Source organism: Pituophis catenifer, unplaced genomic scaffold (assembly GCF_029215685.1).
Source record: "Pituophis catenifer annectens isolate HBS135680 unplaced genomic scaffold, rPitCat1.0.hap2 SCAF_2, whole genome shotgun sequence".
Classification (NCBI taxonomy): Eukaryota; Metazoa; Chordata; class Lepidosauria; order Squamata; family Colubridae; genus Pituophis; species Pituophis catenifer.
In genome coordinates this window covers 140,763,574-140,874,255 of record NW_027256882.1, presented here as the reverse complement: position 1 = coordinate 140,874,255, position 110,682 = coordinate 140,763,574, and the positions used below count along the sequence as shown (strand labels likewise).

The following is a 110,682-nucleotide window of genomic DNA, read 5'->3' as shown; positions in this document are numbered from 1 at the left end:
CTCCAAGAAAGGTAACCTACAAATACACTAGCTTTCCAGATAACAATCAGACTCTTTTTAATCTAAACTGTTCAAAATTACAACGGCGCTGAAAAAAGTGACTGTTTTTCACACAACTGTTGCAGCATCCCCATGCTGCATATGATCAAAATTCAGACGCTTGGCAGCTGACTCATAATTTGTGACGGTTGCAGTGTCTTGGGGTCATGTGATCACCTTTTGCAACTTCTGACAAGCAAAGTCAATGGGGAAACCAGCTTCTTTTAATAACCATGTTACTAACTTAGGAACTGCTGAGATTCACTTAACAACCGTGCCAAGTTATAAAATGGGGTAAAACTCACTTAACAAATGTCTTACTTTGCAGCAGAAATTTTGGGCTCAATTATGGACTATCTGTACTGTACTTGGAGATAAGCAAACGAGTCACTGTTGTTATTTTTGGAACAATGGGCTTTTAAGCAGATGCTTCAATCTGAAAGACGAGTTTCCCCTGACTGTAAAAGCTATCCTGGCATTAAATGAGGACGTCTCAGTGTTTATAACTTGTACCAGAATATCCACAATAGTAAAGCCTTGGGGCTGCATTTCCACCCGTTTGGGCTTTGAGCTCACAGCAAGAACATAGCACTTTATACACATTATACACAACAGATCTAAGGAGTATGAAATACAGAGAAGCAGCTTTTTGATGTTGCATTGTTTAAGCTGATGCCAAAGCAAAATTATGTTTTCCAACGTCCAAAAACATTCCTTGCCCAGAGTTTGTAATAAAATCAAGATACAAGTTGTATATGTGAAGCCCTAAAAAGAGACTCAGGCTTAATTTCTCTTACTTATTGAAATTACACCAACCCATATTTTCAAATAATAGAGATTTGCTGTTTGGAATCCAGGCATCTCTGACTTGAGTTTAACATAATTAAAAATTTTCCAGGATTCAAACCTCAATTAATGTGATTCTTTTTCCAGAGATGGAGGCCATGGAAATGTGGTTTGGAAAGCAATTGTGTAAGGAAATAACAATACACAATAGTGCTAATGACAACACTAATCAAGGGATGTTTAAACCCTTTGTTTTACTTTGAACAAAAAGCAGTAAAAAGAATACCAGTCAAGAATAAATTTTCCCACAATTTCTAAATCTCTCACAAGTTCTCTGCCATAATTCTCTTTGCGCCCATATTATTCATACAACAATAACAACAGAATTGCAATATGCACATTTTTAAAAAAAATCAAAATCACAACATATACTACACCTTGCAGGAAAAGCTCATTGAGCATCCTAGCCTAGCACCCAAAGGATCAGCCACGTCTTCAAAGCCTTCTTAAAAATAAAAACTAGCAGGGTCAGGGTGAGTCGAATCTTGGGGTGATGAAGGTTGAGATGACAGTCTACTAGGTCATATAATTCAAAAGTCAATGTCAAGGCATTGTCAATGTTCTCTATTTTGGTAATGAAACATTTCGGGAATAAAACTAATTTCACAAACGTCAAGTTCCCAACCAGAATTTTCATTTCGTTTATTAGCTTTGCACATTTTCCACCCACTGATTCTGTCATGACACACAACATCTATTCCCTTGCAACCCTCCAAACAAAGCTACTCCAATAAATTCATTCAATTTTTATGGCTGCCCATTTCCGTCAGTGAAATGGGCAGCCATAGAAATTGAATGAATTTAATGGAGCAACTTTGTTTGGAGGGTTGCAAGGGAATAGATTTTGTCTGTGAATGCATTACAATTCAAAAAATACATTACAATTAAAAATATTAAAACATTTTAAAACTATAAAAACACTAAACCAATAAAACACTAAAAACATCTAAATGAAATATACATAAAAGACCTGTGGCGGCACAGTGCTTAGAATGCAGGCTAACTCACTGCTCACTCCAGGAGTTCGATTCTGACTGGCTTAAGGTTGACTCAGACTTCCATCCTTCTGAGGCCGATAAAATGAGGAGCCAGATTGTTGGGGGCAATATGCTGACTCTGTAAACTGCTTAGAGAGAGCTGTAAAGCACTGTGAAGTGGTATATAAGTCTAAGTGCTATTGCTATAAGAGCAGAGCACTTGGCCAATTAGTAATATAGGCAGGAAATGGGGCCTTTAGCACATTTTAGCACCTGGGGCATGGAAACGTAACCAGGTTTTTAAGGCTATATGAAAAGCTAACAAGAGTTGGGGCCATTCTGATATCCGAAGGGAAGATATTCCATAGAGCAGGAGCCATTGCTGAAAATGCTTGTCTTCTGGTCACAGCCACCTGACATTCTTTGGCCTGACAGGATTCATAGCATGCTGATAATCACCTTTTTTCAAGAGTCTTTACCTGGTTGGACAGGTAAAGACTCTTGAAAAAAGGTGATTATCAGTGATCTGTTAATTATCAGTGATCAGTAATAAACTGTAGTCCATTCCAACAGTGATACTAATTGTTCACAAGATTTGATGACTGTTTACGTACACCTGCAACCAGATCATATCACAAAACAAACACACACACACAATCCTGCAACAAATGCAGTTGTCAACAGCATTGCATAAGAATGCAATGACATTTTGGTTTGTACCAGAACAATATACAGAAAAGAATATATAAGGTTGTTGAGTCATTAGTGCCCTTTGAGCTTGATCATTTGCCTGTTTGCTTCATTATCCAACTAGGTAACATCATCAATGCTAGTCCTGCATTCAGGAACTGATGATGTTAGCTAGTTGGGTAGCAAAACATCTGCAAGCTACCAAGTTCAGAGAGCACCAAAGCATTTCAACCCTGAGTTACTGACATTCTCTTCTGTTGCAAATAGTACTTATTTCAGAAATGGCTCTTTCTACAGAGAACAGTCCACGTATGATGCCCTCTTAAGCAGCACTCCACTGCTTAAGTTGTCAAAAGTTGTCATTCTCCTACAAAAAAAAATTCAAGGGGAACTGCAGCATGAGACGAAATAATCAGACTCAGTGATTTGTTCCATTTGCTGAGGCTCGAAGGAACCTGACGGTTTCCGTTCTTAATAAATTTTGTAAAGGTGGGAGGATTGTGCTAATTGTGAGTTCTGCACAGCATTGTTCTCTCTTCTGCCACCGCTTGGTTGGGCATCATTTTTCCCTTCCATACTTCTGTGTGACGGAAGGAGACAAGAATAAAACACGTAATGAAAAAAACAAGGCTGCAATAATTTGGGCAGTGGTGTATAAACCATTAAGCAGACTAAGCATGTGCTTAGGGCACCAGGCCCAAAGAGGGCACCACAAAGTTGAGAAAGGAAAAAAAAAACAACCAATGAAGTTTGTACAGTATGTACAAAGGAAGGGAGGCACCAAGATTTGTCAGTGCTTAGCGCACCAGGGAGCCTTAATCCTCCACTGAATTCGGGCAAAGGCAAAAAAAGGAAGTGAGACAAAAAGCCTGTACACTGGTGGGCGTCCTAATATTTGGGATAAGCCTGGGCACTAAACTTAAGGTAATGCTACAAAATATCTGTCTGATTGGGCATTTTCCCATTCTCTGCTGTAAGAGCCTGGGCTATATAGCGCTAACGCACTCTGCACTTACTCAGAAGACATATTTCTTGCCTATCGAATCTGGGAATCTATTCTCTCGATGGCCATATTTTAAGAGAGGATTGATGGCGGGGGGGGGAGGGGAGGTGGTGTCATGTCTTGTTTCTCTTCCGCTTCGTTCATTCGTCCCCCCCCCTCCCCCCTCAACTAGGCTTCGCAAATGGTTTCTCCCGGCTTCTAAGGAAAATGAATTGTCTCTGTCACGTGACACCAAGGACCCGTTGCTAGGAGACGAGTAAACGCTTGCCTCCCCAAGGTGGAATATTGGACTGTCTGTGGGAGAAGAGCGGGGTAAGGAGGCGGGAACCGGGGTGGCGGGAGTTTGATGGAGGGTTTGATCCCGGAGGAGAAGGGAAGACGCTCCTACCTCCCCGCTACCTCTCCCACTGGGTTTCTTTCTCGAACCGCCCCACGCGAAAAAACTCCCCCCCCACTCCTTCCAGGGTTTTTGCTAGCTGGGGTGATCTCCAGGATCAGATCTTGTTCCTGATCCCAGGATGCTGATTCCAGTTTTCCTGTGAATCTCCATAGACACTTAGAGGATACTCTTTTTATCCGATACTTTATCCATTAAGGATAAAGTTTATCTTTCAAGGATAAACTCTAGCCTCCAACAAACAAAATAACTAGAATTCAGTTTCAAGGGAGCCTTAATATCAAATTAAGATTTATGGAAGAGTAAAACTCTGATCCCGGTGGCCCATCTAGATTTGATCTTGTAAGATTTATTTATTTTTTATTCACATTAGCTATAGATTCAAAATCATTGCATCATGACAGTATCCTATAGTACCCATAATAATTAAGAAAAACAATACAGGAAGCTCAGGAACTAAAGAAATATATATGATTCATATAGTTGCCCATCTCAAAATTGAGTCAGGCATTTAACAATTATAATGATTGAAATTCTGGGGGGGGACCCCAACAAATCATATGTCTGCTCTCTTGATTTTTTTTTTTTTTCTTCAGTAGCCTTCAGTCATTTTTTTCCAGGACCAATTCTCTTAATCCTTCCATTTCTTGTTCTGCTGTTCTTTTATCAGAGTTGCTCACCAAATACCCCAAATTCAAAATAGCTTTTATTGCCTACTACAGTACGTATATGAATCATGACTGGAACTTCATGCTGAGGCAATTATGCCTCACAATATCAGATGCTGATGAACAAAAACAGAGCCATTGCATCATTTCCATTTTGTATATTTCCCAAGGCATCTATCTGACATTGGCATTAAGTTACAAGTATTAAACATTTTGAGAGCATGATACCTGAAAGAACGTTTCATATAGATCATCCCAATCATATGAGAAGGGATAGAAAAACAACCTGTAAATATTCACTTCATATCAAGCAAAAAGAGACCCTCTTGTTTTGTGGTTTCCATGTTTTCAGATGACATACAAGAAGTAGCCTGGACTGACTTTATTATTTAGTCACATCATAACTTTTAAAATACAGTATTTACTTGCTTTATATCTACGTACAAACATACATGCATGCATACATGCATACACACATATACACAGCATATATATATATATATATATATATATATATATATATATATATACACATACACAGTATACACACACATCCATATAATGTTTATCTTTTTTTCTTTTCGTTGGGAGGTTGCACACAGATAATGATAAAGTATTTCTTCCTCAGAGTATTTGAGAATCATTATGAATTTGATGAACTAAACTACATTTATAGACATAATTTTTATGATGTTTTATTTCTATATTTCATTTTTAAAGTTTATCCACTGCTGAGCATGATATATATGAAATAATTATTTTGACAAAATAATTCCAGAACTTCAAGAATTTTAACTTATATGACATAGGTCTTTGAAGTTAGACTTTTTGAATAACACATCTCAAGAAGCATTTTTTAAAGTATTGTTTAGCTTTGTATCCTGTACACTACAATGTTTGTATCAACTAGATAACAGATTTCAGTACCCAAGTACAATATTATGGCTTTTTAAATATTAACACTTTTACTATGACATAATCTTCTGAAGATCAGTCTGTCACATGTAGTAATGGACTTTCATCCCATGAAGTGATCCACCAAAAGTTATGGTATAATGAACAGGAGATTGTGGAAGTTTTAATAACTGGGTAGTATAACTATAATAAATCTTCAAGTTTACTTTCCTCCTGGATTATGGACACATCCATAAAATTATTTTGGTAACAGTTCCAAAGTAGGTTGTTGCCATTACTAACAGGAAAACTAGTGACCCTCTCTGAAAAGCTTTGTTTTAAGAAACCTGTCCAAATTTGAAACTTTTCTTTCCAGGACTTTTAGCCCAATTTGCTCTTCTCCAGGACAAAAAAGCATTATTCCTTTTCATTGTTTCTTTTTTCGTTGTCAGGTGCAAAAGACCAGGTCCATGCATGCATTGTAGGTGCAATAGCTGATTTCTTGCTAAAAACCTATGCATGGGAATCTTCTCAACTAACAATCAGCACCTGGTTAGAGATAGATAAGGGTCAATAGCACTGGGAGGAGGGGGTTGGGCTTAGTTCACTTGTGGCTACATAGGAATTCTAGGCTGATACCCCTTTTCACTCTGCCCCCAAGTTCTGCCATACTGTATACTGCATTTGTTATCTCATTGAAAGATAAGAATATTAGATTTACTTGCTTTAGCTATTTCTGCTCTGCCTCTTTTTTATATTAGACTAAAAAATACACTTGCTCAGCTGCTATCAAAATTCATAATTGCCCAAGAGTACTGTACTCTTGTAAGTAAGTATTCAAGGAACATCTTTAAAGATATTGCATCATTATTTGCCAATGAAGTCATAATCACTATCCGGGTGATGCCTACAAATAACTTACTCTTTCCCTTGGAAATTGCTAGATTAATTGGTTCTCCAGCTGTTTCCTAGTAACAAAATAGTGTAGTTTGACTGCTGAAGAAATGTGAAGTTCCTTTATCAGAAATGTTGTCTTGGATGAAGATGCTCAGAGTAGTGTTATGACCATTTCAAATAGTTTCACAAAAATAGTAAAGATAACACGCTATACTGCTCTCCCTCATATCTGATCCAGCTTTTACCATAACCTGAAGCCAAGCTTCATGTACCTTAGTAATTGACAAATTTGGGGGCAGAAAATTCTCCGAGTAATACCAGAAAAACAGTTTAACTCTTTTCTTTTGTTTGAAGTGAGCAGCATGGAGATTGTCTATGTTTATTTGAAGAAGCGCAGTGAATTTGGTCGACAATGCAACTTTTCCGATCGGGCAGCAGAGATCAATGTGGACATTCAGCCAGATCCAGTGTTAGCAACAAATTTTATTGAAAGAGACCCCATTGATACTGGAGTGCAATGTGCTCATGATATGTCAGAACATGAGGTAAATTGCTTGATCTTGAATGAGTAACTTCTACAGTATATTAGTTTCTGTTTCAAAAGAAATCATCTGACAAGATCCATGGCTAATCTCGCATGCATAATTTGTATAAGCAAGAAATATAAGGTTGTTGTTCAGCCATGCATGTAAAATTGATTGATTATATGCTATTGAGTTGTTTTCAATTCCGAGTGACCACATAGATAGATTTTCTCCATGTAAAAAGGTGATCTTTATGTATTGTAAACTCTGCCAACAGTACAATGTGACTTTTTGTTGTTTTTTTAAACAAAAGGATTATTCAAAGGACAGGACCAGAAAATTCTAATCCTTTATTAGGCTTCTTAATAAATAGCAACATTTTGCAACATAATCATCCAGGATGTGTTTTTCATCCACCTTCCAACTGATATAAATGTACAGGTAATTTAATACCTTCGATTAGCCCTATCTAGGCACTTTCCAGATATTATGGTTTTCCATAATTTCCAGATATTGTAAACTAATTGTAGGATGGAATTGTAAGAGTGATGTTCCACATATGTAGAAGTGTCCATTTGGAGAATCAGTTTTCATGTAGAAACACTTTTCCAGATGAAGATATCAGGAAGAATGGGAATGATGTAATATCTAGACTGGAACTCAATGATAAGGAAGCCACATGGCTACCCTCAAAAACAGCAACCTCATAAATTCTTCCTCCCTCAAGTAACTGTTACCATAAGTGTTGTGGTTATTATTCCTATAAGAAACAACCTGTGAAGATGAGAAAGATCTATTTGAGAAAGTTTGAAGCTATAGAAAAGAGAAAAGATGAGAAAGTCAAGGAGTTGCTTCTTTCAGTAGATATACTTGTCCTCTCCAGCATTATCTGCTGGATTTTGCCCCCTTTACAATCACTAAGAATATCTTTTAGGTCAAAATAGATTCACAATATGTAGCTTATTCTAACACAGAACTAAGAAGAGCTTCATTTGCTGAATTTATCTGCTATATATGAACAGGCACCCATAATATGGATATTGTTTATTTTATCCACCTTGATTATTTTTATAATAACTCAAGGTAGTGAACATACCTAATACTCTTTCTTTCTCCTATTTTCTCCACAACAACAACCCTGGGAGGTGGGTTGGGCTGAGAGAGTAACTGGCCCAAAGTCACCCAATTGGCTTTCAAAGTCTAGGGCAGGGGTGTCAAACTCAAGGCCCGCAGGCCAGATTCAGCCTGCGGGGTGCTTAGATCTGGCCCATGGGGCTGCACTGAAAACAGCGAAGGACCGGTCCGCGGTGCCTCTGCCAGTGAAAGTGGAGCTTGGGAGGGCCGCACACAGCCCTTCCAAGCTCCGTTTTCGACTGCCTTGGCCTTCTGCAGCCCTCTGGCAGCAAAAACCTCCCATGGTCCATTTTTGCTGACAGCGCGCTTGGGCTGCCACAGGCGCCCCCGACATGAGTGACATCGAGCTGGCCACACCCACCCTACCTATGCCTCCACCCCCACCTGAGGTCAAACACAACCCTGATGCGGCCCTCAATGAAATTGAGTTTGACACCTCTGGTCTAGGGCAAGAATAGAATTCACAGCCTCCTAGCCTGATTCCTTAACCACTACTAGACCAAACTGCTTTGTTTTCTCTCTAAAATATAGATGAGTTCCTCTTAAGATCACTGTGGCTTGAACTACAATAATTAAGAAAAAATATATTGTCCCCTCTATAGCCTTTAAACAATTGCGGTTTCACATGCTAATACGTTACCACAAAAAAACTACATTATCATCCCAAGTTTGAACAAAAGCAATCACATATGTTTTCATTGCTTTTGTATTTTCTGTTTTAGCATTAATAGTTAAGCACAATCATTGTATACTGTGCATCTATAACAGAAAAAATAGGGAAGAAAGTGCAAGATTTATTTTCATATCATTAAACTTTATGCAGTCATAGAAAAGATTAAATCCAGTCAAAGGTGGAATTTTCAGTCCTTACCATGTAAATTCTTAGAGCTGACTATGGTTTCATGGCATTTAAAGATGAGAGGAGTTGTTGTGTTGTCCCTTATGTTGTGTTGTCCCATATTCCATTTTCAAATGTACATAACGCAGGACTTTAATGCATTATGAAGCTACTAAAAACTGAGAAGCAAGATGATTCTGGTCTGATCATCGACCTAACCAGCTCATTAATACTATACACAAAACCACAGAGAAACACAAATAAAATTTTTCTTACAAAAGCTATAATCCTTACCATCATGCAGGTACACGCTTACTTGGAAGAACTGTTGATTTGTTTTCTTCATTAGATTCCTTTCATTCATGTGGCTGTTCATAGCCATGTACATCACATACAGTATCTCTGGAGAGAACCCCTAGTTCTATAGCTGAATACATACTTGGTTTTTATATACTAAATTGTGCCAGATCTTATTAAGGAATCTCAGGAAATTATAGAAATAATCTTTATTGACACACGTCATGTGAAAGTCTTTGTAAACAGTTTCCTTACATTATTTTGGAAGGTCAGGTTCCAAAAAGAAGCAGCCATTTCTGGGTACAAACCTGCCTATAGAATATTAGTATGTATAATAGTAAGTATAAAGTAAGATGAAAGGCAGTTTTGATAATCATTGGTAAACAGATGTTTTTATATTTTTGCAATGTGTTGTATGGTTGTATCTAATATTTTCACATATTTAATAATGCATTCTTTATATACTGCTGTTCCTTCTCCAGGTATGATGCATGGAAAATCCAATGAGCCATCAAGATGTTCTACGTGCTGCAACATTTATAACTATCTCTGTAAAGCTTTGCTGTATGTGTATACTTCAAAAAGCAAGCAAAAGTACTAGCGATATACAATATGTCAGTGGGGTTAACTAACACCATTGATAATAGTTTTAGGTCTGAAGCTTTTCATGATGAAATATAAAAAACAAATAACCCCAATCTAAAGATAGCTTTGACTTTCTTCCAAATTAGGTTAACACAGAAAGGTTTGAAATGGAAACCCGAGGTATTAACCACTTGGAAGGTGGCTGGCCTAAAGATGTCAACCCACTAGAAATGGAGCAGACCATTCGTTTCCGGAAAAAAGTGGAAAAGGATGAGAATTATATCAATGTCATTACACAGCTTGGCAGTGTAAGCATCTTTGATTCTATTTAGTTATGTATTGGTCTATTTAAAAAAAAAAAACTTGAGTATTGTCTTTTTTATTTTTTCTTCTTTTCCATCTTTATTCCTGTTACATTTACCAAATAATTACACGGTCATTCATGGATTGATTCTGTTGCTTTATTAAAATAGTTGATGGATCACTGCATCAAACAGAACAATGCCATCAATATCTATGAGGAGTATTTTGAGGAGGAGGAGACAGCAGCAGTTACCGAAGAGCCACCATCCGCAAAAACTATTAATCTTTTCAGGTAACGGCTAAAAACATGTTTTCAAATTTTGCTTTAATCCAGTCAGAGAAACTGTTGCTAGAATGGTTGTTATAGCTGTTGATATCATGAAAAAAGCAGCAGACTGTTGTTCTAATATGTGTAGTGGACATTGATCATACTAAATAATCTAGATAGACTCTATTTGTAGAATGCAAGTTACTTCAAATTGTTAGTTTTCTGATAGTCTGAAATGCCATGCCATGCCATAAGGATATGTGAGTTGGAAATCCTTTTTACTAGCAAATAATTCAAAGCAACCAAGGAAGATATAAAATGGCAGACTGAAGACTGGTTCTTCATTTATCCTTCTTCCAGCTTTTGATATAGAACTAAATAAAGTTGAAGAATCTCTGCTCTTTCTTTTAAAGCTTAGATACCCATGCTAATCTACTGTAACCAAAAAGTGACCCTATACAGATGAACAAACAGTAGCACAAGCATTTGTAAGGTCAGTTTTTATAGATGCAAGGAGCTCTCACAGATTGCAGACTGATTTATTTATAGATACAGACAGCAGAATGTATGAGGAATGAAGAAAATTGTGAAGAGTGAGAGATAAACCTTCCCTCAAGCTGAGCTTATTTCCTGGTGACCACATGAATTAGTTCGTGTCATTCTCTTAGCAACAATATAGACCAGCTACTGCCTTCTTTCATGTTTTTTTCAATTTCCCAGTCCAGCTGGGCATTCCTGATGATTCATCCTCCAAACACTACTAGATCTGATCCCAGTTAGCTTTTCCAAGTCAGTCAAGATCAGCTAGTTGCTGCCACCCAGATGGATTATGAATGAGGCCAGAAGAAAATGAAATGTAGAAAGAACAGATAGTAACATATTAAACAGATTGACATTTGGTTGCCAGCAATGGGAGCATGGATCCAGTTATATTCTTGTATTGAAATGAAAGACTAATTGACATATACAGTGTGATAACTCTGCATTATTTTAATTTAGCTCCTAGATTGCAGAGGTGAAGCTTTTGGATAATTGTACTTCAGCTGTTCTATCCTTAAACTATAATTCAGTTGTTTTGTACTATAATCTCCTAAGGAAAGTTCCCTTGTTCAAGATAATTATATTAAACTCAGTTCGTAATGTTTTCTCTTCCTGCTTTTGGAAAATTTCCATTTTGGCACCTATTTGTGCTAATTTATTACAATAGAAAATCTCATATGTATTTATTCAATGTAGACTACAGAAAAGAGTTGTTGGCAGCCTATAGAAAGTATTGAAAAGAATACATCAATTTCTTATTTTATATGGCAGCATGCTATGTTCAAGTCATGTGGTCTTAAAGTAATTAAATATTTTTTTTCAGTGTAAGGATTTATAGGCATTTGGGACTTTATGTATTTTTTTTCCCACTGAATGTACTCCCAGGGGGTCTTTTTAAAGCATGATCTGCTATGACAGATGTATATGAAACACATTTCCCAGAGAAATGTCACAGTACAATCCATCTTAACAAATGAATGCAGCTTAAATGTGTATTTATTTGGCTTTTATATGAAAGGGACCCAAACCCAATTAAAAGAACTGCCACTCATCTCTCTTGGCACCCTGACCGAAGCCGGAAGTTGGCCGTAGCTTATTCCAACCTTGAATTCCAACGGAGTTCCAAAGATATGTCCTACGACTCATATATATGGGATCTTGGTAAGTGGCGAAAACACTGCTGTTATGATTTGTATACAGTATTTGTAAAAATTATACAGCTTTTTTATTTTATTTTATTTTTAATTGACTGAGTCATTCCTTCACTACCAGGAATGTCTTCTTGTTATGGTCACCCTACCTGGTGTGAAGAAAGCAGACAGGAGGAAATATTTCTTTGTAACCAATGCTCCAAAAAGCAATAGGAGAGGCAAGGAGGGATTGGATCATCCCTCTTTCACAGCTCCATTGGAAGAAAGCAGCTTTTTAACAGGCCTGCTTAAGGCTGATATCCCAATTTCCATACTGAGTACTTCTTTCGCTTGTACAGAAGTGCATGTTACTTCTCAACCAGCTAATGATTTTATGACTGTATATACAGATAATCCTTGATTTACAACCATTTGTTTAGTGACCATTTGAAGTTACAATAACACTGAAAAAAGGTACTTATTCACCCTTATGACCACTGCAGCATCCCTATGGTCTAGCATGTATTTATGTTGATTGCAGTGTCCCAGGGTCATGTGATCACCTTTTGTGACAAAGTCAATCTCCATCCCATTCATGTTGAAGATACCATTTAAGGCGCTTCTGGGTTGAAAAGATTAGCTGGTGACATCACTGTTTTCTGGGAGATGCCAGTGAGGGCTCCTTTCTTGTCCCCATCAAGGAGCTGGAACAAGTGACAGGAGCTCACCCCACCATGTAGCAGCACTTGGGTCTCAAACATAGGCTTGCTAACCTCCAAGCCAGCGTCCTAAACACATGAGCCACTGCACTCCTAGCAAAGTCAATGGGGAAGCCAGATTCATTTAACAATTATGTTACTAACTTAACAACTTGTAGTGATTTCCTTAACATCCATGGCAAGAAAAGTCATAAAATGGGGCAAAGGTCACCTGCCTTGCTTAGCAACAGAAATTTTCAGATCAATTGTAGTCATAAATTGAGGACTACCTGTACTGTAAAAACTCATGTAATTAGCTATGCAAACCAGTCTCACCCTTTCTTTTCTGCTTTTTGAAGCACATTCATTTTTCAGATGATTTTTCCCTATTTTCTTGTGCAAGCAGACTGGGGAGCAGAGGTGACTGCCTATAGCACCTAGGAAGAAAAGATGAATGTGAGAAGAGGAAGAATAAAATAGATACTTCACTCCTCATTTCATGAGAATTGGAAACTTAAGAGACAACTATGCTATGCTTGTTCCTTTTTTTTCATATATCTTTTTTCTCCTTTTTGTTAGAAATCCCCAATAAACCAGATATGGTTTTCCAGCCTGCTTCACCTCTGGTTTGCTTAGAGTACAACCCCAAAGATTCACATATCCTAATTGGAGGATGTTACAATGGACAGATCGGTAAGGGAAATCTGATAATGAATGTAAAGAAAAAAAAAATTATTCTTGGTCGATGAATTGCTGAAAACAGGATGAATTGGCCCTATTTGATGTATCTATTTCAATCCAATCCTTTACTTACATGTGGCTTTTGACTTAAAGATGCCTCCTATAATGTTTACCATATTCAACTGCAATCACATTTTACAGAATTATTGTTGATATTAGGAACAGAGAAATGATTTTACTTCATTCTTCATAGATCTCCCCACACAGTCAGTAAAGTATATGCCAAAGTATATGCCATATAAGCTGCAGATAGCAAAAGTATTTCAATGCTGCATCTGCAGAAACCCAGTCTACATACATTAGAGAAGAGGAATTCTCTAATGCAAACATTTTACAATCCTCTTCTTTCCTTTGCATCTTATAGTATATTTATATATTATATTATATACTCATATTTATATACTATATTATTATACTCATATTATTATGAGTTATATTTAACTCAGGATTTTTTTCCTCTGCCATTCAAATAAGGATATTTCCTTCTGCCATTGGTTAAATGGTACATCAGTTATCAAAACAAGTATTGTCTGAAACAAAAGTAACATTCTAGGTAAAATCTTCACCTTGATCACATAAATTCTCTCCAACAGTGACAACTGTATTTGTCCCATCTTGACATATGATTTTTTAACTTCATTCCATATTTTGACATAGTTATTTTGAAATAATCAGATGCAATAAACTTGTATTAACATGATTTTTAAGGGAAGATAGCTGAGAGGCAGATTTAATACTGCTTTCTTTACACCCTCCTCTCTTCTTTGCCATCTTTGTTAATTTAAAATAAATTTTAACATTGATATTTATTATTTTAATATTTACTGTTTTAGCTTGTTTTACTTGGTTCCAAGCCACCTCAAGTCGCCTCTTGGCGAGATGGGTGGCATATAAATTTAAGAAATAAATAACAGGATTGAGAGTGGGTAGTAGAGAAGAAAGGTAAAGATCATTCCTGGAGTCTGCTCAGCTGAGCTCTTCATGCCATCATCACTGCTACTGATCCATCAGGCTATTTCCAACCAAAGCTGTGTGAAGAGGACACTTCCAGGATTTTTCTTTCTTTGAGGAATCAGGGTGGCACAGTGCTTAGAATGCAATACCGCAAGCTAACTCACTGCTCACTGCCAGGAGTTCGATTCTCACTGGCTCAAGGTTGACTCAGCCTTCCATCCTTCCAAGGTCGGTAAAATGAGGACCCAGATTGTTGGGTGCAAAAGGCTGACTCTGTAAACCACTTAGAGAGGGGCTGTAAAGCACTGTGAAGCGGTATATACGTCTAAGTGCTATTATTATTTACTGTATTATTTACTGCAATTTTAGCTGCAATTGTTTGTATTACTTGTAAGCCATTTTCAATTATTTTTATTTAAAAATAATTGCAATGAATAAATAAAAATGAAACACTAATGTTTCTAAATGTTTCTCAATTGTCTTTCATTATCCCTCAGCTTACTGGGACACCCGGAAAGGATCATTACCCGTGGAATTGACTGCAGTTGAGCTTAGTCATCGAGATCCTGTGTATAATGCTATCTGGCTGCAGTCAAAAACAGGAACCGATTGCTTCTCAGGCTCCACTGACGGACAGGTTACAATGAAGAAAGCTAGGCATAGATCATGTGGCTTGTCACAATTACCTATAATGTAATTGGTAGTCTTTGCATCAGAAAGTAGGTGCAACAATGGTTCCAGAGCTCAGAGAAATAAGAACCACTTTGGTTTGCAATGGTTTGACTCTTTGCTCTGTTGTTTTAAAAATAGCTTGTGCACTTATTATTCATTACATAGTCTTGGCTAACTCAGTGACAAATGGCATTTGTTAATAATTTGATCCCAGTATTTGATGATAGTTTGATAAGTTACCCACAATACCAGTATCTAGGAGAATCTAGCTGATTTGTACACACCAAGAGCAGTAAATAAAGTTTCTGTGTCTTTATCCATCACAGATTTATTCAGCTATGGAACATTAAATTTTCATATAAAGCTCTGAGTTGGGAGAGTAATAGCAGAATTTAGATTTAAAGTAAAAACTAGGGTAATTGTTAAGCACATAAAATACTTTAGAATAATTGTGGTATAAGCCACGTTGGACATTTTAGAACATAGTTTTATACAGTTGATATTCCTTAAAGTTTAGACTGCTGAAAATGTGAATTAAAGTGTATCTATGATGATAGTCATGTAGAAAATAATTAAACCAACCTTAAAAGCAATAGGCTACAATAATTTCAGCTTCCAACCTAGTTCCGGATGATAAAATTGAGTAGATCAATAAATAGGTACAGGATAGCAAACAATTCTCATGCAATCACATTGTTGCTGACTCAATTTAAACTATCCACATAAACATGGGGCAATTTAAAAAATCTAATAGCAATTAACATGCATTTCTCTTTGGCCAGGTTTTGTGGTGGGACATTCGTAAACTATCTGAGCCCACTGAGACACTTGTTATGGATATCAGTAGAAAAGGCAACCTAGAAAATGCTTTAGGAGCCATTGCATTGGAATTTGAGCCAACAATGGTAAGTATTTATTGGATATTCTCTATGTTTCCTCTAAAATCTTTCATTGGTTCTGTTCTTAGGTTTTGGATGCCAGTAGAACATCCATCATAATTCCTAGTTCGTAGTAAAAGCGTAGATGACTAGAACAGGAAAGATATATATATATATCGTTCTTGAGTGAAATTGCAATAATGAAAGCTCTATTCTTTTTTCCTTTGAAAAAAAATTGAATTAAGATGGCATCAAAAGAAACTAAAATTATATAAACTGGTCATGGAAAATCATGATTTTGTAATAAGGAATATTGTGTTCATAATAAAGAATAGCAGGTACTCAATAAAGAATATTGTGTAATCTTGCAAAGCAAGATTAATCAAAAGAAGCATTGCAATCTAGTTTGGTTTATCTTTGGTTTCCAAACCCTCCTCATTCAATTTCCCTTGTTCAGACTGTGATACAACTAAAAATAACATAAGGGCATGATAGAACAATGCACCAGTGAACTGGTATGGATTGCTTATGAGAGAAATATTGCAAAGCTAAGGCTTTCAAAGTTATTGAAGGAAGATAAAATTATACTTGCATTTTTAATGTTCTATTAAAATAACACTGTATTGGAGTCCTACAAAACAATATGAAAAAGGTAATTTCACAGTGTTAACACACCATTAAACATAATTTAGCAACAGCAATATAAATTCCTCTTAATATTTTTTTCTGTCTGTTAGTATTGTATAGTCCAATATATTGTAGCAAATATAGTATTCATCCATGGTCAGATGGAGGTATTATAAATTAAAATATATTTCACTTGCTCATTTTAATTATAAAGAAAGGCAGATATGTTATCTTCAGACTTCAAAATATATATTTCTCTGATTAAATATTATGTCCCAAATCCTGACATGAATATAAACCACATGCTTTTATTTATGATACATTGCTCTGAACTTGCTGCTCAGTAGACAGAAACACGATATGGAGTCTTTACAGCAATCTCTGTTTTAGACATAGACTTTGCAAGTTCATTTAAATAAATCTCCAATTCAGGCCTCATCTCAACTTTATTTTATTCAGATCCTGCAAGATTCTGTCTTCTAGCACCCTTGACTTCCAGTAAATCTAAGCATTTGTATGGTCCAGTCTTTACTCAATCCACAACCTCTCAGGCAGTGGTGAAATGCAAATTTTTTTACTACCAGTTCTGTGGGTGTGGCTTGGTGGGCATGGTGTGGTGTGGCTTGGTGGGCCTGGTAGGGGAAGGATACTGCAAAATCTCCATTCCCATCCCACTCTGGGGCCAGTCAGAGGTGGTATTTGCCGGTTCCCCAAACTACTCAAAATTTCCGCTACCAGTTCTCCAGAACCTGCTGGATTTTACCCCCTACTCTCAGGCCCTGTCCTTCCCACAAGTTTTTTGTTTACAGCATCAGAAACTAAGGATAGCAATATGTGTACTAATATCTTAAAGCTCAATAGAAAAATGTTTTGACTATAAATGAACTATGAAATATCTTATAATATTTTAAGGTTTTAAAGAATGTATTAGAATATATTAGCAGTATGATATAATAGCCGGTTATGTGAAATTTTGATTATCCATCAATATCTCATTGCTTATATTGGTTTTTTTATATATCATTGTTATAAATTTTAATATTTTTTAATCTTGTCATTTTATTAGTATTGTTTTTTATTCCTTTTTTGACTTTTTTAATTACAATACCTATTAAGTAAAAAAAAAATGCATGAAATAATGGATCTTAAAATCTGGAATAATTTCCTATCAAGAACTAAACAGAGCATTCTTCCCATACAGAGAGAAAAATTGTACAGCTGGTCCTTGACTTGCAACAATTCACCTAGTGGCCACTCAAAGTTACAATGGCACCGAAAAAAGTGACTTATGACCATTTTTCACACTTATGACCATTACAGCATCCCCATGATCACCGATTTACATTCGGATGCTTGACAACCGACTCACATTTATGACGGTTGCAGTGTCCCGGAATCATATGATCACCTTTTGCAGCCTCCTGAGAAGAAAATTCAATGGGGAAACCAGATTCACTTAACAACCATGTTACTAATTTAACAACTGCAGCGATTCGCTTAACAAATGTGGCAAGAAAAGTTGTAAAATGGGGCAAAACTCGCCCAGCAAATTTCTCAATTAGCAACCTAAATTTTGGGCTCAATCATCATTGTAAGTTGAGGACTACCTGTAATTCTGTAATTCAGAAATGTTGTGCTGTTTTCCTTTCTTCTAGAAATATAATACATAAACTATAATAAACCCAGGACACGACAACCATTATAAATACATGCCAGTCGCCAAACATCCTAATTTTTAATCACATACTGTGGACATCCTGCCACAGTCTTAAGTGCGAGGACCAGTTGTAAGTCACTTTTTTCAGTGCTGCTGTAACTTTGTAAACCAATGCTTGTAAGTCAAAGTCTACCTGTATAAAAGAGGGAAATGCCTTTTGGAGATGAAACCCATAGCAGCAAAAGTGTTCAGGTAATATGGAGAATGAATGAAATATCAATTTAAAAACATGCAGTTAGACCTACAATTTATTTTAATGGCATGGTTATGAATATTTTGTAGTATATCTTGACAGCCACGGTGTCAAGTTGTTAGGGCTTTATTGGGAGAGTTGACAAGTACTGAAGAACCTTGACCGAATGAGTGGACATTAGTGCATAACTGCCTTCCTCTTTCAAAAAAAAAAATGTGCATAGAAATATTTATTATAACTGAAAACTCAGCTCATACTCCAGAGGGCCTTCTGTTCAAACATGCCTGTATACCATCACATTATCTAACTTCCCTTTTTGAAGTCTGCAGATGAAGGTTGAAAATTGCACAGTGGGTACCAGTGGAATTCTTTATCCTGCAAATCCAACTGGCAACGTATTGCTCATTTCCATGTTGACAAACACACTTTTTAAACACCATGTTAAATCTCATTCCAAAGAGACTGCTACTTGAGGTGTGGGGAGGGAGACCAGTGATAATTTACCAGGGAGCTAATTGCTGTGGCCTTATCGCTATAGCCAGTAGGAACAGGTCTCGATAAACATCATTTTTCTTTTTTGTTACATGGTCAAGCAAGTCCCTAATCAAGGTGAATGTAGTTTTCTAAGAAACAGTAGGGTGGCTAAATTGATAAGGACATCGCTGTCCATCACACTTGTGGTCTTATTTTCTCTCTCTTTCTCTCTGTCAAATACACACACACACACACACACACACACACACACACACACACACACGGATGAGCACACATACAGGCTCCAGATCTAACATCAGAGCTTTGAAATAAAGTAAGTTCATACAAAGTTCATAAAAGAAGCAGGTTTATTTTCCCCTGCATTGAAAAAAATATTAATACACACACAATCCATGCTTTGCTGGAGAATTATAAGATGCCTATTTAGGGTAACAGACATAATTTCTCGAATCATGTTTGCTTCCAAAGTATGAACTTTATTTCATATTATTCTTTGAACTTGTATTTTCAATATCACAGAGCTTGTCTTTCATATTAAATGGTTATTGCTGTACCCTGTTGTGAAGGTATCAAAATATTGTGGCCAATGCAGGTGAGAACATAACATAAACGCAGGTGCTAATTATGTGTACATCCTGTTCGTACACCACATGATGACCAGCTAAAATAAAATCATAAGTCATTTTGAATATTATGAATGCCATGTCTAGACTTTGTTAATAAATTCTGCAGCACTGTTTCTGAAAATAATACTATCCCTGTCTTTCTTCTCCATATGCATCACTGGCGAGCAGACTAGATGGATAGATTGTTCCTTTTTAGGAAGTTTTGTTTGTCAAGCAAATATAAGTTCCAAACATGTAAGTAATTTGTAACTTTTCATTGGCCTTCCACAGCCAACCAAATTCATGGTGGGAACAGAGCAAGGGATTGTAATTTCTTGTAACCGCAAGGCAAAGACACCTGCTGAAAAAATTGTCTGCACGTTCAGTGGCCACCATGGCCCCATCTATTCTCTGTCAAGAAATCCTTTCTACCCCAAGAACTTTATGACTGTTGGAGATTGGACAGCACGCATTTGGTCGGAAGAGAGCAAAGAATCATGCATCATGTGGACTAAGTAGGTAACTCTGCAAAGCCATTATTTTTAATTTAATTTATTTATAGTTCATATTTTTTAACCGCCTATCTTCCTAGGAGAAGGGCTCTGGATGCACAGAGTACAATTTAATCAGTAAAATTATACATTACAATCAGAATAATTTAGGATTATTTTTTAAAAAAATTATAAAACATTTTTAAAAAATTAAAAGATGAAGAATTTCAAGATAGGGGATTAGAATATAGGTGAATTGTGGGGGGAGGTATTCTCGTAGGGCCAACCAGTCCCATGGTTGTGTGGGCCCCTGTGTCCCCCACGCAAGACTACACAGCCAAGTTTTGACCCCTTTGCAGAAGGCCAAGAAATTGAGGGCTTTCCTCTCCTCTGAGGGCAAGGTATTCCACAATGGAGGGGCAGCAGCATAAAAGGCCCTCTTCCTAGACCCTGCCAATAATACTGATAACAGAAAACAAAAGGCAGGTAAAATATTTGTTTCACATACTTTCTATAAGAATATCAAAGAGGTCTTAACATTTTATTACTGCATAGGTTTTTGTGGATCCCAGCCCATCTGATAAAATGGATTGAAATTCATTCTCAAAAACATATGCAATGATACATTTTTTTAATCACAAAGGTGTTATTAGCATCTTCATATGTGAATGCATTTCATATAAAATGTAATGTGATATTAAATGAAAAGTAAAGTGGGGAACTGCTTGCACTGAAGAGCAAAGTGAAGTAGTTCTTACATTTTATTTATTTATCTAATGTATAGAGCTGCCCATTTCACGTCCAAGTGACCCTGGGCAGCATACAACAAAGCTAAAACAATAAATATCTAAAATAATTATCATCAATAAGTATTAAAAGCATTTAAAAACTATAAAAACAGTTAAACGGGAATAACAAATGGAGCATGTCCGTAGTAATGCAGCCACCTCCATCCATTAGTTCTCCATCCTTTGGGGTTTCTAAGTCAGTTACAGTAACAATAACAGAGTTGGAAGGGACCTTGAAGGTCATCAAACTCAGTGTCTTAGCCACTGATGGCATAACTTTGCTTTACATACATTCCTATTTAAAGGGAAGAAGGCATATTCCAGAGGCATTACGTGGAGGTTCAAAGCAAAGTATCCATCTTAATCCATGTAGCAAATGAAGAAACTATTTTTAAAAAAATAGCCAATTTTGAGTTTCACTTGAAAATTCTTCATGGGTAGGAAACGGAACAGTGAGACCAGCAATTAAACTTAGATGGATTCTATCTGCCAAGTTAGATTTAAATAAAGAAATGCTTCTTTAAGTTAAAAATCACAAGCATGTGTTACAATAACAAAGTGAAATCTGCAAAAATAATTAACACATTAATTGGAGTGAGAAAAGAGCTGGTAAAGAAGAGATAATTTCTATGTCTCACATTTCCTAATTTCTTTCTATTTCTGATACATTCTGCTTTTTCATTACTCCCACCCCTCATCCTGTATTACAGTAACTAAAAAGAAGAAGGTCCTGTGTTAGCAGATGGTAGGTTGGGAGGGAAAAAAAATCATATTGCTTTTTTTTTTTCACTGTCCCAAAACAACTTCCCTTTTGTCTGGGCAGTAGTCATATAATCCTAATTTTTTTATCAGAGTACATTCTGGGCTCAGAGCCATCAGAAGTCTCCAACTTTGTAACTTCTTCACACTGGTCCATTGTCTCATAGGTTGACTGAAGCCTAATCCCTATGGCAACCATTTTTTAATCCTCTGTTTAGAAACCAGAAGTACAGGCTGAGGGGGGGTGGGGGGAAGGCCTTCCTTCCAAATCAAAGCTAACCATTTTGTTGAGTTCATGAATTGAAACGCGTCTTACAGAAATTGAAATGCTTTGGATTAAGAACTTTTACAACTATTTGATCAGAAATGCTTTTGTTTGCTGAAAACACAGGGAAGGCTATTGTTTTATATACATTTCAACACTTCCAAATAAGAAGAACTATGACGGCAGTAATGGTTTGACCTTTAATCCAAACCTCACTCCCCCCTACCCCCACTTGGTATTACAGAATTTATTGGTTGATTGTTATTTAGCATGTTCTGCCTCATTCTTTTTCTCACTTTTGTCATATCCACACACATAGATGATGCACATATGCACATACCATGTATGGTTGGTTAGATGAAAGGATGAATGAATAGAATATCTTCCTCTTTTCTCCTGGGAAAGCAGATGACACCCAAACCTGAATGCTTTTTATAAACAAGTTTAAACCTTCTTGTTTAAATGTGCGTTTTGGCTGATAGTTGACTTTTGTTACAAATTTTACCCTTTTAATTTTTACACTATATATTTTATCTTGCCATTACCACAGGGTCTCTTAGGATTAAGGAGGACTATAAATATTGGAAATAAATGTCTATAAAAGTATTTAGTTCAGGAAATGCTCGATTTACGACCACAATTGAATCCAAAATTTCTGTTGCTAAGCGAGACATTTGTTAAGTGAATTTTGCCCCATTTTACGACCTTCCTTGCCACAGTTGTTAAGTGAATCTGGCTTCCCCAATGACTTTGCTTGTCAGACTGTCACAAAAGGTGATCATATAAATCTTGAGACACTGCAAAAATCATGAGTAAATTGTCAAGTGTCTGAATTTTGATTATGTGACCATGGGGATCCTGCAATGGTCATTAAGTGTGAGAAATGGTCATAAGTCACTTTTTTCAGTGCCTTTGTAACTTCAAATGGTCACTAAATGAACTGTTCTAAGTCAAGGACAATATGCAGGTACTTCAAGTTCAGACCTCAACATTTACAAGTAGGATTCATGTACTTTGTATAAAAGGACTTACAAATTGCAGCTATCTTAAATGAATCCTTTGTAATAGAAGAGAATAAACATTTACTTATTTAGAGTATTTCTAGGCCATCTTTCAAAGTAGAATCTTCATAGGGAGACTAGCACAGAAAAAAAATAAACAATATGTTTTCGGCAGATACCATATGGCTTATCTCACAGATGGGTGTTGGAGCACAACTCGACCAGCTGTCTTCTTCACTACTAAGATGGATGGGACCCTTGATGTTTGGGACTTCCTTTTCAAACAAAATGATCCCACACTCCACCTGAAGGTAATTTAAGGACATGGAAAACAACCACGCATGCCTTGCCCCATGGGTTTCTGTATCCCGATCTTTTTGTTGTAAGATCTTCTCTCTTAAGTTACATTAATTACAAGCTTTCTCTGATTTGATGTATCAACTCATATTACTGAGGTCACTTTGCTGGCTCTGTAGGGATTCATACCAGTAGTGGGTTTCAATTTTTTTTACTACCGGTTCTGTGGGCGTGGCATGGTTTGGTGGGCGTGGCTTGGTGGGCATGGCAAGGGAAGGATATTGTAAAATCTCCATTCCCCACCCATTCCAGGGGAAGGATACTGTAAAATCTCCATTCTGTCCCCCCTCTAGGGGAAGATTACTGCAAAATCCCCATTTCCTCCCGATCAGCTGGGACTTGGGAGGCAGAGACTAGATGGGGGTGGGGCCAGTCAGAATTTTTACTACCAGTTCTCCAAACTACTCGAAATTTCCACTACCAGTTCTCCAGAACTGGTCAGAACCTGCTGAAACCCACCTCTGATTCATACCCACTACAATTGTTTTGATGCTGCTGTACTGGCATGTCAATCACACAATTTGCCTCTTTCATTGAGGCGAAATTTTGCACGAATGAAGGCAAATATATGTGTCCCAGGATAATGTTGCAGGTCCTATCTTGGTCAGTCACCAGGACTCAAGGTGTAGTCTTCCAAACTTTCACACTCTGAAGATGGGCTCCAGTACAAGTGCCAAAGCTCGAAAGACTAAACTTCAGGTCCCAGCGAAATTGGATCCTAGAAATTTTGCAGCCCAGTGTGCATCATAACAGAAACTAGCCCCAATACATATTTTAATAAGTGCTTTAAAGTTTCCATGTAAGACTGTTTGCAAAGAATAATAATCACTGCTGAAACAGAAATGCCAATTTATAAATCTGGTTTTTTTCCCCTTATTTTTATTTTATTTATTAAGTGTATATGCCGGTCATCTTACTATTGAAAGACAATATAAAAATCAACTTTATAGAAGAAATATATGGGGAGGGAAACCCCTTTTGTTTGACAATTGAATTAGAATAGGATCCGAGATCTTCAAAACAGGTTGCAATTGCACTCTAGTACTCAGTACACTGCAGTCTACAGTTAACAGAAAGTCAAATTCTTGCTGAATGTCTAGTCAGTTACCTAAGGAGGTGGTGAATTATCCCTCACTGGATATCTCCAAACAGAGACTGGATAACTTTAATTAGGATTCCTTCACTGAATAGGAAGTTGATCTCAATGGCCTAAATGGCTCCTTCTAGGAGGATTACATATATTTTATGGTAAATTTACATGTTGTCTTAAACATGCGAAAGAGTTGACATGGATATATTTTTTTGTCTCCTGAATTGGTCTTCCTCCACCAGGTCTGCGATGAGCCTCTCTTCAGTCTGCGTTTGCAGGATAATGGGCGTTTTATTGGCTGTGGATCCAAGCTGGGCACAGTAACGCTTCTGGAATTTTCTTCTGGCCTCTGTACTTTGCAACGGAATGAGAAGAACCTGGCCTCAGCAGTGAGTATCTCCTGATTGTCACAAATGGGCAAAGTGCCAGGCAAGCAAACCTCTCAGAACTGAAGTGAGATTGTTCCTTCTCTGGGTTGAATTCTAGTTTTCCATCTTTGTTCTCTATATCCTTTTTTTTTTTTTTTTTTTTAGTATTCTTGTTAGCATAAATGCCACAACATATGATAGTTCCAAGCAAATCTGGACTGGATCTCAAAAAAAAAAAAAAAAGCTAACCAGTCAGAGCTGATTAATATTTGGAAGTGAAACAAACATTTCCATCTTGCTCCCAAGGGGAAAAAAAAGGCTATGTGGCTATCAGGTATCAAAGTTCAGCCTGAGGAAGCCTTTACTTTCACTGATATAAACCAGCCAAGGTAATCTGTTAATTCTGTCCGTCAAAAGAGCTAAGCCACTGTATACAAGCAACAGTTCATCAGTTTCATCAAATTATTGCTTTATGAGCCAGTAAGTGAACAGCAGATCCCTTCCATCAATAGAGTGCTGCTGCTGGTAGAATACAAACATTCAGTAATATATTATTGTGACAGGCAATTTTCCCACTATCTACCTGTTATTGGTACCCTGTAGAATAGAAGAGTGTTGCTATCACAATAACTATGAGCAGAACTTAGTTGAATGCCTTTCACCCATAACAATGTGCATCTCAGATGTTTGAGCGGGAGACGAAGCGAGAGAAGATTCTGGAGGCACGCCACCGTGAAATGCGTCTCAAGGAGAAAACCAAGCTGGAAGGCAAGGATGAAGAGGCCAAAGAAGATGTTGAGGAAGAAAAGCCACAGGAAGTTATGAAACGAGTGCATAGAGAGTTCTTTGAGATAATTGAAGGAGAACTTCGGCGCCGCGAGCGAGCTCAAGCCAAATCAAAAGTGGAAAAGGTAACTATGCAACTGGTAACAGGAAGCTCGGTGGGCTGTGGGGAAAGGAGGCCTTTCTGAGTGGCAAATGTAATGAGTACAAAACAAAACACCAAAAAAGGATGGAGAGTCTTACAAAAATATTTGTTGGGTGGTACTTATAATGTATTTAATCCCATCTCAGAATAAAGATGGGAAAGGCAATTTCCCAATACTGTAGATCAGGGGTGTCAAACTCGATTTCATTGAGGGCTGTATCAGGGTTGTGTTTGACCTTGGGGGGGGCGGGGGAGCATGGCCAGCTCGACGTCACTTGTTTCAGGGGTGCCTGTGGTGGCGTGTGCGCTCTGCCAGCAAAAACGGCTTTCGACCTCCGTTTTTGGCTGTGATGGCTTCCTACAACTCTCTACCAGTGAAAACAGAGCTAGGGAGGGCCTCCTGCAGTCCTCATGAGCTCCATTTTCAGCTGCAACAGCCTCCTGCAACCCTCTGCCAGCAAAAACAGAGCTCGGGCTGAGCTCCATTTTCACTGGCAGAGGCACAGTGGGCTGGTCCTTTGCTGTTTCCAGGGTGGCCCCGCAGGCCAGATCTAAGCACCCAGCGAGCCAGATCTGGCCCCCAGGCCTTGAGTTTGACACCTCTGCTGTAGATTACTGTACGATACAGGAGCATTTTTGCAAAGCAAAAGGTAGAACTCTAAAAATAGTCATAGTTATAACAACTATTTAATTATTTTCATGAGGAAAGATGAGAATTTGTGTAAGGTCCTCGACTTATAATTGGTTTCTTAAAAACCATTTGAAGTTACAACGGACCCAAAAATAAAGTACTTACAACCCAGAGACAAAGTTCCCCCACTATTATGTGACTGCATTTTGGGCACCCAGCAACCAGCCTACATTTATGGCTATTTGCAGCATCCCACAATCATGTGACCACGATTTACTATAGGGTTCTTTTTGCCAAAACCCAGCATTTATTTCCAGTTTCTGACAAAAAAACCCACTCATTGGAGACAATGGATTTGCTTAATGACTGTGGCATTTGCTTAATGATCACAGTATTCATTTAATGGCCATGGTGATATACTCAATGATCAAAAATCAGGTCAATCACATGATGGCTTGCTGATCAGCACAACTTATGACCCTAATTCCACGCTCAGTTGTAAATCAAGGACTACCTGTAGATTGTGTCAGAGCATTCCTCTGCATCAGAGGAATAACCTAACTCTGCAGGATTGCAGCCTAGAATGTTGGTATTTTCTAGGGGATCATTCATTCCTCTTAAAGATCCATATCCAACCTCTAAGCATTTCCACTTATTTCTCCTATTAACGAGCAAGTGGTTAAAACAGTAATAAAAATAACATCTTGGGCATGAAGAAACAGAGAAATTTAATAGTGAGCAGTTGTATGAAAATTAAAGTTAAAATAAGTAAGAAAAATCATAAAATCAAACAATTTAGATTTGTGCAACAATCTAAAATTAATAATAGAACAGAAATCAAACCAACAGCAAGAACGGTAGGAGAGATATAATCCATGTAATCTATTGCTTCATCGCAGTTGCCATCTTTTTTTTTTTAATTTTCTTTGATTGTTGTAATTGGGAGTTGGGAGACATACATATTTATAAATTATTAAATTATTATTATTAAATCATTATGTAATTAAAATCACACAATAAATCACTTTAAAGCTCAGAAGAACAGGATGTATTTTGTCCGTTAGCAAAATATAGCATGATACCATCAAACAAATCTCCCTTTGGAAAGAATGCTAAAATCAGGATGCACTCAGGAAAAAAAATACCAGGTTTCCAGTAGCCACCCTCCTGTGCTGCAAAGATGAATGGCTTACAATGATGATTTTGGCAGCTGTTCATATGAGAAAAGATGGTCCCTCAGTGTCAAAGGATTTGTAAAGTTTATAAAAAGCATCAATATATATCAGCTAAAATTTCATCTCTCTCAGCAAAACTGGAAATACTTTATATTCAATTATTTCTTTGTTCATTTGTTTATGCTTGGCATCTTTTGTTTTATTTAATCTATGCCTGTTTAAAAGCATCAAATAATGGATTGGCTGGATTTCCCAAAGAATTAGTTCTGCAATCTGGGTGATGTGTTCTTTAGGTCTCACCAAACAGGTCTAATTTAACTGGGGATCAAACAGGAGGAACTGCAGTCTTAAAATTTGAGCAAGTTCATGTGGGTGAAGGTACTCCTGTAGGCAGTGAGGTTCCTGGGAGCTCAGAGGTAACAAAGTGCAGGATTTGAAGAATGATGTATGGATCAGTTTCATGTTACTTCATCTATTGAAAATTCTTTATGTTTTAGGAGCGGGAGTTTGAAGATGATGACAGTGAAGTAATTCTTCCTAAGGTTGGTATCCTTTTCCACATTTTGTGATGAATCAGTCTTCCAATAACTGAGAACCTTTGCTGGAGATCACTCCAAAACTTCTGAAGGGCACTATGTTGAGGCAGATTATAGATTCTGTTCATGATATTTCAAATCTCCAGAATGAGAATAGAATAGAAATAGAAATAGAAACAGAAATAGAATAGAATACTTCATTGTTACTTTAAATATACACTAATCAGCATACCTTAAAATGAAATTTCATTGCATTCACCTCTCAAAGGATAACCATTATGCATATACCCACATACACATACATATATGACACAGAGAAAGGTCAGTCTAGTTTGAATGTATACATATGCATTGCAAAACAAAAAACCTGCAAATTTTCAAGACGGATGGCATAGGGAACAAAACTGTTACAGAATCTAATAGTCCTGCTAGAAATACTTCAAAACCTCCTCCCAGAGGGAAGAACAGAAACCATGAAGTGGGTATGTGGAGTCTCTAACAAAGCTTTGAGCTCTGAGCACGTAGCACTTATAAGCAGTATCCTGAACAACGGGAAGCGAGCTTCCTGTATTCTTCTCAGCTGTCCTTACCACTCTCTGTATGGACTTTCTATCTGAGGCACTGCTGCCACCAAACCAAACAATGATGCAGATTGTTAAAACTTTCTCAATCGTGCCTCTGTAAAAAGTGGCCAGAACAGGAGGAGAAAGATTTGTTCTCCTCATCCGACACAGGAAATGCTAACGCTGGTTTGCACGCTTCACTAAAGATTAACGTATGAAGGGATCAAGTCAGATTGTTAGTTATCTACACCCCCAGATACTTAATACTATTGAGCATCTCCACAGCTGCAGCCTTGATACAAAGTGGAGTATGACTAAGCTGTGGCTCTTTCTAAAAAAATAACTACATAAAATAACTACATAATTTTAGAAGATAGGCTGACTAACCAAATAATAAAAACTACTTCAAGTAGAATCAACATACTATGTATCACTCTAATTAGGATGCAGATTCGTATCAGTTGATGGATATCTAGAACACAGGAGACAACCAGCACTGATGATGTTACCTAGTTTGGGTAATGAAAGATCTGCAAGAAAATAAACAAGCTCAGAGAGCACCAAGGACCCCTCATTTCACACTCTGAGCTACAAAAATTCTCCTTTATTGGTACAGGAGACAACCGTTTGGTAGTAGGGGTGACACTTCTTAAAGTTTTGTGTTAATAGGCAGGACCAGGATTTCTCAAGGCAAGAGGAGGGATTAGGTTTTGTTGAATTTTCCTAAGCATGTGAGCAGGTGGGAGGAAAATAGTGCTGTTTAATTTTACAAAATTGATATGTCTGCCCCATTCAGATGTGTATATACAAGCTTATATGGCTACATGTGCACATAGATACATATACTACATGTATAGGTTGGTGTGTACAGTTCAGACCCAATAACTTAACCCTTACACTAGATGAGAATGCCCTCTTATTCGCTCATTCCTGGAAATTTGGCATAAATTGCCTTACAGGTAGTCCTCAACTTACGACCACAATTAAGCCCAACGTTTCTGTTGCTCAGCAAGACAGTTGTTAAGTGAGTTTTGCCCCATTTTACAACCTTTTTTGACACAATTGAAACACTATAGTTGTTAAGTGACTTGTTCGGTCATTAAGTGAATCTAATTTCCCCCATTGACCTTGCTTGTTCAAAGCCAGTTGGGAAAGTTACAAATGGCGATCACATAACCCTGGGACAGCACAACTATCATAAATACATGCTAGCTACAAGCACCTGAATTTTGATCATGTGACCATGGGGATGTTGCAACAGTCATGCGAAAAAAATAAGTCACATTTTTTGGTGCCGTTGTAACTCCAAACAGTCACTAAACGAATGGTTGTAAGTCAAGGATTACCTATACTTAGTATTGTTTCCATTCTGCCTATTAATATAGCCCCAGTAGTCATTCAAGTGTGAGCAGCATATTCAGCTAGTCAGGTGGATCCATCTATACAACATCAAAGATAGTATTAACTAAGGCTGCAGACAGTGGTGGGTTTCAAAAATTTTTACTACCGGTTCTGTGGGTGTGGCTTGGTGGGCGTGGCATGGCTTGGTGGGCGTGGCAGGGGAAGGATACTAAAAATTCTCCATTCCCACCCCAATTCAGGGGAAGGTTACTGCAAAATCCCCATTTCCTCCTGATCAGCTGGGACTTGGGAGGCAGAGAATAGATGGGGGCGGGACTAGTCAGAATTTTTACTACCGGTTCTTCGAACTACTCAAAATTTCCACTACTGGTTCTCCAGAACTGGTCAGAACCTGCTGAAACCCACCTCTGGCTGCAGGTATTTCATTTTTCAGTGTATTGGTGCTCACATTTTAAAACAATTTTATTCAGAAACTATCACTTAAAAGATGATAAAAACATTTCTGGCTTCTAATTTTCTTTTTGTGGTGAGTTTTTTTATGATGGAAAATTCAGAAAAGTTCGTGACTAATCTAGAACTCAAAACATGGTATTTCCTTTTGATAGGTCATTATGATTAGTAAAAATTTGGAGGAAAAATAATTCTTTTTCTCCCCCAATAGGACGAAAAGGAAGAAGAGGAGGAGTGAATGTTGTCTTGCCTGAATGAAGTTTTCATTTCCTTTGGTGCTTTATTTTCTCTCTCGTTATTTTTTTCTACGTAAAAAGTACACTCAATAAAAATAATAACATATAACTCTTTTCTTCTCCTTTTACTCTTAATGGGAACCAGCAAACTTAGCTTTAAATGTCTCTACCAGGGAAACATACTGTAATTCTCAATCTGAAAGGGACAAAAAATAAAAACAAGTTGTAATTAGTCAATTGATCAGAAAGCATCCACATGAATCTACACCCCATGAAGTCCAAATTCATACACTTACAAAAAATAGGAAAATAAACTAGCATTTCTGAGTTGGGGTGGGGTGGGAGAAAAGAGCAATCTGAATATGAGTCAGCAATATGATTACAATTGGTCTATTCACTAGAGCAAAGAGGCCATAAATCATGGCTTACAAGCCATAGTGTTGTATTCACACGAGATATTCAGCTACCATACCATAAAACCATACAAATCTCATAATTGGTTTAGAGTAATATATAAACCACGTCATAGAATTACTTGGCCCTTAATGACTAATGCTTCCCCTTATGTCTGCTTCATTATGTACTTCTTGGCTTATGGCAAACTGTAATTTATTATCATATCAAAACCGGAAGTCTGCAAATTGGGCTTGCCCTCTAAACTGTAACTGCAAGCCATGTTTTGAATTTGATTTGTCCCTTACTGATTCCCACCAATTGTACATCATATTATTCTTTCCAGAGTTGATTCTCTCAACAGGTGGAGTAACAGCTTTTGAAAGGCAAAATGGCTGCTAGTTGCCCATATCCCCACCCTGAGCCCCCTAAATTTATTTTGGATTCTGCTAGCTGGAAATGTGGAGCTGTGTATCTTTCTCCCCGTGTTAGAAAAATGCTTGTATTAGTTATTATTTTTGTATTATTCTCTTTGTATTAATTATTACTGTATTTAAACTTACTTAAAGAGAGCACAGCTTCAGAAAATGAGAAGAGAAAGATAATCTCTACTTTTGTCTAGGACTGAATGACAAGGGCAATGGGGAGAGGAGTAGCTTGGCAATCTATACCGTGCCCATCTGTTGCTTTATAAATGTTACGCTGAAAGATTGACATGTAAAGTCCTGGTAGATTATTATGGTTCCGAGTAGATAGGTTTTATTTTCAGCATTACAGACACTTTTTTTCCAAGAAGAAGGGGTAAAATTTCTTTTTGTTTTGACCACAGAAAATGAGAAGTTGGGGAGACAGTGGTTATCTTCTCTTTTTCTCAATGTGCTAATTCATTACATACCCATTCACAGGACTATCTATCACAGTATGAACAGTACTTGGGGAGACACAGTATCTTTTCCTATACTCTGTTTTTTTTAAAAAAGTTTCCCACCACCACTACCACATTAAAGCATCTGGGCCATCTGTACCTTATATTTATTGTTTCCAGAATGACAGGAAAACACCCTTTTCTCAAAGGACAAGTAATGTTTGAACAGACAGCATCTCTCACTCTACCACCCATAAAATATACTGGGAGGAGAACCACATCCAACCAGCACTCTGCCTAGGAATAATGATAATGGCAATTCAACACTGTGTAAAATCCCAAAGTGGAGGCATTGGGGTGACAGCCATTCAACCTATCAGGCAAGTAACTGAATGTAGGGAAACCTGTGAGTCTCCGAATGAACTACAATTTCCAGTAGCCCTAGCCAGCAGTGTGAAACCTGAAAGATACCCCCACACACAACTTGCTCCATGCTTATTTCACTGGCATATCTTATCGTTACATCATTTGCCCTGGATAATTTCACCTAAGCATTCATAGACATTGGAGTGAATTGTAAAAAGCTCAAGTATATGCTTGATTAGTTAGCTCCAGTGAGCATGAAACTATTTAGAAATACCATGGGCACTACTGGCTTTGGCAATATATGGGATTGTTGGCCTCTGCTTTATATGTAAGGATATTTCATTGTGGAAGATCCTGACTATCATCAGATGCTTCAGAAAGGCATCTGTGGCCCCACTATAAAACACTCAGGCAAACTTCCCCAGTGTGGTATAACTTCTTGAAATTCTGCTCCCAACATCCTCTGCCAGCATAGTAATATAAATCCCACATTTTTGAGGGGCAGAAGATTGGACGAGATTGCCTTAACAGGCCAATGGTGGTACAGAAAAAAAAACCAGACAAATTTAGGCCAACTTCAAACTGCTAATTAGCCAAGTCAACTCAAGCCATTAGACTCTTTCATTGGTTGGTAGTAGGATAGCTAAAAGATACTTTGGCATTGATTGATACTGTCACAGTGATCAGAGTTCCCTCAAGTTTCTTCTAAAAATAAACAAAATCTTGCTATCACTGTTTGGAAAGTTCTACTTTAGAATATCAATTTCTCCATTCTGAACTAACTCATTTGCTAGCTGATCATATCAATATCCTTGTTCCCTTCATGGTCCAGGTTTATTTCATATACCTATGTGCATGTTTTACAATGACAAAGCTCTTATACTTTTAAAATAAGCACATATATTCACCAAGCGAGGGCCTAAATAGAGATAATAATGAGCAAGAAAGTAATATTTGTTGACACTCAATTCTAAAAGGCACCAGACTTTGGAAAAAAGTGATAACTCTATTCAAATTTAAGAAATTGTAGTCCCAAAGGTGCTTTTTCACGAGGCAACTGGTCTTCCTTATTTTTTTCTTTTGAAAAGAATTTTGAGGACAAATTGCAGACTACAGGAACCAGGAGCGCTACTCAGGTCACCCTGAGGACACAGATAATGCAAATTACCAGCTGTGTGCAAAGAATATAAATCCTTCCATTCCCCACTATCCTGTTACAGCTGAAGAAGCTTATTGGATGAGAAGTGAGACACCTTTAAAAGAAAAAACAAGAAAGGCCAGTTGTCTCCTGAAAAAGCACCCTAGGGACAACCATGACCTGGATGAGAATCTCTACAGACCATAAGAAATGGCAGAAATGTGTCCTTCTTTAGCCCTTTGATGTTATACACCTCCTTGTTTTCCTCCTTTTCTCCACCTATTCATAATTGTGAGTTATAGCAGACATCTGATTTCTACAAGTCTTCTGAGTACTGCAAATAGTTTAGGCTCCCTTTATATGAAAAGGGATGTAATACTAATGCTACTACAAATGAATAACTATATCACCCTAGCTCTCATATCTTTCCATGGTTGTATCCAATGACACAAAATGCTGCTACAACAAGTTTTTTCTTACGATGTTACCGTCATCTGATCCTCTGCCCATTATCTGAAGCAACAGTTTCAGTGCTAAATTAGCATTTTCCCTCCTTAGCTAAGGATGCAATCTGCCATAATTCATGGGCATTCTATCAATCATGAGGTCAGATGATCCTCCAAAAGATGGCACCATCCTAATTCCTAATGACCAGCTTCCTTTTTCTCTGGTCCCTGCGCATAGCCCTCTGTGACTATTCTGGCCAGTGGAAATGTCTGGATCTTTTCAGCTGGTTTCTTGTGCCCAGACTTGGCTTTGAAAGAGGATCAGCCCAACTAATGGATGACTGTGCCTATTGTATGTCCGCTGTGTGATACAATGGGAACATCTCACCACACTACAGAATACTTTTGTGTTTCAACACAATTTCATTATTAGTATGGCAGGTGTGATCATCTGTGTGGTGGAACTGGAATCTCCTTAGATTATATTACACCACGGTTATCTGTCAGATGTTAAGTCAGACTGCCATGTTGCCTCCTCGTGTATCCATTTCTTGTTTTAAATTTCTTTTCTCTGAATTAGCATAAATTAAGGGGATTCCCACTGGACCACTTGCATTAGGATAGGGAGACCTAGGTTCAGCCATGGAAACTATGCGGACTTTAGACTAAATACAAATCTCTCTGTCCAACCCATCTCAAGCTAAGGGAAAAATCAAAATTATGTATATGGTGTGTATACCTTAAGCCCCTAGAGCGGGGATTCTCAAGTGAAACCATTATCAACCATATAGTTAAGTATTTCTCCATAGCATCCTTATTCCACAACCACTACAAAAAGTACCAATATGAAATACAATGAATTAGGATTTCACTTGCCCCTGGCTCCTTTTTAATCAATACATTTTGTTGAAGAATATTCATGACCAGCAAATTTGTCCTAAGAAATAATGTTGTTATGCCAAGAGGTACATACTGTAGGAAGAAATATCCTTCTGGGTTCAGCTCCAAGTGGGGAAAAAGACACTGGAAATATGGAGACTGCTTTGAAAGATGGTTTAATGGTGGACAGGATCACATGGTTTGAGTTCCTAAACAGAAAAGGGCCAAGATACAGTGAGTCCCCGGGTTTTATGCTCTCTCTGGCTTTGAACTTCTTGGGACCCCGAAAGAGTATCCTGATTGGTTGTCAGACTCCTGGGGGTGGGGGTCTTAGATGTAATCTTCCCAGGTGCCATGTGGTGAGTTTCTGCTGCTAGATGGGACCCATTGTGTTAGTTTCTGTTGTTAGATTGGCCCTATTGTGTTGCAGGTGATGATCCTTTGACAAAGGATTGAGTTTCTGCCTCTAGCCTATTGACAAAGGGTGGGGCAGGAAGGTGGGAGCTGCTTTGTCTTTAAAACATGGTTCTCCATTTCTCAACCAGGAAAATATAATATTCTGCTTTTTTAATATTTCCTAAAATATTTCATTCTTCTAGGAAAGGGGTGGGTGCTAACTTTCTACAATACAATAATTCAAATTCAAAATAACAATATAAACATACTTTTAGATTACATTTTGGGTACAAAATCTATTTTAAAAAGCCTTTAAATTAGAGGAAGTGTACACATATGCCACCATAACCATCTTATTTGCCAAAAAGTGTGAACCCACATGCTCTTAAGACCAAAAAAAAATTAGAAAGGGGACTCTTGGCTTCACTGGATGTTCCCTGCATTCCCAAATGTTTATTCAGTTTATTCAACCGAAGAAAGTTTGAGAAACAATGTATGGAAGGAAAAACATACCTAATGAAATTATTTTTAATCAACAAAGAAAGTAAACCATTCACCTTTTTCGCGCCAATTAAATTAAAGAGCTCCCACCGGTAATCCCATCCCTTCACCGGAATCTTCCTCCGGATTTATGGGGGAAATAACGCCGCCCTGCGCAGGCTAAGAGAGTAATTATGTTATCGACGGCGCCGTCAAACCTTCCGGCCTCCGGTTCTTGCACTGCAAAAGTCGCGCCTTTGAGACCGAGCGCACTTTTCCCGGCTCGGCCAGGCGATCTCGGCCTTTCCTTCTACGCCGGCCGGCAGAGAGCGATGGAGAGCCGCTCAAACCCCAACTCAGCCAATGGTGCGCCACCGAATCAGCCAGAGGAAGTCTCCCGCGCACCCGGTTGTTGTGTACAGTTTGGAAAGATCTCCAGGGGACTCGAAACACCAGGAGGCAGGCGAGGAGAGGCGGCGGCCGGCCACCGGCAGATTCCCTGCACACCGGTCCCAGATGGAGGGCGGTGGCGGCGGCGGCAGAACTCTCCGATGGGAGACCCAGCCCGGGCGTCCGCTTGCCAGCTGTCTCTCCAAAGGGAGGGTGATATAATTGGGTCGGGGGGGGACTCCATTACCCGTTGAATGGCGGCGCCCAAACACCTGTCATTGGTTTCGCGGGGAGATTTAATCTAGCTCAGAGCAGAAATCGCGCCCGACGAGATCCAGGAGTCCTGAGAATCTGGCAGTGCGCGGGGGATCCACACGTGCTGTAGCTTCGCTTGCCCGAGCCTGCCTTGTCTGGGCTACTTAGTTACCATCATGAAGGAGACCAGAGAGTCCAAGGATCAGCAGCTCACGGTGAGTCGAAGTGACTTCCTCGCCTCTTTCGGGCAGTAAAAATAACCAGGGCAAAAAATTGGGGGGCCTGGAGGGTGAGACCCAAAAGAGTCAGACTCCAATTTCCCATGATTCCTAGCCAGTATTATCAATAAAAGCAAGAAGTTGGTATAGCTTGAGAAAGAGACTGTGCAAAGCCCTTGCAGAACTATTAGAAATTGGAAAGGAAAATTTAATAGGTTTTCTTCTGTTCTAGTGGCAAGAAGAAACCACCAAATGCAGCAGAATGAAATTATTTGATTTGTTCGTTAATAAGTACATGAAATATGAGAGTAGATGGTTGTAAGGCTTTCTTCTGGATTTAAGGGACCTGTCCCATCTCAAGAGGGATCTGGCCGTAGTCTGTCCCATAAATTGAAATAGCAATATACATAAAAGTCCATTAAATCTTATGCTGTAGAGTGAAGTGGTCAAACTGCACTACAAATAATGCCCAGCTCAAGAGAACAATACTCACATTTTCTCCATATTATGATCTTTTGTTACCTAGACACAGTTGTTTGGATTTGTATGATTAATCAATGCTCTCTGTCATTAGTGCCAAAGAAAATGGGAGTCAGTGATGCTCAGCTTCTTTGTTTTAAAGTTTTCCTTAGCTGGGCCTTTCAAATTTCATAATTCTGTGTTCATGGAATGTATGTTATAAGCACAATGTTAATTGTACAACTTTATCTTTATAAATTGATGCTGAGATAAGAAAGGGCTTTCCTGGTCAGATTCAGTGTTGCTGTCTTATACAGTTTATTATGTTTTGCATTTTTAGTGCATACAGTATAGTTGAGCAATATGAAGAAAAGTAAAAGAGATTTCCACTCCCTGGAGCTTCCAATGTAAAATAAAGCAGTTGGAGGAGGCAGCAGAATCCAGTAGAAATATGAATGGAAAGGATGTGTAGTTAGCCTTGATTGCTCACTAAAGTACAAAAAAAAAAATGAATTGGAAATAGCTATCTCTTGCTGAGGATGTGTATAGCTTTTTCAAACATGGTTTATAAGCTGTGTTGCATAATTTAAATCATTCATTTGTCTTTTAATGAAAGTTGCATATAAATATTGCACATTAATGTGCAATTAAACATTCAGTTCAAGGACAACATTTGTAAAGCTATTTTGAAAATATATTGCATCGAAATACAAATCTATTATATCCTTCCATCCTTCCGAGATCAGTAAGATGAGGATCCAGATAGTTGGGGACAATATGTTGACTCTGTAAACTGCTTAGAGAGGGCTGTAAAGCACTGTGAAGTGGTATATAAGTCTAAGTGCTATTGCTATTGTACTGGAGCATTGGAAGTGATTACTTTTGTCATCAGTGCTATGATGGGGGATGTCTATGGAGATTCTCAGTCATCTAGGTCGTGGTTGTCCCAAAGGTGCTTTTTCAAGAGGCAACTGGACTTTCTGGTTTTCTTTGAAGACGTTTCGCTTCTCATTCAAGAAGCTTCAGAAGAGTTGAAGAAGCTTCTTGGATGAGAAGCGAAATGTCTTCAAAGGAAAACCAGAAAGTCCACTTGCTTCTTGAAAAAGCACCTTTGGGACTGCTATGATGGGTGTATGTGGAGAAAAGTGTATGAAATAGAGTTCAAAAGTGAAAGAAGACTCCTTAAAGAATCATTTCAGAGCTGCCAAGGTATTATACAACAAGGAAGAAATCTTTCTTGAAAAATGAACCCATCATAGAAATTTCACCTAGCTTCACAAAAAATAGTTTTATTGTCTGAAATCAACAATGCCATGGGATGTACTTTCCAGGTTTGGAGAAGGGAAACTGCCTGGCCCCCTCATTGCAATTTTTGAACAACTCTGAACAGATACTATAGAATTGCCAATGGCAATTCTATAGTATAGCGAAATTAATAGTTGTGGTTCAGCAAATTTTGGATGATGGCCAGAAGTTCCTGGTTTCTACTCAAACAGCATGAGGAACAGAAAGCAAGATGTTTTCCATGGGTTCAGATCCTGTATTAAAATTCATCTCAGGATAACAGATAAAGCCCTGCTGATAAGACAAGGGAGTTGTGCTTTGGAGTTCACCCCTTTGTTGTCTGTATGGGAAACAGTGAACTGAAGTCACTAAATCTTTGGAGGCTTTAGAGATTGAATGGGATGAATCTTATAGGCTGATGTGGCTGTAGCTGGATATGTTGTTCCAGAAATGCTGCTGTCCAGGTGGTGTTTCCTTTCCTCCCAAGGAAAAAGCCTCTCATTGTCTGTTTGCGGCTACCTGCCAGGGCCTCAGAGAGACACAGATGATTTTCTCTCTGCAGTGATAAACGGACTCAGGTGAGGCACACTGGGCAGGGAAGAACTTGGGAGTTGAAGAAATTCTGCTTACACTTTCGGCCTTGGATGGCCAGGGCACGGAGACTGAGGACTTCCATGCAGGTGCTCATTTTTCTCTCTGTTGTTCTTTGACTATTTCACGAATTGTGAGATACCTCAGTCATTCATCCATCTTCTTGTATTTTAGGTGGCACTTCGCATTCGGCCAATCAGCATGGCAGAGCTGGAAGAAGGAGCCACACTCATTGCTCACAAAGTGGATGACCAGGTATTGTGAGAACCCTTTCTGATAAATGGGTAGAATTTAGTTGAGCCTCATTTTATGAACTGATCTTTGAAGCTAGAATTAAAATGAATTTCAGGAAATGCTCCCCCCTCCCACATGTGGAGGAAACACATTTCATTTGTTTAAAAACTCACATCAATACAGTATAATGCAAATCTGGAGTTCGAGTTCAGATTATATACAGGAGCCAGTAGTGAGGGGAGGCATTACCATTTAACGTAAAGAAAATTTGTTGGGTCAGTACCACCTCATCTGAAAGTTATTCTGAATTCCAGAGATGAGGGGAAAAAAGGCATTCTATGCACAGGAAAAGTTATTCTATTCAGAGCTCAGAGTTACAGTCTGTAATTTTTTTGCCACTGTCTATGCTGGCAAGGCTTAATGGAGCAAAGCCCAGAGGCTGGTACTAGATTGCCGGTCTCGGCATATACACGAAAATAAAAACGCCTTTATTATAGATCTCAGACTATGCATCCATCTAACCTGCTGCTGTATACTCTGACTGGCAGCAACCAGGTCTCAGACAAATAAAAAGCAGCACATAATGGATCAAAGTCTGATCCTTTGAACTGGAGTTTCAAGGAAATAATTTGCCATCTGTAACTTTGAGAAAGTATATTTTTTCCCAAGTGATGTGTTCCCAAGAGCTTTCCTCTTTAGCTCTGGGTGGCTGTTAAGCTTGTTTGAAGTTCTTCAGAGCATGGATGTTAAAGGCTGATTCTCACTTTCTTCAAAAACTGAACTTATCTAGTTGAGGCTCTTCTTGGCCATCAAAGCTCTCGGAAATATATCTTATTAGCAACTGCTAAGTAGCCTTGCTCGGTTCCCATTTACTGAAGTCAGGAGGGAAATTAGTATGTTGATTAAAAGGATATATTTTCTCTTCTCTTGAGAACTAATGAGAAGAGTTGACTATGATTGACCTAACAAGTCTGACTCCTGAGACCCAGACAGTCCCCTGTGGGAGCCACAATGTTGTATCTACATGCTATATTTGTTAGGATTGAGAAATTACATCATGGCTGAACATTTGTGACAGATAGTTTTTGCAGTTTGGGAAAATGAGTTTTGTAAGTCTCCCTTGTATTTATTGTACAGACAAACCCATTGTGCGTGTGCCATGGTATGCTAATTCTAAATCTCTTAAAAACAAGTATCAACTGCCACTGTTGGATCTTATCAAACCATGGATCAATCTTTTTTAATCTCTTGGGGGAATCTGATGCCTTCCCCCTCGCCCATATCTAACAAGCTAAATGGGGCAATTCTGACTCAGTATTTAGGGACAAGCTGAAAACCCAGTTAGCATGAAGAGGGAAAATTAGACTAAACTATAATTGTAATAATTTAGATTAAATTATAGATTTTGTTTGAGTTATACATTTTTGGCTTGTTTTGTAGGTGCAGTGATAGATCAAAACAAAGAATGTTGTGTATGCTGATTGAGTTCCTTGTAGAAGAGATAGTAAGTTAGGCAGTTGAACTGAATCTTGTTATTTAAGAGTGAGGGTGATTCATTGCCCACTGCAGAGGGCCAAAGCATTTTAATAATCTGCTACTGCTAAGCTTTACAGGTCAAAACTATGTGATTAAATGTCTGTCTCATAGAGACAGCATGTCATATTACATAGTCTTACTACAAATATATACTGGTACATAAAATAACCAAAAATGGAATGGAATTAAGCAAAGGGAGCATTTTAAAAATCTAAAAGATACCAATAAAAGTTCCAGTTTCTCCAAAAGACCAGTCCTTTCTATACTCTTAGTTAGGCAATCTGTTAATTAGGAAAGTAGATGAATAAAAACAACAACAAATAAACAGTTGATTAAATAATGCTGGCAATTGAAAAAGATAAAAATTGTGCAAATGTGTTAGGTGACTTGGATTTAATGCTTTCAAAAGATAGCTAATTGCAGTTAGCAAGAGACAGAATAATGTAATATTATATTATTTTATCATTTTCCAAAGTTAAGATTTATGACTATTGCAAATTATCAGTCATCTAAAAGGCAGCTGTTCTAAATGACGTCATCTAGATAGTTTATTTATTCATAATGAAACTACCACAGAAGAAATTAAAGATGGAGAATTGCCATGAAGTTTCAGTTCTAGAAAATCAGGGGGGAAAATACACTTTTAAAATTAATTGGCATGTTTATAACATGCTTTCAGCCACATTGATGTATTCAAGAGGTTTTTCTTTTAAATCGGAACATTGCAGAATATTCTGATTAGTTATAGCTTCCTATTGTATGTCCACACTGTTTGCCTAAGATGAAACAAATAAGTATGGGCTATTATGGAAATAATATTCATTTAGGAAATAATTAGCAAAACTGATGGTTGTTGAGGTAGCCCACAGTTTGGGGCAAGTCTGAAAATAAGGAATCAAAGATAAATGACAAATATCTAATGATTCCTCCAAGCTATTCAATTATCATGCCTTACAGTACTATTTCCTTGGCTCTTTGACCAGTGTATGTGGAGGAGGGGAGGGAGTTTCTGTGACAACATTATGAAAAGAAACCATGTAGATCTTTGTTGTTGTTTTAAGAACAGGAGCATGTAGTTAAAAAAAAAAAGGCAAATTTGAACTGATTACTATAGTTATTTGTGTACCCCTATTAATACAGTGTGAAGGGGTCGCTTCTTATTTCTTAGAAGTAAGGTTGCCATGGAGACAGCTTTCTCACTGCCCCATCCAGCTGAGGACAATGCTTTATGGACCATGCCAGCAAATTGTTTACAGGAGTGATTTGTCGTCATGACAATAAGGTATTGGATTCAAAACAGGGTTGGAATTAAGCAGTAAGAAAGAACAACATCAGAATTGCTTCCGGGCCTGATATCAGGCAGTAGATATACAACCACATCCCTGCCTGGAGCTGAAGTGCATTTCCTCAAGACTAATGCCTTTTGGTCTGGCACTGAGCCAGGACTTCATTTTAATCAGAAGTAATTTTCAGGGCCACAAACTAAAAGTTACCAAGCAGTCTTTGTTGGTGCTTGCTAGCTTCATTCCAAGGTGTCAGAACACACTTAACACTATATCTACAATAGAAATTATTTCCAGTCAAGTAGTATCAGATTCCCTTTTCCAAATTAAGAAAATATGTTGGGCGTTCCTCAGCTTGGTCTTTCCATTGCTTATTTTATTACTATATCCACATAAAAAGAATAATTAGCCCTGTTCAGTTTATGATTATTTAAAAATATGCATTTTTTTAATATGCACATTGCCTCAGGTAAGATTAACTCAATTGCTCAGCTCTTTACATGTATTAGTGTCCATGAACATGCCTAAGTCATTTTGTATTCATTTTTATATACACAAAAATGCCTTATTCCATACTTTGTTTAATTTTGGTAGACAATTGTCCATAATCTGAGCCTTTTGATTAAAATACCTTTTAATCAAAGAATGAAATCACATCAATTGAAGAAGTATAAATACCAAAGAATAATTGTTTATTAGTTTTAGAAGCACAAACTACATCAGTTAATATCAAAATACAAATCTAACAAATTCTTTTCCCCATCCCCAATAGCAGAAAAGATGCTCAAATTCACTCTAGTGTGCAAATAAATTTATTTTCAGGTATAAGAGTAAGAATTATTCATGTAAGTAGGAGGCTATCTATGGTTGTAGAATTCCACATTTTGATCCTTTGTTAATTTAATGCTGTGAAAATGGTAAGAATTTTTAGGAATGCTTCCAGCAATAGGATCTAAAAAAGATTGTTTGTACTGTTATGTACTAAAAGTGCTAGTAAACAGAACAACTCTGAAGTTTTAAAAGTTCAGGTTGTAAACTGAAAAGTTTACAAAGGCTCAGCATGTTGATTTTGCTGCTGAATTATGGCAATACAATTTCAGGCAATTTGGGAATGGGTTGGAGATCTTCCATTTCTACTTTTATGATGAGGCATTATACAATCAGTAATTGGTTATTTTGCCACTATATTTGGGTAATGCTGTCTCTGAATGCTGGGGGGGGCGGCGGCGGGGAGGTATAAATTGGATCCTACATGGCAACAGATTGTCTACCCCCAGGATATTTGCCTTCAACTAATTGAAAGATCTATATCGTATAAAGTCCACTTTAGAATCCAAAATTGATAATGTTAAATAACTTCCCTCATTGTGTTTAAGACTTGGTATTATTCTTTTTGAGATCTAATAGCGGCTGTATATCAATCTGTACAAATTCCCTTTTGAGACTAAAATACAGAGATATTCAAATGCTGTTAAATAATTATTTGTATCAGCATCCTGTAAAGGCTGAGTGTAAAGTGTATGCATCCGCTATTTTGGAAACCAGAAAATTTGGACCCTGCAAAACAATACTTCAGCTGACTGAAATTGATAAAGGTTGTCTTGGCCTCAATTGTTTCTTGCCCCCCCCCCAAGGGCTGCATAACCGATGACATCATATGTGGATAGCCAATGTTTAAGCCAATTTTTGAGAATATGGGCGATTGAAGGGTTTTTTTGCCCAAATTAGGCACATTAAATCTTCCAACAAGATAGAGCCAGGGTGATATACTGGTTAATGTGCTAACCTAGGAACAAGGAGACTAGTTATAATCTAGCCTAAGGCACAAAAAAATGAGTTGTCTGTTCTTGGGCCATTTACTCCCTCTCAGCCCAAATTAGCAGGCTGAAAAAACTCAGTCTTGCAACATGCCTTCATAAGCTTCACTATAAGAACTAGTTAACTTCAGTGCAAAATCAGCAGATTCTGCAACCAAACAGCATATTAGATGGTAAGAACAACAGCAAGGTGTTTAACAAGCTTAATATTCCTACTTTAAATCTTAGATAGTCAACTTCTTGTGATTATGACAGATAAAGAGAATGCAAACCACAAGCCAGACCTTCTCCATGATTGTCCTGTTGTTATTTTTAAGAAAACCCAGATTGAAAACTCTCCTTTTTGAGTGATCACTTTTTTCCCTGAATTGACGATGAAAGGGCAGCCATTTCCAGCTATTTATATTGATCTGAGAATTATTTTTTTTTACTGTGGATCATTATTTTATGTTTTAATATCAATTGATCAGGGCAATATAAAATTGCATAAATAATAAATAAGTGACCAAATGAGTGCAACATTTCGCTATCAGATTGCAGTGACATAATCATGGGACATTTTTGGAATTGCAAAAAATATTATAGGCATCTTCAGAGGGGGACAAAAGATTAAAAAAAAAGGGAAGCAATGTTACACCATTGCAAACTCCTCCTCTTCTGTGTATGCATTGTGACATCATATGAACCTACGTACCAAAGGGCAGAGCTTGTGGATGCCTCTGGTTAGCATATTTAAGAGGTGATCCTTGCCTAATTATCCAATAATGACACTTCATTCAAAACTCAGCTAGCTTGACAAGAAGGCTGCATTGCTACAATGCAATATAAAATTACATCACAAATATCAATGTGAGCCATCAGTTATGTACCCTGAATATGTAGGTGTCTGTGTGTGTAAATTTTAGCATATTAAGATTAATAAATTATAATTATATAATCTATAAATATATAGTCTCCTTGGTTTTGAAAAATTATTTATACACGTTAAAAGCTGCACCAGATTTTTAAAGTTTGCAGATTGCATATGGAACCTTTGGTTTCTCATAGTCAGCTATGTCTTACTGGGCAAGAGACATTGCAGTGTAAATGAGCTGAAGTGGGGAGGAGGAACAGAAGTAATTGCATGAATCCTTGGCCTCATTTTATTTATTGCCAGCTACAGCATCCTTACTATCATTTTAGAGAATTGTCATGAGAATTGAATCACATGCAGTGAATAGAAATTAAGTCATTTTACTTTCTCTGCGTGGAAGCAATCATTATTAAGCCTTCACATGAAAAATTCAGTTTCTCAACCGTTCAACCCTTTCTTTGGTTCCTTCCTACTATTTGTTCTTGAAATGCAGGTGCCATACCTGTTTGTGTGTTTAGCAATATATTCCCTACCAAAGATGCTTTCTGTCTCTTTTTTTTTCATCCATTAAATCATGTCAAATTCTCAGAGACTGCCTGAACAAGTCCCTGCAGTTTTCTTGGCAAGGTTTTTCAGAAGTGGTTTGCCATTGCATGCTTCCTAGGGCTGAGAAAAAAATGATTGGCCCAAGGTCATTCAGCTGGCTTTGTGCCTAAGGCAGGACTAGGACTCATAGCCTCCCAGTTTCCAGCCTGATGCCTTAACCACTACAACAAACTGGCTCTTACTTCTCTTTAACAGAGCCTTTTATTCATTACAAAGAAGTGCATTATTCCTTTTCATGCAGCAGTGTTGCTCTTGAAATCCTGTCCTTGGCACACCTGTGATGACAGAATTAAATGAACCTGATGGAACAATGTTTAGCTTCAGATGAAAACTAAAGCAGCCTTGGATCCCTTTGTCAAGAACAACTTTCTCCCTTTTATAGTCAGTTTGTGCAATTCCATCTCCCCTGTTCCAATGGCCAAGGGAGCAGGACCAATTATAATAATATTTGGTTGCGATTTTCAGCCATTCTCCAAAACTCAACTAGGCTGCCTGCAGCAAATTTTAGCAGCATGTTTCTGTAGGGCTTGAGGTCTCAAAAAGAAATGTGGTAGCTGCAAGTTATATCTATTACTGCCTTTGTAGCACAAAACCTATAACAAGAGGTATTCAGCCCAGCCAAATGTTCTACCTCCCTCCTTTAACATACATTAATTCATACATTTGAATCAGATGACTGTTATTGAAATGCTGTGTAAATAAGGTGCAGTCCCAAGATATCCTCCATAGTTTACCAGTTACATAATTTACCAGCTACACATGTCCTGGGGAGAGAGGTGTAAGCAGTGGTGGAATTCAATTTTTTTTACTACCGGTTCTGTGGGTGTGGCTTGGTGGGTGTGGCAGGGGAAGGATACTGCAAAATCTCCATTCCCACCCCACTCTGGGGCCAGCCAGAGGTGGTATTTGCCAGTTCTCCGAACTACTCAAAATTTCCGCTACCGGTTCTCTAGAACCTGTCAGACCCTGCTGAATTTCACCCCTGGGTGTAAGGGTTCATTCATCATTTGCTTCACATATCTGACTTTGAATCTTCACAAGAATTGAGAATCCTTGTGAGATATCTTTAAGAGTAAATAATATCATGAATTCAGGTTTCTACAATACTATTCTGAGATCTAACCACTGGTTAATTTGTTCTTGTGCTTTTTTAAACCAGCCTCTCTGCTCCCTGATATTAATGACTGCCTTACACAGAGTCCCTTTAAAGGCCTCTTGGAAATGGTGAAACCCAACCCAATGTTGCTGTCAAAGGCAATCTGATCTCTATATACACAAAGACAACAGGCTGTGCTCACAGGGTGTAAGGGGGAGGGGGAGACATTCTGACATCTACTATGCCTTTAGTAGTTGCTTCTATAGCAGGTATCCAGTTCTACTTCTCCACTGTTCGATCCTCAGTAAATACTGAGCGTCTACTGAATATAGGCATAGAATCGATTTCAACAGCTTTTGGGGATATTACTGGAACAAATCTTATGATAAGAACCTAAGTAATTCCAGATTACTGGAATCTGTTCTTTCCAACAGATCAGCCACAACCCTATAGCAAACATTCCCAAGATTCAAATGTATTAAAATTTACATTGTATTGTATGTTTTGAAGTTTGACTACAAAACATAAGAGTAAATATGCAGCATTGATAGAAGCCCCAACTGTGCAGCTGGAAGTCAGTTGTGTCCCATGGCAACACTGTTGACCCTCCAACCTAAATGCATGCCCTCATCTTCCTGCCCCCCTCTCTCTCATTGCTGATCTTGTGGGAGTTAAGCCTAATAAACAGACACCTGATCAGTAGCGTCCCCTGGCTAGTATAGACCTGTCCTTTCTGTCATTCCAGATTAAAGTTGACAGGAATCGGAGCAGCACAAAAGAAAATTAATTATCCCTAAAACGATTAGATGGGTGGACACCTCATTAATCCATTCGTTAATGCTGACTATAATAGCTCACGGGCCATTCGGTGTTCTATGTTTACTGCATTATGTTAATGTTTAGATAGAGTCTACCCAGAAAGCCACTGTCAGTGACAGATAAATCTGATCCAGTATAAGGGTGCTGTCATTGAAGGACTCTTCAGAGGACTTTAAGTGGTGTTTACAGATGTTTGAGGTGATCCCATAACAGAACTGCCTCCTTCTCAAGACGCTAATGGAAAGTAACATTCTTACAATATATATTGTTCTATGTTCTACTTTTATTCCAGTTTACATGGGGTTCTCCCTCGTTTCTTCCTTGCTGTATGATAGATTGGACTAAAAGGGAGTGACGGTGCTCTCTGCTACATTCTGGACTACTGGTAGCTTCTACATGGTCTTGAAGGGTAGTTCCATTAAGAACATGTCATATAATCCAGTTGAGAAGTAACTAAGGCAGGACTGACTGTGAGCAAGACCTCCTAGTGCAGGAATGGATACAATTGGCACACAAGATGAATTTATGCCAAAAACCTCCTGACCACAGCTGCCACCTGCTCATTGAGCAGGAGCTGTGAGTCTAGGAAGACCCCCAAGTTGCATCCCAACTTTTTCTGAGGGAATTCTATCCCTTTAAGAGACAAAGGTAACAAGTCACTAGAGTTTAGGGTGCCCAAAACTCAAAACAACTCAATCTTGCTGGTGTTGAATTGCAGTCAGTCCTGCCCCCCACCAGTTATAGCCACTAGGTACTGGGCAAGCAACTCAACAGCATTACTTGCTTGGCCTGGGTGTAGATCAGTGGTGGGTTTCATCTGCTTCTCTCTGGATCGCGTGAACCCGTAGCGGCGACAGCAGGAGGCTCCACCCATCCACCCGGATGTAATGCGTGACTACTGTGCATGTACAGAAGGCTGTGCGCTTGCACAGAAGTGGCACATGCGAGCAAAGCTAACACGTACATGCTCACATTTGCGAACCAGTAGGAAAGGTGAGTGAATCCCACCTTTGGTGGAGATATATAATAAAGTATATCTTGCATACTAATGATACTGCCTCCATGCTTTTGATTGATTTCACATAGCAGTTTCATGTAGATCAGTGTTCCCTAACCTTTGCGGCTTGGTAGCCTGGTGGAGGGGGAGAAGAGTGGAACTGGGCCTTGCAAGCAGGGCCCTTGCGCATGCACATACACATACAGGTGCAGCTGAACTTGTGCAAGCGGTGGGTTGATGCCACACACGCGCATGCATGCATAGCTCCACTTGTGTAAGTGGAGCTGTGCATGTACACTGGCCTGCTGCTTGCACAAGTTGAACTGCGCATCTGTGCACATTGGCCCGCCATTTGGACAGCCCAGTTGCAAATAGGCCACAGCCCAGTAGCGGACTGCGACCCAAGGGTTGGGGACCCCTGATATAGATGATAAACAGGACTGGTGAGAAGCCCAAGCCCAGAGGCATCTCACATAAAAGGGCCTACGGATAGACCTCCCTAATGCCAATTAACACTGATTGGAACCAGCTATGGAGGAAAAAAAACTACTGCAGAATAGTGCTCCCCACTTCTAACCATTGAAACCAATCCAGAAGGATACCATGGTCAATGTTACAAAAGTTATTGAGAAATTCAGGAAGACCAGGATGGATATACCATATACCACCTTCATCCCAATCTCTTCGAAGGCTGACCAATGTTATCTCAATGCTGTAACCGAATCTGAACCCTAATTGAAAAGGGTCTAGATACCTGCATCATTCAGGACTCTCTGAAACAGAGCACTTATCACCATCTCCAATTGGAACTGGACAAAAGTTGCTCAATACTGTCTAGGTCCAAGAATGACTTCTTGAGAAGGAAATCCACCACCACTTTCTTCCAGGCAAGTAGAACTATACTCTCCCACAAAGAGGCATTGACTACTACTTGGACCCAACCTCATACAACCTTCTGGGAGGCTTTATTCAGTCAGGAGGGGCATGGCTCTGGAACACAGGTGTCTACAAGTCAAACTCCAAGTGTAATTGAGTGATTTTGTCCAACAGAAAACTAGAATAACCTTCATAGCAGTTCTGTGAGAGATTCCTCTTGTTCCTCCTTAAACAGAAGGGACCTGGTCACCAAGAACAAGGCCTCTGACCATCTGGTCTGTGGATGCAATAAGCAGAAATGCAAGCATACGTTGCCACTCTTATAGTCACAAATAATATTGGTTGATTTCACTCTGATCTCCATAAATCAGGGGCTGTATAGGATCCATGATCAAAGAGAATCTGTACAGGTGTGACTCATTACATACTCATTCCAAACTGCAACTAAAGTCTTGTGCCAGAGAGTCAGGAATAACTCCAAGCCCCTCTGAAACCATTGCTGGGTCTATCAAATACCTGGAGTAGCTTAGGTCCTTCCTCACTGAAGTGAGGAACAGCTACAAAGGACCGTGGAGACAAGAGACAGATGTTAACGCACCCCAATCAAAATAATCTCAGCTGAGACCTGATCTGTCCCTGAATTGAGGATTAGCATCTTCAACATTACCCATAGTTCTGAGGTGCAATGGAATATCATCCCAGCTTCCAGTTACTTGATCTTCCTCCCTCTGAGTATTTCCCAGCACATTTCCCCCTATTATAGCTAGGCTGTCTAATTAGATATAAGCCAATTCACAGCCACAGTCTTGAGTACTCAAGAGATCCATGGGCCCTTTGCCTGGCTATTAATAGCCATTATACCTTGTGGAGATGACGTCAGGAAGAAAGACAAAGAAAATACAAAGAAAGTAGTTACTGGAGAAGATGTAAGTTATGTAGCTGCAATGAATAGGATGTCATTAGCTTCCCATTAACTTAATATCAAAGCTTGCATTGAGGCTAGGTTCTCACTTTGCACTAGATCAGGGGTGTCAAACTCAAGGCTCGGAGGCCAGATCCAGCCCGTGGGATGCTTAGATCTGGTCATGGGACCACCCTGGAAACAGCAAGGGACAGGCTCACGGTGCCTCTGCCAGTGAAAACGGAGCTCAGGAGGGCTGCAGGAGACCGTTGCAGCCGCAAACAGACCTTGGAAGCCCGTTTTCGCTGGCAGAGTGCTTGGGCCGCCACAGGTGCCCCCAACACGAGTGATGTCAAGCTGGCCAGGCCCACCCTGGCCAGGCCCACCCCAGGCCCCTGAGGTCAAACACAACCCTGATGTGGCCCTCAATGAAATCGAGTTTGACACCTCTGCACTAGATTATTTTATTTATTTATTTATTTGTATTCCACCTTTATTATTTTTACAAATAACTCAAGGCAGTGAACATATCCAGCGCACCTTCTTCCTATTTTCCCCACATCAGCAACCCTGTGAAGTGGGTTGGGCTGAGGGAGTGACTGGCCCAAAGTCACCTAGCTAGCTTTCATGTCTAAGGTGGGACTTGAACTCACAATTTCCCTCTTTCTAGCCTAGTGCCTTAACCACTAGACCAAACTGGCTCTCGTCTTTATGATTTGTTTGATTTTTATTTAGTATAAATATAATCCTCATTTAGCAACCATAATTGGGACCAGCAATTTGGTTGTTAAGTGAAGTGGTTGCTAAGAGAAACCATGACTGTGCTTATGATCTTTCTATTGCTTTACAGACCTGCCAAGGTCATAAATGCGAGAACTGGCTGCAAAGTTACTTTTTCATCACCATTGTAACTACAAATGGTTGCTAAACAAGTCAATTGCTAAATGAAGATTATTTATATGAACTCAAGGAGATGCAATGGCTCAGTGATTAAAGACACTGAGACACACTTGTCAGCTGGAAAGCTAACAGCCCAGGTTCGAGACCTGAGCGCTGCACAATGGAGTGAGCTCCCGTTACTTGCCACAGCTCCTGGCCACCTAGCAGTTTGAAAGCATGCAAATGCAAGTAGATAAATAGGTACCACTTTTATGGGGAGGTAACAGCGTTCTGTGCACCTTTGGTGTCTAGCCATACTGGTGACATGACCACAGAAATGTCTTCAGACAGTGCTGGCTCCCTCCACTAGGTAACAGAGATGATCATCGCCCCCTAGAGTCACAAATGACTAGGCGGGGGAAACCTTTACCTTTTTTATATGAACTCAAGAAGTTTCTCTTAGAAGTACAGGTAATCTTCACTTAATGACCCAAACTGGAACTAGGAAATCTGTTGCTAAGTGAAGTGGCCATTAAGCAAAATATCACATTACCTTCCTCGCTTAGGGACAGCCGTTCTGGCAGTACTTGTTGCCTTCATTGAACAAAACCCACATGGTCAGTAGCCAAGGACCCTTCCCAATCCAAGTCATTTCTGACTTGGCCCCTCCCAGCCTTAAGCCTCAGTTTTTCCAGGGCAAGGGACTGTCTACCCTTCAACTCTCCCATCTGCCTAACTCCCCCCCCCCCCCAATTTCTGCCCACGTGGTCACCCTGTAGAGCATAGGTCTAGGATAACTCATCACAACCAACTCATGATGGCCATCTCACCACAGCCCTCACCATGATACAGTTAAAAGCTGTGGTAAAAAGGTAATAAAATGAGGCACAACTCACTTGCCTTGATTAGCAACAGAAATTTCAGGCTCAGTCGTGGTTGTAAGTCGAGAACCACCTGTACCTGTACATGCCTTTGAGATGATGAGAGGAAAAATAACTGGGTGGCAACTCCAGACCATTAGGAATATTGGATGAGAACACATACAACAATCCGACTGGCCTTTTTGCCCCAGCATCCTTTCAGATTTCTATTTCTTAAGCTACTTGCTTGTTTCACCTTGAGGTTATAAGGTCCTCCAGCTAAAGAACAAATATAGACTCCTAAAGTAGGGTATATTTACTATTAGATTAGAAGGAATTAACGTAAAGGTAGGCAGGTTGTGCCCCCCATATGTTTTGGATTATGCCTTTCATAAATCCCTAGCAACGTGATAGGTGATGGTTAATCACTGAAGTACATTAAATTGCCTCCCTTTGAGCTAGCAAACCAGTTACTAGGCAACTAGCGTTGAGCTTGAGGGAAAATCTTGCAATTGAGGGTATTACATTTCATGGTTACACGTAACGAGTCCTGAAGCAAGGTAACATTTTGCCCAGAATCTTTCTAAAATAAGGTCAAGAGATGAATATAGTATAAAATCCAGATCTGCGATCGAAGCGTTGTGGCCAGTATCATGTGCCTCTTTCTTTGTTTCTCTTTACTAGCGGCAAACCAATTTGCAGAGTTTTGAAATAGTGCCAGTTCTCTTTGGCCAGGGACAAAGGTGGAAGAGAATTTATTAACAAACATCCTACCTTATGCAATAATGCTATGATTACATCTCCTTCAGTTTTACTCTTTGGCGTCCAAGTTATTGCATGATTCCTGTCTGCTGTTTGCGAGTTCTGGAATGTATCTTATCTGTGGCTCCCTTGCAACAGAAGGGCAAGAAAAAAAAGGAATTGAAAATGGGATGTGACTGCAAAATGTTCCCCTTGGATAAAAATACTTTGCATACTATTCATTTCTTTTATCTCCCTTGTTAAGATTTGTTCCTGCTGCTTCAGTAAAACTAACATAATTTATCAAAATCCCAATCCATTCCTGCAGATGATTGTGCTAATGGACCCAATGGAGGACCCTGATGATGTGCTTCGTGCCAACCGGTCACGAGAGAAATCCTATCTGTTCGATGTAGCCTTTGATTTTGCTGCTACTCAGGTGAGGCCTGCCCCCAGGCATTCAGAACAGAACAGAAACTTTTTTGAACCCTGACTTTTTAAAAATATATAGATGAAAAGCAGTGTCAAGAATTTGTGGCAGCAGATTGACAGAGAGAGGAATTCAGTGAATAACTAACATTTACATTATAGCAGAGGTGGGCAACTTTCAAGACGTGTGGACTTCAACTCCCAGAATTCCTGAGCCAGCTATGTTCAGGAATTCTGGGAATTAAAGTCCACAGGTCATAAAGGGGCCATAGTTGCTCCCCTTACGTGAATGTTTATGCTTGTTATTTTGCGTGGGGAGGGGTTATTAATTTTGAGCCAAATCACCCTTTTTGAGAAACATTTAGGGAATCCCATCTACTTTGACCCACTCAGTTGTGGGGATGGGAAGAAGCACATCCAGACATTGCTAGAAGAAAAACACATAAACAGTTTGTCACACAGCTCCTCTTTTTCTAAACTCATATTTCTGAATTTTTTTTTTCATACAAAACAAGGCAAAGGATATCCTAACACCCACTCTATCCTGTACTCCGTTTGCTCAACTTTATTGCTTTAACGCCTGCTACTGCTTGTGTCAGAGGGGGTACAAGTATCTGGTGGGATGGCTAGGCCAAACTGTGAGCTCCATTTTGAAGTAATTTGCACATAGACTGAAACTAAAGCTCCTGAGTAAGATCCGTTCCTCCTCTGCCAGGTGTTATACATGGGCTAAGAATCAGAAAGGGGAGCAGAGAAGGAGTAAAGTAAGAAGAGTTTTGTGAGATATACCATATTTTTCGGACTATAAGATGCACCTAAATTTACAGGAGGGAAACAAGAAAAGATGTGGTTCTCATTTTATGAGTCATCATGGCCCACTTTGTGCGGATGTGTATATATAGCCAATATCAACATGCCATATTTCTTAAACCAAGAATTTTTTAAAGAAGAGATGCAAGCATTTCAAGAGAAGAAGAGCCGACAAGTGCCAAGGGGGAGAGAGAATCAAGTCCCTTTTATTTTATTGATTTAGCTCAGAAGCAGAGTTTCAGCTTACTGCCTTTCCAGCCAAAGGGAAGTGTGGGTCGGTTGCCTTGTTTTAACTCAGCTGTTTCAGATCTATAAATCTAGGTTGTTTTGGCCTGCTTAACCACTGTCAATTCTGGAACAATAAATCTGACATGTGGGACTGTCTCAAGTAGTTGTTCCATGTGCTATTTATTTATTTGTATCTCAAGATACATTCCAGCTTCTTCAGTCAATGATCCATGGGCAGACTGGTTAGATTGCATGCCAGATAGCAAGGCAGTAGCAAAGCCAAACTGAAGAGCTGCTGGCATAAGAGGAATAGATAAAGTTCAAGGATATCCATAGTAAAGGGTTTAAAAAGTCAAGTTGGCAATCATGACTGTGCAGTTGAAGCCTCACCTCTGTTATACATGTGCCAGTTTCACACACACTTGTAATTACCATCTTGACTTTTTCTATCCCTTTTGTAGATGTCTCTGATAAGGTTCATTGCTGTCCATCCCTTTATCTTTAGAGCAATTACTTCTTCCCTAAAAGTAAGTTCTTTCATGTTTTCATTTATTCATATCTCTTCATCTCCCTCTGCAGGAAATGGTCTATCGTGCCACCACTAAAGGACTCATAGAAGGGATCATCTCTGGATACAATGCAACCATTTTTGCCTATGGCCCAACAGGTAAAAACATAGGCTCAGTTCTGACTGAAGATGTCTATTTCATTTTCCAATTAATTGGTAACAACCAAGCTCTGGTTGCTATAGCTGTGGGCTGTTGTAGTCTTGCAAGCATAGATTGTATAGTCCTGGAAGCAATTGGACTCAGCTGAGAAATGCTGCTCCATTTGTGATGATAAATGCAAAGCTATATTCTTTGCATGGGAAATAGAAGAGGGCTAAAAGATAAATAATATTCGGACCAAGTGTTTTAACTTGTGGCTTTTTTCAGTCATACCTCAGTATTGATAGAAGATAATTTTTGTACGTCAGGGTTGAACTGTGGAGTCCTTGGTGCTCTATCAGCTTGGTTGTTTTCTTGCAGATGTTTCATTACCAAACTAGGTAACATTATCAGTACTAGTAGAGAGAGGAGTTTGTTTTCATTTTATATATTGGTAGCTTGCTCTGTGAGAATGGTATTGGTGGTTCCTTAAATGGGCTATTGCTTATGATTAACTTATTTGTTAGTTCCTTGATTGGAGTATTATTTGCTTCTTAACTGTTGGTCTACTGTTACTCTTTGTGTTAATCTCTGTTCATCTAGATGTTGGTTGCTGATGAGATGTTTTGGTCTTTTGGGCTTTTTGATTGTCTTTTTGAATGGCATGTAGATGATGTTGATCTCTATGTGACTGTTGATGGTCAGTTTGTCTGAGTGCCAGACTTCCAGGAATTCTGTAGTGTTTTTTGGATTTGGCTTGGTCTAGGATGCTCATGATTTCCCCGTTTTGAAACTATGGTTAAGTCTGTCCATGTGTTGTGAAATTAAGGAGTTTTCATCATGTCTTCTGACTACTAGTTGGTGTTCATGGATATGTTCTTCTAATCTCCTGCCTGTTTGTTTGATGTAGTGGCTGTTACTGTCCTGTATATTAGAGATCAGGGGTCCCCAGTCCCCGGTCTGTGGACCGGTACCAGTCTGTGGCCTGCTGGGAACCAGGCCGCACAAGCGGCAGGCAAGCATGCAAAGCGCCACTTGCACAAGTGGCAGACACATGCGCTAAAATATCCCCTTCCCGCCACCACCGCTGCCGCTGCCACTGCTGGTCCAGAAAGGTTGTAGATGACTTCTGGTTTCTTTTCCAAGGGCTGCTGGGTCTTTTGGTTTACTTAGGAAGTTTTGGAGGTTTTGGTTTGTGTGCTACAGTGATACCATGTGGTACCTCAATATTGTTTGAAAACTGAACTCCTTATTTATTTATTTATTTATTTATTTATTTATTTATTTATTTATTAAATTTTTATACCGCTCCCTCTCCCGAAGGACTCGGGGCGGTGAACAGCCAAAATTAAAAAACATACAATATAAACATTAAAATATTATAAAACAAAATTAAATTTATCTTTGGCTTCCCCCAATTTAAAAACCCCTTACCCATAAAATTCACCAATTAAAAGATTTTTAACCCAGCCCGGCTTGCTGAAATAAAAAAGTCTTCAGAGCCCGGCGGAAGGTCTGGAGGTCCGGGATCAGTCGTATCCCTGGGGGTAGCTCATTCCAGAGGGCGGGTGCCCCCACAGAGAAGGCTCTTCCCTGGGGGGTCACCAGCCGACATTGCCTGACCGACGGCACTCTGAGGAGGCCCTCTCTGTGGGAGCGTATTGGCCGGTGGGAGGTTATCGGTGGCAGAAGGTAGTCTCGTAAATAACCAGGCCCTAACCCTAGTTAATTAATTGCAGGATAACTGGAAGCACAAAGATATAAATGTCTGTTCAAAACAAAGTCATTTGTTCATTGAACCTTTATTCTGTTCCATAACTTCATTCATAGATTGGCCTACCTCAGAAAACACATTTTTAGCAGTTACTATAGTGGTTAAAGCACCAGACTAGAAATTGGGAAACTGTGAGTTTTAGTCCCCTTTTAGGCATGAAAGCTCTCTTAGCCTAACTTACCTCATAGGATTGTTGTTGAGGGGGAAATGGAAGGGGGAAGGAGTATTAAGTATGTTCACCATCTTGAATTATTTATAAAAATAATAAAGACAGGATTTAAAAAATCTAAAAAAAGAATGCAAGGCTCCTTTCAAAGAAAATGTAATGACAGTTTTGGATCATCCCAGAATATAAATGTTTCCCTATTTTATCAACCATTTTTCTCATCTCTTTCCTTACATCTCAGGCTGTGGAAAGACCTATACCATGCTTGGCACTGATCATGAGCCTGGCATTTATGTCCAGACACTCAATGACCTCTTCCATGCTATTGAGGAGACCAGCAATGACATGGAGTATGAAGTGTCCATGTCCTATCTGGAGGTAGGTCACTTTGAAGGGGTCAGAAAGGAAAATGAATGAATGAATGAATGAAGAATGAATGAATAAATGAATGAATGAATGAATGAATGAATGAATGAATGAATGAATGAATGAATGATGAATGAGGATAAGAAAGTCTGAAATTGCTCAGTTATCTTCCCAGGAACAGAGAGACAATCCTTCACTTATACCGTGTTTGATTTCCCAATTTCTGTTAAATGGTGCATGTTTTTAACATGCTCCAAAGTATGAGGACTTCACCATTAATTTTTGTGCAATCTGGTGCAACTCACTTAATACCTGCCTTCCTTAGCAACAGAAATACTGGTCCCAATTGCGGCTGTAAGTTGAAGACTACCTCTATACAAAGGGACATGTATACCAAGGGACATACTTCCCAGTAGCTAGTTCACCAGGCTTGTATTGAATTCATATTTATTTACACATTAAGTGGTGCGTATCTCCTGTTTTGTCTGAATGGTGAAAGGTTATATGGGACCCGGCCATTTTTGTCTCCTTGTCCAATATATCCTCTCCTCTCCAGCCTCTCCGCCTTTATGGCTGATGTATACTTCATATGGTATGTGGAGATAATTTCCATAGCAACCCATTAGGACTCATACTATAATATTGACTCACATTAGCAGCCTTGAACAAGCAGCACTCAGCAACAAAACAGGAAAGGCAAGAAGTAGTGGCTGGAAGAAAACCCTGAGCACAACAAGACTTTCCTGAAGGAATGAAGGATTCTTTCTCCTCCTCCTCAAGTCTGTCCAAATGTTTGAAAATGGAGTGATCATCTTTCCATTTTGCTTCCGCTACACTTTGGAAATCCAGTCTTTTCTATCTGGCTTCACTCTCAAATCAGCTTTCTTACATTTACATATGTCTGCACCATATTGAATCTAGTGGATGATGTGATTCAGGCTGTGATCTTTGTTCAGCATTTTCAGCAGCATTTCAGATATCAAATCCAGGCTGCATTCAATGCACAGGAGAAGTCATGGTGGCACTGCCTGATTACCAACTAATCTCTCCAATCCAGTAAGCTATTGTTGATGGGATTCCAGGTGTTGCAAGTTGGTACTAGGACATGGAACCCGAATGTGGAGATGCTTCTGTTCTGTGATTTCCCTTCATAGAATGTTTAAGCACTGATATTTTGAGCTCTTCCCTGCACCTCCAACAAGATGTTTCCCCCCATCTCTGAGAAGAGAAGGATGCATCTAAGAAGGCAGTGACCAAGAAACCAATTTCTGTCTATTCTGAAGCCTACCAGTATATAATTTTTTTTCCAAGCTGCTTATAATTCCCCAGCCTTTACCATTAACATTTTCTTTTGTTCTTTTAATTAGATTTACAATGAGATGATCCGAGACCTCCTGAACCCTTCCTTGGGCTATCTGGATCTGCGTGAGGATGCCAAAGGTTTCATCCAAGTGGCCGGAATCACAGAAGTCTCAACCATCAATGCTAAGGAGGTGAACTGGAATAATAGCAATAGCACTTAGACTTATATACCGCTTCACAGTGCTTTACAGCCCTCTCTAAGCGGTTTACAGATTCAGCCTATTGCCCCCAACAATCTGGGTCCTCATTTTACCCACCTCGGAAGGATGGAAGGCTGAGTCAACCTTGAGCCTCGTGAGATTTGAACTGCCAAATTGCAGGCAGCCGGTAGGCAGCAGAAGTAGCCTGCAGTACTGCACTTTAACTACTGCACCACTGACTGATATACCCTGCAAAGGTTAAGGGGAAAAATTCATTGTTGCCAAATGCAGTCTTACAAGATAGTAATCCTAATTATTACTTTAACTTTCTTCAAGAGACTACCATGGATTTGTATGGATAGCTAGTCTGATCTGATTGAACATCCAAATCCAGTCCATTTGTTTTAAACAATTGGCAAATTTGGTTATAGTAACAGTTCCTAACTCAGTTTTTTTGTTTCTCACAATGTCTGTGACTCCTTGAACTGTGTTTGGAGGAACAATCTCAACTCAGAATCCCCAGAAAGCATTCTGTTTAATGTCCCACACATAAAAACAAAGCCTCTTCTTTCCTTTCCCTTTTTAATTCTTGTACTATATTTACGTGACTAGAGTTGGGAACTTCACTTGTTTGTTTTGTCACTTAGTGGGATATAACACACATTTTAAGCTGGGAAATATGACTGGGCTTCTTGTTCGTGGAGGCAGAAGAAGAAACACAAGAGGAAACACAATTGAGGCGGAACAGGAAATTCAGTCTTTTTCACTGTATATTGGTGAAAGGAATTAAAATCAGACCAGTATTCCCTAGCAACTGGTAGCACAGAGATTTCAAAGAACAGACAGCCAAACTGTAATTTTAGCTTGTTCAAAAGTTCATCTCACAAGTAGTAACCCCAAGCAAATGTGCATAACTGCAGTTTTAACTGATTTAGTTACAAAAACCACTGCTGCAAATCCTGTGACCTAGCTTCTCTTCAGTTAAAGAAGATTGTTTTGGGCAGCCTTCCCCAAGCCATTCGAACTAAAAATAATGAGCATTGTATACCAATGAACCACATGGCACAAGATCAAGGAAAATTTGTTTAGTTAGTATTCACTTCATTGCAACAGGCTTTTGGGAGAGACATATTGAAGTTGCTTTCTTAGCAATTAGGGGAAAAAAGCCTTAGAAAGCCTTAATAAGATCACACTTAGAATACTGCATCCAGTTTTGGTCACCATAATATAAAAGAGATGTTAACACTCTGAAAAGAGTGCAGAGAAGAACAACAAAGATGATTAGGGGCCTAGAGGCTAAAACATACGATAAACGGTTGCAGGAACTGGGCATGGCTAGTCTAGTGAAAAGAAGGACTAAGGGTGACATGATAGCAATGTCCCAATATTTGAGGGACTGCCACAAAAAAGAGGGGGTCAACGTATTCTCCACAGCACCTGAAGGCAGGACAAGAAATGATGGAAACTAATCAAGGAGAGAAGCAACCTAGAACTAAGGAGAAATTTCTTAACAGTCAGAACAATTAGCCAATGGGATGGCTTGCCTTCAGAAGTTGTGAGTACTCTTATCACTGGAGGATTTTAAGATATTAGACAGCCATTTATCCAGAATGGTATATGGTCTCCTGCTTGAGCAGGGAGTGGACTAGAAGACCTCCAAGGTTCCTTCAAACTGTGTTATTTTTGTGTCTGTGGCTCTTCTTCATCTCTTAGCTTGCTCAGTTGCCCATTTTCTGCTTTGAGTCCCCCTGAAATTTCATAAAATTCCCCATACTGGGACTCAAAGTTCCCTTTTGCCTTTTCCTGGTGATGGTGTCCTGTTTGTCTTTCTCCATCCACAGCTCCCCGTTATCCTATAGATGGAAGTCATTTTGGCTTGAAAAGTTATTAGAGATAGAAGGCCTTTTGCTGACTAACTCCTGATCAGTGCCGACAATTGCTTTCCATTACCAGGTCTTCAATATGCTAACCCATGTCCCGTCCTCTTTGGGAAAAAGAAGTTTCTGCTTCAGAATTGTCCCTTTACATAACTATTGCTACCAGGGCACAATCTGTTGCAGTAAATCCAGATAGATCTTCTTTCTGGAAAGCGGAGAAGACAGGAGACTATATAGGTTTGTAATTTCACTGAAAATAATACACTATACTTACTTTACTTTATTGTCATTGCACAGTATACATCATACATAAGAAAACTATAAAAATAAAACAAAAACACACATCCTTCACATTCTATGCAATTGAATTGAAAACCCCTGATATTGCATTCATATTGCACTATACAGTAGAATTGAATATAGTTACTGTTCTGGGATAGAAGCTGTTTTTCAGCCTATTTGTCCTTGTTTTTATTATCCTGCTTTTATTATCCTATTTTATTATTTTATATACTGCGAGATACAAAGGAATTTCAGAAGTCAAATGCATATTCCCAAAGAACACCCAACAATATGTCTGACTCTTTGGCTTTTGTTCATGTGCATAGGGCTTAGAAAGTTTGAAGACTACACTAAACCTGCCCTTTTGCTCTGTTCCTCCCCCTGGTTCTTACTGGAGGCACATTGCTAACCTACACCAAATAGTTTGGTCAGACTTACGTTGTTTTTGTTCATGTAGATAATGCAGTTGTTGATGAAGGGCAATAAGCAACGGACACAGGAGCCTACAGCAGCCAACCGAACATCTTCACGCTCCCATGCAGTGCTGCAGGTCACCGTGCGCCAAAAGAGCCGCATCAAAAATATTATGCAGGAGGTGCGCATAGGCCGACTCTTCATGATTGACTTAGCAGGCTCAGAGCGGGCTTCTCAGGTATGGATATGGAGGAGAAAAGGCCAATTACCTCAAAAGTGCAAACACACACATGGAGACAAAAGAGAACTGGCAATTGACAGAGTTAACCTGCAATACTGCATTCTAACCACTGTGCCACCACTGTCAGTCATTTAAAAGTCTCATTTTTTAGAGCTTTATCGGAATGTCATTAATGATATAGTTTCCATCTAATATTTGGATCAAGACCATTTTGCATCAATCTTCTCTTCCTTTGGCTCACCATATTTTGTCTTAAGTCAGGAACTTAATTTGATTCTAGATAAGATCCACCTTCCATTGGTTTTTTCCTTTGGTGAAACCAGCTTAAATATTAGTGACAGAAGAATGAGGACAGGGAAAATATATTTCAATCTGACCTCAGAATTATATCTCAGAAAAATAGGGCTTGCCTCAGGAGTGGTCTGTGTTGGAACAGCAATTTCATTCTCATGTCCATTCTACCTTTTCCACCTCCATAGACACAGAATCGTGGACAGCGTATGAAGGAGGGCGCTCACATCAACCGGTCTCTGTTGGCTCTTGGCAATTGCATCAATGCTCTCAGTGACAGGACAGGTGTCAAATATGTTAATTACCGGGACAGCAAGCTTACTCGTCTTCTAAAGGTAGACTGTTCCTATTGTAGGATTGGCAAAAAAGCAGAGAGTGAATAGCCTAAAAGAAGCTGTGTATTTTGAATAGATAGGCAAAACAGAATAGAAAGATTTTTTTGGTGGGTGGGCTGTGTTTGTGACAATATGTGCTTAATTGTACTACCCCTTAAAAGTGGAATGAAATGTTCCAATAAACAAAATAGCAATCTGGTTTGTTTGTTTGGTCATAAGTTTGATACACAGCCTGCTTTCTTCTGAGGTAGAACAGAGAAAAGGAAACATGTATGGCAAGAATAATTTAAACTAACTGAGGGAGATGGGGAAGAGATAAAAGTTGATCTAGTGGACCTATGTAAGACAAGCCAATGTTCACACTTACCTATTGTGCAGTATAGATATGATGGGTCAAGCTACAGTTTCAGGACCTTGGAGAGTTCCAAGCAGATACTGATAACTGTGGCTAAAACTTAAGAGTTCAAATTAAAGCTTTTATAGTTCTTGATCCAGACTCCCAAAAAGTCCATAAGTAAAAGCTGAATATTCAAATACCTAGTATGAAGAATGTGGTTCCTGAAGCAAACCTGGCTTAAAAAATGTGTGCTGAGGATCCTGCTTTGATGGGATTGGGCTTGAAAGGAAGGTGCCTGGCTAGTCAGATCAGTTTTTGTATTAGAGCTTGGATTTAGAATCATCACAGCCTACCTGGCTGTATGTTTCTCCTTTTCTGCAGACAGAGTTCTGACTGCTGCTGAAACCCCGGTATGGCTTCCTGGCATATATATTCAGTCCTGTGGTTTCTATTTCCAGGATTCTCTAGGTGGGAACAGCCGTACTGTCATGATTGCTCACATCAGCCCCGCAAGTAGTGCTTTTGAGGAGTCACGCAGCACCTTGACCTATGCCGAACGTGCTAAGAATATCCGCACCACGGTAGGATGTCACATTCTTGGCATTTTATTGCTTCTTCTGCTTTGTCTAGAATTCCAACTCTTGGAGGTTGTTCAGATAACACAGTTTGTTTCACCTGAATTCAGACGGTTCTCCAGTCTTCCAGATCTGGTCATCAAAACATTAATTAATTTAGCCTTATCATCAATATATTTTCTAATCAATGCAGGAGCTGGATCTGGTAAGGCAGGAACCAAACTTGGGCACACCAGCATGTAATCATTGAAGAAATGCCTTCCAATCAGAAGGATAAGTAATTAATGGTCAAATTTGAAGAAAATAAATTTTAGGCAGGAGGAAAAGGTCTAAAATTGAAATCTCAGAACAGATAAATACTTAGAACTTGATTCATATGTTCTACAATTAACAGAGTTTATGTATATATGTGACTTCTGTCTTAATCTGTGATAAAGCAACTTATCTAGCTGTGTTATATCACTACATTGTACAGGGTCTCCTGCTTTAGCAAGTTTTAAGCAAGTTCCTGAGTATAGAATTGAGAATTAGGAATCAAGATTTATTGCTACATAAACACATAAACATGAAATAGCTTTGGAGACATGGCAATAGCTTAAGATACTGTACAACAAGCTTCTAGACATCAACCTGCAATCTCTCTTTTTTAAAAATCCTTCTCATGACTTAAGCAGAAACTCATTGTAACACTGCCTTGTCCATGGAGCTGATTGAGGAGGATGCCATAGATGATTGCAACAAAAATGTGGCAAAGAAACCCTTCTTTATGCTCAAATTCAGTTGCCAAAAAAACCAAAAGAAAAGGCCTCCTCATAATTACAATCAAATTACAGAACTATTTGCCCCTTAATTCTCAATTGGTTCCTTCTTGCCTTTTTATTAGATAGTAGAAAGTCTTGATTTGTCTGGCTCTACTTAATTAAACAGTTGATTTTCTAACCAATGTTTTTATGTTATATATTGATTCTGACCCTTGCATCTTTACTATTTTATGGAATGATCTAGTATTTGAAAAGCATCAGCCCTATAAAGTAGACCACACTAAGAAACACTGTGCAGACCTCAAGTTGTATTAGAACTATAGCAATAGAATCTTGCAAGTCTGAATGTGCTTCCTTGTGTGCATCTTCATGAGAATTAAGAGGGGGTGATGGTGGTTCTGAGATGCTTTCAAACTTACTTTCTTAGCCTGAGTTTTAAGTCTCATTTATCTGATTGTTGCCTTGGTCATGGATCTTTTCTCTATTCTTCAAGGCCATTCTCTTTACTCACTACCACAAGATATTTAATTGTTGTAAGACTCTGGATTAGTGAGCTTTAAGTGGGGCCACGGTGGCTCACGTGGTAAGGCGCTGAGCCGGCGCTCCGCTGAGGCCGGCAGCTCGGTGGTTCGATTCCTGTGAGTGAATAAACTGCGTAGGGACAGGAAAGGAGGCTCCCCCGATTGCCTACTGGCATTCGGGCATCCCGTGGGTAAGATAAAAAGTTCCTTTCACAGAGGCAGCCAGCCACTTCGGTGATCCCTGGCTAACACCTGCCATACGCTAAAAAAAAAAAGTGAGCTTTAAATAATTAATTAGTCTTGGATGCTGCCAGAGTCTTCTTGCACACACAACATTCATTCAGTGTAATTTTCTCTCCCCCATCCCGCCTCTCTCTCCCTCTCTCCCTCTCCCTCTCCTGAAGGTGAAGCGCAACCATCTCAATGTCTCCTACCACATTGCTCAGTACACAAGTATCATTGCTGAACTCCATCGTGAAATTCACCGGCTGCAATGCAAAATTGAGCAACAAGAGCCCCGTCCAATACGGTCAGACATCCGGAGTATTCAAGGTAGACTGAGTTGCTGCTGTAGCATGACGATAACTGTAGAAGATGCCTGGAAGATGAGGTTATCCATATATGAAGTGTGTATAACCTCATCTTCCAGGAATCTTCTCCGGCCAAGCAAGTATCAACAAGGAAAATCACAAGCAGGATGTGACCAAGGACACCTCTTGCTAATGTTCCTTAGCAATTAGGCATTATACAGAGGCATATCACTTTGATGCATGGCTATGCATTATGTGTTTAATGTTAGAAGCGATATGCCTCTGTATAATGCCTAATTGCTAAGGAACATTACAAAGGGGTTTCATTGTCACATCCTAAAGTTTAGCAGACTAAAGTGCTGTTAACTAGCACCAGCTGCCTGCAATTACTACAAGTTCAAATCTAACCAGGCTCAAGGTTGACTCAGCCTTCCATCCTTTCGAGGTAGGTAAAATGAGGACCCGGATTGTGGGGGCAATAAGCTGACTTTGTATAAAAAAAGAACACCGCTTGGGGGGGCCAAAAGCCCTACTAAACAGGTATATACAAAAGTATGAAGGCTATTGCTTAACGCATTGTAAGCCGCCCTGAGTCTCCAGAGAAGGGCAGCATATAAATCGAATCAATAAATAAATAAATAAATCGAACCAATAAATAAATCCTGCTTATGATTTTCCTTGTTGATACTTGCTTGGCCACTATGGAGAAATGGGACACTAAAAGATACAGGCTTTTCGCCTGATCCAGCACAATTTAGTTTAAAGTCTTACATTACACATTCCTCAAGCATTCCAGAAATATGCCTGCCATGTCATCTTGACACCTGTAGAAAAAAGAAGAAAGGGAAATATGTATATGTATTATGTATGTGTGGGGGTCATAGGTTGATATTTCTGTCTTACGGATTGTAAAGGGATCTCCTGATTGACAGGTTTGATGAGGCACTGAAAGTTTTGTAAAAGTCAGATGCAGGCAATTAGACAGAAAGCATGGATGAAATAGAAAGGCATGAAACAAAGGGAGCAAAAACTTGGCTCTTCTGTAGCTTCTTTTCCCTTAGCACTTTGGTTGGATTTCCAGTATCAATTACACTTCTTTTTTCCACCTTCTGTATAGCTGAAGTACAGCTCCATGGGAATCATTTTGAGAGGCAGGAGATGGATCAGCTCCGGGAACAGCTGATCAGCACCTTTCGGGAACAGATGGATGTGCGTCGCCACCTCATGGAGCTGGAGAATAATTACATGGAGATACAGATTGAGAGCTCTCGCCATCTCCTCACCATTGCTGAGTAAGCAGACAGCAGAGAACAAACAGGACACATTCCTAGGACCTTGGTTGTGTAATTCACTGTTTTCCATCAGCTTATTTTGAGAGCTTAGATTAGATGTGTCAGTTGCCTGTCATTTGCTGGCTCTTGACCATAAGGCATTTCTTCAACCTTTCTTCCTTCCCCTCTTCCCCCTCTTTGCAGTTGGGAACAGGAGAAGACACGTCGAGTGCAAAAGTGGCGAGAGGAGCAAAGAAAAGAGAGTTACAACAAAGATGAAAATGAGAAGGACTCTGACACTGGGGACGAACTCTCAGATGTACCAGAGCCACAGGAAGTGGTAGCAGCTCGGGAACATATCACTATTCTCCTGGGGGAGCAGGATAAACTTCATAAGCAGAAGGTGTCAAAAGCCGGTGGGGTGGACTGAATATTAGCTAAAGGAAGGGAGGGAAGGGAGAAGGGATGTTGCAACTTTATAGAGTGGAGCAGCCTGCAATCAGCAACATTCCTTCCGCTATCCATGGCTTTCACTGGCTCTGTGACTCTGTACCTCTTCTCTGTGCCAGGCAGAGCTGGAAAGGCGCTTCTGGGAAATACGGCAGCGTGGGCAGCGGCTAGAGGAGGCCTTGCCGTGGTGCATCAGCTCAGAAGAGCAGAGAGAGGTTCTGAGTTTGCTGTGTAAGGTACATGAACTGGAAGTGGAGAATACAGCCATACAATCAAGTACGCTTCTCAAGGACAACTTCATCCGTCATCAGGAGAGAGCTATGCGTCGCTGTGAGCGCTATCGCAGCATCTGTCACCGCATCATCCAAGAACAACGACAAATCATTCATGGTATGACTACCTATGTTGCCCAGTGCAGATCAATTTTTCACAATTTAGTGCCCTCTAGAGGTGTTGGATTCTAATACCCAGCTGGGGAGAATGATTTACTGGGTGGGTAGGTAGGTAGGTGGATGGATGGGTGGATGGATGGATGTGTATATCATGGGTACAGGGATACACACACACACATACATTCTTGATACAATGTGGTAGAGGGGGGCTCTGTGATCCCCAGTTCTTGAATCAAGGAAGTTGTGTGTAAGAAAATAAAAGATGTTATATAATAATCATCTACTTTCCCAGACTTTTCTGAGGCACAACAGAGATCTATATCCTTTCTTTCAGATTCACATGCCTTACCTTTGCTTTCAATCTATTGAAAGCCTCTCTCAAATGTAATTATAAAATCTTTTTGCCTCACAATTTTATGGCATCTCACAGTATTATGCTCAGGAGTCTGAAACTCAAATCATAATGGGAGAAGCATCAACACTAGTTCATTAACCTGAAGATCACAGTAATGAAGTCTTTTCAAACTAACCTTAGGAACAAACTGTATAGAATTTAATGGAGCGTTTTAATGCTGTACTTGTCTATATGTAAACAAGGGGCATTCTGTTTTTCTGGTTTATCTTTATTGATACTGGCTCTATAAAATCATCCCAAAGGGCCAGGTACAGGTCATGAGTTTGAGACCCAGGATTATTTTGCAGCTTGTCACCCTGTCTTAGCCTATTCAATCATGCCATTGATGCTTTTCCCATCAAAAGTATATGGTGTCTTTCTTCCTAATCATAGCATCTGTCCCATTCCCTTCATACTACAAGGGATTGTCATCTCAGTTGTAGACCAGTGTTGAAGCTTCTGTGGTCTGTTTGCCTCTCTTGTGTGATCTCATTTCTGCTTGCCCTTCTCACTGCCAGAGTCTCACCTAGTGGTGCCATCCCATCTGGAAGAACTGTATCAGGTTTACTTGCATGAACTGGAAGAAGGGGCCTTAGATCGAATGGCAGCCATGAATCAAGCAACTGTTAGAGCTCTTAAGGTACATTGATGTTCTCATTGCTGAAATCCTTTCACCTCACTCAAAAGTAATATCTTTGGGCCTCAGCAGTATCCACATTTAGAACAAACTGTCTGCACCAGCAGAGGAAGCCTAGGCATCCTATTATACAGAGAGTGACAATTGCAATAGCACCTAGACTTATATATACCATTTTATAGTGCTTTACAGCCCTCTCTAAGCAGTTTATAGCGTCAGCATATTGCCCCCAACAATCTGGGTCCTCATTTTACCACCCTCGGAAGGATTGAAGGCTGAGTCAATCTTGAACTGGTCAGGATTGAACTGCTGGCAGTTGGCAGAGTCAGCCTGCAATTCTGCATTCTAACTACTGTGCCACCACGGCTCTTACAACCTTGTTGGATATAGCAAATGTAATATTGGGTCAGGGTAGACTTTTTAATCATGGAAAGGGAAGGCCCTCGCGTTCAAGTTGCCCATCACCCTTTCCAGTAAGTCATTTAGATTATGTGGTAAATATCAATTTTACAGTTCATTCTTTCTTCTGCTGTCTATCTCGCATTTTTTTTCTTCTGAATATTGAGTGAAAAGCTAATTTCACTGATTGTTTTATTCTTGAACCCATCATTGTATTTAATGATATATCCAGAAAAAAACCTCCTGAGTATCAAGAAACAAATCAGTTTTTCCAATAAAAGGCAAACCAAAGAGTATATAATTAAAAAAACAAACAAACGAAATCCTGTTAAAACATCCTGAAAATCTCTTCATATCATCTTCTATGAATGTTGGACATAAAAACTATTACTGAATTGTACTGAGTCCACTTCCAATGGATCTAGTAAAGTGGAATGACTTCGATAGATGCCGAGAGTATTCCTCTTGTATTCAGTTCATATTCATTCAACATTCATTCATTCATTGCTCTATTCTTGTTTTTACCATATGAGTTTCTTAAATAACCCATTCTCATTGCATTCAACTAACATTTATGATCCTTCTGAAATATTCAATTTTCACATAAAAATGGAGGCATACACATCTCTTTATATGTAGCAATTTTTGCTTCTTTTGACAGGCATTCATTCCACACATTCTACCCACCATTTGTATACCTTAATAATTCTCCATTCATTTTCCCATCTTCTACCAATACAGATGGGTACAATTACATCTATTTGCTCTAATTTGTTGCCATTTATGTGAAACTTGCAGTCATTCATTTAATTTTCACTGTCAAACACAACAGTCTTGTAATATATTAGTTTTCAAATGCATATTTCTTCTTGCATCTACAGTCTAACATTTGCTGCTCTCTCTTTATTCAAATACATAGATACATACATACATGCATACACACACATACACACATATTTTCACATCTGAACAAACTCATCTCTAATATTGCATTAACATTCCTTAAACATTGATCCATAAATATATTAAGTAACTTAAGGGAGCATCATATATTCTTGTTTTATGACCAATATTGAACCAATCACTAAATATTCCATTTATTTACACACTTCACTTCTACTACACGCTTCACATATTACCACATTCAGGAATCGATGTTCGATTCCATATTTGTGCAAAACTTTCCATAAATACAACCTATTCAAAATATCATATGCATTTTCTAAATCAATCATTGTGCAATAATCTTTCTCACATTCATACATTTCTCAGTGACTTGCTGAAAAATAAAAAATCGGCATTCTCTTCCCTGCATAAAGCCCTATTAGACTTCCTGGATTTTGCACACTGTTACCTCTCATACCATTTTGATTAGAATTCTGTCAAACATCTTCCCAGACATATTTAACAAATAACCTGTGTATTTTTTTCATTCAGTTGCTAACTTTCCCCCAGTGACAGTATTTTCCAATGGTGAAGAACAGATGGGCCTTCTTACACATACAATGAACAATAATAATTGCATTATGTGTTTATTGCATATAAATAAACCATTTCCTTATTTTGATATTTCCATTATCTACATCTAGAGCCATAGAGTTTTTCAGTATTCTCATAGTACTTGTGACATCTTTTTCATCCATCTTTTTTCTTGGACATTAACCTTTGAAGCATTTGTTTCAATTCCACCCTTCACTATTGTTCCCAGAAAAATCTCCAAAATACTTCTTCTACATTAGTCCCATTTCAGTTTCATTTCAAATTGTTATTCATTCATTCGTTTGTTTTATTATTTAGTTTTTTTAATTTAGTAAGTTTATATGCTGCCCATCTCATCGATAAGGTAGCTCTGGGTGGCTTACAGAATGGTAAAAAGATAAATATAAAAACAGTTAAAATGAAGAAAATGTTTATGTGCAGGAGACTTCTGTGCCAAAGCTTCCCCCGCTCCCTGCAGAAAATATTCTGGACTCGGACCAAGAGAGTGTCAAGACGTTGGGTTCTGAGGGTCAGCAGCTGCCTTGGCGGGATTCTCGGAAGAATACCCTCCCACCCCTTGTTCCAGCATCAGACAGGTAAGAACTGTTCAGAACTCTTCAAAAGGGAGGTAGAAGAGTGGCATTCCAATTTGGATGGATCATCCACCACAGAATACAGGTAGTCCTCGACTTACGACCACAATTGAGCCCAAAATTTCTGTTGCCAAGTGAGACAATTCTTCACTAAATAAACTGTTGTTAAGTGGAAGACTACCTGTATGAAATGTGGGTCTTTGAAAACTCTGGAGCAAAAGGTTTCCTGGAACCAAAGCCAAATTAAGAGAGCGAGTGCAAATTTTCAGACGCATTCAGTGCTCACAGTCGATATACTCCTGTCCCTTTTGTCTTCCATTTTCTTAGATGTTCTGTCTTTCTCTTTCGTGTTTCTCTCCACCACTGCTCTCGGCCTCCCTCCTCTTACTTTGTCTTCAACATTGTCTTCCTTATTTTTCAATTCATATCCCGACCAGTGGTGGGTTTCAAATTTTGGGTTCTGTGGGTGTGGCTTGGGGGCATGGCATGGCTCGATAGGCATGGTTTGGTGGGTGTGGCAGGGGAAGGTTACTGCAAAATCCCCATTTCCTCCCGATCAGCTGGGACTCAGGAGGAAGAGAATAGATGGGGGCAGGGCCAGTCAGAGGTGATATTAACCGGTTCTATGAACTACTCAAAATTTCCGCTACCGGTTCTCCAGAACTGGTCAGAATCCGCTGAATACCACCTCTGACCCCAACCCATATGCAACCCCACTTCTCTTGAAATAGTTTGTCATGAAGACCACTTCCTCTTGTTGGAAGGTTGGAAGAACGGGTTAAAAAAACCAAAAACAACCAAGGCCATTCGGTCACAATCAGGATCTAATTCAGATCACATCTCCCAGTGGATAGGACTCCATCGCATAGACATACAGGGCAGGGATTTTATTTTCTTAGTTATTTCTTTCAAGCCTTGTTAGAACTTACAGCACGGTTGTTGTGTGTTTTCCCTTTAAAAATCAGCCTGCCATTGATTTTTAGCAGTCTTGCCAGTTAAATTTGATTGGAGCGGAGACTCAGCAGCCCATAAAAAGGGAGTTTGGAGCTACGTGAGGTCTGTTTGCCTAGTGCTGTGCTGAAATTAGCAAGTACTTATCTTTCTTTTCTCCACAGTGAAGCAGTTCAGGTGTTCAAGGCAAGTCCTCGGGCTCGGCAGATGAAACATTCAGCAGTGATGACTCCACCCCCGATCCATGTCAATGGCATGATCAGTCAAGAGGTATGAAGAATAGAGAAAATGGGGATTGACATGCATATGATGGTTTGATTCAAACAGGATCTCACCACTACAGTAGTGGCCAAAATTGTGGAAACCTTTTGGGAAAACTGTTTTTTTGAGGTTTGATGGCTAATAACACCACTTTTTTTTTTTTTTTAATTTCAAGATAATCATACTCCACTGCTGGAATGGCCTGGGAATAGCCCAGACCTTAACCCAATTGAAAATCTATGGAGCAGACTAAAGAAACTTGTTGGTCAGAAGCGACCCAGCAATAAAACCCAGTTAATAGAAGCAATCATTCAATCTTGGTTTCACATTATAACAGCTCCATAACTAAAAGACTTGGTTCACTTCATGGGAAGACGTTGTAAGGCCGTAATTCATGCTAAAGATTACCTAACTAAGTATTAACTGCAATGGTGATAATTTTTGTATATCTCGTTTTTTCTACAGTGATAATTTTTGTGCATCTCGTTTTTTCTACGTGTTTCACTTTCCTTCTTTATACTGAAACTGCTATTCTAATAGCAAATCCTTCATAAAAATTATTGCATTACATTCTTGATTAAATTATCTTTCCATTAATATATAATTTTATGATGCTACTCCCCAAAAAAGTAGTTATTAGCTAGTTTTAGAAAATTCACTTTTCCCAAAAGGTTACCGCAACTTTGGCTGCTACTGTACACTAGGGGAGGAGCTATAACAATCAGGGAAAGCTCTGTATAATTTAATATGGCCTGCCTCCTTTCTTCTTCACAGTATACACCCCAAGAGAGTTTGCTTATCCTGGGCAGCCACCAGAATTCTTCCCCTGACAGCAGCGATCACTGTTCTGATGGCATCTTGATGCATGGAGGTGAGATATAGCGTATGCTAGATATTTATTGAGAGCCAGATTGATGTTGTGGTTAAAGTGCTGGGCTGAGAACCAAGAGATCACGAATGCCAGATTGGGAACCAGAAGATCATGAGTTTTAGTCTTCCCTCGAACCTAAAAGCCAGCTGGATGACTTTGAGCCAGTCACATTGTTCTGGCCCCCCTCCTCACACAGGAAAATGTAATACCAAGCAAGCCTGCCAATATTTTATTAGATAAATAGATTAGAATTCTTGGCAGACCAAGGTTTTGGCAGCAAACTGCCGAATGCCTGCCAAGATCATTTCCACTCCCATAAAGTAGAAGAGGACTTATCTTCAGTCCGTTCCAGGAGCAACAAATTATCCACGAGACAAGATTTTAGTCAATGTTCAGTCCAAAATATATCCAAGTCGAATTTCAGAGATCATGATGTGACTTGCAGGGTTTAACTTTGTCCGTCACAAAGCCTGAAGAGCAATCCCACCCACTTTTATTCCTGGTGGGGCGTGGCTCCGTGACTCAGCTCAATCTCTGGCCCTCCCATGCCTCTTCCGTTGCCGCGCATGCTTCTCCATCCGACGCTGCCTGGGATCAAGCCAGGATTCATCATCCCCGCTCCCTATCAATTGGTGCTCCGATATGCCTTCCTCCTGGCACATCCCAGGCTGTTCCTCCTGGCCTTCGGATGGAACCTGAGGCACTGCCAGAAAGGAGGGTCCTGGAGAGGGAGGCCTTGTCAGTTCCTCCCCATCACCTTCTGAGTCTCTTCCTCTGTTAGGACAGGCTCGGGAGTCGGGGTCACAACACATACTTTCTCAGCTCATGCGGGAAGAATAGGCAGGACCATTAGGTACTCTGCTTTGAGTTGTACAAAATAAAGGCAAGATACAGATCCTATAATTAAATATTGAAAGGTTCTGTGTTTCCTCATGGCACTCCATGAGTAGTTAGGTTGCTAATAGTCTGCAGCTGAGACCTATTTTATTGACTTACTGGGAACTCTAACTGCCTCACTCTTCCCAGTTACCCATCAGATCAGAAAAAGACAATGCAATGAGGGCCTCCCTCCCACTTTGAAAAGACCGTAAGCTGCTTTCTGGCATTTTTTTTTTTTTTAATTTGATTTATATGCCGCCCTTCTCCGGAGACTCAGGGCGGCTTACAATGTGCTCAGCAATAGCCTTCATACTTTTGTATATTTTATACAAAGTCAGCTTATTGCCCCCACAAACTGGGTCCTCATTTAACCTACCTTAGAAAGGATGGAAGGCTGAGTCAACCTTGAGCCTTGGAGAGATTCGAACCAGCAGTAAATTGCAGGCAGCTGTGTTAATAACAGGGTGCTTTAAACCACTGTAGTACCAAGGCTCTTTTTCCACCCTTTCCTTTTTCCTGCCAGGCCGCTGGCACTCTAGCAAAGGGAATCCAGGAAAAGCTTTTAATTTTGCTTCCACCTCTGGCAGAACACAAGGAGATGGCGAGCGGCATCAAAAACATTGCAGTGAAGGCTGCCCGGCGTCGTTCACGAGTCCTGGAATCCGATAGGCTGAACCTGCTGAAGCCAACCAAGGAGCTCAGCAACCTCTCCCTCCACTCTCTGAGTGAAAGCGAGGATACCCTCTGCCGGGAAACCCCCGCCCTCTGCCAACCCGCCAGTCCCAGCCTGCAACATGCCATCAGCGAGGACAATCTGTCGAGCAGTACCGAGGATACTGCTCCTGGGAGACATGTCCCCAGACGCTCCCTTGGTCCCTGGCTCCAGGTTAACAAAAAGGGAAGCAAGAAACTTGAGAAGAGGGAAGAATCATTAGAGGCTAAGAGGAGGAGACGGCGGTCACGCTCGTTTGAGGTTACTGGACAGAGGGTACGTCTCCCCATCCCAACACTATAATTAGCTAAGATTAAGATTTACAGCAAAACAGTCAATGACGGTACCTTGGTGGTTTCCCTTCAATAGCTGAGGGCCAAAGCTAACTCCCATCAAGCATAAGTAGGAATTCACTAGCAGGCTGCATCAGAATCCCAGTGCTGAGTTTCTCCTGCCATCTTCAAGGTCCACTCAGCAAGCCTTGGAGTGAACTCTTGTCCTGCTACGGTGATGCTATCCAGTGCCCTAAGCTGATTATTTCTCCTAATAAACTCTTGATTAAATATCCTAAGAGGTAATAGTCTTCCTCTGTTTTCTCCTAAAGGCAGGCTGCAAAAGCTCACGTGAGGTCCCCCTCAATTCTGAGATCTCAGAAACTACATTAATGAATTATTAGTGCAATGAGTTAGTGCCCTGATGGTGAACCTATGGCACGCATGCCACAGGTGGCACACGTAGCCATATCAATGGGCATGCAAGCTCAGCTCCGGTGCGTATGCGTGTGCCGGCCAGCTGATTTTCGGGCCTTTTGGGCCTACCAGAAATAGGGAAACAGGTTGTTTCCTGCCTCCGGAGGGCCTCGGGAGGGTGGTGGGGAAGGCCCATTTTTTTCTCTCAGCTGGCTCCAGAGCCTTTCTAGGAGTCTGGGGAGAGCAAAAACGGCCTTCCCCACCCCCCTGGAGGCCCTCCAGAGGCCAGAAATGGCCCATTTACCAACTTCCAGTGGGACTGGAAGGCCCGTTTTTTGCTGTCCCCATCCTCCAGAGCCTCTCTAGGAGTCTGGGGAGGGCAAAAATGGCCTTCCCTACCCCCCGGAGGTCCTCCAAAGGCCGAAAAAGGCCCATTTGCCAACTTCTGGTCCCACCAGAAGTTGGCAAACGGGCCATTTCTGGCCTCTGGAGGGCCTCCGGGGGGGGAGGCCCGTTTTCACCTTCCCCAGACTCCTAGAAAGGCTCTGGAGCCAGGTGAGAGAGAAAAACGGGCCTATTGGGCCATCATGTGCCAGGAGCAGGGGGGTCATGCATGGGGGCGGGGCACATAGAATTATGGGTGTGGGCACGTGCACGTGTACACACACCCGCCCCCCTCCTGGAACGCGATGGCAAAAAGGTTAGCCATCACTGAGTTAGTGCAATGAATGTTGCTTCTTCCCTAACTACAGTTCTCCTGAGATCAGCATAGGGAACTTTGGGAACTATAAATGACAAGTGGGAATGCTGCTGAAAGCCCAGTGGTGCAAAATCAGAAGCATAGGAACTATAGAATAACTTCCTCTGAATTCTTAGCCAAATTCTTAATGTATATCCCTCACAGTCCTTAGTAAGATCAACTGGATAGGGCTGTGGTAGTCATGCACATCTGGAGGAAGCAAGTCAGGAAAAGTCAACCCATCAATTTGACCACTTTTCCTTTCTATACCAAATCAGAAAACTGGTCTTTCAGAGTACATAACTGGCACACCATCTCCAACACGTACTTCTCTCTGTTCCAAACTGGTAACTGGTAAATCTTCCCACTCAAATCTTCCTTGCAGAATGTGTGGTGGAACATAGTCTGAATTCCTGGGAGGGAGGGGTTGCATTCCAGAGGAACAAGAGACAGTTAAGTTTAGATAGTTTGGTCGGGTGGAAGAGTGTTAAGACTGCTCCTCCCTAGGAGTTCTCAGAGTTTATATTTAATGGTGCAAGTAGTCTGCTTCTGTTTGGCAAAAGTTCTGCTTATAGGTGAGGAATAATAAAGCAAACTGCTTAGAAGAAACTCAGAGTGTTTTTCTTGGTTTATGGATCCTAATCTGTGCTTTAATAATTCAGGGTGGGGTAAAAGAGTTTCCTTATTCCTGAAATACCCTCTGTACCAGTGTATTCATCTCTTGCCCCTGGCAGCTCCAGGGCCCAAAGAACAATGCCTTTCGACGACATCCCCTGGAAAGCAGTTCTGAGCACAAGATAATGGCAGCAGGAGGGGTGCACAATATCCGTGGCATTGGAAGAGCTGCTGTGCAGTTGTCCAGAGTGAGGCTTCTACAAGTCCAGCCTTCCTCAGGTACGCGAGCATCAGCCAAATCACAATTTTCTGTTATTGCTCCTCAATGCAGCAAAGTCTCTGATGACTGCAGCAGAGAATTTGAACGTCACCACCTTACAGAAGATGTCTGTCCTGCAGCTGCACATACTAGATCTATCTCTTCTACTTTAGAGCAATATGTCTGGAATCATTACCAGCTTGCCTTTGAAGGTTGAAAGCCACCTGTAGTGGTGTAATGGTCAATACTAGAAACTGAGAGACCATGAGTTATAGTTCTGCTTTAGGTACCAAGCCAGATGGGTGACTTGGGGCCAGCCGCTCTCTTTTTCAATATTAGATAATAGCAAACCACTGATGAAAACATTGGCAAAAAAAATTTGCAGGGACCAGTCTAGTTGCCAGAAGTTACTTGAATGCGAAGGGAGGGAGAGAGGGAGAGAAAGAAAGAGAGAGAGAAAAAGAAAGAAAAAGAAAGAAAGAAAGAAAGAAAAGAGAGAGAGACAGAGACAAAGGGTGGGAGGGAGGGAGAGAAAAAAAGAAAGAGAAGGAAGGAAGGAGGGGGAGAGAGAGAGAGAGAGAAAGAAAAAGAAAGAAAAGAGAGAGAAGGGAGGGAGGGAGAGGGAGAGAGAAAGAAAGAAAGGAGGGAGAGAGAGAGAAAGATAGATAGATAGATAGATAGATAGATAGATAGATAGATAGATAGATAGATAGATAGATAGATAGATAGATGATTAGATAGATAGATAGATAGATAGATAGATAGATAGATAGATAGATAGATAGATAGATAGATGATAGATTGATTGATTTTGGATATGGCACAGCTGTACTGAAGGTCATCCTAAGGAATGATAACTGTTAAGGGGCTGTGCAGTTATTCCCCAGCTTGTGATGTAGCCATGTACAAACCCTAATGATTGTCCTCTTTTTCATTTCTGGTTTTATTCCTTCAGGTCCCAGTGAGGCATCCTCTCTTTCTGTTGCTTCCCATCAAAGTGGCATCTCCAAGAAAATAAGCCAGCCCAGTCAGTACCCCCCACGCTTGAACTATGTCACAGTGAATGGGACAAACCCTCCTGGCAAAGATGGAAAGAATCGGCGATGTTAAGCTCTGAAGGGACACAGGGAAGTTGAGATGCTCCAGGGAGGTGCATTTGATGGCCAGTCAGAATACTGTGGCTAAAGGCATTAGAGAGAAATAGCTAACTTGAACAGAAGGCCTAAAAGCTTGCCTGGTGGGGTGCAGTGCCGCTGCCAAGAGGATTTTCTGGCCACAAAAAACTTTTAATCTCCAGGACTAGGTTCCCCCAAATTGAAATGAATAATTGTCTGAATGGGTACACAGAAGGCTGTCACCAGATATATCCAGTGCTGTAATACCAAGATAGGTGTGGAAGATTGGTTATTGTGCAAACACAGCTCTTTAGTTTTTAAACTATGTGTTAGAGGAGGACACAGTGCCACAGCATTGGTGCAACCTGGCAATAAGATGATATGCTGTGTGCATTTGCTGTACTTTTGCATCATTCCAAGGCAAATAATTTCAATATATTTAACTAGCACCTTTCTACAGTGACCTTCAGAGGAAAAGGTTTGTGGACAACATTTGAAACCACACTATGTCTACCTATGGCCATGATTCTCTACTAAGGGGGCTGTTGTCAATCAAGCATCATCCTTAGTTTCACAACTGGGATATACTTACCTTTGGGGTTACATGGATTTTTAGATGATCCTTTAACTGGGCTGGATGCAAGAATTGTTTTTCCAAAACAATTCACTATTGCTTTTTTCAGCAAGTAGATTTTTTTTAAAAGTATGTGATGGAATCCCAAATCTTGCCTTTTGTATCTGTCTGTAAGTAAAGTGGGACAGCAAACAATATCCAATACCACCACCAGAGTATTTCCAGAATCCTTCCAGACCCTTGTAGCAAGGGTCCTTTCTTGCAATATGTGTGATGCTTCATATTATGCCATCACAAATATCTGCTTACAACAATCTTGAACAGGTTTGGATATATCATTGTCTAATTCACCTCTACTTTATTTACTGCCTAATTCTAATGATTGTAGATTTCCCCACAGGATCCAGCTGTTTTTGTCATTCCACTTTCCCAATTTCCTTTAAAAAAAATCTGACTTCATTTTTTTTCCAATTGGGTCTGTTTACCTTTCTCAGTTAGCAACCCACTGCTATCTCTTCTTACATTGGATTTGTTATGATTGTATTTAGGTTCAGTCACCAAGTTCACTGGGTACCAGTCATTTAGTCACTAGTCACACTGGCTGTACTAAAGGCAAGATTACAGTGGAAACATGGAATTTAAGAAGCACGAACACAGGGAAACTCAACATAGTAAAAGATTAAACAGTTCAACTACATGTTGATGTCTTACACATCAGTGAATTGAAATGGTGTGGAATTGGATAAAGACACAAAAGATGAAGACATCAAGAGGGAATAAAAAAAATAAAATTTAAAGACCAACAAGAAGAAACAGACATTAAAAACAGAAACAGACAAAGAAAACAAAGTCTCCAAGAAATCTTCCAACTCTCAAATCCGCATGCTGAAGGAAGTCAATGGACAGCAGTAACTGGTTCAAGTAAGAACAAAGATGGAACTTCTGAAATTCTGCATACTAAGGTTGTCAACATCCAACACATCTTAGAAGACTCAAATCCGGCCACCATTTGTGCAGTAATCAAATTTTATGCTCCCATGGTGTTAATAAGGCAAAGCCAATTAAAGAAATAAAGACTACTATTTTCATCATCTTATTCAGTTATTTTTAAAATAATTTTAGAGGACATTTAGTTTAGGGTATAACTTTAATATATTAGATTTGTTAGTGTTAGGTAAATAAATATTATTGCAATAGGGTTGTTCAGAGTATACCACATTTGATTTACTTTATAGTTGCCAATATATAATTGTACTTATTTCTTTTTGTTGATCCTGTTTGTATTTGTTATCTTCTATTCCCTATTTATTATTTTATGTTGCTGGTAATTTACCAAGTAAAAAATTGTATTGTTGTTAGAAGATATTCTGATTTTACAAAAAGCTCTAGCACTGAAAGATAAAGTTGGTTTAGCACTGTTGTCATTACCAAATCAGAAGGCTTCTGGAATTAATGGAGTATTTGCAGAAATAATGCAAGCAAAGAAGAATGTGTAGATGTTCTAGCCAAATTATGCCAGCAAATCTTAGGGAATGACTCAGTGGCTAACGGATTGAAAGAATACAGTCTTTCAGGAGTGTGAATACAGGAGAAGTAACTGTGTGTGCAAATTCATAGTTTCTCATGCTAGAAATGTAATATTTAGGATCATCCAACACAGATTACAGCTGTACATGGAAAGGGAAATGCCAGATATTCAAGCTTTTTTTTCCCCTGAAAAGGCATTATTGCTGATGCATACTGGATTTTTGAGAAAATCAAAGAATTCCAAGAAGCCAGTGGTGGTATTCAGCCAGTTCTATCCAATTCAGGCGAACTGGTAGCAGCGGTGGGAGGCTCCACCCACCTGCCCAGACGTCATCACATCCTGTTTTTGACACTCTGCATATGTGTGCGTGCTCATATTTGGAACCGGTAATGAAGGTAAGTGAATACCACCCTTGGAAGAAGCCAATATGTTTCAGAAAGGTCCTCAGCTGTGTTGACCATATGAAGCTGTGGGGTGTCCTTAGAAGAATAAGAATCCCAGAATTTCTCATGTAAAGTTTATATATAGGGCAGGAAGCCACAGTCCGGATGGAACGTAATGAAAGTCTGATTTAAAGACTGAGACAGACAAAGCTCTCCTTATATAGTCAACTTACATATTGAATATATTTTAAGAGAAGCTGGATTGAAGAAGATGAGCATGATTTTGAAATTCAAGTACAGTGCTGGTGGCATTACTCTAATGGTAGACAATGCAAAGGCTCTGGGACCCCTAGTAATGAAAACCAAGGAACATAGTGAAAGAATGATTAAATATAAAAAAAACAACAAACAAATTACAATAAATACAGCAACTAGCCCTAGAACCAACAATGTAGACATTGAAAGAATGGATTACTTCTGCCTTTTAGAACTGACTATCAGCTGTAAAATCAGCAGTCAAGAAATACACCGCCGATTCACACTTGGTAAGGTTAATAGTAAAAGTCTTGGAAGAGATATTCTGATATCAAGATGTATATATACTTACAAAGATTGGTTTGTTTTTCATTTATCATGTTAAAAAGGCCCCATCCACAGGCATCATCTAGCCATGTTGTTTTATACTCTAATTAGGAGAATATTACAGAGAAGGAGCAATGACGGTGACAAGATGAGCTTGCCACATTTGCCATTTTTAAATGGCGATTAAAGAGTTTTAAACCAGGAGTAAGCAATGTGGTGCCCACTAAATTTTTTGCAGTAGTTACTTAAGATTATTTGGAGTATGTGGTATTAGGAGATGGGGATCTTAATCTGAATTAGAGTTTTTTTTTTTTTTAATGGACGTAGCTATGATAGACATTTCTGATTTGCACAGGGCTGAAAAAATATCATCCGGCCATTAGTTGACATACGCTCAATCACACAGAGTGTAAAAAAAAAAAAAATGGTTTTTATGGGCTGTTTTTTGATCAGTTTTGTAATATTTTAGTTACGCTTCCTATTCCACGTAAGATTTACAGTTCCAATCTCAAAATAACTCTGTAAATTTTGTTTAAAAAGCTATGGACAGTAGCAGTAGACATAGGACAAACAATGTAATTTATTTTATTTTTTGCAGAACTTTATATGGTTTCAAAAATCTGCAGAATCTCCATGACTAAGGAGACAATAGGCCAAGTAACAATAACACTTCCAATACAAAACTAGCAGAAATCCATATTGCAGAACCATGTTCAACTGATTCAGGGAACTACATCCTAATTCACACATAACATTATCTCCATGGAAATTCCCTGCAGTTGGTATGTAAAGTACTAGAGGAAGCAAGGGAGATCTGAAGGTAGACAGAGAATAACCACACACCAATTTCAATCTAATTCCAAAGGGGTTTTTCTGTTAGGATATTTCAATCTAATTCCAAAGGGGTTTTTCTGTCAGGATATTTCAATCTAATTCCAAAGGGGTTTTTCTGTCAGGATATCAGTTTGTAACTATCTCAAGGGAACAAAACCTCATGGGGAAACAAGGGGAACATAAGGCAGCTTCTAATTAGGTGATAAAGATCAAAAAAAAAAATTCTATGTGACATCTTTGATAATTACCTATTCCAAAGCACCATGAGAATCTCCAGTTCTACCTGAGTCTCTTCAAATTGGAGGGAGTTAAAATCTTAAGACAATGGAAAGGCAGATAAGAGAACCCTCCACTCCCTGATTAATTGCCTCTTAGAAAACAAAGTCCTCAGATTCAAAGGAAGCTTGTTTTGTAAATGAATTATCAGAGCTTCTCCAGCAGGGCCAATATGACTTAAAGATGCAGAGAGAGCCTGCATCAGACACTTTAATACTGAATGGTAGAATCGCCATCCTCCAATGCAACCAGCGGTTCTTTTCCCATGATGTGTCCAGTTGTGTCTTCCCCCATCTCCCTTCTACTTTTTGATCTTGATGAGCGAGTGGTAGACAGGCTTTACAATGATATGCAAATGCAAAGAGTTGTCAATCAGGTATTCGGAGGAGCGTTTCTGCAAGTCGGCATATATCAGGAAATCGGCAACTTCATCTGTGCTCTGGTGGAAGTTATAGGTGTGTTTGACAAAGAGTTTGCCCTGCTGCCTGACGCCCACCAGAATGGTCTTCTGGAAACTGACACCTGCAAAATCTGAGCTGGTTGTGGCTGGAGTGATAACCAGGCGGGGACGTCCATCCTCGATTCTGATAGGTTGGATGGCTCCAGAGACCGAGTCGGAATAGACAGGACGTAGGCTCACCGGGAGCCAACGAGGAGAGAACAAGACGTTCCATGTCACTCTCTTGGCAGAATCATGGTTGCTGGGGCCTAGCTGGGTCTGGAAACTGGTACTACGGTCATCTCGAGCAGGGTTATTAATGACCCACTGGGACCCCCAAGAAAGGGAGAGGTAGTTACGGGGCAGGAACATACTACAGTTGACATCAAAGTATTTGGCAAAATAGATTGGGGAAGCTGAATGGAACTGGAAGGCTTGGAAGAGCAGATCTTGCACAGTGCTGTAGTGTTTCACCATCACAGGAGACTGTTTCTGCAGGTGGAAAAGATGGCTAGGGGAGATCATAGGATAGCGCAGGGATCTCAGGATCTTCTCCACTACAGAGTCCTCAGGCTGATATGCGGTAATCCACTTCTCTACACCTGCGTACAACTCCAGTTCACTTTGGAGGACTAGGTCAGACCTTTCAAGCAATAGTAGCAGCAAATCTAGGCTTACAGAGGCCCATTCAGGACTACTCATGGCAGCAGAGAAGTTCCAGGCCAGAAACTGGAGGCAGCTCTCCTGCAGAGCCTCGTCACCGATCCCCACTGCGTAATGGTACCATCCCACCACATGGCCTTGGCTTGATTCACTAGCCAAGTGGCCCCTCATATACTCCGCTATCCCTCGCTGCAAACTGGACACGTGGTATTTACTGGCTAGACGATGAAGCGGGATGGCTTCGTGGAGGAATATGAAGATCTCACCACAGTACAGATACCTAGAGAAAGAAGGCAATGAGAATCTGTCTTTCGTGCCAAGTTAAATAATCATCATGCCTACATTTTACAACAAAACCTCCCTTTTAATGAGGACAAAAGAAGTGATGGGATTTATCTCTTTAGCCATCTACATAATCCCCTTGTCGATTCAGCACCACAAGTAAGTAGTAAAAGTAGTGTGCATTTCTTATAAGTATCAAATCTGGATGTGTGTCCACTGCTGGGCATTTTTTTTTAAAAAAATTATCCAGCCCATCCACATGTGATCAATATTGCTGTGCTTATTCTGCTTAAGCGAGCAGGAGCAGCTTTACTGTGATGGCTAAAGAGCCACTTCTATCTCACTTCCCTCCTCCCAACAGATCTGCAATCCCAAACTTAAAGAAGAGAATTGCTTCCCTACCCCGCCTCCCCAAATCTTCTCTTGCTATTTCTCTAAGCCCTAATAATCTAGAGTTGCGCTGCCAGGTTTTATACAATTGGTCATAGAAATGGGAAAGATGACCTTTCGGTACAGCAGAAGAATTCCCATTTTCCTGCTGCCTAAAAGAGAACAGTACTGAAAAATGGTGACAAATGACCAGCAAGAGAAAATGCTTGTGGCAATCTCAAGCAGGAGGGCAGGTCCACGTCCCAGACTTACATGACTCCCTTCAAAGGGTTTTTTAAACAGCAAGTGGAAAGCGGGAAGCCCTGGAAGAGCCAAGAGGAGTGTAGGCTGTTTCACAATGGGCCAGGAGGTGGAGGTGAACCCAGTGTTGTGCTCATAACCCCTAGAACCAGCAGGATCGTGTGATACTATGGTTAGTGAGCCAGTCAGAAAAGCCCTTCACCTCTTAGCAAGCCGTGTTCTCAAACCTGTTTATCGCTGACAATGTTTTATTCAAGGTCATGTCAACAAGGTCAGTAGGCATGAGGGAGGGAAACCTGAAAGAAAAACTCTGCCTTCAGAAATCCAGCACCCCTCCTTGTATGGAGTCACTGAAAACAATTCATACACTAATTTACTAATCCATGGAATTTCCCTCCCTCTCTGTATGGAGAGCAGACAGGGGTGGGCTTCAAAAATTTTAGCAAGGAGTTCTCTGCCCGGTTGCTGGGTGGGCGTGGCCATGGTGGGCATGGCCTAGTTGGCCTCCTGCACCGTGATGGGGGGGGTTGCCCTCTCCGGGCTCCAGAGGCTTTCCTCGAGCCTCTGGGATGGCGAAAATTTATTTATTTATTTATTTATTGGTTCGATTTATATGCCGCATTATATAAAATAGCCTCCCCAGGCTCTGGAGGCCCTCTGGAGGCCAGAAAGGGGCCGGTTTCCAGTCTTCCCGAACTTCCAGTAGGCCTGTTTTTTGCCCTCCCTGAGCCTCCACACACGCCCTGCACTTATATGCATCCAAAACAGGCCGCATGGGGACTCCTGGGAGGGGCAAGATTGGATGGGCAGGGCAAGCCAAGGGTGGGATTTGGGAGTTCTCCAAACTGTACAGAATCTTAGCTAGAGGTTTTCCCGAGCCCCCAGCAGGCCACCACCCGTTTACCTGATGAACTTTTCAAAAAGGGCCACATTGTCAGGTGGCTCGTGTAAGTCAAGCACCGTCTGGTTCTGCAACAGAGTCTCAAAGGTCTCGCTTTGTAAGCTGAGCATCAGCTGGTGGGTGTGAAAGACTTTAATTTCATCAGAGCCAGCCGTGTGGACCCTCAGGGTGGTGTCGCTGGTGTTCCCGTTGAGCAGAAGCTCTTGAAGCCGCTTCAGCAGTAAGTGTGAATGGTTGATGGTAGCCGCTGTGGGATCCCCGATGGCATCTGCCTTCTGGACTGCAGTCGACAGGATCAAAAATAGCGCAAATGGGCAGTGAGATTATTCAGCCAGGAAAGTAGGACAGAAGAAAATGCAATGCAACAGGGACGTGTTGTTATTAATGTTTGGTACAAGTCAGGAGTTTGTCAACAGAGTGTGATGGGATACCTTTGCAACCAGACTTTGTTATATATCCTCCTATTCAAATCCGTTTGCATCAAACTTCATGCAAGCAAGAAAGAAAACAAATAGAGCATGGCATATTTTTTTCTGTGGCATTCTACCCACCCAGGGTTCCTCTCCATGCAGCTAAGACAGTGGTTCCCAATGTGGGGCCCACGCCCCACGGGGGGGGCAATTTGATTTTTAATGGGGGCAATTTGGAACCTTGTTTAAAGCAAGTTAATGGCCTTTTCGGCTTCCTCTGTGTGAGTAGGAGTTCACTTTTTGAATAGTAAGAATTAAATGCCATGGCGGGGGAGGGCATCAGGATTTTAGACATGCTTAGGTGGGGCATGGCCAAGAAAAGGTTGGGAACCACTGAGCTAAGCCGAAAGGTAAACATTCATTTTTTTTTATTTTTTTATTTTCTTTATTTTGTCAAGCATGTATTAGATAACTGATATAAGAGAAAACTTGATTATGAATATTTATTTATTTTATTTTTATTAAATTTCTATACCGCCCTTCTCCCGAAGGACTCAGGGCGGTGTACAGCCAGAAATAAAACCATAACAATAGAAAAATTAAAAACAAGTTAAAACAATTAAATCAATTGGCCGAAAATTCTAAAAAACAACCCATTAAAATAGTAAAAATATTATTATTATTTAGGCCAGCCCTGCTTGTTGGAATAGTAATGTTTTTAGGGCACGGCAAAAGGTACGCAGGTTGGTAATCCTACGAATCTCCGGGGGCAGCTCATTCCAGAGGGTAGGGGCCCCCACAGAGAATGCTCTCCCCCTGGGGGCCGTCAGCCAGTATTGTCTAGCTGACGGCAGCTGGAGGAACCCCTCTCTGTGGGAGCATACCGGCCGATGGGAGACTATCGGTGGCAGAAGGCGGTCTCGTAGATATCCAGGGCCCATGCCAATACATGAAATGGATACGAATAAAAGGGAACATTAGGACAGGGACATTAGGCACACTGGTGCCCTTATGCATCCCCCTTACAGACCTCTTAGAAATGGGGTGAAGTCAACAGTAGACAGTCTAAGGTTAAAGTTCTGGAGGTTTGGGGAAGAAACCACAGAGTCAGGTAGTGCATTCCAAGCATTGACCACTCTTGTTACTGAAGTCGTATTTTCTGCAATCAAGTTTGGCACAGTTTACCATAATTTTGTATCTATTGTGTGCTGAAGTTTGAAAGCTTTTCACAGTAATGTAATTACTCTCAGTAACGTTTCCAGCTAACCATGGTTATTTACTTTGTCTAGAGGTCTGATGAGCATTAATTGGGGTCCTTGGGCCATCAAACATGTACCCATCTGTGGATTAGGGAAAGGAACAAAATTGCTCCCTTTGTTTCCCTAGGTTTACTTGTTTCCCTTCACATTGGAGAAAGGCAGAATCTACCAAACAGAGCCAGGATTCTTGTGTAAGGCTTGGCAACTTTGGGCGTCCTTGTTGTTAGACAATTGTATAGCTTCCACTAGAATATTCATGTGTTTTTGCCTCAAAATGATGGGAAACCCTGCTGCTGAGTTGTAGCCATTGGGGCTGGAGAGAATCTCCCGGCCATGAAAAGGATCCTCTGGGAATCTCAGATCTCAGTTTACTTCTGCCTAAAATCACTGTGAAATCCAAAACCATGGTGTATGGGGGGAAAAAACCACTAAGGGGAAAAGCAAGGAATGACTCCAGCATTATGTCATAATTTATCTGCACAATCAAGCTTCCTATTCTTCTAAGTGAGGCTTAAATAACTACCAGAGAACACCACATTGCCCATCAAATTAAGTTGACATGCTACCCCTCACGTAAATAAAATTTTAAAACAGCTCACAAACAGAATAGCTTCCTTACCTAAACTTCAAAATGATTCTGTTAGCTAGATATATCGCTCTGTTTCTGGGTGCATTCGCTGCTATGAAACTCTGTGGTAGTGTTTGCTGGTGATGGGGGACAATAATGACTCCACTTGAATTGGTGTAAGTGAATAATAGGGCCCCAAAGATGGATATTGCTTGCAGTGTCTTCATAGGATATGCTGTTCCTTATTATTGTCATTTATCAAGAAGCTAGAGAGCCAGTTTGCTCTAGTAGTGGTTAGGGCACCAGCTAGAAACTGAGAGACCACAAGTTCTGGTCCTATTTTAAGCACAAGGTCATATGGGCAACCCTGGGTCAGTCCCTCTCTCTCAACCCTAAGAAACAGGCAAGGGTAAACTATTTCTGAAAATCCTTGCCAAGAAAACTGCAGGGATTAATCCAGGCAATTGCCAGCAGTAAACTCTGATTCAAAAGCATACACAAATCAAGCAGTTACAATCTTCTCTGCGTGTACAAAGAATCAAGGATAGACATTTTTCCTTGTTAAAATCCATCACAATTTCAGGCTCTCTTAGCTCAAAGCTACGAGAAATATTATTTGCAGAATAACGATAAAGGTCAAAGCAATGTCTTGTCATAAAGCTTTTTATAACCACTTTGCTTATATGAAAGGAGTGATGTTGTGTTGGATATTGACAATGATTTCTGAATCACAAGGAACTTAAGTGTTTGTCCAACATCTTTTTACTGGAGTTAAGAGGAGATAATCCTGTGTAATGCATTTCTCCCAAGGGCTGTGTTTTTTTCCAAGGAAATAATCATTAGACTTTGGAGAAAGCAACCTATCCTTGATTTGATGTAAAGGTGTAAAGGTGTATGCATGCATAGTATAGGTGTGTTTGTGATAAGTACTCATTGATGCAGGGGGTGAGACAGATATAAAGAATAGATGTGAACCAGGTTAGAAAGCAAGAGACCGTGAGTTCAAGTCCCACCTTAGCCATGAAAGCCAGCTAGGGCCACCTTGGGCCATTCACTGTTACTCAACCCAACCCACCTCACAGGGTTGTTGTGAGAAAAATAGGAGAAAGAAGGAGGATTAGATGTGTTTGCCACCTTGAGTTATTCATAAAAATAATAAAGGCAGGAAAGAAAGAAATGATATCTGGTCTTGACAAGCTATCTCATGGCACATTATCCATTTATATCATATGATGGAAACGATCTCTGATGCTCACTCTTTGAAATGATCTTCATTTGGTGCACAAAACAACACTGTGTTTAAGGATGTCTCCAATCAAGGAATGTGCTTCAGTGGTGGGTTCCTCCCGGTTCGGCCCGGTTCTCCCGAGCCGGTAGCGGTGACGATATGATGTCACCGAACCAGTTCTGCCCTCCCAGCGCCCCCCACCCCCCCGCACCCCCCCACCCCCCACATTATTCTTACCTTTTATTTGGCCCCACCCCCAATCTATTGCTGCCTCCTGAGTCCCAGCTATTGGCTAGACAGAAAAAAACTGTTTAAACTCTTGCCACGGGGCTTCAAAGGGCCCTACAGCTGATCAATGTTAAAAGAAAACAAATGAGTAGATCAGTGCCTGCAAAAATACATGAGTAGTGCAGTGCCTGCAAAAATAAATGGGTAGATCGGTACAGCTCTGCAAGCAGTTAAAAGCCTGGTAGACCAGTACCTCTGCTAAATCCTAAATAATTGTTACATGACCATCAAGCCATGCCCACAAAATAAGCCACGCCCACAGAACCGGTAGTAAAAAAATTTAGAACCCACCCCTGATGTGCTTAATTCATTGACTTTAGAACAGGGGTGTCAAACTCGACGACTGGGAGCCAAATCCGGCCCATGGGGTGCTTAGATCCGGCCTGCGGGGCTGCCCTGGAAACAGCAAATGACCGGCCCGTGGTGCCTCTGCCAGTGAAAATGGCACTCATGGTTGTGTTTGACCTGGGAGGGGGGGGGGATGGCCAGCTCAACAACACTCCTGTCAGGGGCACCTGTAGTGGCCCAAGACCCCTGTAGTAACAGGCTCCTGAGCTCCATTTTCACTGGCAGAGAGTTGCAGGAGGCCATCACAGCTGGAAACAGAGCTCGGGAGCCCGTTTTTACTGGCAAAGTGCTTGTGCCACTACAGGCGCCCCCGACACGAGTGATGTTGAGCTGGCCACGCACCCCGCACCCCCCCCCCGCACCCCCAAGGTCAAACACAACCATGATACAGCCCTCAATGAAATTGAGTTTGACACCCTGCTTTAGAAGATGAGCATTAGGTTCTTATTTCCGTTTATTTATGCAACCTATATTCCTGGACTTTTGAGAAGCTGCTGTAATCATTTCTAGATCTATATAAATGAACCCAGACGACCGGCACATTCAGAGTTTTACTGTGCCTCACCATGTCTAGCTTATTGCAATTTGGGATGGCCTTTTATAATTACACTGTACTATAACCCCAGATGGTCTGAAGCTCAGGAGGATGGCAATTACTCCTGCTATTCCTTGAGGGTGTCAGAGCAGGCACTTTACGACTCTTGGGAGTTGGATCTCAGCCTCTGGCTCCCTAGCCATCATTAACTCAATGAAATCACTGCCGTCCAATGAATTAAATGCTTGCCCCAGGCCAAGATCTGTTTCAGGGCCACCCTGGGGGAAAGAAAGCAGAGCCTGTTCACAGTCTCCGTCTCTTGGCTTAGTTCTTGCGTCCAGTCGAACTTGGGCAAGTGATAAAAGGGTAACATTCAATGGCAAGTAAACAAACCCGCTTTCTCTCCCTCTCTCTCAAGGACAAAGAGGCACACAGTGCGGTGGGAAAAAGGCTCCTTAAAGAGAAAGGCACCCAATGTGGTTATTTCTAGGAAAACATCACTTTTGTTGAAGTCATTTCAAAAAGAAAAGCACTGGTGACTCTTCGCTCCAGAGAGGAGAAGGGAAACAACCACACAATGTCCTCTTTCAGCCTCATATTGTCCATCTCTCTCTGCAGCTCTTTTTTGTGGGCTTCCACATAGCCGTATTCCAAATTCGTTTGATGTTTATGTGAGGTGCTTCCTGTATTCGGCTCTGGGGAAATTGATACGCTTGTTTCGCAGTGAGGCAGAGCACATTAATGAGGCCATTTTTTCATTTTAACCCTGACTTCCAACTCCCCACCTCACCCCACTTCTTTGTTCAAAATTGAAGAAAGTTCATGCCTTTGGCTCGCCACAAAGTGCTAATAGCTAACATTTAGATTGTCAAAAAAAATGACTTAAAACATAAAAACACAATCTGATTCCCAATATCATCGTTTCTTTTTTCGCATAGTGGCAGCACAGTAAATACAGTCAAAAGATAACTCCCAGTCATGAATTTTTATCCATTCAAACTCCCATCCAGCTGGTCTATCAACTGATTCAACCCAGACTTTTCCTTTTGATTTTCTTGCACCCTTCAGTGCCAAGCAAGTCTGGTTTAGATTATATTTCTTAAAAAATCTTTATCTCAGCCAAAGGATTAGCTTCCTCTAGAAACAAATCCTGCTCTGATCAAGCTGAATTGGAGATTGAAAGTAAAGGATGCAGCCTTTCCGAACAACATGAAATCCAGCAGCAAAAAGGTACCAGAGGTTATCCGTGTGGTTTGCTATTGTTGTTGAAACCCCATTTTCTATTTCAGCCATAATCCAAGTGGCTGTCGTGAAGGCAAATAAGATACCAAGGCATGTATGCTCTTTCCAGTACAGACCTGTTAAATCAGAGTTTAAAGATCAAGTGAGTTGCTAGGTGAAAGCTAAAAGGGTCAGAGTTTCAAAGCTATGAGAATCCTCACTCTGTTCAAGTTAGATCTGAAACCCTCTTGACAATCTGTTCAAGCCACACTTAATTTGACTTGAGACTATTGCTCTCTCAAGGAGCTTTAATTGTTAGAGAGCAAGATCACAACTTCTTGGGCTCCTGAATATGAAGCTAAGCGCTTTTCTAATCTTGGAATGCTTTGCTGTGGAATAGAAGAGGCCAACTCATTCCTCTTATTTCCTCATGCTGAAGTTATACCACCGTCTAAGGCTACAGTATTTGATTTTTTTAAAAAAAAATCTATTATAAATGCATTGCACGTGGTTAACACACTTTTGGAGAGCACTCCTTAGAAAAGCCTTTGCTGATTCCGATGTTTCTGCAAGAAACATTCCCCATTCTACTGTTTTGGGGTTTCCACACTCATACCATGCACCAATGTGACCCCCATACCACCTTTCCATCACCACCAACCCCAGCAAGTTCACCTGGAGTGTTCTTTCCCAGAAGCCTTTCCTCTTACCTGCTTGGACAGCCAGACACAGCAGTGACAGGGCAGCCAAGAAGCAGGCCCATCGCCGGGGTGCAGCTTGCTGGGTCCCTAGTCCTTTAGCCATGGCTTTTTTTTCCTGGAGAAGGTCCAGAGAAGGAATAAGCCCTCATCGGAGCGGGCTAATCTGTCTGACTCTTTATGTAGGACACTGACTCCCCCGGTCCCGCTTGCCATTGATTGGTGGAAAACTAGTAACAGCTGTTACCAAGGAAACCGGTTAAGATTGTGAATGGATGCCTTTGGGGCATTGTGGGACTCCCAGGCGGTTGGCAGAGTCTCCCTGAGGAAGTAAGGCTACCTTGATCCCTCAGCATGCTGGAAGCTAAGCAGCTGAACAAAGGGCATCCATCTTTTCGCTTTTGCTTTTCTGGTATCTCCGTTTCAAAAGTTAGAAAAGTTCTTTTCTTCCCAACACAACTGTCCAAAAATACTGAAGATAGAAAGAATGTTACAAAGGAATGAATTCTCTCCCCAGCTTTGATCTTTGCATATTTTATAGGGGGTAGATGGGTCTGTTGTTATCAGCTGACTGAAGGTTTGCAGCAGAGCTTCATAGAACACAGAATCATAGGGCTGTAAGAGATCTCGGTCTTGTATCTAATCCAATCCCTTGCCCCTTATACCATCCCAGTCAAACGGTTGTCCGGTCTGTTTTTGAAAACCTCCAGTGATGGAACATTCACAACTCCAGAAAGCTAACTATTCCATTGATTAAGTGTTCTCACTTTCAGTAAATTTCTCCTTACTTCAGTTTTTCTCTGTTTGGTGAAGTATGGGATATTCTGCTCTTTGACATTTGTTTGTTCCAAAAGAGGTGCATGTCATCATATAATAGTTTTCAGCGAACAGCCTAATTTTCCAGTGACGTCGCATAGCACTCTAGATAAATCTGACATACTAATGAGCTAAACAGTGATATGAGGGTATTTCCACAGTATCGTAACTGGGCAGTATCACAGAAGGGGAAAAGAGAGTGGACTGCGTTACATATGATTATAGTATCTCCCCTGCAAGATATATAAATATATAGCCTTACTACCATACGCTTAAATATACTTACTAGCAGGAAGCAAGAAAAATCTGGCTTGCACTCTGAAAGTTGCAATTCAGCATCCCAGCAGAGATTTACAGCGTCCTGCACTATTTCAAATTCATAAGGTTATTGGCCTGTGTAGCCAATAAAGACTTCAGTGTACTGTAATCTATTGACTGAATGCTTGGCTAATAACTTAGAACCAGGTTTATCTGTCCACATTATAGGCAGTTCAGAATCTATCAAAATTAGAACAAAAGAAGAGATTAAAAAATTAAAATTGGCAAGTCTATGCATCAGTGGTGGATTGCTACCGGTTCGCCCCGGATCAGGTGAACCAGTAGCAGAGGCAACAGGAGGCTCCACCCACCCTCCCGGATGCTTTGGCGCATGCGCTCCCACGAGCAAACCAGTAGCAACGGGTTTTGAAACCCAACCCTGCTATGCATAGATGATGCTTAAGGCTTTTTCTGGAGAGTATCCTAACTTTTCACTCTCCATCTATTCTCTTTTCAAGAAAATAGAGCTCCCAGTTTGGTGATCAATAGTGTGGGAAAGATCCAACTGATTATATCTGCTCATGCAGAAATATTATGTGAAAGGAATATGAATCAGCCATAAATGAACTCACCTGGCATGGAACTTCTTTTATCAGTATTGAATGGGGAGAGAAGAACCCATATTCAAATTGCCAGTTGACCAAGGAATTCATTGAGTTATGAACTGGATAGATAGATTATAGATAAATGATAGGTAGGTAGATAGATAGGTAGGTAGGTAGATAGATAGATGATAGATAGATAGATAGATAGATAGATAGATAGATAGATAGATAGATAGACAGACAGACAGACAGACAGACAGACAGACAGAGGGATATTCATGGCACAGGCTTGGGTTACTTGCTGGACCACTTATTAATTCTGTCCATCTCATAAGATCCAACTGGTTGGATATGATCCAAGTCCTTTCTACAAAACAGTCATTTATGGGACCCAGCAATTGTGTTTTCTCTGTCGTGGTGCCTGCCCTTTGGAGCTACATACCTCTGCCCCAAGATTCAAATAATCCTGGTTCTGTTGGCCTTCCAGAAGATCTTTCGCCCAGGCGTTGCACAAGGGTGCTGGATGAACCTATCTGATATAGCAGAAAAATGACTGAATGTGGGTTGGCCTCAGCTTCTTTTCCTTCTGTTGTTTGCATTTTGTTGCTTTATAGTTTGGTTTTAATCCAACACTGGTTGGGTTAAATCAGGTTTAATCCAACACTGGTTTTAATCAGAGTTGCAATTTACAAGTTGAGTGGCTATAAAAATCTATTACATGCATGCATGCATGCATGCATGCATTCATACATACATACATACACACATACATACATACATACATACATACATACATACATACCATGGTTTTTGTTATGAGAACAATATAAGGAAAGACCCCCATATGGACTATGTTAAGCTTCTCAACAAAAAATAGTATAAAAATTTGGGTCTAGGACAACTCATCACAGCCAATTTGTCACCAGACATTGTAATTCACCAATTCAATACTGCATTAATGATTCCATTCAGGTACTTTTATTATTGATGAACACGTTTTCATCAAAATTATTGTAACTCTTATATTTCTGGACTGATTTTATTTATTTTATTTTATTATTATTGGCCACTGTTAAATCAAAATTAATTTAATTTTTGCATTTGTTGAATTATTCCATAGCGAATTGGCTGCAGTGAGTTGGTTGTGACGAGTTGTCCCATTCTGTAAAAATTCTCTTGAACCATTTCAGCTTTTTTGTATCAGAGCTATCTCCGTTATGACATTTTTACCAAAAGTCGTTCTCTCTCTCTCTCTCTCTCTCTCTCTCTCTCTCTCTCTCTCTTTCTCTGTGTGTGTGTGTGTGTGTAATTATGTCAGTTTTTCTAGTTGTAATTTGTCATACATTCTTTCATGTTTACATGCATACAGATTGCCGTTTGGACTTTGTTCAGAGAGGGAATTCATCTTCATAGTAAATCATCGTATAAAGCTATCCTTGTTTTTATCATATGTATTCTATATGCATACTGTATGTTCAATTAATGGTAAAATATTATAGATGGCTTTTCCTCCAGTGACAACCAATAAAGTGCAATTTAATCAATAAATTAAGCTTTATCTGAAGATACGTTCTTAAAAGCATACCCTGTATAATGGTTGGGTAATTTAAACAGTTGCAGTGGGAAAATTGGTTTTCTTTTTAAATCAAAAATAATGTTGGGGGGGGATATATTGAAGCCCTTAAACATATCGAGTAATCTGTTCACTGTTTCTTCTTGCAGTGTTCAGAACTCACTGGATTTTTATCATTAGTTTTTGTTTTGTTTTTTTCATTATCTGAATTTTCTCAGTGGCCTAACAGTGCCAAAGAGCAAAATGTCTGTGGAACCATGATGTAAATGTGAACTTCAAATGTTTCAAATGATTCTGCTTGTCCTGAGTTATGAAAATAGCTTGACTGAGACGGTGGGAAAGGAGATGATGGCAGGATGGCCCAAATCTGGACAGCGAGATGGGAATCAAACTATCGGGCCAGACATGAAAAGCTTGCACAGGAGGGGGCAGAGAAGAGTTTACACTTCAGTTGCTTGCTTAATTCAACCCAGATGTCTGCATAAATCCAGACAGCTACTCAATAAATAGGAACAAGCTAATATTTCCCCAGCTGTGACCAAATTGGATGTATCTCAGATGAAAGTCATTGTGTTTGCCAGAGCATGACCCTGGGATAGATGAAAACGAGGCTGTGCTGAGACAGAGGAAGAGGAGGCCCTCTCTGTGTGACTTTCGCTGGCAAAAATCCACATCCACAGCAGAGCAACTTCTCTTGGCCCAGCAAATGGAGTCCCATCCTCAGAACCAATCACCCCTATTTAGCAGTCTTGCCTGTATAATTGGAGCCTACTCAGCTCCTAATCATTCTGTCAAGGGGTTTTAATATGGTTGTAGAAGTAGCCCATTATTCTTGTAATATCCCCTCTTGGTTCACTTGGCAAAAGACTCAACGCTACCCCTAGAGATGTTCCTACATTATATATAGGCTCTGTGTGTCTAGCTTTCCATTCTGAATGACCATAGAATTGTCATAAGTATAAAGGGTCATGGATAGATTCTTGATGGAAGAATGTATGATCTGTTATGGGAGGGAAACAATAAGTGTCCTGGGAAAATAGAAAACGCAAGAAAGCAAGTCCAAATTACTCCACCTTGATTCTTTTCTTTTATGTACATTTATGTACATTGAGAGCATTGAGAAAAATTTCTTGTGTGTCCAATCACACTTGGCCAATAAAATTCTATTCTATTCTATTCTATTCTATTCTATTCTATTCTATTCTATTCTATTCTATTCTATTCTATTCGGCAGAGAGAAGCTCTGGAGGCTTTCAAGGTTGATGTCTGAAGGTGACAAGATCAGGAAACGTATGTCACAAGAATTATAGGAACACTACTTTATTATTTAGGGTATGATAACAGAATCTTGAAAGCTTGCTAAAGACACTATTTTATGTGCAAACATCTTTCCAAGCAGGAGAGAGTTCAACCAATAGTATGTTGATCAAGTTAGAATATCCAACCCCTTATAAATATATTTTTAATATACATTACGTAACAGAAATTAAATGAATGGATTGATCTACTTATTAGTTTCTAATATTGGACACTTGGAATAGCTAAAGAACATAAAATGATAATTACTCTTCAGTGATTTTCAGCAAATATAGTATGGCAAATGCTACATGGACTTTGGATCATCTGTTAAACAAATTCAGAAAATCACGTATTTATAATAATATGTAAATATCTTTAAACTCAGCAGTTAATTGGGCTCCACAGTTAATTGATTTCATTTGTACTAGAATCAATGTCTACATTTGATTAGTAAGTTAGTAATACATTTTATTCTTTTTTTTTATCCCATTAACAGTCACTCAGCCAATAAAACACCTGTGTCTGGAAACCACATTTTTAGTGGTTCACATTTATATAACTAAATATCTAAATTTCTCAAGTGATGTATTCTCAAATCAGAGAACTAATAAATTGAATCAGTTATCTCCTTACCCACTGATAATCTCAGGGCCGATTTAAATATTTTCAATTTCCCAAAGCAAAGTTTTCTACTTTGGCAGGACGAGACAAATAGATAACAAAAGATGACATCTGAAGTCCCTGTCTAGTTTAAAAAATTCATTTGAGTTAATTTGATTATTCAGTTTAACTTTAACGTTAAACCCTTTAACGTTCTTCCACTGTAGTCTTCTATGCATAGAGATGGCAGGTTGAATGATAGACAGATAGAATTGGTATCTTTGAGCTGCCAGACAATAGATTTCATACCATTTGACTCTGGACAAAGAGCATCTCCTAGTGGCCACATGAATGGATTGAATATCTAGGCTTTCGAGGCACCTTACCATCCAGAGCTGATACTTCAAATAACAAATATTTTTGGAGACAGAAGGCAAAGGAGGACTTGGTCAAAGCTTGAGAGCTATCCTTACCGAGCCTGGATAAGTGAAAAGGTACATTAAAATCAGTTCCTTATCTCTATCAGAGTAATTGTTGCTTTTGCTGTCATCTGATCAGACTCTTTTTCCTCTTCTCAGTATTAAGGATTTAGTAACTAAACCAAGAAGAGATACTTAGAACAGCAGTTATCATGGTTCGTTCTGGGAGAGGAGTGATGGAGGGGCCTTTCTTATGTTGGCTCAGCCTGGACTGATAACCCCAAAGGTGCTTTTTCAAGAGGCAACTGGATAATTCTGTTTTTACTTTGAAGACGTTTCGTTTCTCATCCAAGAAGCTTCTTCAGCTATGGACTGATAATGTTTGCAGGAAACCTCACTGGCTACATTGGGCTACCTGCTGGGAAAACATTAAGTACACTGAGCCATTCAGTTGCCTGTGACTAACCTCCACTCCATATTATTACATTTATAGGGTATGGCTAAAAATAAAGATCCGGTAGCACCTTTTCCAGCTAACAATTTTATTAAAAAGCATACATGTATTCCTCGACTTACAGCAATTTGTTCAGTGATTGTTCAAAGTTATAACAGCACTGAAAAAAGTGACTTATGACCATTTTTCACATGTATGACTATTGCAGCATCCCCGTGGGCCATGTGATTAAAATTCAGACGCTTGGCAACTGACGGCAGCGGTGTCCTAAAATCATGTGATGCCCTTTTGCAACCTTCTGTCAAGCGAAGTCAATGGGAAAGCCAACATAGTAACAACCATCTTGCTAACTTAACCATTGCAGGGATTCACTTAACAATTGTGGAAAGAAGGGTCGTAAAATGTGGCAAAACTCACTTAACAAGAGTCTCACTTAGCAATAGAAATGTTGGGCTCAATTGGGGTCACAAGTCGAGGAATATCTGTAATCTTTCATTCAATGTAGATGAATCTGATGAAATGAGCTGCAGCTCACAAAAACATATACCGTGTATTGGAAAAGGTGCTATTGTACTTGGTTCCTCCTGATTTTTTTAGCCTCTGCAGACTAACTTAGCTCTTCTTCTACATTCTTGCTTATGAAATCAAGGATGTGGCTAAAAAGGCACGTAGAACCCAAGGTAGTTTCATCTCATGATCAAAGTTATTCCTACATGTCTTGTCACAACCCAATATTGATTGTGGTCTGCTGAATTGCTGACCCTGTTTTATAGATATATTCATGTATATCTTTTTAAAAATGCACCATTAGAATATAACCTTTTAGGGGGAAGGAAGGTAGGCAGGCAGGATGGAAGGAAGGAAGGAAGGAAGGAAGGAAGGAAGGAAGGAAGGAAGGAAGGAAGGAGTATCCAAGTTTAGAGAAGAACAGGAGAAAGATTTGGCTCTTAAGAAAGAAATATTCCAAGCTGAAAAAAAGGAAAGAAGGGAGGGAGGGAGGGAGGGTGGGAGAAAGGAAGGAAGGAAGGAAGGAAGGAAGGAAGGAAGGAAGGAAGGAAGGAAGGAAGGAAGGAAGATCCAAGTTTAGAAAAGAACAGGAGAGAAAGATTTGGCTCTCGAGAAAGAATTATTTCAAGCTGAAAATATGAAGTGCAGCTGGGGAAAAGGAGATCAAAGATCAAAAACAAAGTAGTTCCTTGGCCCTTTCAGATATCAAGTACAGCTCCATTTGTCAACTCACACCTATCTCTACCTGCCACTAAGTGAGTGTGCCATAACCAGGCAAATATGGATTCTTATATTACTAGTGGCAACGGTGCTCAGTGCTGCCTGCCATTTGTAGGCTAATCACTTGGCAGTCCATCTGCTGATCGGCTCATTTAGCCATTGGTGCGAAAAACAACAGCTTGATGAGAAAAGGCACACAGCCTATAAGAGAAAAAACAAAGCGACGGAGAGAGAAAAACAAGAGAACAAAAATCAGCTTTGGATAGGTAGATAAAGAGGAAACATAGGAGCCCCCTCTTACTGAGATCAATAAGAGGAAAGGAACTCAGGGACATACCTTGGCTTAGGCAAGCAGTGGCCATGCTCATATTTTTTCACACGTCACCCGTGTACCTCACCTCAGAAGAGGTATTCAGCAGGTTCTGACCAGTTCTGGAGAACCGGTAGCGGAAATTTTGAGTAGTTCGGAGAACCGGTAAATACCACCTCTGACTGGCCCCGCCCCCATCTATTCTCTGCCTCCCGAGTCCCAGCTGATCAGGAGGAAATGGGGATTTTGCAATAACTTTCCCCTGGAGTGGGAAGGGAATGGAGATTTTACAGTATCCCTCCCCTGCCACGCCCAGCAAGCCATGCCCAGCAAGCCACACCCACCGAACCGGTAGTAAAAAAAAATGAATCCCACCACTGCCTCACCCTCTCTTTAATTAGTGGTATAATGGAAACCTGGTGAATAACTGAAATATGCAGATTTCTATTAGGTGAATAGCAAAGGAAGATGCCTCAAAGTTTTCTCCTGCCTTGGTGTGGTTGGGTGTTCTGGTTGTATGACACATACGCCAGGTCCCTTTCATGTTGTTGTTCTCTACACAGCTGATAAGAAGGAAAAAATCCATCAGCCAAGGGATGCTTGAAATGGCCAGGTGAGCACATGTTAAATGCAGCCATCTGTAAAATAGAGGAATTAGCCGATAATAACAACAGCATTAACCGATAATATCACATGATGACTAAAGGCTACAACGTGGCTCTCTGATCAAGCAAAGAGAAAAGGCAGGTGTAAAATGGCCTTCAGAAGAGAGGCCAGAAGCTGGGTTGTGCTAAAAATGTTGCTCATGGAGGATCTCAAACCCCAATCTTGCTACTATTCCTAGGACTAAGGTTGTTCTGATCTGCTCTCTAAATCCCCAGGGCTCCATTTCTGGATTCTTAGCATACATGAAGTCTTCCCAGTCTTACTAGATCTACTAGTAGCAGAACAGATTTTTTTTTTCTTTAAGATTCATCTTTCTCTTGGAATACTAGTTCTGACGAGAGGACAATGTTGCAATCACATCTCTGTTTGCTATTTTTGGGTGCAGAGCAGTGGTGGGTTGCCCCCGGTTTGGACCGGTTCGCAAGAACTGGTAGCAAAATCGGTGGGAGGCTCCGCCCACTGACCCGGATGGCATCATAAGTGATCTGTGCGTGCGTAGAAGCTTCTGCGCATGTGCAGAAGAGCGCATGCATGAGCAAAGCTAGCACACACACACGGGCATGATGCGAACCAGTAGTAAAGGTAAGTAGAACCCACCCCTGGTGCAGAGCTTCATTCATCCCCATTCTATCAAGCACTGGGTCTGATGAGAATGTGATCAGAAAAATATTAGAATGTGCAGAAATGAATAGACTAACACTTGCAATCAAAGAGAAGGAACAAACTGAATACTATATGATATGGGATGTATTTTATCGATGGTTAGAGAATAAATATGAAAGCTAAAAATAAAAGAAGATTAGTAAAATATAAGTTAAGATAGAATTAAATATGTTGTTGATGATTGTTATTATGATTAGGTTTATTAAGTATATTAGTATTAAGATAAGAAAAGAGAATTAATACCAATGTAATGAATATGACTGTAATTTTTAATTACTATTGCACTAGATATTTGTACACAGATGATACACGGTTTAATGGAAAATGAACTGTTTGTATTAAAATAAAATAAACATTTTTTTAAAAAAAGCATTGGGTCTAAATTATATGCTAACTGCATGCTGCTTTGTTCCAGTTTTATTTTCTCCTTCCATATTTTTTAATGTTGCGTATTTAAAACAGAATGCAGATGGAAAGTATATATTTCAACTAACGGATACCATCTCCCATCTGAAGTCAAGCTGACCATATCAGTAACTGGCTAAACCAAATTTTCAGAATTTTCATGGAAAGAAATTGAGTATTTCTACCTTTTCAAGCTTCACCCATAACTCCTAAAATATATATTGTAACGTCTCTCTTTCAGTCAAATAGGAAACTAACAGGACGATGATTGACTGATTTATGTTCCTTATGTACCATTTTTCCAAGAGGCATCACGTAGTAACATTCTTCCTTCTTATCTCAGTGACTTTTAATATAAGCTCTACTAACCAAGCAAGGGTCCATCTGCTCCAGCATTCAGCATCCCAATAGATGCATTCAAATAACTATGGTAGTATTTAAGGCAGGCCATCTGTAATTCTGGAGAGAATAATCATGAACAGTAACCACTGAAGGCCACTAGCTTTCTATGAATAGGATAAGAAGATGAATTTTCATAGAGCCCATTGGCCATTCAGTAAGTGTCATTGGCTCAGCAGACTTTCCAACTTATCTTTTCCTAATACTTATCTAACATTTCAGCATCTATGCCATCTGGGTCTCCTCATTAACAAGATCATAGAATTTCTGCTTTGAACCATGTAAGAATTTGCTTCTTGGGAGAAGTTTAATAGGGAGATGGGCTGAGATATCACCTAGATCCGTGATGGTGAACCTATGCCACATGTGCCACAGGTGGCACGCAGAGAGATTCTTAAGTGAATGGCAGAGGCTATCCAGATGTGTTTTTAAAATCTCCTGGTAATGTGCTCTAAGAGCCAAGGTGGTGCAGTGGTTAGAATGCAGTACTGCAGCTACTTCAGCTGACTACTAGTTCAGCAGATCAGCGGATCAAATGTCACCGGCTCAAGGTTGACTCAGCCTTCCATCCTTCCGAGGTGGGTAAAATGAGGACCCAGATTGTTGGGGGCAATATGCTATTTAGTTTACTGTCTTTGGTGTAAGCCGCCCAGAGTCCTCGGAGAGTGGGCAGCATAGAAATACAAATAATAAATAAATAAATAAATACCTCCGGGCTGTCAAACTTGCGGCCCATGGGCCGGATGCGTCACGCGCTGGGCACTCCCACACCCAGTTTAGCGAAGGGGGGGAAGTTGCAATAGGTCGCGTGACGCTGCCATGACAACACAAGTTTGACATCCCTGCTCTACCTCCTGGTAACATTCATGACACAGTAGAAGGACAAAGATCCAAGGAGAAGCTTGGCGAATTACTTTCATAACTCACGGAAGAAAATTGCATGGGTGTATCATCCAGAGCCAAGTTCAATTCTATCTAGCAGCCTGATAAGGTAGACCATATCAGGCGGGATAACTAAAACTATACTTTATCAAGGTAAGCCAAAGTAGCAGAAGCTTGCAAGTGTGATTGTGCTTTACTTCCCCCCTGACACACCAATACCCCAAAGAGTCAGGGAGGAACCACACTGAGCCACTTGCTAACACTGTCTCCTTTCACAGGGAACGTGTTTGCGTATGTGCTTGTGTGAGAGCAGGGATGGTATTCACTTACCTTCGCTACATACATAATATGTAGATATAATATATGTAGATATATAATGTGAGTGCACACACCACCTCCGCGAATGCGCAGAACCTTCCGCACATGTACTGAGCATCAAAAATGGGATGTGATGACGTCCGGGTGGGTGGGCGGAGCCTCCCGCAGCAGCCGCTACCAATTCGCCCGAACCGGATAGAACTGGCTAAATACCACCATTATGTGAGAGAGATTTTTTTATTTGTTTGGAAGTGGAGAGAAAAGGTTTGCACCAGTAACAGCCAAACAAAAGGTTTGGTCCAGAACGCAGCCGTGCGAGCTGTCGTGGGTGCACCTAAGTACACCCACATTACACCAATTCTCCGTGAGCTGCACTGGCTCCCTATTGGTCTCCATTCACAATTCAAGGTGTTGGTTCTTACCTTTAAAGCCCTACATGGCTCAGGGCCAGGGTATCTTCGAGACCACCTTCTATCGCATAACTCCCAACAACCGGTAAGATCCCACAGAGTTGGTCTCCTCTGGGTCCCATCAGCTAAACAATGTCAGCTGGCGGGCCCGCAGGGGAGGGCCTTCTCTGTGGCTGCCCCAGCTCTCTGGGACCAGTTACCTCCTGAGGTCCGGACCATCCCCACCCTATTGGCCTTCTGAAAAGCAGTGAAGACCTGGCTTTTCCGGCAGGCCTGGGGCCGTTGATCTCGCTCTTGCGATCCGGCGAGTTCCGGCCATGAATGGTGTGAATGAGTTTTAATGTTTTTAATGTTTTTAATTTTTAAATGTTTTTTATAATGATTTTAAATGCATTGTGAGCTGCCCTGAGTCTTCGGAGAGGGGCGGCATACAAATTGAATTAATAAATAATAAATAAATAGCTGGATTCCAATAAGTTCAATGCACACACACACACCTCCAAAAAAGTATTGTAGAAGTAAATGGTTAAAATCTCTCCTTTTCTCCCTCTACTGTCATTACATCATTGCCATATTCCTCAACCATTGTGTCAGAAGAATAATTTGGAGTCCCAACTCGAGCCAGGGCTGCACAAGAATAAATAAAAATGGGATCCAGATAGCTGTGAGGAAAGAAGAAACATTTATTCCTAAAAGCAAAACAGTTTGCCTATATGGGCAGGCTGCAGAGAAATGGGGTACAACGGTAGATTTTTATAGGGGGAGCTTGTCCAGGGTGAAATGTCTATGTGCTGAATGTACAACTTGAGGTGTGTTTGTGTATGTTTGTGCATGTGTGTGTGAAGATATGTTATTCTTGTGAGCGTGCAATTCCTCTGGGAGACCTAATTTAATTAACTCTGTTTGCCAGCCTTATCCTTTGATATGTAGATTAGGTCTGGGGAAGTTGCTAATTTTAGTTGATTAACATAGTTTCAGCTTGACTGTCAGTTATCTAGTGGGGACACTGATTCTCAAACTATTGTGGATTCTGTTGATATTTTAAGGGAAGATGGAAACAGTATAAAGAATAAAATATATTTGGATATAAAACTTCTCACAACTGGAAAAAAAAATAGGGGGAGAAATGCAGTAAGCCTAGAAGGGTTGCCTTCCCCTGATCTAATCTAAGCAGGGAAGCATGCCATCTGGGCCTCCACTAGTTTACTAGAAGAACCTGTGGCTCAAAGCATGTTTGATCAATGGGTTGGCTGATGTTCTTGGACAAAAAAAAAACTTTGCAACGATTATTCACATTCTGGTAACCACCTGCTTTGGTCGATGATCTGTAATATATCTGGGACTGCTTTTGAATATTGTCCAAAAGTTCCAGTTAATCAAAACCGGGACAGCTAAGCTGCTGCGTGGGATCTGCTGCCCATCCAAACACATTAGGCTTGAGCTTGTCCATCTGCACTAGCTCTTGTCTCTTTCCAGGTCCAAATCAAGCTATTGATACTCACTTTTGAAGCACTGATTGGTTTGGGCAGAGATCCTGGAGGAACATCCTCTTTGCCGTAGGTACCCCTACCTAAAGGTTCTCAAAGTTCTCGTCTCCATCTGCATCTCCAATGCATCGTAAAACGTTTAGCTTTGGGAGAGGAAAAAAGAGACGACGTAAAAGAAGACTATGCATTACACAGACATGCATGCGAAGCTCTCTGTTGGGAGGAAAACCACTTTAGGGAGTAAGAATCGACATCAGAGATGCCAGAGGAGCCAACAAAAAAAAAAGTCAAGATGGCAGCTTTGATCACATTAAATTGCAGACACAGTAACCTTTAAAAAAAAAAAAGATCACCTCTAAGGCTGATCTTGAGACAAACTGTCAGCAGGACGAGAGCGAAGCAATCTGTTGCTTCTAGCAGTCTTCACCTCTTTTCACTCTTTCTGTCCCAGCTCTATGTCCTCCGATTTGATTATATCCACCATACTATTGCTATAGGTAAGTTCAAAGGCAGGAAGCCTCGCTGTGGCACACCTACTGCTGGGCAACATCAGTGCCTCCACTAGATAATTGACATTCAAGCGGAAACTATGTTAATCAACTAAAATTAGCAACTTCCTCAAACCCTTAAATAAGTTACCCAGACCTAATCCACATATCAAAGGATAAGGCCCGCAAACACAAAGTTAATTAAATTAGGTCTCCCAGAGGAACTGCATGTTTCTGGACAAGTGGGGATCTCAGGGTCTGAAGAAGCTTTTTGGCCTAAGCCTCTGGGCAGAAGTCCATAAGGATGTCTATGGTTTGAGATACTATTTCTGCACCCATACAGCAGAAACAAAAGTAGAACTGACTGGCAGTGCTCTAAGACAGCTTCCTCCCCTCCCTCCCTTCTGCCTCCATCTCTGCTCAGCCAGACTAGCCGGCTGCTCCACTCCCTCCTAGGTCTGTCTCAGCCAAGTGCACACCTGCCACTGCTCCTCCTCCTCCTCCTCCTCCCCCCTCCTTTTGCAAAAGCTTGAATCCAGCAGCTTGCTCAGTCTCTTTCCCATTTCTCCCCCTGGGCTTTTCTCTTTCTTTTCTCTACAACAGCCTTGCAGAGAGGTGGTGGAGGAGGAGGAGGAGGAGGAGGAGGAGGAGGAGGAGGAAGAGGAAGAGGAAGAGGAAGAGGAAGAGGAAGAGGAAGAGGACCTTCAGACATCATCTACTGAAGAGAATCAGCAGGGACCTCTTGCAAAGCTGGCGAATACAGGACAGCAATTTCTGCAGCCAAAGCATCAAGGTAAGTTTACACCAGATTGCATCTGCAAGAAGATGGCAAGTAGTGAACTGGACTGGACTGCCCTAGCCTGATCTAGCAAGAGGAAGGAGAATTGCATTTCCTTGAGCTAGCTAGGTCATTACATTGCTTAGTTCTACCAGTCTTAGGAGCCAGATGGATGGAAAGTTGCTACTTGCTAGGAAAGGGTGAAACAGGGGATTAGAGTCCATAGAGGGGAATGATGCAGCCCCAAACCCTTTAGAAATCCTTCTAGATCTCACTGTCTGTCAATCCAGATAGAGAAATAGAATCATTCTATCTGAAAGAAACTCAGAGGCTATCTAGCCCAACTCTTCTGTTAATGCAGGGAACCCATTGCAGCATCATAGCTAATAAAATTAACCACCGGAAGGAAGGAAGGAAGAAGGGAGGGAGGGAGGGAGGCACTAGTAAAATGGAATAGAATATATCTCGGAGTTGGTTCAATGCCTCTTGTATTTAAATGTACCCATTTATTTCTACCATGCCCACCATATTGGCATCTGTTTACATCCATGGGCAATTGCTAAATGCCCAACAGATATAATTGAACATTCTCTAATCCCTTAATGATGACTCTCTATCCTGAATTTTGGAGAGTGCATTATAGTTCTGTCCTTTAGCTTTACAATTCTAGGTGCTCTTGTTTCTCACACCTAGGTGATTTAACAGAAGAGGAGCAGAAGTTGAACATTTTGGTGGAAAGAAGACAGATTTGCCTTTGACTTCTCCTTTAGAAGCTTCATTGTAGACCAGCAAATCTTTCTTTACCTACACACCAAGGGAGAAACTTTACTCAATTAGAAAGATACAGAATTGCCAGGGTTATGACAGCTGTGGGAAAACAAGTGGGTCAAATGGAATCAATCATTGCCAATAGCTATATTGATTCATTCTGTGGCGCTGCTGTTTTGCTAACCCTGTTAAAAAAAACAAGGAACAATTTCCTGCAGCCAACGGCCCAGGGTCGGTGAGGTTTCTGCTATTGTAAGCACGAATTCTATTGTATTTTTTTTAACCCCGTTGTCCTTGGTCTCCTCGTAGCTGGAAGGAGAAGATGAACAAAAGTGATCCGGCCTGGGAGAGCAATGCCAAGGACCCAGATGAGAAGGAGATATCGCCGTGCATGGTCAGCATAGGGGCCCTCCTCTACTACTGCATCCTGCTGTGTGTGGGTTTGCCTGGTAAGACAAAAATCAAGAAATCCAACAGCTCCACAGGTGTGTCAGTGAGATGTGTTCATGCGTACTTCCAACAGATAGGAGGAGAAGCAGCAGCAGCAGCAGCAGCAACAATTCGTAGTTGAGAGATTTTATGGTTATTTGTTTAAGTGTCTGGGGTAGTACTGCCAAGCTGACACATAGGAAAAAATATATATATATGCAAAAGGGCAGAATAAAAACTCCATCATATCAACTCAAGCAAATACAGTCCAGAAACCAAATCACATTTTAAAAGCCTGTAGAAGGAGGGACTCAAACATTTTTTGCGGGAAAGACTGCCAAGGAAAAAAATGGATCCCACCGAGAAGGATCTATCTCTAGTGGCTATCAGGAGAAAACTGTTGGAAATAGGAGCCAAAGGCCATCAGAGAGAATAGGAGATGGAAATGGAAGTCTTCGCCTTGATATATCCTACAGAGGTGAAATACAAACAAACCAGGGAGCTGCAAAAGGGTGACAAACCAGAGTAAACAGCTGCTGCAAAGCAAGAAAAATAAAATATATCCAGCCAAATTTGAGAAGGCATATTTTCAGGCAAGGATTATAACTGGTAGGATTTTAACTGAGCCCTTCATTTTAAAATCAGAAGGGTTTAATGTTTTTCTTTACATGTAACTGCAGTGGGATTCACTGATTATTACATAGTGACAAATAGAAAATGTTTGTCCTTAGAATGGGAAAGATGTTAAACTATGCCCCCCCCCCAAAAAAAGGACTGCAGAACTCTCATAGAATTGATATATAAAGGAATACTGTGAACGAAGTATTATTACAGTAAGGACTGGGGGCATTTTTCTAGGAATGTTCAAGATGCAGTATATAGGAATTATAGTAAAATCCCTTCATAAAGTTTATATTACTAAACTTGTTTTATTTTGTGGTTAGATTTATATGCTGCTTTTTGCTCAAGAGCCCAAAGCAATGCAAGCACTCCCCAGGTTATGAGCAAGTTCCATTCCTGTGTTTAATTCGAATTTGTATTTAAGTCAGAACTCGTACTTACAAATGGACTGCCTATTACTAAAACTGGCAGACAATGTTCTCCTTCTTCAAGCCGGCCAACGGCTGAAGCCACACAATATTTCCATGAACCATTGAAAAAACACTATTTGTTAAATGTGCAGAGTTTTAGTGGTTCATGAAAACATTGCTTGGCTTCAGCAGTTCTTTAGCTCATAGAAGAATCGTCAGTCTGTTCAAAAGTTATTAGTTGTTCCGTTGTTAGTCAGTTGTTCTTAACCTGGAGACTGCCAGTGCTTAGTGCTTTGGACCTCTTACAGCATTTCCCCCCCTAAAACAACCAGACTGCCATCAGCCTAAACTCACCTAGGGAGCTGTGTTCAGTCTAGATTCTAGATCTCTGTGGGATTTGGTCCAACATTTTAATTACTATCCCACAATTGTCACAACTTCTCTTAACTTCTTTGTGTATTTTCATAAAAATCCTTCCAACAGAATTTTTTTTCCACTTCCCCTGTGTTCATCAACATTAGTAAAAACAAAATCATAAAAAGTTAAAGCACATACCTTGGAGGCTACCCAGTCATTCCAATAGCCTATTTAGTGCAAAAGATCAGTGTGTTCTCCGATGGTTTGTTTGTTTTTTAGCAAAAGGAAATTGTTTCTTATCCCAAAATTTTAATGCATGGGCAGGATTTTTTTTTAAAAAAAAGAAAACATGACTTATAGGAAGGTGAGAGGAAAAGTTTATTAGGTACAATTTTATTCATATGTGCCCATCATAGTGTTAATTTCAAGATGAGCACCAGAGGGAGCTATCATCTCACAAAGATGTGGAGAACATTAATGGGCAGTTTTATGAGTCCTTACATCTACAATGCCAGCGATACTGAAAATGATTTGTTTTCACAAAGCCCTGGTATTACTTTAGCAGTTCATGGGAATTAGCCTCCCCTGTTTTGAAATGTCAATGTGGTATACCCTATAGTACCATTCCAGACAAATGGCTGTCCAATCTCTTCTTAAAACCTCCAGTGTTGGAACAACCATGGCTTCGGGAGGCAAGTCATTCCATTAATCATTGCTCCAATAATGGATGTTTTTAAGATGAGATTGGACAACCATTTGTCTGAAATGGTGATGGCGAACATATGGCACATGTGCCACAGGTGGCATGCGGAGCCATCTCTGCGGGCACGCGAGCCGACACTCAGGTCAGCTTCACAGCGCATGCCTGCATGCCTCCCGCCGGCCAGCTGATTTTCGGGTCTCTGCCGGAAGACACGCACCTATGCGTGGGGGGGGGTCGTGCACACATGCACAGGGCTGGGGGTTGCACACATATGCATGGGGGGTGGGGGAGTGCAGCGCTCCCCCCGGCCCCCATTTTTGGTTCCTGCTGGAGGGAGGGAACCTGCAGGGAGGCCTGCTGGCACAAAAATGGGGGTCACATGCACATGTGTGGGGATGGGGGAGTACAGGGGGGGTCACACCGGTGGTGGGTTGCCCCCGGTTTGGACCGGTTCACAAGAACCGATAGAAAAACGAGCGGGAGACTCCGCCCACTGACCCAGACATCATCATAGGTGATCTGCACATGCGCAGAAGCTTCTGCGCATGCACAAAAGAGCACGCGCAAGCGTGAGTGAAGTGAGGGCGCGCGCACAGGCACAATGTGAACCGGTAGTAAGGATAAGTAGAACCCACCCCTGGGTCACATGCGCGGGGGTGGGAGGTGGGCTGAGGGTCACGTGCGCATGCATGGGGGCGGTGCCTGAGGGGGAGCATTGCATTATGGGTGTCGGCATGTGTGCTTTCAGCACCCGAGGGAAAAAAGGTTCGCCATCACTTGTATAGGGTCTCCTGCCTGATTAGGGAGTAGGACTAGAAGACCTCCAAGGTCCCTTCCAACTCTGTTATTCTATTATTCTTATGTAAGAACATGCTTGAGAGACCAAAGGGGAAAAGCTAGGGATTGGTCAGATAAGAGGCAGTTTAGCTCACCGAAGAAATGGGACCAGGGCAAACATCTCCGAAAGGAACCCACTCCCCCACCCCAAGTTTCTTGGATTGTAAAAGTAAGGAGAAGATCTCTGAAAGGAACCCACTCCCCCACCCCAAATTTCTTGGATTGTAAAGATAAGGAGAGAGAGAGAGAGAGAGAGAGAGAGAGAGAGAGAGAGAGAGAGAGAGAGAGAGAGAGAGAGAGAGAGAGAGATGTACTTTCAGACTTGCAAAAATATAGTTCTAGTACTCGTGGTTGCTTCTTCTTCTCTGGGTTACTTCTAAGGGGTGACACTGTCCTACTTCCTATTTCATTTGTATAATTGGGTCCCAAATACAATTACTGTATATCTAGTCCTTCTTCTTCCGAAGTCGTCTGGCTGACATCCATCTCTGTTTGTTATCTTTCCCAGCCTTATTTTACCTTGACAATAGCCCCGTCAAGAACAAATAAGCTAAAGGGAGGCCATTTGGGTCGATTTTGCAGAAATCAAATATTAGTCACAGCTATGCATGCAAATACTAATTCATCCTAAAGTACTTTTAAACTCCTTATCTACAGATACCTTTTTGTTATCTTTTCTTCCAGTTAACATTTTAACTGCCGCTGCACTTTCCCGTCTTGCTGCTCGCACCCAGAAATCCTCGTACTGCTACCTCTTGGCCCTCACCGCTTCTGACATCCTGACTCAAGTCTTTGTGGTCTTTGCTGGCTTCATTGTGCAGGCAGCCATCTTGGCCCGCGAAGTCCCAGGTGCCTTTGCCCATGCAATAAACATCTTACAGTTCACAGCCAATCACGCCTCCATCTGGGTGACGGTACTGTTGACTATGGACCGTTATGTGGCCCTTTGCCATCCCCTGCAGTATCGGGCTGTCTCCTACCCAGAACGCACCCAGAAGATAATTGCTGCCATGTTTGCAGTCTCACTGGCTACTGGAGTTCCTTTCTACTGGTGGCTAGATGTTTGGCATGATGTCTACCCGCCCAGCACTTTGGACAAAGTCCTGAAGTGGCTTCATTGCTTCATCATCTACTTCATTCCCTGCACTGTCTTTCTGATGACAAACTCTGTTATCATCTGCAAGCTCAAGCGATCAGGAAATCCCAACCGCCGCCTCAGCAGAACCACAGCCATTTTGCTGGCCGTCACCACTGTCTTCATTGTCCTCTGGGCTCCACGGACATTTGTCATGATCTACCACCTCTATGTGGCATCAGTTAATCAGGACTGGCGAGTACACCTAGCCTTGGATGTTGCCAACATGGTAGCCATGCTTAATACCTCCATCAACTTCTTCCTTTATTGCTTTGTCAGCAAGACCTTCCGGCGTACTGTCCGTGAAGTGCTAGTCTCTTACAGATTCCAGTGTGCCCAACCATCAAGGAAGGACACTGCTCTGGAACTGACTCTGAAACCCCTGGGGGTCTGGGCTGGGACTTCAGTTTAGGGAGATTATCATCCTTCTGCAACCAGCTCCCGCTTTTGCTGAATGTAGATTCCGTGGACCTTTTGGTGCACTAAAAGGATGGAGAATAGGGATGTCCTTCGTGGCCCTAAATTCCTTCAGAAAAAAAGGAGAGGAGGTAGTGAAGTAGCTTCATTCAGAGATGCTTTGTTTTCATTCTTTATTCTATTTTTAAGTAATGAATTGTTTGGGGAAGGGAGGAAGGAGGGAAGCCTTCATCCTCCTTTT

At 40.4% G+C, this 110,682-nt stretch overlaps 3 protein-coding genes across 4 annotated transcripts; 2 read left to right on the top strand and 1 right to left on the bottom strand.

Annotated features, from left to right (window-relative positions):
• Positions 1–6,773: 6,773 nt before the first annotated feature.
• Positions 6,774–77,055, top strand: LOC139310548 (kinesin-like protein KIF19). Of its 2 annotated transcripts, XM_070934725.1 has the most exons (31): positions 6,774–6,956; positions 9,936–10,097; positions 10,263–10,384; positions 11,919–12,061; positions 13,308–13,421; positions 14,921–15,060; positions 15,878–16,000; positions 19,902–20,125; positions 23,090–23,225; positions 24,604–24,750; positions 25,413–25,640; positions 27,961–28,005; positions 38,945–39,025; positions 52,597–52,707; positions 54,315–54,402; positions 56,564–56,700; positions 58,056–58,181; positions 60,807–61,001; positions 61,484–61,630; positions 62,426–62,548; positions 64,229–64,376; positions 65,472–65,646; positions 65,830–66,028; positions 66,195–66,465; positions 67,380–67,501; positions 69,818–69,972; positions 71,085–71,190; positions 71,956–72,052; positions 73,519–73,919; positions 75,806–75,965; positions 76,901–77,055. In XM_070934725.1, the coding sequence occupies exons 1-31, from the start codon at positions 6,774–6,776 to the stop codon at positions 77,053–77,055; spliced, it is 4,764 nt and encodes a 1,587-aa protein (XP_070790826.1). The 2 variants fall into 2 exon arrangements, with proteins under 2 accessions (XP_070790826.1, XP_070790827.1); XM_070934726.1 differs by lacking the exons at positions 6,774–6,956; positions 9,936–10,097; positions 10,263–10,384; ... (7 more) ...; positions 25,413–25,640; positions 27,961–28,005 and adding an exon at positions 36,395–36,433.
• Positions 77,056–81,538: 4,483 nt separating this feature from the next.
• On the bottom strand, positions 81,539–90,859 carry BTBD17 (BTB domain containing 17). The gene is given in 4 exon segments (XM_070934724.1): positions 81,539–82,619; positions 84,156–84,432; positions 90,720–90,822; positions 90,824–90,859. Coding segments are annotated over 4 exon segments (1,497 nt in total).
• Positions 90,860–105,854: 14,995 nt separating this feature from the next.
• Positions 105,855–110,436, top strand: GPR142 (G protein-coupled receptor 142). The gene is made up of 2 exons (XM_070934722.1): positions 105,855–105,981; positions 109,574–110,436. Exons 1-2 carry the CDS (start codon positions 105,855–105,857, stop codon positions 110,434–110,436), a joined length of 990 nt encoding a protein of 329 aa, XP_070790823.1.
• Positions 110,437–110,682: the final 246 nt, after the last annotated feature.

Coding starts and splice junctions, on each gene's coding strand:
- GPR142 (XM_070934722.1), top strand. CDS start 105,855: ATGAACAAAAGTGATCCGGCCTGGGAGAGCAATGCCAAGGACCCAGAT. Junction 105,982..109,573: donor GCTGTGTGTGGGTTTGCCTG/GTAAGACAAAAA, acceptor CTTTTCTTCCAG/TTAACATTTTAACTGCCGCT.
- LOC139310548 (XM_070934725.1), top strand. CDS start 6,774: ATGGAGATTGTCTATGTTTATTTGAAGAAGCGCAGTGAATTTGGTCGA. Junction 15,061..15,877: donor CAGGCTCCACTGACGGACAG/GTTACAATGAAG, acceptor CTCTTTGGCCAG/GTTTTGTGGTGGGACATTCG. Junction 56,701..58,055: donor TGTCCATGTCCTATCTGGAG/GTAGGTCACTTT, acceptor TCTTTTAATTAG/ATTTACAATGAGATGATCCG.